The 144,179-nt window shown below is 43.4% G+C and overlaps 4 protein-coding genes and 1 long non-coding RNA gene across 8 annotated transcripts in view; 2 read left to right on the forward strand and 3 right to left on the reverse strand.

The window, feature by feature from the left end:
- Positions 1-29,381: 29,381 nt before the first annotated feature.
- GPR180 (G protein-coupled receptor 180) lies at positions 29,382-48,181 on the reverse strand. The gene is made up of 9 exons (XM_081198519.1): positions 47,985-48,181; positions 45,597-45,755; positions 42,963-43,163; positions 40,285-40,465; positions 37,556-37,605; positions 35,131-35,288; positions 32,381-32,572; positions 31,234-31,311; positions 29,382-30,639 (listed from the first exon to the last, which is right to left on the reverse strand). The coding sequence occupies exons 1-9, from the start codon at positions 48,121-48,123 to the stop codon at positions 30,481-30,483; spliced, it is 1,317 nt and encodes a 438-aa protein (XP_081054645.1). The 5' UTR covers positions 48,124-48,181; the 3' UTR covers positions 29,382-30,480.
- Positions 48,182-49,639: 1,458 nt separating this feature from the next.
- Positions 49,640-67,754, forward strand: TGDS (TDP-glucose 4,6-dehydratase). 3 transcript variants are annotated; one of them, XM_081198591.1, is made up of 12 exons: positions 49,644-49,802; positions 50,898-50,964; positions 51,988-52,056; positions 52,386-52,476; positions 53,445-53,587; positions 56,291-56,389; positions 58,431-58,490; positions 59,027-59,070; positions 59,725-59,890; positions 61,685-61,743; positions 65,837-65,934; positions 67,374-67,754. In XM_081198591.1, exons 1-12 carry the CDS (start codon positions 49,714-49,716, stop codon positions 67,457-67,459), a joined length of 1,071 nt encoding a protein of 356 aa, XP_081054717.1. In that variant the 5' UTR covers positions 49,644-49,713; the 3' UTR covers positions 67,460-67,754. The 3 variants fall into 3 exon arrangements, with proteins under 3 accessions (XP_081054718.1, XP_081054719.1, XP_081054717.1); XM_081198592.1 differs by lacking the exons at positions 65,837-65,934; positions 67,374-67,754 and adding an exon at positions 61,932-62,030 and having other exon boundaries at positions 49,640-49,802; XM_081198593.1 differs by lacking the exons at positions 65,837-65,934; positions 67,374-67,754 and adding an exon at positions 63,824-65,830 and having other exon boundaries at positions 49,641-49,802.
- LOC308589544 lies at positions 49,841-50,842 on the reverse strand. The gene is made up of 2 exons (XR_014009373.1): positions 50,338-50,842; positions 49,841-50,152 (listed from the first exon to the last, which is right to left on the reverse strand). It is a non-coding gene; the product is annotated as an uncharacterized lncRNA (long non-coding RNA).
- A 12,719-nt stretch (positions 67,755-80,473) lies between the features above and the next one.
- Positions 80,474-102,411, forward strand: DCT (dopachrome tautomerase). Its single transcript, XM_081198467.1, has 8 exons — positions 80,474-80,995; positions 86,334-86,633; positions 87,936-88,036; positions 90,569-90,735; positions 93,366-93,545; positions 93,627-93,762; positions 98,567-98,768; positions 101,016-102,411. The coding sequence occupies exons 1-8, from the start codon at positions 80,698-80,700 to the stop codon at positions 101,195-101,197; spliced, it is 1,566 nt and encodes a 521-aa protein (XP_081054593.1). The 5' UTR covers positions 80,474-80,697; the 3' UTR covers positions 101,198-102,411.
- Positions 102,412-113,520: 11,109 nt separating this feature from the next.
- The window catches only part of GPC6 (glypican 6), an 809,956-nt gene continuing 779,297 nt past the window's right edge, over positions 113,521-144,179 (reverse strand). For both annotated transcript variants that reach the window (XM_081198452.1, XM_081198451.1), the window contains 3 exons: positions 124,684-124,820; positions 119,322-119,497; positions 113,521-118,269 (listed from right to left, as the gene is read on the reverse strand). In XM_081198452.1, the coding sequence (XP_081054578.1) occupies positions 118,064-118,269; positions 119,322-119,497; positions 124,684-124,820 (519 nt within the window). In that variant the 3' untranslated portion in view covers positions 113,521-118,063. The remainder of the gene's footprint in view (positions 118,270-119,321; positions 119,498-124,683; positions 124,821-144,179) is intronic.

Raw genomic sequence — 144,179 nt, forward strand, 5'->3', positions numbered from 1 at the left:
TTACAATGCCAACCACACCACGACTTTTTCTATCTACATGCCACTACTGAAATGAAAAAGGTAATGAGGAGTGGGATGTGTTTGAAAGGACTGTGAGCTCCATTCAGTTCTGGTACTGAAAAGAATGTCCTCGGCTTAGCATCTGCTCAGAGGCACACTATTCTATAACTCTGATTTTAGATGTGACTCTGTTTGGTAGAAGATCCTGGGGTTCTAGCAAAACACCAAGTAGATAGATCTGGCAAGTCTGCCCACCTCTGTGGTATGCCTGCACGGCTTGGCGGCAGGAGGTCCAAATGGGGAGGTCCATTCATGATATTGCCAGTTTAAAAGGAGATCCTGGTGGGCAGGTGCTACACAGAGCAGGCAGCACATTGGACCAGTGGCGCAAGACAGCTTTGTGTGTTAGAAAGGTTGGATGAAGTTTCTATGTTAATAGGATTCTCTATATACTAACCAACAATTGCATCCTCCTCTCCAAATGCAGTAAACAACTGAAAAGGAGATTATAGCCTCAACACAGCGTAGAGTTGGGTGCCCTTAAGCCTATTGAAATCAAAGGATTCTAAGTGGATGCAATTCTGTATTGGATTGTGGCCTGTATATTCTGCACCTCCTTCCAAGAAGTCTCTTGTTATGCATGATAAATGTGGCTGAAATGTTTTGTCCCTTCCTGTAAGTTCCTGCCCATGTACATTCACCCCAGGAAGCAATCCCCTGTGAGCCAGAGAAGACAACTGAGAAGGAGTGAGAAGAAAAGGAAATGAAGCGGGAAAATTTGTCCACCTTTCTCCAGTTCCCGCATGCTTTTGGTTGGTACCAGGGCTGTATAGAGTCCCTGTAAGCAAGCCCCCTCATTGCTATTTTCTCTCATGTTTATCAAATGCATAATAGGTAAAGTAAGCTTTATACTGGGCTTGACTCTTTCCCACCCCCTTCAGCAGAGGTTTCCACCTGCTGGGAGAGCTTTGGGCTCCAGCGATAACAAGATAAAAGGGACAGAGCTAGCACCTGGCTGCTGATTGGACGACAGGCCATCCTGTTTGTTCGGTATGACCAAACAGCTTTTGGAAAAAATGAAACAACAGCAGAGGCAGCATTTGAACCCGCCTATCAGTTTTGCACATTTGCAACATCAGAAACAACCAGGAAAGCCCAGCTCTCTATATCTTTCAACAACAACAACACAGGGTCAGTAGAAGATTGTAGGGAAGAGGAGGCCACAGACAGAAGTGCTAGCACTTAAAGGAATTTTCAGGAGTGCCAGTGATTTTTGATCAAGCTATTCCCTTGGAAATGTTCCTACATGCTCTCTTGAATTGAAATTTCCTTCGGCTGCCAGTAATGAAATGTGAGAAATGACGATCAATTACTAGGCAAGGGGAATGCAAGGGAAACTTTGGGAGGGGAGGAAAAGAAGACGGGGGAGAGCCAAGTAACTGTCAGGTTACATAATCCAGTATTCCTTCATGCTTCTTACAAAGTAAACCCATGAAAATTGTGGCAGTTTTCTCACTGAACCAGGTATATGCAAGATCAGATGTTTAGATTCTATGTTAATTTGTCTAGAACAAATGTTAAACTCCATTCTCTGGTTTGGTCTTGACAACTAATACAATTAATAAGAAATATAGGTAAAGGGACCCCTGACAGTTAAGTCCAGTTGTGAACGACTCTGGGGTTGTGACGTTCATCTCGCTTTACAGGCCGAGGGAGCCGACGTTTGTCTGCTTCCGCAGACAGTTTTTCTGGGTCATGTGGCCAACATGACTAAACCGCTTCCGGCGCAACGGAACACCATGACGGAAACCAGAGCGCACGGAAACTCCGTTTACCTTCCCACCGCAGTGGTACCTATTTATCTACTTGCACTGTGTGCTTTCGAACTGCTAGGTTGGCAGGAGAATAAAAAATATAGAGAACATTAACAAACCACCCTGCAATGTGGACTGTGTTGGGTTTTTTTGCACATAACTCACTACAGATTAGCTACAGCTTAAAACAGTGTTAATTACCATTTTGTTCAGAGTAGCTAAAGAATTGCGAAAGGTTGGGTATTTCCTGAACTTTTCCAGTGCATATTTGTGGGACTATTCTCTTAATCCCCTGCTGAGCTTATTTATTCCACGAATACCCCTCATAGTCACCATAACTGATTAAAATGACTGGTCTATACGTTAAGACTTAAGGTTTAAGTGCTCCTCGGAGGACTGAAAAACTCATATTTATTTTATCATTTCTAACGTACTTCTCAGAAAAAAATAAAAATAAAAATGAATGTTCAGGGAGAACGACTTCATACAATCACATGAATGTCTACTTTGGGAGCATTGTACACACTATGACTTACTTCTGAGTAACATGCAGAGAACTGGGACACACATGTCCAAGGTGCACAACTAGTTTCTTCTTCCATACTTTCCCCAAGTCTAGTGGATGAGAGTTGAACTATGACCAGTCATCATGTCCCTTTTAAGGGCAGAAAGTCAACACGTAAATTCAAAGATTAGGAACTCCGGTTAGCATTTGGATGTATACAAACTTTGTCAGATGCCTTTGTCAAATTTTTTTTATAGTAGTGTTGGTGGACTAGGTTTTTTTAAAAAAAATAGTGATGGTGGTAATGAAACCACGACAATATGACATTTTTTTTTTGATGTGGCAACTGGTCTTATGAATGCTACAATACATTTACACACATTGAGACAGTGATAAACCGCTTGGTTGGAACTTACTCCTAGAACATGATCCTCAGGAAGGTCTACCTGTTATCATTTAGGCATCAGGAAAAGACCATTTTATCGTCTCAAGCTTTTAAATTACTTTTTGATCTGTGCTGGGTTATTTCTTATGCTGTCTATAATTGGCCATTTTTAATATACGATGTTTTAATTGCTATTTTATTATGATCAAAATATCTTAAATAATAAATTATGCCAAGGATATAGGCTTGGGTGTCCAAAGTTTGTAGGGATTTTCACAGCCTCAAGCCAATTAGACCCTTGTCTGAGTCCTGCCAGCTGCAATGTCTGTGGCAACCTGGTTGTCCAACTCCCTTGTAATGAGGCTACCTTGGTGCTCGTTTTATTACCTTTTAGGCACCAGGGTACAACATTTTTATTCTTCCAGGCATTTGTACTTCAAAACAATGGAATTGGGTTTTTTGTTTTGCTGTTTTAGTTTGTGAATTGTGCTGTTCGTGTTATTTTTAACGAATATTTCTCAATGGTTGCTTGCACATTCCATTGCTTTGTTTTAAATCACATTGTGAACTGCACAGGAATAAATATTATGATGGGCAGTATCTAAATACATGGGCTGAGCAATCCTGTGGTTGAGAATTCACAACCCAAATGTATGCGTTTGTAGCAAAACAACCCCAAACCACCCCCAGCTTAGGAGGGGAGGGGTGAAAACAAGAGAAAGGAAGAGGTGGACTTCCCACAGCCTGACTTGGAATTGGATCGGCACTTACAAGTGTACCTGGAGAATGTTATGTATATCTCTATGCACACAGATACAAACACAATATTCTGTAAGGGTTTTTAATCGGGTCATTTTAATTTTTTTACACATGCACGATTGCTCTCTGGAACACTCTAAGAATCTGCATGTATTCCAGAAAGCAACCATGCATGTGCAAAAAAAATTATAAAAAAGGGAAAAGGTGGGGAGAAGAATGTTGCTTGGGAATTTAGGGGGGTGAGACAGTAATTCCTACAGGTAGGTAGCCGTGTTGGTCTGCCGTAGTCGAAACAAAATAAAAAAAATCCTTCCAGTAGCACCTTAGAGACCAACTAAGTTTGTTATTGGTATGAGCTTTCGTGTGCATGCACACTTCTTCAGACACACTTCCTACAGTTATGGCAGATAGACATGGATAAATTCAACTTCCACTCTCAAAACAAAAACATCCGGTAGCAAGGTTTTAACTCTGAAGTGCGGTTGGGGTGGGGCAGTGGTAACAAAAAATTAAAAATTAAAAAAAATATTTTTTAAAAAAAAACACTTCAAGAAACAGTTTTTGAGAATTGATTCAAATATGTTCCACGGAAAACAACAGGATGCTTGGTCAGGCTGTGGTGTTTCACAACAGTCAGCAAGAATAAGGGTTTAATGTTAATTAACTTATGTACATGTACTTACAAGGCACCTAGTTGTGAGTGGCAAATCTGCCAAAACATGACTAAGCATGGTCAGAATCTTCTTTAACTGTTCCAAGCCAGATAAGAACTTCTCAAGGAAATCACACTTAATTCAGAGTGGGACCAGTTCGTATTTTGAACCAAGCAGTTACAAACTTTGGAACCTCGATCTGCAGAAGTGCTGTACCCTTTGCCAAATATTTAAGCCCTCACAGTTAGCGTTGTCAACATAAATTGATGTATTCAAGAGAAACATACTGCAGGTTGTTCCTAAATGTGGATTTCTAGACCAAGATTCCCATAAAATAGATAGCTGGAAACAAGCAAATATTGAGGGCATGTTGTAAAGCTAAGTGCATACATATTCTTTTCCAATGATGAAGCATCACAGAGTACAATCTCTAAGATGCCTCATATCGAGTGATATCTCCTGTATTTCTGCTTTTCAAGGCAACATGTAATTAAAAAACTGAGTGCAGTACCTGGATCAATTTATTTTACTGCCTTCTTTATGAATTTATTTTGTCCTACAGAATTCATGTAAACTTGAGAGTTTTGAAATAAAACTTATCCCTATATTTGAGTATTTTGAAAAGAGAAAGGGGGGAATTTTAAAATCCACACAGGAGTGCAGTCAATTTTCCTTCCTTTACTCTCTATTCCTTTTCAGAAACCCCCCTTTCTTAAAGCTCCTTTAAAATGCAAAGATAAAATATTATATTCACATTTCCAGGATTACTTTGAAGCAATGTGTGTCTTCTTGTGTTTGGTCACACCAAAATCTTGAGCTCATCACAAACTCTTGAGCTCATCACAAAATATATTGTAATAGTACCCATAATATTAACCAGAAATAACAATAAGCTATCAGCATCCAATACAAATTGGACAATACAAGTCTCTAACCAACACTAGATATCTCAAGAGGTCTATACCCTCACCCCCCCCATCAAATAACACATTCAATTTTGCAATGAATCTACATAAATGTATTTAGGTTCTGGTAGCAGGGTATTGGTCCAAGCAATTTTCGGCATGAACTGTATTATGGATTGCAGCTAGATTTCAGTATGGAACTACGCACCGAAGGCAAGCAAGATGGGATTCAAACACAGGGTCTGAAGATTGCAAACAGATCACTTCATTAGCAGACTGGAGAGAGGAATTTCAATTGGCAATTCAAGTGGGGAATTCTAGTTCCTGAATCCACATCTAGTTCCTGAATCCATATCTGGTTATATTCAGGTTACAAGACTCATGGAAATCTCTCAACTAGTTTCTTTGACCACCACATACAAGAAGTCGATGCCACACCTGAGCACTGACTCTTCAGACAGTTGTTGACTGGACACTTTGCTGTGACTTCTCTAGGACAACATATATATAATTTCAGAACTGAGGTGGAGGTAGCAGAGGAAGCAGAAAAGAGTTTAAAGCCTTTGTAATTGCAGAGGCAAAAGCTTGTTATGAAAATAAGCGCTCTGTGAATCCTCTTAATATAAGTGGGGCCAAATAGAGACCATGTTCTCAGTGCTTCAATATATAATGACTGTAGTTAAAACTTTGGTTTTCCGGTATTAAAAGCAGAGGCACGATTGCCTATGGAAAGGTAAAGGGTAAAGGGACCCCTGACCGTTAGGTCCAGTCGTGACCAACTCTGGGGTTGTGGCGCTCATCTCGTTTTATTGGCTGAGGGAACCAGCGTACAGCTTCCAGGTCATGTGGCCAGCATGACTAAGTCACTTCTGGCGAACCAGAGCAGCGCACGGAAACGCCGTTTACTTTCCCGCCAGAGCGGTACCTATTTATCTACTTGCACTTTGACGTGCTTTCGAATTGCTAGGTTGGCAGGAGCAGGGACTGAGCAACAGGAGCTCACCCCATGGCAAGGATTCGAACCGCCAACCTTCTGATCGGCAAGTCCTAGGCTCTGTGGTTTAACCCACAGTGCCACCCACGTCCCTGGCCTATGGAAAAGGGATGCATTAATTTTAAATAAAGTAGGATTGTCAACACTCCTATGAAAATTCAGGAGGCAAGACTATTCCTGGCATGCAAGTGATGGGGAATCACTTTACCTGCATAATTGCTGTTTTGCCAGGTTGTCGTAGCAAGGCCCAAAAGCAAACATACAAACTGACATCTAGCACTAAGCAATATAGAAGACCTGCGTGTAAAAGAAGCCGATAGAAGGATCACATTTGTTTCACTGATATGACAAGTTTATTCGCAGAATATCAAGGACTGTAGCCATGAGCTGAAATTTAACAGATGTGGTGTTGAGAATCAAGGATGCACCCTATGGGCCAACTAGGTTAACTGCCTGTTCTTAAACATGTAATCCAATGCTCAAAGCTTCTACAGCAGATGTCTGGCAAACATTTTCCTGAAATCTTGTATCAGTCTTCTGAGGTGGTTTATTTCTTTGCTAAATTGCTCTTAACCTCTAGGATGTTTTTGTTTGTGGTAATGACAATGATCCACTATTATCCTCATACATTCCCCTCTTAACCCTTTTCAAGCTGCCATAATATTGAGGATGCTTAGCCAGTACTGGCTATAATAGCTTCTATTTCTTCTTTAACAGTGCAATCTTTACTCAAAAGTAAAGACCTAATGTGTCCAGTGGCACTTGGCTTAATCCCAGAAAACCATGGTTGGGATTGCAATCTAACAGCACAACACTGTTTTCACCTGCAATTAAGTTCTACCATAATCAGTGCAGCTAACCTCCAGATACTGTGAACAGGATTGCAACTGGAGTCTCTGAAATGTTTAAAGTAATCATAAATGGCAGCATCACAGTTGACTCTAGTTCAGTCTGTTGAATCTCTGCATATTTCTTGGAAGTGTTGCTTGGTTATCATCTGATTTATATTGTAATCTGGCACCTTATTTTGTATGATATTTGCATCTTTTTTACATTTTGTTACATTCTGTTTAATTTTTTCACTCAGGAGGGCATTTTTTTCTGAGCTAATTTAAACATTTTTATCCTCTAAAGTGATAGGCAGTGACCAAAGGGCAGCTTGCAGACTATATCAGACACCTCAACCAGTTTAGCCCTGCCAGCAAACAGAGGGAGTCTCTCACACAGTTGCTGTTTTGTACCACATACCTGTTAGGTAGGTTCATATTATATACCTATTTCAAGATGAGGGTGCAAGTGGCTTGTTTATGACACAATACTGAGTTTATGGCTGAAATGAAATTTGAATCTGGGACTTCGTAGCTTGCACTCTTAGGTACCACACAACACAGTTATCATGTCACAATTAAGCAGTTATATTTATAATAAAGAAAGAAGACAGACAACGCTTTTCAGGAGGGATGGGGCCTATTCACCATTTGCTGACAGAAAAAAGTTAGGCTGAAGGATAGAGAAAGGAATAAATCTATTTCCCAAAAAATATACAGTGTTGTTCACAATTACGGAACATGGTGCCATTTTGTAGTAACATTATTAACTGAGCTGAGTGCCTATAAGAGGCTTTGTGCTAAATCAGCTGACATTAGATTTCAAACTTAATTTAAAATAGTATGTACAAATTGTGAGCTATGGAGTGTACTCCTATGTATGTTTGCTCAGAAATAAGTTACACTGTGTTCAATAGGGCTTATTTCCTAATTGGTGTATTTCGCATTGCAGCCACAGGCAAACATACATTATTGCTCTGTTTTAATTCCTCAGCATATAAAGTAATGCCCAACCCAAACCTTGTGACAGTAATACAAGCACTATTGGTGTGAATAGGCCTTGAGTAAGCAGTTCAATGGTGCTAGCCCTGAAATTAAGATGAATCCACAGGGGATTTTTATTTCAGTGCAAATAAACACATACTTTCCATTAAGATTGCCATGAAGTATCATCCCTCCTGCCATCAAATAATTCATAAATAAAATAACAGTATAAATGGGAGAGCTATTCACAAAAGGCCAGAATGATGAGAGTCAACTTGGGGGATATACACAAGCAGAGAAATAATCACACACTCACCCCAAAATGTTCTGCACAAAAAAGGGTCAGATGATTGAGGTTTTGTGGTGGAAATCTCCTGTAAATACTTTACGAAAAAGAAGTGTGGGGATGAAGCTATTAATTTTATTAGCTATGAACTACAATGTGAAGGGCTTCAGATAATACAGTTATATAGTTCAGCCACATCCCAGCCAATGGCAATTTCACTTTGAGGAGTTTTTCCTCTAACAATCACCCAGTTAGAGAAGCACAGTGAAGCTGGCTATTTTTAATTGTAAGATCTGGGCAGGAGCCAGCCTTAAGTATTAAACACGAGACACTATCTAATGTGGTTTTTAGGTCACTTTTACTACTTCATTCAGTGCCTGATACCACATTTTTCCATGTTGTTATCTCTTCTGGGCCTGACACTATTTCATCTGGGCTGTGCATCTTTAACAGGGAATTCAAACTGGCAGTGTGGAGAATTAAGAGATTATCAGCCATCAGATGATAGGCAAGTTGGATTTATGTTTAAACATTACAGTATCGCTGGTTTAAGAAATATATCAAAAGGTACATTTCAATGTGGTTTGAAATGTGATTTGAAAAGATGACCCTAATCTTCTGAGAGTCTGTCTGGACACATGTGCATTTCACTAGATTGTACCTTTTCTCTCCCTCTTCCCCCCACCCTGAGGAATTTAAAGAGATATGCTAAACTGTTACCTAATGCAGCTTTTCTGTACAGGAAGTGTTAAACTACAGCTACTGATAAAAGCGGCTGATAAAGCCCATGAAATATATGCCCCTGCTTTGCTAGGAAGCTCCATTTTTTTACATGTCTGAAGCTGAAGTAAAGAGCAGGTTGCCTGGAACCAAAACTTCCTGTGCTGAAATTGTAAGGGGAAGAGAGATTTGGGATGTAATGAGCATCCTTATCCTCCCTGGTATCTTTTACAACTGCTTTAGATGACTTCCTAATGGTTGCTTTAATACATTTTAATTAGGATGACACTTCCTCGTTTTCGAGGATGATATATTAATATTACAGATCATTAACATTGCTAAATGGCTGTAATGGCACAAAAGTCTTTAATTGTCCCAGTTAGACAGAGACCCACTTTTTCATTTGGCTTTTTTCTTTTCTTCCTTTTTTGCTGTTGGTCATACAGAGAATTCAGGAATGACTCCCCAGTCTTTAAAGCATGTAGCAAGAAGCAGCTACACCCTCTTTATTAAATTATGGATAGAAGAAAGACTCTTGTGTAATGCGATTTCTTCTCGAGACTGCATGACAGCTAATATTGTCTTTCTAATATCCACTTCATCAATATCAGAAGTTAGGAAACTTTGGCTCTTGAGCAGAGCTTTTTTTAAAAAAACAATTAGAGCAGACTGTATTTAACATCTGCAAAATACTCGTGCTTATAAGGAATGAGCTGTTCCATTCTGTGTGCAATGGTTTTAATCTCTTAACTTTAATATATGTCCTCTAGCAGGCTATACTACTTGGATTTCATTTTTAGATCCTTAAGGCTGCATATATCTGTCAAACAGACATAATGAATTTAAAGTGCTAATGCTTAGGAGGCAAGAAAAAAACAACAACATTGAAATATATCCTCGGTTGATTAAATTGCCACCTCCAGCGACTTTACCTCCTTATGTCCAAACTGATTTCCTTTTCTACTTTCCAGGTACTGGATCTAGAAGATGTGGAAGATGTAATTTAATGGTAAAACATGCACAAGTATTTAGACAAGAACATTTTCTTTAAGCATCTTTTTGACTCTGTGTCTATAAGATAGGGCTTCTAACTGACTTGAGGGACTTTCAATTATACTCAACCTCCAGGCTGACCTTAGGCTGAAGGAAGACTTTTGTATACTGGCACCGAAAGATGATTAGGGTTAAAAATATCTGGCATCACACTTCAAATTTCCAACAGCCTATCTCCCTCTTTCTCAGTTTAACTTGCTCTGCTTATTTCATGATTTATTCCATTATACACAATTGGTAGTGTGTGCTGTCCACACCTAATACTGTAACCTATTGTGCCCTACCTCTGTGCGATTTTGTCACCAAAATAAACAATCCTCTTAATGTGAATTTAATTATCACACTTTTTTTGGTGGTGGGGGGGGGAGAGAAAAGTGTTTACTATCAGATCACTGCTTCACTGGCAGTATGTTTTTGGAACAAGCAATTGCCTTGCTTTGCATCTATAGCTGTGCCAGCATCATCATCATCATCATCATGCAATGGCTCATCAAATATAATCTATATAATGTCTTGCTCCTGCTGTCATTGTGAAGTGCAGTGCCACTGTTCACATGGTTCTTCCTTATTGCATGGGAAGTGTCCATGCCAATCTGGCCCAGTCTTGTGGTACTTGAGCTGTGTAGAAGAATTAAGTAGTGGGAAGAATTAAGCTGGAGATGGTACTCCCTGCTATGGTAGTAGACTGGATAAAATACTCTACGGAGGCTGTTACGGAGTGATCAAAATAATATACAGACCAGGCTTTACTCATAATAGTTGAAAGCAGGGAGCATGGGGAATTATACAGGTTAAGCAAGGTTATAGAAATGTCTTGGTCTGCATAGAATCATGGTATTTGAAGGACACCATGTTTTCTTGTCCTGGAAGGTGCTAAAGGTTTGAAAATATGCCTGTGCAACCACAGCATGCATATATGTGCCATATACTCTAATAAAAACATGAATATTCAAATGCAGAAACGCAAAGGCACAAATATGAAGGAAATTCTCCTGTATGTACACATTTAGTCTACGTAAAAAAGTTTACACATGCAAGTAGCTACACAAACACAAATCCAGTTCAGGAATATTAACTTGCACAAGAGAGAGGGAGTGTGTGTAGATAGATAGATGATAGAGATAGATAGATATAGATATAGATATAGATATAGATATAGATATAGATATAGATATAGATATAGATATAGATATAGATAGATAGATAGTTCCCATTTAGGTAGCTCTACTAACCCATAAGTACACGTAAATGAATAAATTGCTGTTGCATCTAATATATACCATAATTAATCTTACTCTTTCATCTTTCAGGAAATACAGACATAAACATAGTCAGACCTTGCAAGAATGTGTTCGTGTAAATCTTCATAATAATAAAAAATACCCTATCCTTCCTATTCTTTCTCAAGATAACTCACATCCACACATAGGCGCCGACTCCATGGGGCTTGAGGGGGCTCGAGCCCCCTCAAAAATTTTTTTGGGGGGGCTCAGCCCCCCCAATAATCTCAGGCGGGCGCCCTTCCAGCAGAGCGCCGCCGCCGTCCCCCGCCGCCTCCTCCTCACCTGCTCCTTCGCCAGCCAGCCAGCCGCGCGCCCTAATCGGAGGCACTGCCGGAAATCCCGCGAGAACAGGGGAATCCCGACTGGCCACACCTCCCAGCCAGCCAATCGGCTGGCTGGGGGGGCGTGGCTTGCCCTATTTAGGGCCGGGGCCACTTTATTTGCATATTCATGAGCTTATTTATTATTCATGAGCTTTCCCGGGCCCCCCCAATATTTTTTCTAAGTCCGCGTCCCTGCATCCACACAATCCTGGGGTTGCACAGTTATAAATATTTGTTTCCTTGGCAGTACAAATATGCATGTGGTCAAGATGAACTTGCATATATACCCTACGGAAGCCCTATTGCTTCCTCCAGACACATCAATGCCCCTTCACCCCAAACACAAATGTGAACAACACAGTTCGCACCAAACATGAATGCTCTTGGTTCACGGCCTGGGCTCCTTTGGTAGGAAGGGTGGGATACAAATGACATAGTAAATGGCAATTTCCCTATTCAAATGCTCTCATCTTCTTTCATTGTCCTCAGAACCACATCTGCCCAAGCATCCTCCCAACATGGCGTTCACACTTTGTATCCACCCTCACAGAATATGACCGCAGCTCCCTTGAGATGCACATTTCTAGACTTCTCCCGCATTCGGATTGGAGCACACTTTATCATCCCAGAACAACCACCATCAGCACCCACCCCACACTCATTTACCATTTTATTTCATTTTTTACACTCCTTCCCCACTAAGGAGTTCAAGGTGGCACATTCACTTCTGCTTATACAACCACCCTGTGAGGTAGGCTAGGGGGAGAGCAAATGCAGGGCCAAACATCACCCAGCGAGCTGCGCTGCCAAGTGGGGATTCGAACCCTTCTCGGGGAGATTTGCCTAGAAATACCGCTCACTCTGTCCGTAGATTCAAACGCATCCCCACAAGGCCTAATACGTGGCCCACCCACTTCTTCCGTTTCCTCCCCACGTTACACTGAAGCACCCTCGCACCCCATCACGCCTCACGCCAATGCCCCCATGCTCTCCCATCTCTCCCCATACCCAGACAACGCCCGGTTGGCAGAGCGCAAGACCCTTTTAACCTCAGGGCTGTGGGTTTGAGCCCCACCTTGGGCGAAAGGTTCCTGCATTGCAAGGCATTGGACTACATGGACTATGCCCTTTTAAAATGTGGTTCTTTTTGGAGTGTGTGTTATTGGGTTGCTGTTTTTATTTTGATTATATATATCTTGTGGTTTTATATTTTGATTTTGTTTTGTGAACCGCCCTGAGACCTCCAGATATAGAGCGGTATATAAATTAAATAATTAAATTAAATTAAATTAAATTAAATTAAAAATAAAGTAAAGTAAAATAAAATAAAATAGTCAGGGTTTTCCAATCTCAGGTCTCCAGCTATTGCCGGACTATGACTCCCATCATCCCTAGCTAGCAGGATCAGTGGCTGGGGATGGTGGGAACTGTAGAAACCACTGGAGACCCAAATTTGGGAAACCCTTGGGGTCCCTTCCAACCCTACAGTTTTGCGAGGCATCCCTTGGCCCTTCCTCTCAAATGCAAACAGGCTTAAGCCACACATAGTAAATGGCCACTTCTTCAAGTTTCTCTCTCACACTCTCACAAGACACCCTTTTCACGCACAGCAGTGTCGATCGATCGAGACAGGGTTCTCTTTTTCTCCCTACGGGGTCAATATGGCGGCGTTCCCTTGCGAAGTGAGGGGCCATCTTCCCATGAAAAGCCACCTCGCCTGCTCTGGAGAAAAGACTTTTCCCGCCAAAACTCCCCTGCTATGAAGTTCCCTCTCTTTTTTTCCCTTTGGAAAATTTATTTATTTGGTTTTTCAGTTGAAAGGTTTTGCAATCACACGTCCAACGTGCAACATGAAAACAAGATTCCAAAGAAACTCCTGGACTTTCCTCCTCCCCTTTGTGGGTCCCATTATTAGTCATTTCCGCCTGCATCTTTTATAATAACCCAAAGCATCTTCTTCTTCTTCTTCTTGGAATTTATATACCACCCTATACCCAGGGTCTCAGGGTGATTTTACATCTCCATTATATCCAAAATTCACCATTAAACTGTTGTTGTTATTGTTGTTGTTTAGTCGTTTAGTCATGTCCGACTCTGCGTGACCCCCTGGACCAGAGCACGCCAGGCGCTCCTGTCTTCCACTGCCTCCCGCAGTTTGGTCAGACTCATGCTGGTAGCTTTGAGAACACTGTCCAACCATCTCGTCTTACATTCCAGGTTCCTATGCAATATTTTTCTTTACAGCATTGGACTTTCCTTTCGCTTCCAGGCATATCCGCAACTGAGCGTCCTTTCGGCTTTGGCCCAGCTGCTTCATCAGCTCTGGAATCTACTTGTACTTGTCCTCCGCTCTTCCTCAGTAGCATGTTGGACGCCTTCCAACCTGAGGGGCTCATCTTCCAGTGTCATAACTTTTATATGCCTGTTGTCTTTGTCCATGGAGTTTTCTTGGCAGGGAGACTGGAGTGGCTTGCCGGTTCCTGCTCCAGGTGGATCACTATGACCTGTCCATCTTGGGTGGCCCTGCACGGCATAGCTCATAGCTTCTCTGATTTATTCAAGCCCCTTTGCCACAGCAAGGCAGTGATCCATGAAGGAGACCCATTAAACTACAAGTGTTATTCCAACCCTACTAACAATTTTAGCTGTTTGCAATGATTTTTTTCAGATAAATTATAATTTTTCCAAATTCTTTATTAAAATTTTGGTCTTCCTGATCAGGAAAATCAGGACATTTCCTCTCCACCACGGCAAGACAGTGATCCATGAAGGAGACCCATTAAACTACAAGTGTTATTCCAACCCTACTAACAATTTAAGCTGTTTGCAATGATTTTTTTTCAGATCAATTATAATTTTTCCCAATTCCTTATTAAAGTTTTGGTCTTCGTAATCAGGAAAATCAGGACGTTTCCTGTCTTTTGCAAGGGGAGGTGTTTACCCCGCCTCTCTCCCCTTTTCCTCAGCAAGGGTCGCAAGGGCCAAGCGGGTTCAAGTTTCCCAAAGGGCTGAGGGGACTCTCTCTCTCTCTTTCCCGCCATTTTGTTCCATGCACGCACCTTCCTCTCCCTCCTCAGCAGCAGACAGAGCTGAGGGGGAAAAAGGGGGGGACACAAATGGGGCCTTTCTTCTTCCTCCATTGCTGTTGCTGGAGGGTTGGTGGGGTCTCTGAGGTACCCACAACAGGACCAAGGGAAGGGGATACGACAGATGGATGTATATGGGCATCGTTGGATAAGGAGCTTTCCCTCAGTTTTTCGTTTATTTTATTATTTTTTGAAAAGAAAAGCAAGTGCCCCCAACAGATGAGCAAAGTCCCCACAATTTGAAGTGGGTGGGTGGGGGTTAGGGGGCGATGGGTGGGGGGCAGTATGAGGTAAAAATGAACAGGGGACGGTGAAGTTATTGGGGGGGGGTAGGGAGAAGCAAATGGAAATGAGTGAGACAAAAAAAAAAGGGGAAAAAAGGCAGAGAGAGAAAGAAAAGAGAACAAGAGGGGGAAAAAGAAGTAATATTTTCCTTGATAAAAATGCACAAAAGGGAAGATGAACTTTGTTCTTTTTCTCTTTCTACTCTCCTCTCTCTTTCTGCTTTTCGCCTCGCAGCACGCCAGCCTAAGCTGAGAGCTGTAATGTCATTAAATTGCAAATGCTTTTTCATTTCCGACACACACTGTTTACTTATCTGGCAAAAACATATGTTGGAAGGAATCCGTTAAATTCTGCCCATTGCCTTGGGTAAAAGTGCAATGGAAACGGACCCAGTGAGCGTCTTCTTTCTTCTTCTTTTAGCACTTCCCTTATCTACAAGACTGCTTCGCAGCAAACTGGCTAGTTCAATGAAAAATGAAGATACAGCAGGAGATTAGAGAAGAACAGTGAGCAAAAAATTCCTGGAGAGAGGGTCACTTCATTGCAAATGATTTCACTTCTCTAGATCTGCATAAATTACTATTTTTAAGGCATCTCCAAAGTCTGTATATTTTTCTCACTCTGTCAAACATTTAATTTCACGCCCCGTGTTCTGAATATGCTAAAATGCATATCTCTGATGCACCTTTAAGCCAGAAAAACGAATGCAAAATTGAAGATAAAATGATGTGATTTGCACTACAAGCCTATTACTTGAGGTATTTACATATAGTTTACCTCTGCAGTTCTGAGAATGATTTATTAAAAAAAAAATCGGGATTAAGCTCATATAAATATGTATAAATCTTTGTTTAGAAAATAGATTTTGCAGCTGTTGTGTCAAGAAGTTCTTTAAGATTCTGTGAAGAATTTTCCTTTTAGTGTGCCTTTCTATTTAAAAAACAACAACAAAAAGAAAGAAAAGAATTTGACAACCTTCTTTGGCAGGAAAACACATATTTTTTCCTAATGCCTTGGGGTTTCCCCCCAAAGCTTCACTTGAAGTTTCTCCCCCCCCCCCTTTGCCTCTCCCCACCTATTTTCCTAATGCCACTTGGGGCCTTTCTGTCTTATTTGTTTGGACCCTGAAAATAACCGCTACGGTATCTCTCGAATTCAAAGGGAATATTCCAGATTTATAAAAGTAGATCAAACCACTGTGGATTTCTCTTATTCCCACTAAACTATTGTTGTTGCATAGGCCCCAGCTATGGGAAAGAGAGCTCTTCAGATTTAAAAGATTCTTGAAACAGAAGCATCCTTTTTAAAAAGGGATGGGGAGGGTTGCCCACGAGTTCCCTTTTATTTTGAAACTGATGCTCCTTTAATCGCCTCCGTTTAGGTGAACAGTGCCTTCCAGATCTGGCATCCTTTCACCTGGTGAAATAGAAAATAATGACATTATGACGTATTCACCCTCCTTGTAATAAATCACATCCCCACCTCCTAACAGTGAGAGTCTAACTCTTCTCTCCGGCCTTTGCTTACAGATATCAAAGTGATGGGAGATGCAAAAGCAAGGCTGAGACAAGGTGCTGCCAGTCTCCAAACTAAAACCAGGAAGATGCTTCTGGTTTCCTCTGCTCTGGTGCTTGCTAGCTCAGCTAGCTCTGGGGAACAGGTACTGGAGGAAAAGCAGGTACTTCAAAGGTTACGTTAATGCAATTAAAAAGACGAAAGGACTTTGGCCAGAGACAGATTGTACTGGAGAGAGTGAGAGAGTTTGCTGTTTGCTTACAAAAGCTGCGATTGAGAGCTCTTAAGATGCGCTTGCTTGGAGTTGGCTAATGACCGCTGGGAAGAGGGGAGGGGGGGGAAACACCCACAAACTTAACAGTTACTTCCAGAAATTCAATTTAATTTTCTCCCACACACAAAATGGTTTAACAATCCCCCTAGCGGTATTTCTAGTGCTACTGTAAGTACACACAAAAAATTGCACTTAAACAAATTCCTACTTGCAAGTGATAGCATGGTTAAAAGATGGAGATTGTATAGGAAGGGTGTGTGTGTTTGTGTGTGTGTGTGAGAGAGAGATCATTCATGTTGTGAAATAAGCCCAGCTTATGTTGTATATAAACTGCGCATGCATATGCCTGTGAAGAGATATAAAAATGTATTTTAACAAATGTTTTTACCCTGCACATCTCAGATCAAACACATTGCTATAAACTAATTTGTCAGCATACTTTATCAAATGGGGCATTAAATTTAAAGTAAGCATCCTTTGGATAATTAAATCGTGTTATTCTCTCAGCTGTTAACCATTTCCTGAAACAGGACTGACTATGACCACTGCCTGTTCTCCAGCTAACCAATCCTATAACTAAGATTCAGAGTTCAATGCGACTAACTCCCAGTAAATGAGTATACTGTAGTAGGACTGTAGCCTAAATACTATAGATCTGTAAAACGAATATAAAAGCTTTAATGGCTAAAATCCACATTTGATTTTCAAGTTAGCTTTTTTACACTGCATTCAAATATCGGGTTATGTATTTCAGCACAAAGTGTGTGAAACATGTGCTGTCATCATTTGTGAAAATGCAGTAGAAAACCATTTTACATATTATGCAGAAAGAGTTGTTAAGCTGTGCTGGTAGATTACTGGAGCATACGACTTCAGACTCCAGGTGGAGTTCATATTATTGAATGCGTTCCCTACTTAAACAGCAAGTAATAATATTAGTTACTGCTACCTCCATCTAATGTGCAGAAAGACTCTAACATATCAGCTCACTAAAGCAAGGAAGTATATAAACAATAACTTTTGATTGTTACTGTCTATAGCTGTTGTCTGACATACGTAGCTCAAATATTATAAATGTATTCATATAAGTTTGTACAACGTAAGGGCCAAACTGCATCCCTGTAGTAGCAGTTTATCTGAAACAATTAAAGTTTGTGTGGCCTTCCCATCCCAGTGCTATCTTAACCTTACATTTTCCACACACCTGCGATTTCAAAGGTTAAAGGTGGGTTGCTCCTTTTGCTATAAGATTGCATCCTGCATCCTGTCACCTGTTTGCAGTTATTATAGAAAATTGCATGCTTTATTTTATCTATTGTCCATTTCCTCTGCTTTTACATGCACTTAAAAAAAGCAACTTTGTGAGCTATCTACATCTTAGCCTCAAATGCTTCAGAGTCATGTTTGGAAAATGTGGCTCTTTCCGATTTACAAAAATACAAAGGTAGTTTTAAATGGTGTTTGTGGTGGTTTAAGCAAGAGCAGAAGGCAGGTGTGATCTGCAGAATTTCCTGGTTTTCAGACCCCAAAGAAAGAAATTACTCTAGGGTAATGCACATACAGTAGGCGCTGCAATACACTCTTTGTATATTAGGACTGATGCAGGAGTTACACGGGGACAAACTTTGCACTTGTGGAACATCTCCCAACAACCACATTCATGTGACTAATGTAACATATGAGACAGAAGCCTAAGACCTTTGCTCTCTAATGCATGTTAGAGATATTGCTGTGGGTGAGGTTCACACAGTTTGCTGCTAGGAAGAATGCTAAGAGAGCTTGGTGAATGCAAAAATCACCTCCGTGTAATGTTAAAATTGGTCCTTAGATATGTAGGTGAAAATGCCTTTTGCCTGACACAAGCAATTGATATTCATGATAGCCTTTTGTTCCAGTGGCAAATAATTATGGACCATTCCACAATATAAGAATCAGGCATTTAGTATCATGGCACCAACCCTTTGGAATTCTAGACCCTTTGGAATATTAGACAGGCACCATTACCATTGTCTTTTGGGTGCTACTGAAGTCCTTCTTTCAATAGGCCTTTTAAGTGGAGCTCTTTCCCAGTCCACATCTGTACTGAGATCGTTTTTAGATGTTTTAATTGTTTTCCTCTGGGCTCCTTTGGCAGGAAGTGTAGGATATAAATTTGAATAATGATAATGGTAATAATTTTCTTGTCTTACATTTATATCCCACCTTTCTTTCATTGTGAAAGTATGTCCAAAGTATGTGCACTTCATGGTATAATAAGTAAACATACATTTTGTGTATGTTAATGAGACATCGTGTGACTTTTTTAGACAAAGAAGCACAATGTGGTTCTTTTAGCTGGGTGGAATCTACACACATGGTAAAAACGCTGTGAAAATGCTTTAAAAAAAGTTTTGAAAAATACATTGAATTTGGTATAGCTCACTGTCACCGTCTAGTGTTACAACACATTTAAACTGTTCTATTTGCAGCTGTATAGCTGAGTCCCAGGTTGCCATTACTAGCATTTTCACATACACACATCTCTAATTTTCCGATATCAGAGCAGCAGCTTTCTTGTTCCAGTGAATGACACATTCATATGTGATTGATATAAGAACTTTCAAGATTGTTGTCACTTCCGTTCATTGTTTTCCTAAACACACAGTCTAAGGTCCACTTTTCTAGCAAATGTTTCCCATTTCTATCTTTGATTCCCATTGCAACACACTATATGGATGGTGTCAAGCACTGTTTTCCTTTGCAGGAAGGAAAACTGTAGTTCTGTAGAGATGATAGAGTTCAGCTCAATTCTACTTGCTTTGCTGTTCACTTCTGACAATATTGCATATGGCAACCAGATCAGGAACTGAGCTTGGACCTGCAGGGGAGCTGTCCAGCAGAATCTAAAGCTGAGTTAGGTAGGCTATGTGGCAACCTTCTTCATTGCTTTGTAACTGGCAGCTAGCAGGCCAGTATTTTATAGCAGACTTGGCAGCAGCAGCACCTCTTCCTGAAGCTGTTGTTGTTGTTGTTGTTTAGTCGTTTATTTGTGTTCGACTCTTCGTGATCCCATGGACCAGAGCATGCCAGGCACTCCTGTCTTCCACTGCCTCCCGCAGTTTGGTCAAACTCATGCTGGTAGCTTCGAGAACACTATCCAACCATCTTGTCCTCTGTCGTCCCCTTCTCCTTGTGCCCTCCATCTTTCCCAACATCAGGGTCTTTTCCAGGGAGTCTTCTCTTCTCATGAGGTGGCCAAAGTATTGGAGCCTCAGCTTCAGGATCTGTCCTTCCTGTGAGCACTCAGGGCTGATTTCCTTCAGAATGGATAGGTTTGATCTTCTTGCAGTCCATGGGACTCTCAAGAGTCTCCTCCAGCACCATAATTCAAAAGCATCAATTCTTTGGCGATCAGCCTTCTTTACGGTCCAGCTCTCACTTCCATACATCACTACTGGGAAAACCATAGCTTTTACTATATGGACCTTTGTTGGCAAGGTGATGTCTCTGCTTTTTAAGATGCTGTCTAGGTTTGTCATTGCTTTTCTCCCAAGAAGCAGGCGTCTTTTAATTTCGTGGCTGCTGTCACCATCTGCAGTGATCATGGAGCCCAAGAAAGTAAAATCTCTCACTGCCTCCATTTCTTCCCCTTGTATTTGCCAGGAGGTGATGGGACCAGTGGCCATGATCTTCTAAGTAGGCCCAAATCCAAAACATGTACTAGTGCTTGCTTCCTCCTCCTAAGTAGGGATGAGGGAAGGGAAGTCTTGGGTTGCTGAATGGGCACTGTATCTTCAGTGCCTATTCTTGTACAGGGCCTTCCTTGCCTTTGTTTCTGTGGTCACTGGAGTGATGGTATAGTCTAGAGCTGTTTGGGTTCCTAGTGCCCACAACCTCTTGGAGCTGGCGCGATCTGAAATCAGGGCATTTACTCCTTATGGGCCTCCTATGAGGTGCAGCTCTCAGAAGGTGCCACCGTCAGTGCTCTGCCTGCCCCTGCTAGCAATGGAGAGGCAAGAAGCAGCAGCAGTGGCTTCTTGCAAAATTTCACGGAGCTCTTGTGAGATCTTGCTGGAAGCCACTGTTGCTTCTCCTTGCTTCTCTGCTGCCGCTGTGGACATCCTGCCTGCCTTCTGCTGCCACAACTGGGGGAAAATCAAGGCAGCTTCTGGGTTGTGGCAAGATCTGGCAGGACTCTTGCAAGATCTTGCCACAACCTGGAAGTTGCTACCGCAGCTGCACAACCCCAGTAAGTGAGATTTTGGTGGGGGCAGTGGCACCGTCCCATTTTGCCTCAGGCGGTGAAGCAAGATGCACCAGCCCTGGTGAACACACACAGACCAAAGGAAAATAAAGTTTATTTGCATCTGGATGTACCTAGAATTCCATGGGAAACTCATTAGCCCCAAAGTTGCAGCATTTCCTGTTTTCTACCCTGTGGGTAGAAATAACCCACGCAAGACTTTTCATAGCTGCTCTCAATCCCCTTGCATTTTAGATTAAATCCAGCCTCTCTCATACGCTTATCTTACTGCCATTTTATCTGAATATGTTTATTTAGAAGTCACCCACTGACCTCCACTACTCTTGTGCAGCAATTGCTGCCTATCACTCAAATACATATTTGAGCTTTGAGTAGCAGCTTCAGTGTACGTTCGGCAGAAAACCTCCTGTGTCTCTGAAAAGTGGTTGCACTGTGTGTACAGCAGGCACTTTTCAAAGTAAAATATATCTTTTCAATTATTTTTTTTTAAGTTTCAAAATACCCAAAGCAGTAAAATCATGTAATTGACTAATCACTTGCCAATTTCCCTTTTTTTAATCTAATCTATTTTAATTTTTAACAGTGCCAAAATGCAAATGAAACTGGTATGCTTCCAAGCTGCTTTATTTCTTTTACAGCACAATTTAAGGTATTCACAATTTAGAGAAAACATTCCCCCCCCCCAAAAAAAATAATAACAGTCCCTCTAGTATGCATGAACGTTGTTTTGCAAGTTTCAGCCTGAAGCAAAGGTTCGTGTTGAGGGAACTGAATAGAGGCCTTTTGTAAATATTGAAACACCTTTGACTGCAATGTATGTTTTCAGCGTATGGATTGAAATTCATAACTCAATTGTCTTAAAGTGAATCACATGCCCAGGAAATGTTTGTTAAATGACTTACTGTCCTGATTGCTCTTTCAGCTCTACCTACCACATCAAACAAGCCAATAGATGGCCTCCTGAGACTGCCTGTTTGCAGACTTTTCCCTGGTGAGTTTTCTTAGTGTACCGTGAAATACTCATTAACCAGCCGAAACACACTCTTTAGCACTTTATCCTGAAGTGGGAAAACACAATTTAAGTAGGCTGCTTAAATGAACCTTGCCACCATTTTGTTTGTATTCCTTAGTACTCTGTAGAATTCAGGCTGGTTAGCCTAGTGCTTTAAATCAGCCTAGTTCATGGACTGAATACAGCTATCAATGTATGGATTATGTATCTGTCTGTCCAAGAATTCATCCATCCAGAAACATACACACACCACACACAAACTTCCAGAAATCACATATGACAGTCTATTGCAATATTTTTCTATTATGTATGGCAGGGATGTCCAACCGGTAGACATAGGCGCCGACTCCATGGGGCCTGAGGGGGCCCGAGCCCCCTCAAAAATTCGTTTGGGGGGGCTCTGCCCCCCCCAATAATCTCAGGCGCCCCTCCAGCAGAGTGCCACCGCCGTCCCCCGCCTCCTCCCCACCTGCTCCCTCGCCAGCCAGCCAGCCAGCCAGCCAGCCGCGCGCCCTAGCCGGAGAGCCCCGGCCGTCCCCGTCGCGCAATCGGCTGGATCTCCCTTCAGCAGGCCGTGCTCACAACTCGGCCCAGGGACCCCCCAGCAGTGGATCTCCGGCCCAGCTGAAGAATCCGGCAACAAGCCCCCTCCTCCCCAATCGCTCCGCCGAAATACGCTCCAAAACCCCCCAGATAGGCCGCCGGTCGCCAAGTCTCGTGGCGCCCTGAGCGAGGGTCTCTCCCCAACACCGCCACCTCGAACTGCGTTCTCCCGGCTACCCGAGCGAACCAGTGGCAGGACCCCGCTATGGGCCCCCCCAATATTTTTTATAAGTCGGCGCCCCTGCCGGTAGATCGCGGTCCGGCTGATCCTGGTAGATTGCGGGATCCTTATCGTGTACAAAAAGTTACAGGGGGAAAAGGCTAAAAAACTCTGTGCAGTCCTCCCCTCAAAAGTTCAAAAACTCTGGGCAATCCACCCACCCCACGCACGCTCCTCCTCCCTCCAATGACAAAGGGTAGATTACAGCCAGTTTTTTTTATATAGTGGGAGTAGATCACAGTCTCTTGGGAGTTGGACATGCCTGATGTATGGCTTCTCTTGCCTTTCTTGCTCCAGAGAATTTTTTTTTTAAAAAAGGGTTTTCACAAGGAGAAGGCAACAGTGACATTCTGGTGTGTAGAGGTGACAACCATCTAGAGAACCAAGAATAGGATGGGGAATATCTTGGACCTTCTTATTTGCCCAAGTGTTTCTTGATGGCTCATTACGTGTAATTGTTAGACACAAATTATTTCCAGACTGAGGGTGTCTCCATTTCCCCACTCTCCTAAGCTTGGGCCTACTGAAGGCTTTGCCATTGCTACTAATGAGTGGGCAGAACAGTATGCAGAGTGTTATGCAGTTGAGGCCTGACGTTCCAAAGGGTTTCGATGATTAAATCAACTCACGTTGCTTGATCTCGTTTCTATGCAAGCCTTAATGAGGAAAGATAAGCAAGAAGTGGGGATAGGCATGAACCAACTGACACTTTCCAAATGAGTAGCTTCCTGGAAGTCACAGAGGATGCCTGGACTGAGCAGGATCTCCCTGCTGTCTCTGGATAAGCACTCTTAAAATGTCCAGATACCATAGCCACCAAACAGTACAGTGGTACCTCAGGTTAAGTACTTAATTCGTTCCAGTGGTCTGTATTTAACCTGAAACTGTTCTTAACCTGAAGCACCACTTTAGCTAATGGGGCCTCCTGCTGCCGCCGTGCCACCGGAGCACAATTTCTGTTCTCATCCTGAAGCAAAGTTCTTAACCTGAAGCACTATTTCTGTAACCTGAAGCGTGTGTAACCTGAAGCGTATGTAACCCGAGGTACCACTGTACGTCCAAAATGGGCAGTGTGTCACTATGAAAGCATTTGGAGCTGCCTGATTTTATTCACAGCTTTTACCTGTAAAAAATAGCTAGTATGGACCACAGAATTCACCACTGAAATAAGGGAACTCATGCAACGCATCAACAGCTGCATCCAGGAGCTTAATATCTACCATGTGAGTGTGAAATATAGGCTTTTGGCATTGAAGAAGAAGAGGAGTTTGGATTTGATATCCTGCCTTTCACTCCCCTTCAGGAGTCTCAAAGCGGCTAACATTCTCCTTTCCCTTCCTCCCCCACAACAAACACTCTGTGAGGTGAGTGGGGCTGAGAGACTTCAAAGAAGTGTGACTGGCCCAAGGTCACCCAGCAGCTGCATGTGGAGGAAGCGGGGAAGCGAACCCGGTTCCTCAGATTACGAGACTACTGCTCTTAACCACTACACCACACTGGCTCTCATTGAATGCAGCATCATGCATGAGAACAGCAATGCAGACTGCAGACAAGTGATGCTGCCTTGATAATAGAACTCTGGTGGAGCCCAAGTGCCTCTAAAGAAGGCTTGGGTTCTCCAGTATTTTATAAAGATTATACCATTTGAAAAAAAGAGAGTCATAATAAAATACTGAAAAAATGCCACTTGGAGGCCTCCACTTCACCCTGCTTTCAGGTGGACAGCGGAATGCTTGGCAGTTGGCTGACAGGGACAACTGCTGCAGAATCGGTTGTGTAATATATTTAAACTTGTTTAAACGTTATTAACTTACATAGCATTTATTTTAATTTCAAACAACTAGACACTTTTTAAGGCGGGAGATTTTGCTAGGAGGCTTAGCAAATGCAGCTGGCCAGATAAAGTGGCAATTTTGCAGCCTTTCAATTTTTGTGCCTAGAGTCCTAACACTGTAAATTGGATAGTGCAGGATACGGGGAGAGAGAGAATTTGAAAGAGATTCTGGACAAGTACTATACACTATTTGGATAGGAGCATCCAGCAGTGAGTAGCAGGAACAGTCAATCTGAACAGTGGGAACCAGACATTTTAGCAAGAGTTATCAATTAAATTATAAACTAGATTATGTGTACTAATTTACCCTATGCAGATGAGGGTGGTAGGGGTACTTGCTGCAGGAACAACACACCTTGAGAAGTCATATAATATATTAAAGGGAAACAGAAATCTTCTTCTACAGTGGTACCTCGGGTTACAAACTCCACTAACCTGGAAGTAGTACCTCAGGTTAAGAACTTTGCCCCAGGATGAGAACAGAAATTGTGTGATGGCGGCGCGGCGGCAGCGGGAGGCCCCATTAGCTAAAGTGGTACCTCAGGTTAAGAAAGGTTTCAGGTTAAGAACGGACCTCAGTAACTAATTAAGTTTGTAACCCGAGGTACCACTGTATATGTACTTCATGTCCTCTTCATGTAGCTAATGAACTAAATTTGCTGTCATGAAAGCTGGTACGTCAGAAACAAATTGTGGCCCAGTTGCAGTTCTGGTACTTGTGGTCTGGGTTTAATAGTTCTGTTATGCTGTGTTATATTATCCTGGGCAATTGCCAGGTTTGGTATAGTTTTGATAAGAGTTGTAAAGGACCTTGCAAAGATTTTTTGTTTTGAAAGGTGATATATATGTTTATTAAATAAAATAAAATGAAACAAAATCAGCCTGTGTTTTATTTTTTTTTGTACAAATGTAATCAAATTAAGTAAAACAAGCAAACCGGCATGCATTTATTGCCGTACAGTGTTATTCTTCTTTTTACTGGAAGTGCGAACAGCTGTACAGACTCCATAAGCATGCACACCCCTGCCCCACCCAGTTCTGAATCTTGCTTTAGATTAGAACATTTTATCCAGCATCACCCACACATTTACTGCCTTAAGCGCTAGAAACTTCTTCCAATATTTTTTTTAAAGCTAGGATTCTGGCCCCTTCTGGGCCTGTGATTGCACGAATAGGGAAAGCATCAAAATCAAGGCAAACGGTAGGATGTATGCGTGGCTGAGGGTGAATCAGAGCATGGAGAAGGTCAGTCAGGGCATCAGTGATTCAAAATGGGTATTGATAATGGCCATCATCTTTCAAGACCATACCTTTTGGAGAACTGCAAAGAGAACTAAATGGTGCCCTGGTGCCTTAGCCGCTAAATGGTGTCTTACATTCTCAGTTTAAGGGGAAGTGCAACCTAATAATAGAATCTAAAAAAATATGAGACAAGGGTCAGAGAAGCTGCCTGCTGTTCTGAGATTACTTTTATTGCCATTAGGGCCTGTTCACTTAGAAAATCAGAGTTTCTGTTACATTAGCATCACTTGAAGTATTGTGCATATTAGCAGAACAATAGATTGCTTAATTTTTTCCCCTTATTCCCATTCTATTTATAAGACCTTTAAAAAAAGCCACACACCCAATGAATGCCCTCTCCACTAATGTACGATATAGCAAGATATTTTTTTTTACTCTTAAACGAAAAAATGTGATGAACTAGAATCCAACAATGTGTTGATCGACTAGCTTCTGAGAGAGCACCCTCTCTGTATCCTGAACCTTTTCTAAATTATTAACTATGTTGGCTATGTTTGCACAGGCTTCCACAGCTCTAAATATGCCCACTGGGTGCTGCTCAAAGGGCCACAAAGCAGGATTGTGCTGGTTCTCTAGGCTGCCCTCTTGTACCGTTGCTGGAATTCTAATGATGGATGGTGTGGGGATCACACAGGGCCCCTGGACGTTTGACGGTCTATTGACCCTGTGCCACCACTGTGATTGCTTTCTTCGCTGCCACCAACCTGTTTCTCCTCACGGGTACACACGGAGTCCAGTCAGTTGTTAACATTAACAAATAATCAAGTTTATTTTTAGGCATGAACAAGCTTATGGTTTCAGTTGGCAGTTTCTTAATCTTAGTTCCTTAACTGTCCTATGCCTTCCTAACAACCTCAAACTGATTATTCCAACTATCTATCTACTCCACCTAACAATTCCTCTCACTCACAACTCGACCAACCCACAGACTATTCCTCCCTCCTCCTTCTCCAACTCCCAACTCTCAACTGACTTTCACACAACTCCCCCTCTAACCCTAACTCCTCCTATCAGTTTCCACTGGCCATCACACTCATTTTAACCCTTTCCTTATGACCCACCTAGGAGGCAAACGCCACAGATGGGCTGCTGAATCAATGTGTGAAACAACAGAGAACTTCAGAGCACACCCATTTTAAAGACCAAAGGCCATAGCACTCACAGGGGCTTACTGTTTTTAAGGGCCATACTGCCAAGAAGCAAATTTCTACAGGGTAAAACTAGATAGTAGAGGAAGAGCGCCACAGCCAAAGATTAGAGTTAATGACTGGCTAGTGTGGAAACCAAACTTCCTTAAATGGCAGTACAGCTGTAGGATCCAGTCTGGAGAAGTTGAAGCAGAATCTTTCACAGATGAACACCCCTTTCTGTACCAAACTCTGGTCTTTTATTCCTCTTCCCAAAATCCCTCTCCTCATCTCAATCATGAAGGGCAGTGCTGTCTGCCCATACTGAGAAGGAAGCTCTCAACGTTCTTTTGTTTAACTCAGCAGCTTCTGAAAAACAAGGGCGGGAGGGGAAAACAATGGAGTTCATGGCAACTGTTTATCAGTTGGTCAATAGAAATGGTGTATGTGGACAATTAACAATGGTGCTATATGCTGCTGTACGGCATGTATGGGGTGTTGGGGGGGGTAGTACCTCTGGTGGGGGACATGTGGTGCTCCTTCTGGGGTAGTGTGCCCCCATTTGGACCCCACCCTGCACTCAGCTCTTACCTGTGGCTTCTAGAAGCTGTCAGCGTTCAACAGTGGCCACAGCCCGCGAAACGGCTTCGACTGGTCGGCTAAACCAGGCAAGGGTAGCCAAGAAGTCTCAAACCCTTGGTGGATTAGAGACTTCTTCTGCATGTGAAGCAGACTGCATGTGAAGCGGATTGAGTGGATAAGACCAATAGCAAGTCCAATGATGGAGACAGTTACTGAACATGCTGTAGAGGGAAGTGAGGTAACCTGGGAAGGTAGCCCATTGAGGAGAAGGAGAATCGTAAACTTCCACTGCCTTGCAGATATGCTCATTTGTGAGAAAGGAGGAAGAAAATGCTAAGGAGTAAGCCCTACACAAATCTGGAGTGGAGTCCCTAAGACGGTTGGATGGCATCCTGTACGCCTCTTTCCGTCAACTCTTGCAGCCAAGCTGGTGCCAAACATATTGCTCTGCTTTTGAGCGCATCAGCGAGCCTGAGAGCGGGGTCTTGCTGTCTGCCCTGACAGTGGCTTTGGTGCTGCCAACGCAGCAAAACCAACATAGGATGCAGCAGTTATGAGTCTTTGCAGCCACAGCAGGCACTGCGATTCTCCAGTGGTTTGGCTTCGCACCCAGAGGCACAGTCCACTGAATTTTGAGACGGATGGATGCTGATAACACGCTGATGGTAGACCATTCATCAGAAGCCCAATCACGACATTCTCCCCTAACTTCAACTCCTGGACTCCACTTTACGAGTAGCAACCCCCTGCTGTTAAAATAATCCAATCTCTAATTTGCCAGCATGTGGACTACTGAAAGCACAATTAATATGAGAATTGAAGTATTAAAGTTTCATGCATTTTTTCTGACCAAATGCAACTTTTATCACGCAAGATGACAACTGGCACCATTCCTCACTCTTGGTGCAAGCCTTGTGTGCATTTTGTGTGAGAGGAAACCCAGATATATGTTCTCTTGTATTATTAAAAGTTTGTGCCAAAACCCACCTTTCCTATTCTGAATATGAGCACAGAGATAAACACAATTTAAGCCGACAACATTTTGATGTGGCTACCAGAGAAATGCAAAAATTAACGTTGCAGTCGTTCTGCTGATGGCATGAAAGTCTACGATTTCAGTCTTTCCAGCCTCAACCTGCCGTTCTTGTCCTGAATTACAAAGAGTAACGAGTGAACCTGTTTAATGAACAACTTTGTCATGTTGCCATTTGCCTTAGTCAGAGGCAAAAATGTGGCACCTATAAACTTAAATGAAATCCCGAGACTGAATCTCAAAGCGGTTTGTAACTGGAAGCTCTATTACCTTTAGTAAGGCTTGTGCTGAAGCAGTGCTTTTGAAGACTAGACTGTCTGATTTTAAAGGCTGCATTCCTAAAATTATGTTCAAGCTTGTACTGTATCAGGATTGCCGCCTCAGGCTCCCCTGACGCTCTCCCCGTACGCTCCTGACCAAGTTCTTTGAGGATAAGTCTGCCATAGTTGTATTCCCCACTGCTGCTAATCCTGGTGTGAAGGGGGAAAGAGAGCGGGGAAGGGGATAAGTGGGAAGCATCAGTTTTGTACGGCCTTCTCCTCCTTTCTTCTGGCAGTTGGCTCAACACAGTGCGAGTATTGCCTTGGAGCAAGTAGGAAGAGTAAATAAGCATGAATCAATCAGCTTCCATGGCTGGCTTCTGATGATGGTACAAACACAGTCTTGTGTCTGGAACTCAGAAAAAAAACTGAAGCGTATTATAAAACCAGCTTCACATTTCCTCCGAGACACCAGTTTACAAGCATGATTTAATAGCACAGAACAGCACAGAAATTACTTAACAGGAATGTTTATTTTATATAGCAAAAGTCATTCAAATTATTTCAATCTTGAGCAATAAATAGGCACTTCAGTAAGACTATATATTTACAATGGCAGTCTGAATGCTAGGAATCATTTCAAAGTGTGCTTCTACTACAATGGGTGGGAGATGGCAACTACTTAGAACCCACTGCCAACATGGATTATAACAAATCCAGTGAGTATTTTGTTTTTCAATTATTCATAGAAAATTTAATCCTGATTAAGTATCCTTGGGCAGGAATTCATGGGTAGTTGATGACTGAAACTAACATTTATTTGAAATGCTTCTGTTAATTTAATCTGTGAATATGGCTTAATTATGATTGAATCCTCAATGTAAGAGTAATGAATTATATCAGGATTAAAATTCTAGTGCTGAATCGCATACCCCCCCCCCCCAAGTTTAGGAGATGCTAGCCTGCTGTTTTTATAACCTTAACAATGCCAAGTTTTTGTTTTTTAAAAAACAGAACTCAAGTTAGTCCATCACCCTTATGCTCTTGTAACATTTGTCACAAACATGGTGTGTAAAAAGCAATTGGTAATCAAGCTGAAATCTGAACTGCATCCAAATCTCAAGGCAAGGAAGTGTTTTTTCTTTTCGTTTTCAAAAACACAAATAACGAGTGCTACAGTTTGCTGTAAACATTTTACACTGGTTTCCTGGACCTATTACAATTTTCAAGTCCTTTTAAACTCCTGCACAATTTGCACGGTTTCAAAGCAACTTTAAACAAATATATTATTTTAATTCCAAAAGTGGTCTATGGGATCCATTTATGCTTGTAGTTATTATAATTTGGATCTAGTTCCAACGTAAGATGAGGCAGTTTTTAAATGAAAACACCGAGGTTAAGAATTTTCTTTGACTTCATCCAAGATGCTTGGTCACAATTTTTGAGAAAATCTGCCTCATACCTGCACTCATTCAGCTCCTGCAGCAGTGAAATTCTGTATTTTGATTGTTTCGTTTCTCCCAAAGATCCTCTGTGGTGGATTCACTGCTGAAAATAGCTGCACATTTCCAAGTCTTTATTGCACATTTGTCAACGGATCTCCCAGATGCATCTCAGAAGTGATGCCGACTTTTATGTCCAGATGCTACAGTAAGTGGCAGTGTTACTGAAGAGAGGGAGGACACTTCCCAGTACAGACTATGGGAAACAAAGAGTCGGTACAGGAGTACCATGGAGAACAACTGGCAGAGGATGACGCCTACGGTAATGACCTGAAATATGAAAGGAAAAGAGAACAAAGAAGAGAGCTTTGTAGGAAGAACAGAATATTCACCTGAACTTTACTGGACCGACCCAGGAATTCAAGTTCAGAAGTTCACCTTGGGAATCGCCAGATCTCTTAAAACACAATTTCATGTAGTCTTTCATGGGATCTCTTAACGTCACAATTCTAAAGCTGCCTGCATACATTACACACATGAAGGGGCAACACGGGTAGCAAGGGACTGTGCAGTTCCCTCTGGCCCCGCCATTCACGTTTTTCAGGCTTTCCTGGAACTTGCACAATTAGAGTTCCAGGATATGAGGAAGTCAACACGCACAGATTTCCCTGCCTCAAGCATCCACACTAATACATGACTGGTGGGACCAGGGGAACTTGATGTTCTGGGGGAAGGGAAGGGAGTCCCACAACTCCCCCTATACATGTTGCTCCTTCATGTGGAATGATTGAAGGGGGCTACAGGGAAAAAAATAGATTCAGAAATTCCCATTACTTATCAAGAGTTTAACAATCCAAAGTCTTGCATACAATTAAGCCTTCATTCGGTAACTGACTCAAGTTTTATTATGCTGTATCTACCTACCTTCTCTCGCTGGTAATCTCTTAACATTAGAGATATGGATACAAGACTTGGGTGACACAAAAACCACAGAAGACAGCCCTGAAAGAAGAAGGAAGACCACTATCAGCTAAGGAGCATCTCCACCTCCATCGTTCAGCCCGGACACTGAGGTCCTTCTCCGAGGGCCTTCTGGCGGTTCCCTCACTGCGAGAAGTGAGGTTACAGGGAACCAGGCAGAGTGCCTTAGTGGTAGTGGTACCCACCCTGTGGAATGCCCTCCCATCAGATGTCAAGGACATAAACAACTATCTGACTTTAGAAGACACCTAAAGGCAGCCCTGTTTAGGAAAGTTATCATCATCATCATCATCATCATCATCATCATCATCATCTGTCAGTACTAAAAGTCACTCTGTCCATTAACAGATCTCTAGTTACATATTTTCATTTTCATTTCATTAAAATACGTTCTGTAACTTACCAAGTGCTCTTCTGCATTAAGCCATAGACCATTATGAGAGTCTTGATGTATAACATCATACCTTGCTTAACCAAACCCTATGTATGTACCGTATTTTTCGCCCTATAGGGCGCACCTAGTTTTTTTTTGGGGGGGGGGAACAAAGGGGAAAAAAATTATTTCCCCCCCAGGCGCGGTTGAAGCCCGAGCTTCCCCTGACCCCAGCCCCCAGAACAGGCTACTATGCGCAAGCCTTGGGAGCTCGGCAGGAACTCCCACCGGTCTCCCCAGGCTTGCAGATAGCTTCCTGAAGCCTGGAAAGCGAGAGGGGTCGGTGCGCACTGACCCCTCTCGCTCTCCATGCTTCAGTGAAAGCCTGCATTCGCCCCATAGGACGCACACACATTTCCCCTTCATTTTTGGAGGGGAAAAAGTGCGTCCTATAGGGCGAAAAATACGGTATGTATGTATGTATGTACTCAGAAGTGAAGTCTCACTGTGTTCCATGGGGTTTACTTCCATGTAAGTGTGCATAGGATTGTAGCCTCAAACTACAATCCTGTACACAATAACTTGGAAATAAGCTCCATTAAACACAATGAAACATTTGTAAGTACATATGAGATTGCACTGTTTTATTTTCCTCCAAACTAGACACTGCATTCAAAGAATGGAAGAATACACTGAGTTTCTATATGATGCACATACCTTTGTGAAAGTGATATAGAATTCTCTTTTCAGTGTGCTTCTCTCTATTCGGATGATCTGGTAAAGTCCGCAGCCAAGCGACAGAGCTAGGCAAATTCTCAAGCCAATGAGAAGCCCGCCTGCTAAACTTTGGTGTGAGTGGTAGCTGTGATGATTTGTATCCTCAAACTGTTCCCAAATTAGCAAAATACCCTGCAAAAGAACAAGGAACACAATTAGAAGAAAGATAGTGTCCCGATGGATCTTTTTTCATATAACTTTGTACAGTATAAAAACAATATATGATGGCCCCACATTGTTAGTCTAGGCTGTGGGGAGAGAGGAAGGAGGAACAAAAAGAGTACAATTCACTGAAGCCCTCTTCAATAAAACTGAGATTCTAGTCAGCAATTTTGTTTTTTAATACAATCTTTTTAGGATGTGAGGTGGTCAGGGGTGGACAAAAGTTCAAGTACTCTGTTTGGGACTGATGTGGATAATTTTGCCTCAATTATAGGGTCCCAATTCAGTGGCAGATTCCATCTGTTGACAGCACCATGCAGGCTTCTATGAGGTGCGACAGACACTTGCCAAGAGAACTCTGTGAATGGGCTTTTTAGCCTTGGGAGAAGAAATAAACAAGCATTAGCTTAGAAATAATTAGAAGTATGTCAGAGAAGGAAACCTTTCACCTGTGCCCATTTAGCTTGTTTGTTTAAAAGGTAATATAATCTTTCAATATTCCGTATTTTCCCCTGTATAAGACTCGGTTTTTCCCCCTAAAAAATAATATTAAAATAGGGGACATCTTATACATGGGGGCGTCTATAAGATGGAAAAATACAGTACCTGTGTGTGTGTGTGTGTGTGTGTGTGTGTGTGTGAGAGAGAGAGAGAGAGAGAGAGAGAGAGAGAGAGAGAGAGAGAGAGAGATCACAGTAAAAAATAAATGGCAGACAACACTTATCATGGCTGGTGCGCATATAATACATGTACCAGGTCAGGGCCACATGTTGTAATGGGGTTCTCAGAGGCATATGTCTGAGAGGTGAGAACTGTTTTTTTCTGCTGAATGCCCATCAATATATGAAGCACAGAGGGCCAACAAATGAATGAATGCTCGGAGACATGTGTCTTCATTCTCTAGAGCAGTGTTTCCCAACCTTTTTTGGGCAAAGGCACACTTGTTTGATGAAAAAAATCTCGAGGCACACCACCATTACAGCCCCGTGACGTCAGCGCGCAGCGTCATGCCGGGAGGGACGCACGAAAGTGTAAGTTTCAATTTTTTCCCCTCCCCCTTGCCGGGGAACCTCCAAGCTTTGGGGGTGGGGGGGGGGAGGAGGCAGCAAAGCGAGGCAGGAAGGAGAGCGCAGCTTGGCTGGGTGAGCTTTGGCAGGGGCAGGGAATGAGAGCCGCGAGGCGGGCGCTGCGGATGGAGGCACTGCCCGCCGAGCTCGCAGGCAGCCAGGCAGGCAGACGGCGAGAGCCCCGCGCTGGGCGGCCTCTCCTCGCCGCCGCCGTCCCGCCTCTCGCTGCCCGACTCGCCCGCCTCCCTCCAGGCAACATCTCGCGGCACACCAGGCAACATCTCGCGGCACACTAGTGTGCCGCGGAACAGTGGTTGGGAAACACTGGTCTAGAGCAGGGGTGAATAAATCAAGGCCTAATCCCATGGCACCCTGAGTCCATACAGGTAACAAGGGAAAACCTTGGAGTTAAAGGGAGAGAACGGGGTGGTAAAAAGAGAAATAAAAAAGAAGCAGTTCCATCCACCTTTGGTGCCAATATGCGGTCTCCCACAGATTCCCCTAAGGGTATGAAACCCTTGACAGAAAAGAGTTTGTTCACCACTGCTCTAGACAATAGTCCAAGAAGTATATTTTTTATATTTTTTATTTGGTAGACGGTGGGGGACGGTGGCAGATCAATTACAGTGAACCCTCTAGTTACGTACCGCTCTGGATACATAACTTTCGGGTTACGAACGTGGCAAACCCGGAAGTGTATATACTTCTGGGTTTCGCCGCGCGCAGAAGCGGCACCTCTGCCTACAGACTTTTCGGGTTGCGGATGGACCCCCGGAACAAATTTAATTCATATCCAGAGGGTCCACTGTACTTTGGCAACTAGTAAGCCAGTGCTGGTATGAAGAGAAAAAACAGTTTGCCTGTGGCAGCGGCGGCAAACTTGGTGCCCTCTAGACACTGCGCTACAAATTCCACCATCTCTGACCGTTTGCCATGCGGTCAGGAGGTGATAAGGATTTTAGTCCAACAACATTTGGGTGGGTGAGGGGGGCAGGCTGGCTTCCCCTGGCTTAAAACAGCAAAGGAAGTTCATGATTAAGAGCAGATTTGAACGAGGGACTTCCCATTTCACACTTTGGGCTGATGCAGTGTATCAGTGTAGCTAAAGGAGAGACTTTGAGTGACCCTGGAAATACTTAGCCATCAGTGAGGATTTAGAAGATGTACAACCAGGTACTTAGGGCTGCTACTTTTTCAGGAGCTAGGTATTGCATTAAATCCTCTGTCAGCCTGCAAGAGCTCTCCTGAAGAGTTTTCAATCATCTGTATCACTACCATCGACAGCAGCATTTGCAGTCTTTTGGGTTGGAGACCCTTTCACAACATTCCCAAAGGAACATCAGTACAGACAGCCTCTTCTCTTCGTGCAGGATCATTATCACATCATATGCTTATTAATGTCTCTTAATTACCCCCCAAAGCACTTCCACAGTAAATAAAACACCCAGCGCGAAAACAGACCTGTGTTACCACGACAGCTATTGCAATGGCTGTGGATGTTGGAGTGGAATCCCACTGGAGAGGTTTACTCTGAGATTTCTTCATTCTCCCTATTGTCCATCCCATGCACAAACTGAGCAGTAGATAGAGCATCTGCACCTGAGAGATTATGTCACACACTAAGGGGAAGAACATTAATATAATTGAATTGTCTGAATTATGCCACCAAGAAAAATCTCTGTATAAAATGGCCTCTTGTACGGCTTTACTTCTGCAAAACATACATAAGAGGTCAATTAATATTGTTGTAAACACTTCAATATAACTAGCGGGATGATCTAGCCTAGATAAATAGCATGCATACTGACCAGCACTCTCGGAGTATAAATCCATTAAAATTTTGTCCACTGGTGTTCTAATACGAAGCTTCCTGTATACATCGGCTTTTTCCTCAATATTTAGAGCCTCTGCTGTACACAATGTCCTCTAGTGGAGGAATGCAATTTTCATAATCTGGGCCAGACTTCCCCAACCCAAGATCTTCATCACCCCCAACAACTGGCCATGATGTTAGGGAAGGCTGGTTCAGAGCTTTACTGTGGTTGTCACTGCAACCACAGCATGGACAGTTTGCAGGGACAGCCTTGCATGGCTTCTAAACGTTTTTTTGGAACGCTTAAACCAGAATCAGATATATGGAATGCACAAGGAAGAAGGAAAATGCCATAAAAATATTTCTGAAATGAGAGGGGACAAAATGAAGGAGGACAATGATTTCATGCTAATGTTTTCCCCCTCCCTCTTGAGAGTCTGTACACGTCATCTATCCAGAGCTGTTCTGTATGTGTCCAGAAAAGCATCTTAAAAAAAAAAAAAGTCTACATCACCGGATGCATCCAGTACAGTGGTACCTTGGTTCTCAAACGCCTTGGGTTCCCAAATGCCGAAAACCCAGAAGTAAGTGTTCCGGTTTTTGAACATTTTTCAGAAGCCGAACGTCTGATGTGGTTGTTGGCTATTGTTTCTGGGGCACCTGCACCAATCAGAAGCTGTGCCTTGGTTTTTGAACATTTCAGAAGTCAAATGGACTTTCGGAACAGATTAAGTTTGGTGCCTTTGTTTCTGCCATTTATTTTGCATTTTTGTTTTTGAGACTTTTTGGTTCATTTGTTTTTGTGACTGTGTGGAACCCTGTTCAGCTACTGATTGGTTGTGCAACTGTGGAAATGGATAAAAGCCCCCCATCCAAACAATGACTATCATCTGTGCAGGTAAGAATTTTTTTAAAAACATTTCTTTTAATCATCTACAATACTGTCTTATTTAATAGTACAGTACATTGATTATTGCTTTCATTTTATGGCTCAATGGTCTTGTTAGATAGTAAAATTCATGATAATTGCTGTTTTAGGGGTTGCTTTTAAAGGTCTGGAACGGACTAATCCATTTTGCATTACTTTCTATGGAAAAGTGTGCCTTGGTTTTGGAACATTTTGGTTTTGGAACAAACTTTCAGAACGGATTAAGTTTGAGAACCAAGGTACCATTGTATTTGCCACACAACAGCAACACAGTCACCTTTTGTACACTGAAGGTCAACAGTTGCAATAGCTAGTGACAAAAATGTGTTTTTCCCCGACACTGGCAGGAGATACACTGGTTTGCAATTAAGTAAGTTTCACTGCAACAAAAGCATTGGCTGCTCCAATTAACACTCACTGCACAGTCCTCCTGGAAGTACAAGAGCCCAGGAAACAGTACAGTATTGTAAAAATTGTACCCAACAGATTTTACGCAATATGCTACAAGAAAAATTAAATTAAATTAAAATAAAATCAGCACATGTAAGGGTGGAGTTGTGTTGGCATATCTTGAAATAGTAAAGCTGTCAGGTTTAGCTTTTGCTGCAAGAAATTCAGCGAAGAAACTGGAAGTGAGGAAAGGAGCAGTGGCAAATCACAGAGTGGGGTCTAACCTGTGCCACGTCTTTACAGGAATATTTGCACAAGAAACTGTCTGCCTGGAACACCCTAAGGGGGGAAATGAAATTTGTTTAGCTGAAGCGATTTAACTTGTAGTTAAGCTGCAATCCTATATTGACTTATATGAATGAAGTTTTACTGATTTCATGGGGCTTAGTTTTGAGCGGAATGCTTGAATGGACTCTAACACTGTTCTAAAAAGCATAACTATTTTTAATAAATAAGGGTAGAGAGCCCCATTTGCTGCAGGGGCTCCTTCAGTCGCAGCCGGGAATTGCAACTCTGTTCAAGGACAGGTTTCTAGGTGTGGCTTAACTTTTTTATCTAATATTTTAAACCACTCTGACTTTCCAACAGACTCAGCATTTCATGTTATACAAGATATATTAACAGCCAGATAACGTGCTTCCCTAAAACCAACGTCCTCATTTGTGACCAGCTCAAAGAAAGCAAGATGTACTTACACTCTGCAAGGCTTCCCATAAAAGGTGCTCCTACTCCATTTTTAGAGTAACTAAAAAAGAAAAACAGCTTGATAAATTAGCCTATACTATAGAAATATGCATCATAAAAGCATAAATTGATTGCAAAACACAACCACCACTAATACTATTTTTGGATATTTAAAAAAATGGAAATAAGTTTGTAAAAGCTTTAAGAATACATAACATGAAAATCAGCTGGGTTTGCCTCCAGCTTGTAAATGATAAAGGAAATGGGCAAACCTACTAGCATATAACTATTTTGCATTCCGCACAGAAGCTCCAGAATTCTGCTTTTCTCATATGAATTTCTGTGAAGCAGATTTGACTTCTTAACAGAAGAGGCTACACTAGCGGTGCGCAGTGGCATGCAAATTGGGTTGATCTGGAGGTCTCCTGCTTCCCAAAATGCAATGCCAATACCTCCCATCATCCTGAGTTGGATTAGCTGATGCACATAACGGCCTTTCTCTGCACTGTATTTCCTATTTTTCTTTAGGTCCACAAGTTTTGCAACAAGTGGAGCTGTCCAAAATGTTGCCTGCAGAACACTGAAAAGATGGCGGTTGTTTTTTGTGGAAGTGCGGCAGAAGAGGACTTTCAAAAACTTAAAAGCTTTTATTTACTTACTTTTTTAAAAGCGTTTTTTAATTGGAGGGCAAAAGAGCAATACATATATAGAGAGACAGAGTGAGAAAATGCACTTGACTGAATTTATGTAACTCTTTTTACATAAAGGGGAAATACTGAAACAAAATGTCAATACTATTCTGTTCCGGAGTGGTAAAAAGGTAAAGGGACCCCTGACCGTTAGGTCCAGTCATGGCCAACTCTGGGGTTGCGGCGCTCATCTCGCTTTACTGGCCGAGGGAGCCGGCGTACAGCTTCCGGGTCACGTGGCCAGCATGACTAAGCCGCTTCTGGCAAACCAGAGCAGCGCACGGAAACGCCGTTTACCTTCCCGCTGGAGCAGTACCTATTTAGCTACTTGCACTTTGACATGCTTTTGAACTGCTAGGTTGGCAGGAGCTGGGACCGAGCAACGGGAGCTCACCCCGTCATGGGGATTCGAACCGCCGACCTTCTGATCAGCAAGCCCTAGGTTCTGTGGTTTAACCCACAGCGCCACCCGCGTCCCCTCCAGAGTGGTAGGCCTCAGCTAAGTTTAAATGCAGCAAATCTAGAGGAACCAACAATAATGACAATTGATCAATACATCTGAGTTGAAAGGAAGCTGAAGCACGCATGTTTAATCACAAGAAAATAAAATTAAGGTGGAAGAACACCTTTAGAACAGCATATTTAGGCTTTATAGTGGAAAGTGACAACAGTTTGTTTCTTCACCTGTTTTCAGCACTGAATTGTATTCCCTACTACAAAACCTAAATGAGCTCTGCTAAATGGTTATTTCCTCTCTCACTCTTTTGTACAGAGAACAGTGGATGATCATCTATTGGGGATGGTGTAAATATTAGGAGATAGATGTGTTTCCTACACACCCACACACCAGTGTTTCCTGCAGCAAATATGTATTACATAAAGTGTGGGAAACATTCACACCTGTGAATGCATATGGAGACTCTGGCGTTTCAGGGTTCCAACATACATTTACATGTTTGTATGTCTTTTATGCTGTTCTAGGAAACAGCAGTGTAATACCGTGGTACCTCGGGCTACAGACGTTTCAGGTTACAGACTCCGCTAACCCAGAAATAGTACCTCGGGTTAAGAACTTAGCTTCAGGATGAGAACAGAAATCGTGCTCCGGTGGCGCGGCGGCAGCAGGAGGCCCCATTAGCTAAAGTGGTGCTTCAGGTTAAGAACAGTTTCAGGTTAAGAACAGACCTCCAGAACAAATTAAGTTCTTAACTCGAGGTACCACTGTATTGCAGTATATGTAGCAAAAACATTTATTGTGCAAAGCAGGGAGCTGCCCTAAGATACATGTAGCCTATCTTTGCACAGTTGTTCAGGTAATTGTATCAGTGTGCCTGCGAGTTCGAAACCTGCTGTTCCCCTGTGCTGGGGCAGACCAGCAGCCTGTATTTTGCTCTACCACCCTTGTGTGGTGATTTGCAGAAAGAACATTTCAGATTCAATCTGAAGGGAACAAAGGAACATGGGTAGCAATGACTTCTGGGTCGCCTGCGGGCAATGGAGGATGATGGAGGCCACTTACACTGAGCGGCCTGATTGCTGTGAGGAAATGGAAAGGGAGCACGGGCAAAGCACCTTCTCAAAAAAGTCGAAAGGAAAAGTTTGAATTCTAAAGGGTCCAGGAGTGTCAAAGGACACTCTTTAGGAGCTCCCAAAGCTTCGGAGGGAGCGGCTGGAGCTCCAAGATCAAGCACAGATACACGGTGTAATCGAGACCCACAGCAAACTGCTTCAAGAGCTGCCATTGAAGCAGAAATTCTCGAAATAAAAGAAATTTGGGGCAATTTGACAATGTAAATTCCTTCTTGAAACCTGGGAAGGTCACTACCAAAGCAAGACCAGGGATGGGGGACCTGTAGCCCTCCAGATGTTGGACTCCACCCTGCATTTGCTCCAGGCAGAAACACCAATGATCAGGGGTGATCACTGTCAAACAACATCTGGAGAGCCATAAGTTCCCCATCCCTGACACAGACAGCACTAGACGTGGAAGACCAATGATGTTACTTGGTATGGCAGCTTTGTATGCCCAAAGGTGGAGGGTTTAAATTTACCTTGAAAAATGTAGGTAGTTAGCAAAAGCGGAAGCGGCTTGCAAGAGCAGGACAGTCGACAGAACTTTTAACACAGTGTGCATAGGCCCTGCTTTTTTAATCGTCTGCCACAATGTCTGAGCGTATATGCAAGCAGCGACGAAGTATGCCAGAACAAGCAGGAAGAAGAATTCATGGAGGCCTGCAAAGAGAAGAAGTACCTTACGTAACATTTCTTTACTTAGATATTTAATGCTCAACCCTTAAAAAAACAAAAAAATACCAGAGCTAAAATAATGACAAAACACAGTAGCAACCTGACCAGATAAAATTTAAATTAAGAACAAAAGTCTCAAAGGGAAATTCAAAAGGGTTTCACCCAGTAAGGGTACTACAGAAAACGACTCATCTCTGGTGTGCAGAGATGAGTCTATTGAACAGGGGGGGGAAGTGGTCCCTGCAGTATGTTGCTCCAAAGCAGAGTTATTATTAATATATGCCTATATACTGAGTAATTTGAACAGATAATTGCTAGCTTAGTTTTTTTTTTTTTTTTAAAGGCTGGAAATTTTTTCTATTAATAAACAGAAGCAGGAAACTACAACTACTGCCCCAGCACAGTGGCGTAGCGTGGGGGGTGCAGGGGGGGCCAGCCGCACCGGGCGCAACATCTGGGGGTTAGGGTTAGGGGGCGCAAATCCACGGGTTAGGGGGTGCAAATTACTTGCCTTGCCCCGGGTGCTGACAACCCACGCTACACCACTGCCCCAGCAGATTGTAAATACTGTGCTCGTATTTATACTCACAATACCAGCATAACAACACTGGAAATGCTGGAATCTTGTCATTAATTATGTTTGTTACCTGTCTTTCAGGTCCCAGGATAGGCGGCATCTAAAAAGATAGTACAATACAATTATGCTGATATGCCCTAACCTATGTTGTCGTGTGCTACCTTTCAAGACATTGCAACCAATTTATTTCAAAGAACCAATTAAGATGTGACCAAAGAATATTTTGTTCCTTCACCAAAATAACTTAATAGATTTTAAAATAACTGTTATAGTTATAGTTAACACCAGTATTTCCAGTTTGATGCTGGTACTATGAATATTGCTTACAAACCTTGGGGACAGATGTTGGATTTTCTTGTTTCTGTCTAATAACAGAAATAATTTGCAGCCTACTTTATTTTTACTAAGCCGGCAACCGTCTCTGTGGAAATTACTAAGTATATATGCAAACACATGCGCCTTGTCAGAAGTGTCTGAAACTTACTGTGCTTAGTGACAAGAATCTAGCCTTTGGGTAAATGTAGCTCCTCTTTGCAGTCATGGAATAGAGCTGACTTTGCAATACAAACATTATACGTTTGCCTTGAGGATATGGCATTTGTGAACAGTGCTCTCAACTCAACAAATCTGTTTATACGAAGACTTCTTTGTTACTGTTGTAATGTCTTTTGCTAAAGCAGTTGACAAACACTGAGTGTCTGAAATGTTTCAAGCACAGCACACACAGAAGTATAGTAAATGCCAGGATAGTAGTATATGCATGTCAGTCACTCCCAGCTAATGCCACATCTATTGTGAATGAGCATCAAAGCCACGCTTCACACACAAAACATTATTGCTTCCCAAGGGTGTGATTCTATGAACCCTAGCTTGAAAGCATCACTGAATTAATGGGATTTACTTCTGCGTAAACATGTAGAGGTTTGCACTATAAAAAGTGCTTCCCATGCACTCATATCTCTATTTTTCCTCACAATACCAAAAAGAGATTTTTGCAGCAGGTTTGCTGCAAATATTCATAGCGATCGCAGTGTTTGAAGAGGAGGTTCTCAGGTGTCTGTTGGCAGATGTACATTTCTGTTCAAATATAATGCTGGATACGCTGCAAACACCACTTTTTCATACGGAACAAAGAAGCTTCCACTTTTGCTTTAGACTTGCGGACACAATTGACTCACCGAGATTTTACTATGCCAACATTTGAGAGGCCGTGCAACAGATGTGTGAAACATTCATCTTACCACTAGATGTCATTGCTGCAACATTTAAAAGGCATAGCCAGTCCACAATGCACTTATTTTCAGTTTTGAATGAATGATGTTCATGTTCCATGGTGTGTAACATGAAGATGAATTAAAGAAACCTGGTCCCTGAATTTCTCAATATTTTATTTTCCTTTTATACTTGTCTGGATTATTTTTTTTTTTGCTGTGTAAGAAGTAGTCATTTATCTCTGTTACATTGTAAATTCTTAGCCCATTCAATGAACCCCAAAGAACTTTCTTTAAAGCTGTGTTTGCAGTCAGAACTAAAGTGCCATATATACATTAGCAAATAATGTTAATTATGTAATAATAAAATTGAAGTGGTTGATTCTATTAATATGTTACTGTATCTTCTGAGACATCACAATTAGAATGCACCAAAAATGGAACTAAGTAGATACTTTGGGTAATTGTCCTGGATTGTGGAAAAAAGGTAATCTATTAGGGCAAATTAAAGTTATCAGACACTTCAAAGTCATCGTTATATGACTAATCCTATACTTTTCCCAAGCAAGTATGTTTCCCTTATCCTATAGATAACTGGATAGCAACATCTAATATATGTATACAATTTAATGGGTTATTTTTGCCTGTCACTTCCCCAACCAATTTCCTCCAAAGTCCAGAAGAAACATCTTACCTGATTCCCCTGCGCTAAAGTGATCTAAAGGATTCCCTTCCGCATCTGGATTTAGTAACACCATTTCAAATTGAACTTCCTCGGATTCAGAGTCCTCATAATTCACCGCACAGGTAAACTTGTCAACATAAAAGACATACCATGTGTCAGGATACGGAATCTGGGACACAGTCAAATTTTGTTCTGTCCTGTTCAGGTGCACTGCAAAAGGAACCAGACTTGAATAAACTCAGAAAGCTTTGGCTTACAGGACATAAAACAAGGCTAGAAAACAAGAAACTTTTTCAGGTTAGCTATGGCTAAGGAATGCACAAGCCGTTTTTGCCAGATGCACATGCATCAAGGTGCTTTTTAAAAACAGATCCATATGATGCATTTGTGTTACATGTTTTAATGTGCCTGTACCCCTTAAAAACCATACGGTTCAATGCATACACATGTTAAGCAGTTTCAGTTATCTTTTGATTTCAGTAGGAGGCAGTTAAGCATATGCATAACTAACTCACTGCAATCAATGGGATATAAAAGTGCTAAGCTGTGCTTAGATTGTGATCATAATGTTTGGTCTAGTTCAAATGTTAATTCAGCGGCATGCCTTCAGCCCCAAACCACATTCTCAATTCTCTACTTGTCCATGGTAAAATCTGAACAGGCTGGGCTAAAGGAAAAGGGGGGGGGAATCCAACTATAACTAGACTTGTTCATATAAATACACACATGATACTACAATAATGTTTTTAGTATCTGTTCAATTCAGTTATATAATTATACTGTCCTGAGATATAATTTGCACATCTTTATTTTGACCAATAAAATTAAGAATGATCATGATTAGCACTTCTTTGATAGTAACTGTAAGAGGAACTTCAATATTTTGTACATTAAATATTTGTGCTCCACAAATGTTATATTAAGCTTTAGATTCTGAATTGCTGACTTCATTTTCAATGAGTCTGTAATTGGACCATGGTAGCGTATGGGGAGGTAGGATGATACAAATGACCTAATTTTCCCAGAAACTAAACAACACTGCATGCTTATTCCCTGCTAGCTTACTTATGAACTAAATATTAACACTCAAGATATTCAAAGACAAACCACAATTAAGTGATGAAATTTGTTTTAAACCAGCTGTAAAGAGAGCAGAGCAGTCTACAAGTATTTTGAAGAGATAAAATGTTTAAGAGAGATGAGAAGCAAATATTTAGAAAACAAACAGACACTTTGTGCAATGCAATTCTATGCGTATCTGCTCTGAAGTAATTGCCACTGAGTTTAGAGGAACTTGCTCCCAGGTATGTGTATATAGGATTGCAGACTTATCCATGTACCTTAAAAACTCAGACATTATGCCAGCAATGAGGAACTTGGGGTCCTCCAGATGTTCTTGGACTACAGCTCTCACCGTCGCTGACAGTTGGTCATGCTAGCTGTGGCTGATGGGAGATAGAGGCCAAAACATCTGGAGGAACACACTTTCCCCATTGCTGCCCTAAAGCACTTGGCATGAAATCAGGGATGGGAAACCTGTAGCCCTCCAGATGCTATTGGACCAGCTCCCATCAGCCCCACCCAGCCAGAATGGTCAAAGGTCAGGGAGGACAGTTTTATCTGGAAGGGCATAGGTTTCCTACTTCTGAATGTGAGCATAGTCCAGGGGTGGCCAACTCCCAAGAGATTGCAATCTACTCACAGTGATCTACCTCCTTTTTGGGGGTTCAGGTCCAAGTTGTTGAGCTTTTTTAGGGGAGCCAAACTTGTTGAGCTTCTTTGGGGGGAGCCAGTGATCTACCAGTAGATCACAATCTACCTGTTGGACGTGCCTGGATAGTCTATACCTGTAAGAGTTTGGCAATCTCCGAGAGGAGAATTAATATCAGCTTGGATTCTAACAAGTTTATGGTAGAAAAGTTTCCTCCTCCTAATTGCCCTCTAAATCCAAAACCAAAATTGTTTAGGAAGGCTCCTGATTTCCTGGAGAGGGGTTTTGGTGGAATAACAGGCTGGGAACTTATCTTAGGATGCAAGCCATTTTTTCAATAATTACAAAGCTTCCCCCCCGATGAATTATCATGCCACTTTTGATACTTTCCAGAATAAAAATGGTGGTCACAGAGTGAGCAGGCTGCTTTCTGGATGGGGAAAGGGCAGATGACATGCTGCTGCATGCATTTTGCATGTGCTGAGCTGCTTCTTGCACATGATTTGTTGCCATGCATATTTTTATGTGATGTGCTATTGAACATTCTTGCTCATGACACCGTTCAGCCTGCTGCTGCATGTGCTTGCACAAGACACACTGCTGCACACATTGCTGTGTGGATGTGCTGTGGCATGCTACCGCATGTGTGCTCCCCCAATATGAAAAGTGGGGCTGAAAAACCACAGGAGAGTGCATGTATGAAGGCTAAGTTGCAATCAGGCACAATATATACTGCTTGCATGGTATGGAAGTTAAGTCTGGGTACCTTGGCTTACAATTCCATGCCTTTCGTTTACATGAGCAAATTTATAAACACATTAACTCTTCTCTTAGTTTTTTCTTCATCCTAAACCTATTGTTCAACTGATGCATATAATAAGCTATGAACTGACTCGGTATATTTATGACACCCACCGCCCATTCGAACTCACTTATCAGCTGAGCTTTGGACAATCTCTCTTTACAGCTGTAATCCTGGTAGCTTTCTTGCAGCTTTAGCCATTCCTGAGCTTGAAAGAGGTGAAGCTTGGCTTCTTTTCCAACCGCTGTTGCTACATTGTTGATTCTGACATACAGAAGAGCACAATCACCTTGATATTTAAAAAGAAGTCAAAGTCTATTACACAGATAAGGACGGAAATAAAGGAGAAATATTATCTAGAAAGCTTTTAATGCTGGCAGAATCGCCTCTTAATGCAAACTGCTGCCAAGTGTTCATTTTCCTACCAATACTTAGGTCAACAAATAGTTGTATAAGAAGCCTGCAATTATTTTTCCAGCTTACATCAAGGCACAAAAAAATCCAAACTGTGAAAATGCTCTACATTGGGCTGCTATATATTTATCTTGTAGAACCTAGATTTATTTGGGGAAGGGCACTTTGGACATTCTGAGGTGGGTATAAAAATGTTTTGGATTGTCCCTGCTGCAGAATGTTATTTATACAGCAAAATGATTTCAGTTGGCTCAAATCAGACAGCTAAGACCTAGGCTGAGCGACTCAATTACACCCATGTACACACTGGATCTCTATGGAAGCAACCCTATACATAAGACACTGGCATAAAGCAAGCTGGTATAACTTAAAATAGGGTAAAATTACACCAGATCCAGACTCCGTTCAGCAGTGGGGCTGCAGCTGGCAGAGCTTGCCTAAGTCTGGCAGAAAGAAAGCAATAGCGTTTGAGTTGTTTCACCTGTTTTGCCTTTAACTTGTTCAGGCTTAGGATCCAGCCTAAGTCTTTGCCCTCTGCCCCTATAGTGCCCTTTATTCAGGGTTTACCTTGGGCCTATGATTACTGGGGCAATCTCATAACTCCAAACCAGCAGAAAGGAGATGCGATTAGCAAGGCAATGCTTGTCATCTGACAGCTGCCTGCGGGATAGATCGCTCAGTCAGTAGAAGAGCATGAAGCACTTTATCTCAGGGTTGTGAGTTTGAGCTCCATGTTGAGCAAATAGATTTCTGTATTGCAGGGGGTTGGGCTAGGAGACCCTCGCGATCCCTTCCAACCCTACGATTCTATGACCCTCCAAAGGGGAAAACAAGAAGCCATTGCAACAGGAGAGAAACTCCTGCTGCAACAGTGCCATCCTCCCTCTTTGACAGCGAATGCTGTTTGTAAAAAGTGGGGCATGCAAAAATTAATTGCTTACCTAAGATATATAAAAAGGGAAAGGACCCATGGACAGTTAAACCCAGTCAAAGGCAACTATGGGGTTGCGGCGCTCATCTCGCTTTTAGGCCAAGGGAGCTTGCGTTTGTCCACAGACAGCTTTCTGGGTCATGTGGCCAGCATGACTATACTGATTCTGGTGCAATGGAACACCGTGATGGAAACCAGAGCGCACGGAAATGCCATTTACCTTCCCGCACTCTGCTCCTTATTTATCTACTTGCACTAGCGTGCTTTCGAACTGCTAGGTTGGCAGGAGCTGGGACAGAGCAATGGGAGCTCACCCCATGGCAGGAATCTGAACCTCCAGCCTTCTGATTGCCAAGCCCAAGAGGCTCAGTGGTTTAGACCACAGCTCCACCCACCTCCCTTTACCTTTACAGTCACTTATATATGCAGGACTAAATGGTCTAAACCACTGAGCCTCTTGGGCTTGCTGATCAGAAGGCTGGAGGTTCGAATCCCTGTGATGGAGTGAGCTCCCGTTGCTCTGTCCCAGCTCCTGCCAACCTAGCAGTTCGAAAGCACGCCAGTGCAAGTAGATAAATAGGTACCACAGTGGTGGGAAGGTAAATGGAGTTTCCATGCGCTCTGGTTTCCGTCACGGTATCCTGTTGCGCGAGAAGCGGTTTATTCATGCTGGCGAGATGAGTGCCGCACCCCATAGTCACCTCTGACTGGACTTAACCATCCAGAGATCCTTTACCTTACCTATATAGGTGACGATATATATGGCTGCAAGATCAGCTGAGATCCAGACAGAGCCGTAGCTACAGGGGGAGCCAAACGGCGGTGGACTTCAGGGTGGGGAGAGTCTCAGAGCCCCCTGGAGTCGGGGCAAACCCTTGTCAAAAGGGCGCATAACGCGTGGAAATGGGCGCAAACAGCGCATCCCTCCGTCTCCTCCCCACCGAAGGCCTTGCTGCGAGCTCAGTGCGCATAGGATCGCACTGCGCAAAGGCGCATAACGCGTGGAAACGGGCGCAAACAGCAGAAAAGGCCCTGGCACGGGGTCCCTCGCATCCCTCCTTCTCCCAACCGAAGGCCCTGCTGCGCTCGATCCCGAGCTCGGCGCGCATAGGATCGCGCTGCGCAAAGGCGCTGGGCGAGATCCTCCTCCGGGCCGGACAGCGCCCCGCTTACCGTGGAACTGGAACTGCGCCGCCGCCTGGCCAGCTCCGGCGGCCGCGCTGGAGAAGCCGCCCCGGACCGTCTTGGCCTGCGCCGCCGGGAGGCACGCGGCGCAGCACAGGACCGCCCAGGCGAGCCATGGAAGCCCCATGGTCGTTCCCCTCGGCGGCGGGAGCGGCCGCCTCAGTCACCGCTTTCTCATCCCCGTACCACGTCTACAACCTCACGGGTGGGCGGGCGGGAGCGGGATTGATCGCGCAGCTAACCAATAGCGTTCTTCGGATCGGCCGGGTGGGCGGGGCCAGCCTATAGAGACGGGAATGCTTCCGGCCAGCTGCTCGTTTCATCGGCGCGCGGCGGCGGTTGCTAGGGAACGAGCTCTCCAACCGCGTGACCAGGTCGTGTTTGAGGAGCCTGTTGATTGGTTGTTGGGTGGGTAGGTGAGCGGGGAAACTTCCAAAGGAGGGCAGAGAGTAAGGGAACGCGGCGTCAGAAGGGGGTCGTGACGTCATAGCCGTGGGACACGTATTATACAGGATTTATGATGATTATGGTGATTATATACCCCGAGGTCTTAATTTATATGCCCCGAGGTCTCAGGGCGGTTCACAGAACAAAATCAAAAGATAAAAGCACAAAATATATAATCAGTATTCGTATTTTACTTTATATTCAGAATCAGAAGAATCTTTTATTTGCATCAGCCACTAAGCAATAGCAATAAAATAAATTGTACTGGAGAGGTAAAAACTATACAAAATAAATTTTCAGGTTTACATCAATAATCAAATAATAGATCTTATTCTAATTGCTCCCGCTAAAAGCCTTTCAGTTTTTGCTGCCAGCTGATCATCTTGATCTGCTAAAAAGGACACAGTAGCAATGGTCGAGCGACAATAATAGAGGGGTAATAACTTCACTCCTCAAATCTTTACAAAGCGTGCAAGCCAAAAGCACATGAGCCACTCACTCAATACTGCCATCTCCACAGGGACATAACCGTTTTTCCAGTGGAATTTTGAAACTATAGGGAGTCAAACCAACCCCACTAGCCTATTTGCCTAACCTGCTTTGTTTCAGAATTAAAAAGATTTGCAAAGGGTGCCAGGAGACCTCGGTGCAACGTACACTCCACATTAGAGTAAATAATTTGCCAGAGTTGACCTTTTCATATATTTCCTTCGTGGTTGTGTAATAATGTCCAGTCAGCCAACTTGAGGATATATTGAACATGTGATCCCAGCCACCTGGAGTCACTGATTAAATGGCAGAATAAAATACAGGGTAAAACGCAGATAAACAATTAAAGCAAAACAACAAAACTAAAACTCCCCCCCCTTTCCACGGATAACATTTAAAAGACTACGATATTCAAATGTCTGGATGAAGAGGAACGCGTGCCGCCTTTGCACAGTGCCAGCCGCGCTCCAGGCGGTCGACGACATGAGAAAAAAACCCATCGCTGCCACATAACAGAAAATATGAATACTTTGAGGGAGACGAAACAACTTTATTTGATCACGCCCAGTTTTAGAAAGAGGGGAGCGCCCGAGTGCGCATGCCCAGGACACCGCCCCCCCTTGCGCTGCGTTCGCAGAACGCAGAGAGAGGCGCACGTGCAAAGGTCGCTGTAGGGGACAGTAGCAGGCGGAAGTGACGTATACAGCCGTGGCGGAAGTGACGCTTCGACGGGAAGGAGGCGAGAGAGGGAGGAAGGAAAGGCTCTCCAGCTGTGGGGAGAATGTCGGGGGGGTTGTCCGGGTCCGAGGCCGCCCCGCTCCCCCCGGGCTTCGCCAAGAGGATTTTGGTGACCGGCGGCGCGGGCTTTATGTAAATTCCCGCCTGGGTTGGGTTTATTTTTTTTGGGGGGGGGGAGGGGCTTTCAGGCTTCCTAAAAGCCCTCGCGAAAGGAGCAAAAAGCGCATTGAATATGATGGGGTGGGCTTACTCCTGAGTAAAGGTGCCTAGAGTTTTGTGTGTGTGTGTGTTTAAAAAAACCAAAAACTTTGGGCCTGCTTTCTCTGCCAGCTTGCCTTTCAAGCAGCCTTGCGAAATTTAGATTGCATAAATTACCGGAGTACCACTTCCTTAAAAAGAAAAGAAAAGAAAAGAAAGAAAGCTTGCAAAAATAGGTTTTAGTATAACTCCTCTACCTGGTGAGCTGCAGGGTCGTTCTTTACCTACTAAGCTTTCCTTCTCTGAAAATATGGGCTTGGAAAGAGAGATAGGGGTCTTATGTTTCTTCTCCATTGAAGTTCTTTACAAAAAAAAACTTGCTTGTGTTTGCTACTTTAAAAAAAAGAGAGGAAAGCAATATTTTTTAGTATAATTCCTCTATCTGAGGAGCTGCAGGGTCGTTCTTTACCTACCATTCATGATTCGGCTTGTGTCCGCTTACAAATTTGGGTTGGGGTGAATTTGGGGCAAGGGATTAAAGTACTTAAGCTTTCCTTCTCAGAAAATACGGGTTTGAAAAGAGAGAAAGGTGTCTTATGCTTCTTCTGCATTGATATTCATTCATGAGGCCCATGTCATGTTTTCCATGACTGTAAAAATAAAGAAATCCTAATATGTGTGACTGGAAAGGGTGTCACTTATTTCTTGATGCCCCTAATAAAGGGGTAGGAAGTTCAAACTATTTGGAGGTGGATAGGTAAGTTGCTTATTTGCTGGAAGCTTTTTATGTTTTTGTTTCTTAAAGAAATCCACAGTTCCTTCTTAAAGAAAACAGTATTTTGGATTATTCTGAAAAAAGTTTACAAACTAATATTCTAAGAGTTCCACAAGTGAATATATTTTCCACTGAGATTTGCTTCTCGGTTCAGGCTGATTTCTTGAGAGACAGTTCATGAGACATGCATCTGAAATCAATGCAGTTTAAATTTGAAATATGTTGATTTTTTGTTTTTTCTTTAAAACCTGCAGTGCATCTCATGTAGTGGTTTCCCTCGTAGAGAAGCATCCAAACTATATGATTATTAATCTTGATAAGGTAAGACTCTTTTGCTTAAATAAACATAAATTAGCAAACCAACATATACTTGACAGGCAATCAGTGACTGCATGTAAGATTTCAGGTCTTGATTTTAAAGTAAGCCATTACCACGGAACTCATAAGCATGTGCTGCCATGGTGAATTTTGATCCAGAAGGCCAGTGTCTTGCAAAATACTCTATTTACTTAGCTCTGGAGATAAACAACAGTAAATGAGATTTGAATGTTTGCAGCTATGCCACTTTAATCCAAATAGCCATGCTCTAAGGGAGAAATCCCATGCAGAAGAAGCTGATGTAAAGTGAGCTAATGTAAATTAAGGTGGCTTAAGCTTACACCAGATCCAAACCCTGTTCAGCAGTTGCTTTGTTCTGTATAATAAAAATATTCATTTAAACCTCCTCAGTACACCTCCTTGTTCTTATATAAATTGAAGGATCACTCAGAGTATAGATTAGAGATACCACTTAAGGTTTCTTCATATGATACATATTATACCCGGTAACAGATTCTAAAAGATGAAGTTCAGTGCATTGTCATTACTGAAGAAAAAAAACCTTATCATCCTTCACAGCTTACTGTTACTGACTTCCACACTGTTTCTTTTTGTAATCCTGGCTTTTGACCAGTTCTGTGTGTCTTTCACATTTATCCATGTAAATAAAAAATTAAACTCTTCCTTGGAAGGGTTTATAATGAAAATACAGTCTTTATATCTCCTTCAGATATTAAGTCTGCAGACCAAGGAGCTGTCATTAAACACATAGTTGCTTTCATTATGCTTTTTCTCTGTCTTAAGAATTCGTTTTCTTGACATTTTTGGAATTGAAATGTGGATGTGATGATTTTCATTTATTTTGTACTAAGACACACCTGAGTTTAATTAAAAGGGTTGATTTGTATGAGTCCCAAGATACAGAGAAGGTGGGTTGGAAGAGAATTCTATGAGACAATATGGAGGAGCAGAAGCTTGACTCTAGAAGTAAAATTTCTTTGTTATTTTCTTTTTTTTGCTGTTAAGCTGGACTATTGTGCAAGCTTAAAAAATCTTGAAAGAGTTTCTGAGAGGCAGAACTACAAGTTTATCCAGGTAAACTATACCTTTTTTCTTTTTGGTAATTCATTGTTATTTTAAAAACCATCTACAGTATGAAGGCTGCAATCCTGTACAAACTTACCTGAGCGTAAGTCTTGTTAACTGACATGGAACTGGAAGCCTTTTCTTTTCTTTGTTACTGAGTATTTCACTGTGTACACTGAAGTTAGAACTGACTGGAGCATCCCTCCACAGAGCTTTGTGAAGTGAAAATATTAAATTTTCTGAAGCAGATGTAAAATTTGGTGTAGTTGAAGAATTTGGGGGTATACATAACCAAACCTGATGTTGACTACTAATTTTATACTTTTCATCTTTTATAGGGGGATATCTGTGAACCCAGTTTTGTAAAAGAATTGTTTGAGGCTGAGAAATTTGATATAGTGCTACATTTTGCAGCTCAAACACATGTAGGTGAGCATTGCATGTCACTACATTAATCTACTAGTAGTAGCTTCCAGATTTTGCACAAGGGGCAGAGGATACTACTTATGCTGGCACTGCTAACATAGCTGGACACCTATCCTGCTGTCCCTCCTAGTGACAATGTGCGTAAATTGCTATGTTTTACTGTTTTGCCATTGTTCCAGGTATAGATAGGTAGCCGTGTTGGTCTGCCATAGTCAAAATAAAAAAATTCCTTCCAGTAGCACCTTAAAGACCAACTAAGTTAGTTCTTGGTATGAGCTTTCTGAAGAAGTGTGCATGCACACGAAAGCTCATACCAAGAACTAACTTAGTTGGTCTTTAAGGTGCTACTGGAAGGAATTTTTTTATTTTGACTATGGCAGACCAACACGGCTACCTATCTGTATGGTGTTCCTGCCAGACATGTGCCTGGTAGAGTCTGCAGGAAAGCCTTAGTTGGTCTTTAAGGTGCTACTGGAAGGAATTTTTTTGTTTTACCATTGTGTCCCTTGATTCATCATTGCTTAAACTTTTGACGTCAGGTGTTAATCTGCTGCTGTGAGTGGCACAGAACATCTGGCCCATGGACCTGATTAATGTTTTTAATAGGAGCTGCTCAGAGTGGCTGGGGAAACCCAGCCAGATGGGTGGGCTATAAATAATAAAATTATTATTGTTGTTATTATTAGGCCCCGTGGGGATCACCCTGCAGTAGCTCCGCTGCTGAGTGGAGTTTGGGTCAGATGGAACTTTATCATGGCTTAATTTACACTGGCTTGCTTTATAGCAGCTTCTTGTATGTGGGATTGCTCTCTTAAGAGTAGTTTTGTTCTACTGCATATGGAGACAACATTTTTTCTTTTAATTAAGTTCATGTTGTAGGTCTGAAGGTCCCCCAGAGATCATGGCCTCAGGCTTTTTTGGGTACCAAGTTTGACGTACATTTCTCTTTATTATTTTGTCTCAAAACTTAGATCTTTCTTTTTGGCATAAGCTTGAATTCAACTATGTCAACGTTTATGGAACTTGCATTCTGGTTGGTGCTGCTTATGAGGCTAATGTGGAGAAGTTCATCTATGTCAGTACTGATGAAGTTTATGGGGGAAGCTGCAACAAGGTGAGCTTGAATTAAATGAGCTTCTTACATCTCTTACCTTCATTTACAGATAGGTAGCCGTGTTGGTCTGCCATAGTCAAAATAAAAAAATTCCTTCCAGTAGCACCTTAAAGACCAACTAAGTTAGTTCTTGGTATGAGCTTTCGTGTGCATGCACACTTCTTCAGATACACTGAAACAGAAGTTGCCAGACCCTTCTATATAGTGAGAAGGTGGGGAGGGGTATTACTCAGAAGGGTGGTGGGAATGGGAGATTGGCAGATAGCTGAGATGAGCCTGTTGACGACTCTTAACGACTGTAATAGGTCTTACAGGAAAAGGCAAGGGGTGAGAAGGTGAGAAATGGCTTAGTCATGTATAATGAGATAAGAATCCAATGTCTTTGTTCAGACCAGGTCTCTCCATGGTTTTAAGTTTGGTAATGAGTTGCAATTCAGCAGCTTCTCTTTCCAGTCTATTTCTGAAATTCCTTTGTAGTAAAACAGCTACTTTGAGATCTTGTATAGAATGTCCTGGGAGATTGAAGTGTTCTCCTACTGGTTTCTCTGTTTTGTGATTCTTACCTTCATGTTTGTCTCTTGGGTGAACTAAACAGGCCATGATCTTGTAATGACCAGTAAGTGGAGACTGTTAGCTTTGTTTAACTAGTACCACTTTACTTCCCATGACCAACCAATAAAAGTAGACAAACATTAGGAACTGAGCCTCTCTTGTTTCCAGCTTAGTAAGCATATTGTTTTACATTTACACCAATGTTCGGCCACTTGAAAATAACCAAAAGATAATGATAATCTTACACAGAAGGAATGTGCTGGTACAAATTTGACCTAAAGCGCTTTCGATTCTGCTGTCTTTAAAGGATGCAAGAGTTTTTGTTAGTACTTTGGCATTTTAGGATTGCTGTGCAAGTAAATACTTTTTTTTCAGTAAGAGGATGGAACATGAAACCTCACTTGTCATGGAGGAAGAGTAAAACATTAATTACAGTGGTACCTCGCAAGACGAATGCCTCGCAAGACAAAAAACTCGCTAGACGAAAGGTTTTTCCGTTTTCGATTTGCCTCGCAAGACGAAATTTCCCTATGGGCTTGTTTCGCAAGACGAAAACGTCTCGCGACTTTGTTTCCTTTGTCTAAAAACAAAGACATGTTTTGTTTATAAAGTTAATTTATTTTCCCTTCAATTTTTGAACTGCTCTTTACAGTATGTGTGACTTTAAAGAGCAGTTAATAAACTGTTGTTGTACCAAATTTGGCTTTGTTTGGACTTTTTTTGACCATAGGAACACATTAATTGATTTTCAATGCATTCCTATGGGATTTCGTGATTCGCAAGACGAAAAATTCGCTAGACGACAAAACTTGCGGAACGAATTAATTTCGTCTTGCGGGGCACCACTGTACTGGTAAAGGTAGTCAGAGTTGAATTTAGGAGAACGCTTTGGGCAGGGTGGTTTCCTTATACTATATAGGTAGACAGGATCGCTCTCCCTTTTTCCATGATTTCAGCTGCATCTGCTAGGAAAAGGATCAGGCCCTCTAGGGTATCTTGCAGCACAATCCTAACCAACATCCACTCAGAAGTAAGCCCTATTGAATTCAGCAGGGCTTACTTCTAGGTAAGTGGGTTAGTATTTTATCCTTATGTGCTTAGCTGGGGGTAGATTTTTCTTAGCACTACTGCTAATCAGAGAGTGGAAGTATTATTTGGGCATAATGTTAGATAACTAGCAATGAGAAAGATTCAGGTGGGTAGCCTTGTTGGTCTGATGCAGTCGAAATAAATAAAAAAAATTAAAAATTATTTTTATAAAAAATAGTACTCTTCATGCACATGAAAGCTTATACCTAGAACAAACTTAGTTGGTCTCTAAGGTGGTACTAGAGTATTTTTAAATTTTTTAAATTTTTTAATTTATTAGCAATGAGAAAAACATCTTAATTTTTTTCACTCCATATATAGCATTTTGTGTTTATTCCAAAGTGGTGGTGGTGGTGTTTTTTTTAATTTATTACATGTTTTTGGCAAGCTTGCACTGCTTATTTGTGTTAACTCAAACCAAAAAAGGAAAGGTGTCTAAAGTAACAATTTGCATGCAATTCCACAACTATCTTAAACGTTACTGTTGGTATATAAATGTAGAATTTAGTATTGTGCAACCATTAGCCAAACTGAACGTTTCTATGAATTTTTGCTACATTAGTAACTTAATGTTTCTAGTTTTGAGCTTATCCTTAATCACTAGTCTAGTTTGTAGACTACCTAAGCCATGAATTACAGTTTCCTGAAAACACTGGCAAATGACATAACTGTGGTTTATTTATTACCAAGAAGCCAGAATATAAAGTTGTGATTTGTTGTTGGCTTACGAACCCTGCTTTGTTTTACCTATGACTTGCTCTTAATGTGTGAGTCTAGTACCCTTCCTTAACCATCGTTTGTTTTGTTGCTTAAACCCAGATGCTCACTAAGCTACAAAGACACAAGGCTAATGTTAAAAAAATCCCAAACAGTGGAGGAACAAGCTGTTCTCTGCTGCTTTATCAGACAGCTCATGGTTAATTTGAGGTTTGTTAAATAAGCCATAGTTTAGCATTATGTGAGAATCAGGCCATTAACTAGAGTCATTTTAAGCTGGCTTGTAAATCAATGTAAATTCTTTTTAAGACTTTGAATGTCTGGCATGTAAAAAAATTGTTCTAGGAATTTGATGAATCCTCATCTAAAAAACCGTCAAATCCTTATGCAGCTTCTAAGGCGGCGGCTGAATGCATTGTCCAGTCATATTGGGAAAGATACCAGGTAAGCAAAAATGAAACTTGATACAGTGGTACCTCGCAAGACGAATGCCTCGCAAGACGAAAAACGCGCAAGACGAAAGAGTTTTCCGTTTTTTGAGTCGTTCCGCAAGACGAATTTCCCTATGGGCTTGCTTCGCAAGACAAAACGTCTTGCGAGTTCTTGCGAGTTTGTTTCCTTTTTCTTAAAGCCACTAAGCCGTTAATAGCCGCTAAGCCGCTAATAGCCGTGCTTCGCAAGACGAAAAAACCGCAAGACGAAGAGACTCGCGGAATGGATTAATTTCGTCTTGCGAGGCACCACTGTATTTTAGCTACTATTATTAATTATTTGGATTTCTGAACATGGTCCATATGCCCAAAGATGTTTTGGACACAGAAGAAATGCGCAAGAACCCACACTGAGGTTAAAGAAGTTACCGCCACAAACCATATACGTTTAGTCAGAAGTCAATTTCATTATGTTCAATGGGCTAACCAATGTTGTGTCCTCCAGATACGATGGGACTACAACTCACATCATTCCTCACCATTGGCCATGCTGGCTAGGGCTGATGGGGGCTGGAGGACTGGAGGACACAATATTGGCTACCCCTGCTATGCTGGTACTAGTGAGTTTTAAAATACATAGTAGATTTCCAGTATAAAATATGGTAGTTATATCTTTGCTGTGGGCTTGCTTACAACAAAAAATGAACATTTAACAACTTGATATGTAACCTGCTAAACTTGCTATGCTTGTTTGTGGTTTTCTGTGAAATGCTGCACCACAGGTATCAGTTTCCTGATAAGGTCTGGCTTTTCCCTCTTTCGACAATATCTGCTTAGCCTCTGACTCCAAAGCCCAGCCTTTAAGAGAAGTGAAGCATGTCCCAGACCCCTTTCTGCTTCTCCATATTGGAAGCAAGGAATACTTTAAAATAGAACACCACTGATTACTCTTGCTGGGCCTGGTGGCCACGTGGCACAATATACAGTGGTACCTCAGGTTACATACTCTTCAGGTTACAGACTCTGCTAACCCAGAAATAGTGCTTCAGGTTAAGAACTTTGCTTCAGGATGAGAACAGAAATCATGCTCCGGCGGCGTAGCGGCAGCAGGAGACCCCATTAGCTAAAGTGGTGCTTCCGGTTAAGAACAGTTTCAGGTTAAGTATGGACCTCCTGAATGAATTAAGTACTTAACCTGAGGTACCACTGTATAGGTATGCTTGTCAAGGAGCAAGGTTTTTTTAGTTTGTGTACGTGGTGATAAGCCCAGGCTTGACATTGTATAACATGCAATTGGGCTCAAATTCCTATCCCAAAAGTGTATTATTTTGATCTTAGCTGATATTCTTCAGAGCTGTGAAAAGTGAACCACTTACTGCTTCTTCTGTTTGTGGAAGAAGGCATTGGTTTGTATTTTTACTAGTCCCCTGCAAACAGAAGGCCTTGTTTCATTTGCAGAAGGAACTGTGAGGCTAGGACATGATTTTTTCACTTCACTTCACTTTTAATTTGTATACCATCTTTCTATTTTACAATACCCAAGGCGGTTTACAAGCTGAAGAAACAAAGAATGTACACCTTATAACAATCTAATTCATTCAAAAATGTGATAATAAAACATAACTTTAAAATAAGCAACTTATATCAAATAAAGTAATATTCAACAATCCATTAGAATAGTACAGAATAATATTAAATATCAGCATATAAAAAATTAAACAGAAATCCACTTTTAACAATTACAATAAATAATTTCTAAACTATAATCAAAAAAACAATACAGATTGAGAAACAGAGATGGCGGGTGGGGCAAGGCAGATGGAACAAGGCCTTGCCTGATGAAGTCTCTCCCCTCACATGCTTCTTACGTTGCTTGGGAGGATATACCAACACCTTAGAGCAGATTTCACAGGGGAAAATCAGCTGGGTGGTGGGAGGAAGGGGAGATGTCCCTCACCAGTGGAACCTTAGTTAGAATCTAAGCCACCGCAAGCTTTTTTTATGGCTGTTCTCCTTGAATTTGTGCTGGCACACTCATGGTATATCCTTTAAAGTTTCCAGTGGTTATCACGCGGAGCAGCAATGTTTATGGACCCCATCAGTTTCCAGAAAAAGTAAGTGAGATGAAGGCACTTCTTTTATCAAACAAGCCCTTTGTGAGCCCTCAATTAACGAGTCACAGTACTTTGCCAAGCATTTATTACGTGGTCTCTGTTCTGTAGAATTACTGTTTATTAATGTGTCAAATATTAAGAGTTGGACATTCATCTAGCTAGGGATTCTAGCATGTGAAAATAGGCTTCCATGCAAATAGTAAATCCCAGCTGGGTGAGGAACCATGCATGCAGCTAAGTGCTACCCATCCAGTTCACCTCTCCGATCCAGCAGCCAAAATTGTGTGTGCAGAACCCATAATTGAAAACATTTTGGCTTTTAATTGGCTGTTTAGCAGATGGAGCAGGTTGTGGTTTCAGCCCCTTCCCTTTAAAAAAAAAGAAGGTACTGCTACAAGTGATTGGTGGTCTTTATTACTGTCCGTTGCTAGAATTAAATATGTTCTCACACAAATATTTCAAAAAAGATGAAAGGTTTATCATTCTCTTTAAGTAGCCAGCATTAACAATTGCTGCCTGTTTTTAATGTTTCTTAGGTTATTCCAAAGTTCATTTCTCGCTTGCAGCAGAACAGAAAATGGTATGTATCACGGTCATATTCGGTCCCGTCTCCCCCCGTTATAAGTGTATGGCAAGCTAAGTCAGTGATATACCCTTGAAATTGAACACCCCATACTAAAAACCAGTCCGGACAGTAAAATGGGTCACGTTTTGAGACCGCACTGCCCTGGGACAAAACCTGCATGCACAACTGCTTTTAATCAACAACAATAGGTTTCTTAATACTCTGTCCCACCACAAGAGGTCATAGATGTAGAGCTGGGACATAGAAGAGTCACCTGTTTCATGCTTTTTGCTAATTTAAAAGCTTGGCTGAGGAGAATGCATAATGCTGGGGTAAAGAAGATTTGTTTTCTTGGTCTTGCAGTTTCTCATTGACATGGATTTACACCAGTTATGTTTTAACACTGCTAGGACACACTCTGTAGTGCAAAGTCTGACACAGGGTGCAGTGCAATAGCCACTTTTCTGTGATTCTTTGTAACTTGCTGTGCGTGCCACCAGGTTTATTGCCATTGTGAAGAATTAGCATGAATGGAGGTGGTGTTTTGTTATCACATACTTTTCGCTTTGCCCTTTGTAAGCATTTTATAATTTTGCAAACCTGGCTGGAATGCTAGAATAGCGTTTGAAAAGCAGTGCTAAATGTATGCACTATCTTGCTTGCTTGTAGCTGTATTCATGGCTCAGGACTTCAGAGAAGAAATTTTCTTTATGCCAGTGATGTAGTCGAAGCATTTCTTACTGTTATGAAGAAGGGGCAGCCGGGGGAGATCTACAACATTGGGACCAGCTTTGAGATGTCGATTGCACAACTTGCAAAGGAATTAATCCATCTAGTGAGTAATAAACAATGTTGGAAATTGGTGGCTTAGTAGCAATAAATACTGACTAGGACAAATGAACTCTACTGATGCATTTCAGTAAATGACTCGTAAGATATGGGTGTGCAGATACATTGGGAAATGGTGGAGCGTGTACAAAGTTTTATTTTACTAACCAGTGGGGTCTGTTTGCTCTTCCTTTGATCCTGTGTTGACAAATTCATTTCCATCATATTTCCGGCAGGCTCTCTGCTTTTGGTTTTTTTTGTTTATTTTCTAGCACTTGCATGCTTATATGTTTAAACATTTGACTTAACCTCTTTTTGCCTATACAGAGGTACCTCAGGTTACATATGCTTCAGGTTACATACGCATCAGGTTAAAGACTCCGCTAACCCAGAAATAGTGCTTCAGGTTAAGAACTTTGCTTCAGGGTGAGAACAGAAATCGTGCGGCGGCAGCAGGAGGTCCCATTAGCTAAAGTGGTGCTTCAGGTTAAGAACAGTTTCAGGTTAAGAACGGACCTCTGGAACGAATTAAGTACTTAACCTGAGGTACCTATTATTATTATTATTATTATTATTATTATTATTATTATTATTATTATTATTATTATTATTATTATTATTGCTGTTATTAAATTTGTATGCTGCCCTTCATCCAAAGATCCCATAGTGTTTCACAACATAAAATACAAAATGAGAACACAAAATTATTATTATTATTATTATTATTATTATTATTATTATTATTATTAATCACATCCCACAACACTTGGAAAACTTCAATGACAAGATGAGTGGCTTCATTATTGATGCCAGAGAAATCAGTTAGGCTTTCATAGAGGAAGGTTAATAGGGTAGAATCATAGAATTGTACAGGTGGAAGGGATCTGAGGGTCAATCTAGTTCAGCTCCCTGCTATGCAGGAATCTCAACTAAATAATCCATTGCCGATGGTCATCCAACCTCTGCTTAAAAACCTTCCAGGAACCCTTTTCCATGAGAGGCCGTTCCACTGTCGAAGAGCTCTTAACATCAGAAATTTCTTTCTGATGTTTAGCCAGTATCTCCTTGTAACTTGAAGCCATTGGTTCAGGTGTTACCCTCTAGAGCAGGAGAGAACAAGCTTGCGCCACCTGTCGTGTGACAGCCCTCAATCCATTTTCTGCTCAAACCAGTCCGCCCCCCACCCCAAGTTCAGTCCAGGGAAGAATGTGGCTTGCCTAATTACAGCAGACTTCCTATGGTGGGCTCCTCACTGAAATGTTGTGTTTATGGATGTACCCATTAATTCCATTAGAGTCTCCCTTCCTGACACTTTCAGGTATCACCAATTATATAAGAACACGCCAGTTCTTCTTTTTCTTTAAGAGATGCAAGGTAGTTCCATTCAAACTACTAGGGCAAATCCTCATCACTTATCTGCATGGCTTCACGCTCTTATATTATGGTCAATATTGCATGGCTCAGAATATATTTAGTTAACCACGTTAGTCACATACACCAAACGATAAACACCTTTGATTTGGGCCGACTAGCTAGCACTTAGCATCTTAAATGTAAGATTTATTTACACCCGCTTGAGTGTTTCTCACAACTTACATCTCTTGTTTTACTTAATAGTTTTATAGATACAACTAGCAGCACTTGGGAATCATCTACATTTTAAACAAAACAGAGGATGGAATTTTTTGTGGAAATCTGTTCATTACAATGCTTACAATGCAATAGAAATCAAAACATTTTTGTTAAATGTTAAATCTCTCACTGTTGACGTGGATCTCCCCCCCACCTTACTGATTTACAGATTAAAAATACCAGTTCTGAAGCAGAGACAGAATATTGGATGGATTATGTTAAAGACAGGTAAGATATTTATTATTTCGTTTCAAATATTTTGTCCTGTCCTGTAAAATATCCCACAGGATTTCAGATGCCATCTTAATTTGGGTAATATTATGTGTCCTCTTATTTAGTGGTACAGAATGTTTTCCTTATGTTACAGCGAAGCCAAATTTTGAGCTCCTCTGCCCCCCAACCCCCACCCTTTGTAGGTTGGGCTATGGCATGGAGAGGCAAGCATGGAGCTTTGCTGTACAATCCTTTCTTGCTCCAGGATAGGAAGGTGAGTTTGGTCCTGGGTGCCCAAGGTAAAAAGGTAAAGGACCCCTGGATGGTTAAGTCCAGTCAAAGGCGACTATGGGGTTGTGGTGCTCATCTCGCTTTCAGGCCGAGGGAGCCGGCGTGTTCACAGACAGCTTTCTGGGTCATGTGGCCAGCTTGACTAAACCGCTTCTTGCGCAATGGGACACTATGACGGAAGCCAGAGCGCACAGAAACGCCTTCCCGCCACAGTGGTACCTATTTATCTACACCCTTGTGCAGATTAATTGAAACAAAGCATGTTTTCTGTCTTACTCGTAATCCTGTACTCAAAATAAACATAGAATCATAGAATCATAGAGTTGGAAGAGACCACAAGGGCCATCGAGTCCAACCCCCTGCCAAGCAGGAAACGCCATCAGAGCACTCCTGACATATGGTTGTCAAGCCTCTGCTTAAAGACCTCCAAAGAAGGAGACTCCACCACACTCTTGGGCGCAAATTCCACTGTCGAACAGCTCTTACTGTCAGGAAGTTCTTCCTAATGTTTAGGTGGAATCTTCTTTCTTGTAGTTTGGATCCATTGCTCCGTGTCCGCTTCTCTGGAGCAGCAGAAAACAACCTTTCTCCCTCCTCTATATGGCATCCTTTTATATATTTGAACATGGCTATCATATCACCCCTTAACCCCCTCTTCTCCATGCTAAACATGCCCAGCTCCCTTAGCCGTTCCTCATAAGGCATCGTTTCCAGGCCTTTGACCATTTTGGTTGCCCTCCTCTGGACACGTTCCAGTTTGTCAGTGTCCTTCTTGAACTGTGGTGCCCAGAACTGGACACAGTACTCCAGGTGAGGTCTGAAACATGAAAAGTTACTTGATCATTGTGGTGTCCGAAGCCTGCAGCCAATAGAAGGAATGATGTGCTTGCCACAATATATTGAGGTTCTACCAAATAGAGTTATTCCAGAGCTGGAAAAGAGGTATCCTGACAGTACTGGGATATTGCAGCAGGACCTAGCCCCCTGTCACACATCAAAAGTGGTGAAGAAATTCATGACAGAGCAGTACTTGATTGGCCAGGGAATTCCCCAGACATATATCCCATTGAGAATTTGTGGACTATATGCAGAAGTCGTCTCCATGCTGTAGACTGTATGACTATGGAGAAGCTCATTCAGGCGCTGATTCAAGTGTGGTACAGGGATCCAAAAATCAACAGTGACTGTTCGAAACTAGTAGATTCCATGCCAAACCGTGTTCAAATGCTGCTTAAAAATAGCAGTTACTAATGTACGTATATGTGAGTTTTGTACACTAAACAACATTGTTTGTTTCAATTAACGTGCACAAGGATGTACTAGTACTGGTGTGCTTTTGAACTGCTAGGTTGGCAGGAGCTGGGACAGAGCAATGGGAGCTCATCCTGTCGCGGGGATTTGAACCACCGCCCTTCTGACCGGCAAGCCCAAGAGGCTCAGTGGTTTAGACCAATACACACTCCCAAGCCTCAGAGCTTGAAAAGGGGCAGTGATTGTCTTAGCATTATGTCTGAACTCGGGCTCACAGTTTGTCTTACTTCAGGCAAACCATGAGCAGTGAACCCAGAACAAACCTTTGGTGTAGCTTTGCATGCAAGCTGAGTCACTGCATTTCATATTGGCGTAGACACTGCTTTTATATTTTACCAACCATCAAGTGACTTGCTTGAGATTTTAACTATTTGAAAGTAGCTTATAGTTTATTGCTACAGTTAAACAAAGACCCTTTACTTGGATTTGGATATAAAAGTAATGGGGCAAACTACCCAGTATTTTTACTGGAATATTTTATTTCTGTTTATAGTTCCTTGAAGCAATTCAGTTAAAGATTTCATATAATGAAGCTTCTTCTTGAAAAACCAAAAACATCACAAGAGATATTCAATTGGGTCTGCGGTCACACGGCAATTTTTTGGTCTTTTTGGCATTTCCTGTTATTTTCTGCATTGCATTTGATCTTTCACACAACGGAAATCTAGTTGAATTTAGCATTAATTGGTTTACAGATAAATTCTGTATCCAACTCTTTTAGCTTGGAAAACCACAGGAATCTGGCGTTGTAATTTCATGTGACAAATTTTGGGGTGGTATCCCAGCATGCACTCCTTTCCTGCCATTTAAAATTTAGTGTAACATGGTAGTATATCAGTTTAATGTAACGTGATATATCAATCAATTTAGTGTAACATGGTGATATATCGATCAAAAAGCCGCCACTCCAGAATGAAACAAGTACTTCAGTGTGAAAGGAACTTTTGAAATCAGGACAGAAATGTTATATATAATAAAAAAAACTAACACAGTAATCCCCTCATCTGAATTTGCTCAGAATGATTGAACCAATGGACTTAAGTTAACTGATTTCAGTAGGTCTGCTCTATGTATGATGAATGTTGTTAATTGCTTAGATGCAGCTACTGAAATAGTCCTAAATGTGACTTGTTCTTATCTATCTCATTTTCTTTACCTGTACCAATAAAATGTTTCATCTTCATCTATGTGATTCATGGTCTCGCTTAAAACATTTAGGGTTGTAGAAAGAGTGGTTTTCTTTTATGAGAGATTAGAAGTCGTCAGTGTGGTGTAATGGATAAAATATTAGTCTTGAATCAAGAATACTTGAGGTTGAAGGGATGCGGGTGGCGCTGTGGTCTAAACCACTGAACCTCTTAGGCTTGCCGACCGGAAGGTTGGCGGTTCGAATCCCTGTGACGGGGTGAGCTTCCTTTGGTCTTTCCCAGCTCCTGCCAATCTAGCAGTTCGAAAGCACGCCAGTGCAAGTAGATAAATAGGTACCGCTGTGGTGGGAAGGTAAATGGTGTTTCCATGTGCTCTGGTTCTGTTGCACCAGAAGCGGTTTAGTCACGCTGGCCACATGACCCGGAAAGCTGTCTGTGGACAAACGCTGGCTCCCTCGGCCTGAAGCGAGATGAGCGCCACAACCCCATAGTCGCCTTTGACTGGACTTAACCGTCGAGGGTCCTTTACCTTTTACTTGAGGTTGAATCATTTCTCAACAATGAAGCTTACGACTCTGTCAGCCTAAGCAACCTTCTAGAGTTGTTAGGATATGATGAGAGCTCCTTGGACAAAGAGTGGGACAGAAGCGTAGTAAACTTTGAAATGGAGTTTTGAATATGCAAGGGCATTCAAAACTCCATTTCAACGTTTTGATACATTTTCTGAAAAATGCTGTTGGTGTTAAGGCTTAAGGATGTTCATAATACTCCTTTCTAATTTGTTTTTTTTTAAATATAAATTGACTGGGATATGATATGTTTGTGTTATGTGTTCCACATGGTTTTAATTTACACACGCCCCATTTAGTGTCTGGAATTGTGATGGGTTATATAAATTAAAACTAAACGAAAGGTGTTCATAATCAGAATGTATATGAATATATCTATGCACCTGCCAGGGACAATCACCTGAAAATGCAATTACAACTTCTCAAATTCATTGGTATTCATCCATAATATTCCAAATAAATTTCCCATGTTTGAGGTTAGTGGTAGTATATTTTTCTGCCCTACATGACTGATCTTTGCTGTGATTACTCACACACAGGTCTGTGATTGAAGTAATTGAGTCACAGATTGGAAATTATTTGGGTGCCTTGCGTGTGCGTAATATTTGTAAATATAGACTATTCTGTGTAAATCATGTGTGTTTAACAGGAGAAGGAAGGGTAGCCTAAAGATTAATCCAAAGGAATAAAATGCTGAACTCCTAAATGTCCTTTGAAGGTAATTAATACACATGTTATATGAAACTTTGAGTTCTCCATAGGAATAACACTCTTCTCATTTATTTAAAGGCCTACGAATGACTTGGGATATCCAATGAATTCTGGAAAAATGCACAGCTTGGGCTGGAGACCTAAAGTGCCTTGGAATGAAGGAATAAAGAAAACCAGTATGTTGCATTGATACTGAATCTGGAATGAGAGTGAAAGGAAAGCAGGGCAGCACTATTTTCAAAAGAGCTGCTTTTTTATAGGCTACTTTGGAGAGTAAGCTGTTTACTGAATTAGCTAAAGCTAGAATTTTTAAAGTAAAGGCTTTGAACCTCCCATTGTATTTTTGTTTGTATATACGGTTGTACCTTGGATCCCAAACGCCTAGGCTCCCGAACAAATCGGCTCCCGAACAATCGAAACCCGGAAGTGAGTGTTCTGGTTTTCGAACGTTCTTTTGGAAACCGAATGTCAGACAGGGCTTCTGCGGCTTTTGATTGGCTGTAGGCGTTTCCTGCAGCCAATCAGAAGCCACACTTTGGTTTCTAAACGTTTTGGAAGTCGAACGGACTTCTGGAATGGACTTCCAATGTATGGCTGTAATGGTAAGAGAGGAAATAAATGTTGCTTCTGTGAGCTTGAGAGTAGGCACTGTACGTTGGGGTGGGGGAAGCAGTAAGAAACATGAGAATAAAAATTATCTACATCCAGGCAACTGTCAGACTAGACCACATAAGCACTTTTCACATACATCATTTACGTTTGGACGTGGTATGTGCTTGGTTGCCGTTGGTGCTTTTATTTCTAAAAAAAAGGTTTAGGGGTACTCTCATTTTCCTACCCATATTGAAATTACTGCCCCTCAATGAGGCCAAACTTAGATTTATAAAATGTTTAGGGGTATGTGTACCTCTGTCCCCCCAAAAAGCACTGGTTTCCACCATTAACTTAAGTGCCCAATTAAGTTCCTAGGCTGCTCTTGAAACTTGGCAAAGGACTACAGACCTCGACTTAAACTTCCATAAGACAAATATTTGTTCACAAGCTAACCTGGAATTCAGGGCCTTCTGTGTGTGAGCAAAAGCCAACTCTGGTCGTGCAAGTATTGCCTGAGTTTCACCAACTTGTGCTAAAACCCTGTGGACCTTGAGGAGTGGGGGTGCCTTCTCAAGAGACACAAGGGCCTGTAGAGGAAGATAGGATGGCTTGTTGTGAGAGCAGAGTTCTTGCATACCTTGTCTCTGGTTCCAACCAGAGAAACAAGTCTGTATATGCTGTGAGATGAAATTGACTTCCTTTAGGGGCGATCAAATGCCCTGCTTAATCCTAAATGTCTGGCATTGTTGCTCTGCTGTTAACAACATTTCAGCCATCATAAACCAAAACTTTTTATTCGTGCCTTTTGGTTCCTGAATCCTTGAAATGTGCTGCCAAAAAAATCATGAGATAGAAACCTTCTTCAAACTGTAAAATACACTGTCTTGATTATAACTAGTACCCTGTAATCTGTCACCCTCTGCACTTAATGATTTTGTGTATGTTTGAGCCTGCATGGAATAGCACAGTAAGATTGCTTATTACATATTCATGCTTTGAAATCTTTCTTTTCTTGTGCTAGTTGAATGGTATCAAGAAAACTTCCACAACTGGAAGAACGCGGAGAAAGCTTTGGAGCCTTTTCCTGTTGCTGAAGAATCGGTATGATTTAGTCTGCGGCAAAGTTGTGAAGAAAAATAATAACGAAGGAAAACATTCTACCTCAAGATCATCACATTAATGAAAAACTGTACTCAAGCAGCAAAATGGGATTGTATTCATGGAATGTCAACTATCAATAATATCAAGAAAGACAATGGAGTACAATTTTACAGTATGGGCTGTAAGGGCTATCGCCTTTTAATCAGCATTCCAGTGCAATATTGAAGCTTTAATATTTTTCTATAAAAATAATAATTGAATCGGAGCAATTTTTATTAAATAATGCACTTTTTAATACATACAGCTGTTTTGCATTTTAATTATTTATTAATGTATTGTATTGACAGGGTTATAGTTTTTTACAACCTAGGCAGCAGATTTTTGTTCAGGAGTATTTTCTGCTTTTTGTAGTTGTATCTTCCTGTCCCATAAGTCTCTGCTTGATCACGTGCTTGTTTTAAAATACTGTCATATCATGTGTCCTCAGTGATCTGGTAAGGAAATCTGTCTCCCATTGCTCTACAGAAATTGAGCTTTGTAGACAACCAAAGACTTCCCTGAACTCAAGAATACTGTATAAAAACCTGAGAGTGCCCTCATGCCAAATATTTATCATTTCTAATAGCTTCTTTCAAATTTATTTTGAAGAATAACAGTGCTTCCATCCAAATTTAATTTGTCTTTCTTGTTGCCTAAAAGTATTTTAACTCTATGAACATGTGAAATTATGTGAACAATATTAAAATGCAAGACTATGTTAAATGTAGGACACATCCCCAGTGGTGCTTTTTCTGAGCTAGACTGTGTATTCAAAAGGTAGAAAAGTGCAACAGCTGACATTTGTTTTGTCATTGAGCAATCTGGCAGGTAACTCCCATGCTTTACTACTATTCTTCATAATAATAATGATAATAACAACAACAATTATTTTTTATATGCCGCTCATCTGACTGGGTTGCCCCAACCATTCTGGGCAACTTCCAGCAAATTAGAACACCAAACACAATAAAGCGCCAAACATTAAAAACTTCCCAATACAGGGCTGCCTTCAGATAGTTGTTTATGTCCTTGACATCTGACGGGAGGGCGTTCCATGGGGAGGTCATCATTGCTAAGCCGACCCTCTGTCTGGTTCCCTGTAACCATGCAGTGAGGGAACTGCCAGAAGGCCCTCGGAGCTGGACCTCAGTGTCTGGGCTAAATGATGAAGATGGAGATGCTTCTTCAGGTATACAGGGCCAAAACCATTTAGGGCTTTAGAGGTCAGCACCAACACTTTGAATTGTGCTCGGAAATATAATGGGGGACAATGTTCATCTTTAGGCTGACATGTATCCCATAGTCTCTCCTTTCACTTAGTCACACCTCGGGTTACGGACGCTTCAGGTTGCGCATTTTCGGGTTGTGCACTGTGCCGAACCCGGAAGTATCAGAACGGGTTACTTCTGGGTTTTGGCGCTCGTGCATGCACAGAAACACTAAATCGCTCTTTGCACATACACAGAAGTGCTGAATTGCGACACGCACATGCGCATATGCGGTGCTGCGGGTTAAGAACGCTACGGGTTGAGAACGTGCCTCCCGCATGGATCACGCAATCCAAGTGTCCACTGTACTGTTGATGCCACTTGAAACATTGTATCTAAAGGCACTGAAAATATCAAACCCAATTAGCCTGTACAGTGGTACCTCAGGTTAAGTACTTCGTTCCGGAGGTCCGTATTTAACCTGAAACTGTTCTTAACCTGAAGTACCACTATAGCTAATGGGGCCTCCCGCTGCTGCCGCTCCGCCGGAGCACAATTTCTGTTCTCATCCTGAAGCAAAGTTCTTAACCTGAAGCACTATTTCTGAGTTAGCGGAGTCTGTAACCTGAAGTGTATGTAACCTGAAGTGTATGTAACCCAAGGTACCACTGTACATTGCTTTATGTTGATAGAGATACTGAACCAGTGACGAGTATTCTTCATCACAAACTGCAGTCATATAAAGGCGCTCTGCCAAACCCTTTGAACATCAAATCCAAGTCTAAAACACTAACCACATTCTGTCGTGCCAAAAGTGTCGTGTGAATTTACCATTACTCTCTTCCCAAAGCTTTCAGTATGAGGAAACTGATCATGGTATTCTGAGGCCAAATTTCAAGTCATGCTGGTGAAGCATTTGCCTATATGACAGAGGGAGCTTGCCTTAGGCCATTGATTCATCTAGTATTGTTGACTCTGACTTAAGAAATGGCTGTCCAAGGTTTCAGGGCAAAGTCTTTCCCAGCCCTGCCTGGGAACACCCAGGGATGGAAGTGGAGACCTTTTGCGTGCAAGGCATGCGCTGTACCACCAGACTATGGCTGTCATGTCATTTAAATGGTCTTCTCGCTTGTGCTGGCCCATATGCCTGCTGTGTTGGCATGCCAGCAGCAGCTCTGTAGGGCTCAGAATTCAACAGCATGCAAATACTGCATGTGATAAAAGAGAATTTAAACAAGATGCTGGCTTTGTGGAATGCTTACCTGAGTAAATGGCTTGCCCAAGCCCAAGCTCGACATAGCCTTGAAAATCTAGTGAAATCGCAATGGAAAATGTTTCCCGAAGAGGAATGCATGCATGTCCATAATGTGTAAAAAAAGTAAAATGCGCAAAAGGACAGACTATAATTGAAATGGCATAGGCTACACATTCAATACTATTATAATACAGAAATCGAGCTAAAGGCTTATAAACCCCTAACTGTTTAGCTCCTGAAATGAAAGATGCGAAAATGGAATAGTTTTCCTTTGTCCCACTTTTTTCTTTCTTTCAAAATTTTTATTAGTTTTCACAATATTATAAACAAACAAACACACAAGACAAACAAACATAAATCATAACCTTATTGAAAATTACAGTTATTAACTTTGTTAAGTGACTTCCTCGCATCCCCTTGGTTGAATTTCATTGCCTGTCCTTTTAACGGTTTTCCAAATCCCAATTTTTATGAAATTTAACTTAAACATTAACATCCTTAGATCTTCACCTTATGGAATTAAATTTATTAATTCATCACTTAACATAAATAAAATCCTAAGCCCATTAAGTATCTGCAAGCTATTTTCAGTTAATTTAACTTAACAAATTTAACTAAATAATCATTAAATTTATTCCACTCTTCCTGATACTCCTCCTTCTGGTCGCGGACTCTTCCGGTTAGGTCGGCTAGCTCCGAAAATTCCATCATCTTCATCTGCCATTCTTCTATTGTTGGTAATTCTTGGGTTTTCCACTTTTTAGCTAACAAAATACAAGCAGCAGTTGTGGCATACAAAAATAATTTAACATATTTTTTGGGCAATTCCAAACCTGTTATTCCAAGAAGAAAGGCCTCTGGTTTCTTTATAAATGTATATTTCAACATTTTTTTTCAATTCATTATAAATCTTTTCCCAGAAGTCTTTCACCTTGGGACAGGTCCACCACATATGATAAAAGGTTCCTTCCTTTTCTTTACATTTCCAACATATATTGTCACAATTATGATATATCTTTGCTAATTTTACACGAGTCAAATACCATCTATACATCATTTTCATTATATTTTGCTTTTAACAAAGTACATGCGGTGAACTTATTTGTCCCATTTTTTTTAATGCTAAACCATTGAAGACTAAATCAGCCGAATCCCTCGAAGGCATGTTTACTCACTATGTTAGTTGTATGGAATAATTCATTAATTATGGTCATTTAAAAAACAACGCAGAGAACTTTGATGGCTACTACTTGAAAGCACTACTTGCCTCCTTTAAATGACCTCCCCCAGTTAATGTGTTTTGATGAGAGCAATGTGCCATCCTTTGAAAGCAACCCAGGACCTCCAGCTGGTTCAGAGGACGCCGGCACACATTTTTGTCGTCTGCGAGGACTTCTGGTCCATTTCTGTGTCCAATTCAAAGTGCTGACGTTAACCTTCAAAGCCCCAAATAATTTTGCGCCAGGTTATCTCAAAGGACTGGCTTCTCCCACAAATACCGCTCAAGCTTGGCCCCTAAGAGCTTGTGATATTCTTCATGTTCCCCCACCCAATGAAGTGAGGCGAGGGGACCTTTTGGGTTAATAGCAACCCACTGCAATGCCCCCAAAGATACTTGCATCATAACCTACCACCAGGTAAAACACTTTTTATTCTTCCAGGCCTTTGCACAACATTTACATATTTTTAGTGCTTTTTATATTCCTCAACCCTTTGGGTTTTTATGCTATTTCATGTTGCTTTATGCTGCTGGGGGCATTTTTGTTTGTGTTATCTTTTTTATATATCTATAATTTTTATTGAATTTTCTGTTTTACAATTTACTCATTTTTACATCCTTAAAATATCAGTGACTTCTCTTCTTCTCTTTGCGTGTTCCATTTTACTTTGCCTGCATATTTTACAGAAACGATACCATTCAGTATTCCATTATTACATCCATCAAAACTTAGTTACACTGTTGAGTTTAACTTAATGCTGCCAGCTTTTCAGCTGTTGCTTGTTTCATCTTCTATTTGCGTGCGTGCAGCTAATTCATACTACAGCAGTGGCGTAGCGTGGGGGGTGCAGGGGGGGCCGGCCGCACCGGCCGCGACATCTGGGGGTTAGGGGGCGCAAATCCACGGGTTAGGGGGCGCAAATCCACGGGTTAGGGGGCGCAAATCCATGGGTTAGGGGGCGCAAATTACTTGCCTTGCCCCGGGTGCTGACAACCCACGCTACGCCACTGTACTACAGTACAGTATATATATATTTCTGATTGTATGTTTAATACAATGGTAAACCACTCAAGGGCCAATATATAGAAATGCAGTTTCAGTCGCGTGTTAAGAGGAAGAAGAAGAAGAAGAAGAAGGCGGCAAAACCTTGCATGGTGCCTTTAAAACCCCACGTGGCAAAACTTGCCCGCAGCTGCTTTCGCTGCCATAACTTTGAAGTAACTCCCGTTGAAGTCAATGGGCCTTAACTTGAAAAGCAAACATTGGCAGAGTTGCCACGTGGGCATCTTTAATAGTGCTGTTATTGCTGGAGGAAAGGCGACAGAGGCTGTGCCCGTCTCGCGATTTCCTCCTTTTCATATATAAAAAATTAAATTTTTATATTTAAGTTTATTTTTATATATAAATATATATATATATATATTTGAATATTGGCATGGGCTTTGCAGAGAGCACCATGTGAGCTAAAAGTTTTCCTGGGAGTGTAAAAGTTTAAGTAAAAGTAAAGAAAAGGAAAAATTAGATAAAATTAAGGGGGAGGATTTGCTGAAATAAATTTGGGAATTGGAATGCAGAAAGGGGAGGTATGGGGAAGTCGGTGAAGTAAGCTTCAAGAAAAAAAGGATTTGAAATTATACATGTTTGTTTTTGTGTGTGTATGTTTGTATTGTGTATTGTGTTTTTATAATTTGTGAAAATTCAATAAATATTTTAAAAAAATAAAATAAAAGTTTTCCTGGGAGTTTACACACACACACACACACACACACACACACAATATTAAAAATATATAAAAATAATAAAAACTCCCAGGAAAACTTTTAGCTCACGTGGTGCTCTCTGCAAAGCCCATGCCGATACTAAAATATAAATATTACACACACACACACACTTGAATATAAATACATTTAAATTTCTATATATGAAAAGGAGGAAATCACAGGCTTTCAGAACGTGTGCAAAAATAAGTCCTAAAGAAATCGCCAGCCTTGTCGGGGGGAACCTTTCCAGCTGGTTGTTATTATTTAAATAGTTTTTTTGCCCCCTTTAAGCAGAGGCGCTGCTCACAGCCACTGCCACGAAATGGAACCTGCAACTAATTCAACCATCGTAGAGAAGCCGCCCAAGACAAGACCAGCGCCGAGCGATGCAATATATATGTATTTTCAAATACAAAGCACGGAATTAATCAAGCGGGAGAGTCCTTTTGTCAGTCCTTCCTCGGAAGCGGCAGAGCAGCTGCCGAAATAGCTCAGTTGGGAGAGCGTTAGACTGAAGATCTAAAGGTCCCTGGTTCGATCCCGGGTTTCGGCAGGCGGTGTTTCCTTAGAAAGGGAGAATTTTTTTCCCTCCCCTCCTTGAACTACTTCCTGCACGTTAAAATCTGCTTTTCGGGAGAGGTTAATCGCTGAAGCTCTGCAGGATCACACACAGACGGAAGCTGAGCTTTTTCTCTTTTTTTGCTTTGAAAAAGCAAAGGCTGCCAGGGCTCTGTTTGCTGTCTGAAAAACCAGAATTAAGAGGGCTTAACTCCAGACAGAGGCTTAATGTTGCAGACAGGTCGTTCGGATATCACAAATGGGTTGACACAATTAAAACAAGCCCCCCCCCCCCAAATCTTGCTGGGGTTTCTCTTTTTTATTTTTTATTATTCAAAATTATAACAAGACATTTTATCCAAAAACATATCATCCTTGTTCCCCCCCCCCATTTTTGCTCCCTCCCCCTCCCACACAATCCCACCCCCCACTCCCCTCTTTTCCAGTCTTTGGTTTCTCTTAAGAATGCTGTTTTCTGCATGTTACAAAGTTGTATAGATCCTCAAACTATTTAGCTGATTATTATCAATACAAAGTTTGTGAATGTTTATTCAAAACCTGCCAAGGAGTCCAGTTCGCTTTGTTGCATCTTCAGATACTTTTGTAAAGGGTTCCCATTCATCCTTAAAGTCACAGTTATCCTTGTCCCGTAGCTTATATGTCAGTTTTGCCAGTTCTGCATAGTCCATCAATTTTTCTTGCCATGATTCTTTAGTTGGGATTTCTTCAGTCTTCTATCCTTGTGCTACCAGAACTCTCGCGGCTGTTGTCGCATACCTGAAGATGTTTTTCAACTTTTTTGGCAGGTCTTCCCCTACAATCCCCAACAAAAATGCCTCGGGTTTTTAAACAAATGTTAAATGGAACATTTTCTTCAATTCGTTGTATATCATTTCCCAAATTTTTTTAATTACCTTACAATCCCAGCACATATGATAAAATGTCCCCTCCTTTTCCTTACACTAGAAAATGTCAAACTGGATTCAATGGGGGAGGGTGGCAATTTTTATGCAGTTGATATAGAAAAATAGGGGTGGTTGGCTTTTGCTGCCCAACTCCCCAAGGGACTGAGAGGTCCCCTAAGTTCATGATCTGTCAGAGATGAATGGATGCAGACAGGATGCACTGAAAACAAGGCAGAACTTTATTTTTCTGTCACAATGGAATCCCCTCCCCTCCTAGCAAGGAGGAAAGAGAGACCCAGAACCAAGAAGAAACATTAATAATAATAATAATAATATTTATACCCCATCCATCTGGCTGGGTTTCCCCAGCGTCTCTGGGCGGCTCCCAACAGAATATTAAAAACACTATGAAACATCAAACATTAAAAACTTCCCAAAACAGGCCTGCCTTCATTTTGGCATGGAGTAGAAGCACATCTCCTCTACAAACAGTCAGAAAATACATCACACCTGAGGTGTGATCACACCTGAGGTGGGGTTACTGTGGCTCAGGCAGGCCAAGGTGTGATATTCCTGAGGATTTAGCAAGTTTTACATAGTTCCAGACACAATTTACGCAAAACATTAGCATTGGATCATAAGACCATCAGGCTGCCCCTTCGACATTTCCTCAGTGCAGAATTCCTTCAGCAACTTCCCTGATTGCTCTCTGCCTGCGTGTTCTCAGGCAAGGGGGATTAAGGAGGCAGAGGAAATATTGAGGGTCTTTAGGAGAGCCAAGATGGCTTTTGGATTGCTCTCCTGTACTATTTTAGACTTGTGGTTTATATATTTATGTATGTGCGTTTACCTTATACAGTTATCAACATTTATTCTATATTGGCAAACTTTTTCAACAGACCTTGTGGGGGGGCAGACTATATTTTGAAGAAAGAAAAAATGTCCCACAAATAACCCAGAGATGCATTTTAAATAAAAGGACACATTCTACTTATGTAAAAACATGCTGATTTTCGGACCGTCCATGGGCCAGATTGAGAAGGCGATTGGGCCGGGCCTTAGTTTGCCTAAAGGTAAAGGTAAAGGGACCCCTGACCATTAGGTCCAGTCACGGACGACTCTGGGGTTGCGGCGCTCATCTCACTTTACTGGCCAAGGGAGCCGGCGTTTGTCCACAGACAGTTTTTCTGGGTCATGACTAAGCCGCTTCTGGCGAAACCAGAGCAGCGCACGAAAACACCATTTACCTTTCCGCTGGAACGGTACCTATTTATCTACTTGCACTTTGACGTGCTTTCGAACTGCTAGGTGGGCAGGAGCAGGGACCGAGCAATGGGAGTTCACCCTATTGCGGGGATTCGAACCGCTGAGCTTCCGATCGGCAAGCCCTAGGCTCAGTGGTTTAGACCATAGCGCAACCTGTGTTCTCTACCCATGCCTTAAAAAGGTAAAGGTACCCCTGACCATTCGGTCCAGTCGCGGACGACTCTGGGGTTGCGGCGCTCATCTCGATCTATAGGCCGAGGAACCCGGCGTTTGTCTGCAGACAGCTTCTGGGTCATGTGGCCAGCATGACTAAGCCGCTTTTCGCGAACCAGAGCAGCGCATGGAAACGCCGTTTACCTTCCCGCCGGAGCGGTACCTATTTATCTACTTGCACTTTGACGTGCTTTCGAACTGCTAGGTGGGCAGGAGCTGGGACCGAACACTGGGAAAAGCTTGCCTGCCTGAGGAGCAGTGATGCCGCAATAAACACTTGTCTAGAAGGTGTTCCTTCTGTTCCTGATCTGCATGGCTTGTGATAGGGCCAGCCTAGCCCACAGATCATTTAGGTAAATTTGCCCTAAATAACATCATGTTGCTTCTAGGTCAAAATCCATCATAAAATAAATTTACGGCTGTATTGTTCAGGAAAGCCTTAAGGCTTAAAGAAAGAAGCTTGCTTTGTTTAGCTACTACTACTGCTACTACTATTACTATTTATTTCAGGCAATCAATGCTTCCATTGTTCCACATGCAGAAATATGTCAATGAATTTGAATGACTTCTGCACAGCAGTTTTGTTGTGTTTCCTTCTGCCAACTTTGAGACCTGGGTTTCTGCACGGATAAAAAGCAAAGCAAATAAACCACTCTCAGGGAGCATGTGATTCACTTCAATGCTTGCTTGCTCACGTACGCACACATATCCGGGGCAAACAATTGCGTGATTTGCGTGATTCGGTAATATGGCTTCCCATATCCGGTGAACAAACAGTCCTGCCGATGGCTCACATTTCCTGTTTCCCAGAAGGACAAGCCAGTCATTAAAGTACCATCACATCGACACAAACCAAAACACCAGAGACAAAGTGTTCCACACACAGAAGACTCATTCATTGAACGTTTGCTGAATGTTTGTGCCTGCTGCCTAGTCTTGTTCATAGGATAGTATGCCCTTTGGTGCTGAACTGTTTTCTCAGATCTTGCTTTGAAAAGAACTTTTTGAAGATGAAAAATTGAGTAGGAGAGCCAGTGCCGGGCTTCGCTGGAACTTCAACATGGTGCTGACAGCAAGATGGGCCCCTGCTTGAAACTCAATGCCTAACCCAATGTTTGGTCAAGTTATGGGGCAATGTGGCCACTGCGGAGCAGAGCCAAGCATGAGTTTGGCTCCTGTTTAAAAGTGAGGTTTGTGTGAAGTGATGGCAGCAAGTGGCAACAGTGCCACAAACACAGCTTTGGTGGTGGTGAACATGGCAGGGCCACAAAGCGCTAGAAGATGGTCCTGATGACATCTGGCAGATGTAGGTAGGCGATGGCCGTTTCTGAGTCCCGGGAGGTGCCCATCCATGCTGATCCCTGGTGCTGGGCCTCCCAGGAAGCCATACATTTGAGGAGAAATGTCATTTCTGCCCCATTCCTTGGAATCCAGCCACCACATACTTGATATCAGAGGAACAGGAGATGAGGATTCCAAGTAGGAATTGAAGTGATTCTTGAGAGCTTTTGGGAAGTTTCTGGCTAGAATGGTTGACTATTCTGTCAATGTCCTGGTTATTCTGTGGGATGTGGAGATGACTCAGGAGGTTGACATGATTGTTCCTAAGCATCCTGTTCTCCAGTACAGAGCCCATCCAATACTTTGATTTTCTGGGGATGTTACGGGCAATGAAACAGGGCAGGGAGATAGCTAGAACTTTGGTGTTGGTAAACCCTGATGTCCATCTAGACTAACACAGGGGTGAACATGTTACCCAGGCTACAAAGTGGTGGCAAAGAAGTGATACTTCACTGCCATGGTGTCAATGGGCTGCCATCCAGTGATGCTTTTGTTACTGGTCTGAGGCCTCTTACAGCTTGTCTCGTGGTGTAATACGAAAAGGAAGCCTGTTAACAGGTTTGCTATGCACTTTGAGGAGAGGAATTGCGTTGTCTCAGTCCAGTCACAGACGACTCTGTTTCTGTAGATTAGCCAAGGGGTGTGTCCAGAGCACCATCTAGTCATTTTCTATGGGATGCATAGCTTCAGTGCCTAAAGGAGCCCCAGTTTCAAGAAGTGCTGGTTCTCAGTGCTTGAACCTACGGCTGGAGACATAATTCAGATTCCAGCTGGAGTGATGATGATGAGCAACTGTGTGAGGTTGGGAAGTGACTGTTTGTCCAAATATCTAAGCCTACAGTGGTACCTCGCAAGACGAATGCCTCGCAAGACAAAAAACTCGCTAGACGAAAGGTTTTTCCGTTTTCGATTTGCCTCGCAAGACGAATTTCCCTATGGGCTTGTTTCGCAAGACGAAAACGTCTCGCGACTTTGTTTCCTTTGTCTAAAAACCAAGACATGTTTTGTTTATAAAGTTAATTTATTTTCCCTTCAATTTTTGAACTGCTCTTTACAGTATGTGTGACTTTACCAAATTTGGCTTTGTTTGGACTTTTTTTGACCATAGGAACGCATTAATTGATTTTCAATGCATTCCTATGGGATTTCGTGATTCGCAAGACGAAAAATTCGCTAGACGACAAAACTTGCGGAACGAATTAATTTCGTCTTGCGGGGCACCACTGTACTTCCATTCAAATATAGATACCTGGTAAAATCAGAATGTGTATTAGTTAAATAATTGCCACACCCTAGTTAATGGGGTGCAATAACATTAACTTGACTGTGATAGCAGTAGGTTGGAGTCATTTAACTTCCAACTTAATTTCCGATATTTCTCAGATGAAAATAGGAGCTTGTTTGTTAATTCTCCAATTCTCGTCCCAAGGATTTCTGCCAGAGTCCCAGCCACCTCCTCTGTGACACTTTGCAGAAGTCTAGTGTTTGCTAGTGTTTCTTTCATGGGCTGCACTCATGCTCTGTCTTCTAATGATAAAAAACCCAAGAAAATTAGGGCAAAGAGGTACTAAGTGCAATAATCCCATGAGGTTGCTTAGGCTGTGATAACCTCGCAGCCCAAACGACCTCACGGGATTATTGCAAACATACAATGAAATAGAAAGCTTTGAACCTTCAGGGGGAAGGGGGAGATGTCACCTGAATGAGTATGTACATGTTTGATATCATCTTAAAAGTCTGGCCTGGGTAAGTTGGCAGACAACTTGCCTACCGTTTCTTGAGATGGGGTTGCTCAAGGCGAATTTCTGCTGAATTAATTGCGTTTGTAATGCCGTTTCATTACTTTAGGAAATGAATCCTCAGTTTAGGGAGATTGGCAGATGCAAGATGGTACAAGAAAACCAAACCAAACAAGCCTTGTGGGCAGGAATTGGGGCAGGCAATCTTATGGGGTGGGTGTGCTTGGAGGGAGAACATTGACATTGGAGGGTGTACCCCTGTGAAAGTAGGGGGGAGGAAAGCCCATAGCAAGGACTCATTCACACTTCTTCTTGCCCTGTGCCCAGAAAGTTCCAAAAACACTTCTTCCAGTCCTGGAACTGGACCTGAGATCTTATGCATGCGCAGAGTTCTGGACCAGCCTCCCCAGAAACAGTTGCACATGGAAAGCTGTCTTATACCAAGTCAGGCCTGCTTCCAATCAGTTTATCTGAACCTTCACATACGTCTTTATGCATACAAAGCATGTGACTCACTTCCCACCAGTCTGGCATCCCCTTCTGTTGCTTAGCAAGGACTATAGCAATTGTTGGCTTCTGTTCCCTTTCCTTTCCTTTCTCCCTCCTTCCTTTCTTGACATTCTTCAGGCCAGAAATATACTTAAAAGAGGGAGGGAGGGAGGGAGGGAGGGAGGGAGAGAGAGAGAGAGAGAGAGAGAGAGAGAGAGAGAGAAGAAAATGGTTTGGAAGAGGAATGTCACTATTAGTGGCTTGCAAACTCGTATTGCCTTTTCCTCCAGTAACAATATTTAGCAGATTTTCGATACTGTTTAAAAGACCTGCAAATCCTGTCTTCTCAGAGGTAACAATGGTACAAAAGATGTGTGTGAGAAGCGAAAACTTCCCTCCAACTGCTCTTGGTTTTCTCATAAACGATTATCTGCTTCCAATTTATTTATACAGTACTTATTTTATTTATCTCTAGAGAAGTTCTACACCTCAGCCACCTGGTGCCTGCTTGCTACTTTTTGCAGCTATGAACAATTAAAACTAATCTGAAAATACAAGGCAAGTCTGAAAGAACAAAGACAAGACAAAGAAACTCACAATATTATCCAACCAGAGATAGGTGCAGCAGATAGGCTGAGGCTTTCAGCGCTGAGTATTTATTTAAGGCTTTTATAGTAGGTTACTGTTTTAAATTTATTCTCTCTCTCTCTCTCTGCATCACATTATATTTATTCTAGCTATCTATGCCACAAAGAAACCGGTGTCTTCATGCACAGTGCATGAACTCTGATGCTAGCGGTGTTGCAGAATACAAAAGAGAACAAGCGAGAGAGAAGACAAGGAGACCCAGAGCCAAAGTCTTTCACATATCCCCCACCTCTCAAAAGGCCTCTTTTCCCCCTTGATGTCATGTGCTAAGCACGAGGGTTGGTAGAAAGCTAATCCTTCTAATTAGGGTTTGCTGCCCCTACACAAAAACCCCCCAGCCGTGGCCTCTTGGCAAGCAACAAAGGACCAAACTGTCCTCGTTTCTACCGCATTCAATAAAATTAGGCTCCAGGATTAAGCAAACGCCCCAAAGTCTAACCCGGTAGGCTGTAACGGGTTGTGGGTTGGAGACCTCATTTGGTCACATAAAACCTGGCTTGCTTGTTCAGCCCAGAGGCTGAGAATAAGACCGCCTGCCCTGAATCTCATGCTGACTTTGCAGGTTGAACAAAGCGAGTCGAGAAGTCCTGGAGTCTGATACTGATGGCCTTCCTGCTGCTTTGCTGCGCTCTCTTAGGATGCCTGAGCCCCCTTTGGCTTCCGGAGACCACGGCGCAATTCCCACGGGCGTGCATGACTGTGGAGATGCTGCAGTCCAAGCAATGCTGCCCTCCTTTGGGGCCTAATCCTAACAACGTGTGCGGCTCGCAGGAAGGCAGGGGCATCTGTAAGGAGGTGCAAGTGGACACCAGACCCTGGAGCGGGCCCTACACTCTCCGCAATGTGGACGACCGAGAACGATGGCCGCTGAAATTCTTCAACAGAAGTTGTCAGTGTACAGGTGAGATGATGATGATGATGATGATGATGATGATATAATTTATACCCCACCCACTCTGGGCAGCTCCCAACAGAATATTAAAAACATGTCAAGACATCAAACTTTAAAAACTTCCCTAAATAGGGTTGTCTTCAGATGTCTTCTAAAAGTCAGATAGTTGTTTATTTCCTTGACATCTGATGGGAGGGTGTTCCACAGGGCGGGTGCCACTACCGAGAAGGCCCTCTGTCTGGTTCCCTGTTAACTCACTTCTCGCAGTGAGGGAACCGCCAGAAGGCCCTCGGAGGTGGACCTCAGTGTATGAGGGCTGAATGATGGGTGTGGAGACGCTCCTTCGGGAGGGAGGTTCCTTACTCTCTGGAGAAAGCCAGGAAGATTCAGAAATATACAGTGGTACCTCAGGTTACATATGCTTCAGGTTACATACGTTTCAGGTTACAGACTCCGCTAACGCAGAAATAGTGCTTCAGGTTAAGATCTTTGCTTCAGGATGAGAACAGAAACTGTGCTCCAGCGGTGCAGCGGCAGCAGGAGGCCCCATTAGCTAAAGTGGTGCTTCAGGTTAAGAACAGTTTCAGGTTAAGAACAGACCTCCGGAACGAATTAAGTACTTAACCCGAGGTACCACTGTACTAGAAAGTCCCCATGATTCTGCCGGGTCCCATCTATTTTGCATGTGCAAAAGCTATGTTTTATATTTCTTATTTTCATCCCCAGTACTTGTGATATGTATTGACAGCTTCCGATGTTACCTTTCCCTATTAACGTTCCAAAAACAGCTATACAGAAGCAGGAAGAAAATGGCTACAGGTGCACAGCTTTGTAATGTGTTCAGACCCAAATCAGACGCACATCATGATGAAAGGCAGGAGAACAGAGTTTTGCCACTTTTGCCACTTTTAGGCTTTCCCCCATGTTAAAAAGAGGCCTTTTGATTCATGGAACTTACTAATTGCCTGACAAGAAAGACACTAAGGCCAATGTACTGTTATATGGTCCTCATTTTCCTGAATGGTGAAAATTTACAAGGGAAGAGCTACAAATTTAACTTCCTTTGGGGGAGAGACCACTAGAGATTTATGGTGCCTTTGCAATATATGTTGAAATTGTAAGTATATGAGCAGAGTATACTGGAAGCAAACAGAAACTCCTACAGTAGAAAGCAAATCCCATACAGCATTTCTGAAAGCTCAGCTCAGCTTTTATACCTCCAGACAATTTTACAGCTCCCAAACTCTCTCCAATGCTCTCTAAATTCAGTCTGACATCTGAATCCAACTTTATTTACTCTGCTTCTCACCTAGAGAGTCATCTTCTCCAAGCACTGGATATCACATTGCAGACGCTGGGGGAGAGATTTCTATTCCAGCTATCTCCTATCATTTGGGAATGTTTTAGTAGTCCACAGACTGATAAATAGATGCTCACAGTCACCAAACAATAACAAAACAGTATTGAAATGAATACGACATTTTCTTCACTTCCTGCTCTTGGGTTTTTGAACTGCGTTAATTTGGAGGAAGATCTGGAGCTAATCACCAGTTTAGTAGCAGCAATTAGACAAACAAGAGATCCTTTTGGAAATCTCCAAGATCTCCCAAAGTGTGTTCTCTGGTATATTTGTTTGTTTTTCTAATACATTAGTTTAACCTTCTGGTGGTTGCTTTGCTGATAATATTGCTCTGTTGTGCTAAAGGCAGCATTGTTCCGTCTTTGCCAAATGTTTCAGCCACCAGAACACAAAGTGCAGTTATGAGACCTCATGTAAGAACAGCGCATGAGGCAGCTGGAAGGAAAGTTTTGAGCTGACAGATAAGGTTTCATTTGAAAGCATTTGTGTGTTCCGCATCAAATGCATTAGGGTAGCCAATTTGCCCAGAGGCGAGAAAAGGAAAAAGAAAGAAAAGAACCAGTAACAGTTGCTGCGGTTGTACCTATCAAGTCCCTCAATGTCAATTTGATTGCCGGGTTAAAACACAGAGATAATGCTATGTTAATTTATTCATTATATTTACATCCCATTTTTACTTCAAGGATCTTAAGGCAGGGGAAATGTTCCTCCCCACTTTTATTTGGACTAGATAGATCTTTGGTCTGAACTGGGAGCTCTCTTAAGGCACTCATATTTGTAGGCGGTCTAGAGAGGGTATTTTGTTCATGAGCTCCCAAAATCTGGAGCTGGCATGGTTTGCAGGTAAGCTTCAAGACTGGAGCCAGGTGGCAACTAGATACTTCAGACCACAAAGGTTTCGGTTCTGAAAACAGGGCATTTGCACCTCGTCAAACAACACATGTTCTCTCCATCTTCATTTTCTCCATTGTGGGGGTAATCTTGACTGTATCCTTCCGAGATGCAGTTAAAGAGTTAGTGATGACATTTGCCTGCCTGAACCATCTGAAACAATTGCAGCTTGTCATTGCAGTTATCAGAAGAGTTATTTAGAAGTGTGGCTTAAATGTCCCTGCAGAGCTTAGGCACTTTAAAACTATCATCAGGCATGACGCTACTTCTGAATGCAGTTGTTTTCAAGCCAGAGCAGGGAAAATAATTCCTGCTTGTCGGAACTGGTTCGTCCCCATGCACTCATGCCCAAATTTAGATTGGGTCTGCACAACTTGTGCCCAGCAGCCATGTGGTGGCCCACTAAAGGTAAAGGGACCCCTGACCATTAGGTCCAGTCGTGGCCAATTCTGGGGTTGCGGCGCTCATCTCGCTTTATTGGCCGAGGGAGCCGGCGTACAGCTTCCGGGTCATGTGGCCAGCATGACTAAGCCGCTTCTGGCAAACCAGAGCGGCACACGGAAACACCGTTTACCTTCCTGCCAGAGCGGTACCTATGTATCTACTTGCACTTTGGTGTGCTTTCGAACTGCTAGGTTGGCAGGAGCTTGCTTCCGGTCTGGGACCGTAGAGGCTGGGAGATTATGAAGCAAGGGGCCAGTACATGACTGATGGTCACTCTTGACTTAGGTGGGCCAATCAACACAGACTGCCAACCTAGCTGGATTTCCTGAGAGACCAAGGTTGTGCATGCTATATATGCAAACCCTCCAAGTGCCCCTATTTTCCAGGGACAGCCCCGGATTTACAGAAGCTGTCCCGGTTTCTGATTTGATCCCAGAATGTCCCGCTTTTCTTTAGGACGTCCCTAGTTTCATCGGAGAAATGTTGGAGAGTATGGAATAGGATGTCCCTATTTTCATTGGAGAAATGTTGGAGGGTGAAAGGTAAAGGACACCTGGACGGTTAAGTCCAGTCAAAGGCAACTATGGGGTTGTGGTGCTCATCTCGCTTTCAGGCTGAGGGAGCCGGTGTTTGTCCACAGACAGCTTTCCGGGTCATGTGTCCAGCATGACTAAACTGCTTCTGGCGCTATGGGACACTGTGACGGAAACCAGAGTGCACAGAAACGCTGTTTAGCTTCCCACCGCAGCGGTACCTATTTATCTACTTGGACAGGTGTGCTTTCGAACTGCTAGGTTGGCAGGAGCTGGAATAGAGCAACGGGAGCTCACCCCGTAGCGGGGATTTGAACTGCCGACCTTCTGATTGGCAAGCCCAAGAGGCTCAGTGGTTGCAGTTAATGACAGTGACAAACTCTCAAATTTCAGTGGTGCCTTGCCCAATGCTAAAATTGAGCACCCCCACCTCTCACACTCTGTTTTGCAGCATCATTTTGGCACCCCCTGCAATACAACCACTTCTATAAAACTGCCTCTGTTAATGACCTACCAACGGGGCAGTGGATCAGTAGCTTTACTGAGCTACTGTTATTAGAGCAATACTTTGTTCTGTGGACACTGCTCCTCCTTGTAGCTAGGGTATTATAAATCAGAAATAATTGAATATGAAAGTCTGACCTATTCCAGTTTTCTTCTGCTAATACTGCTTGTAAGGGATTATTGTTTGAATGCGTCGACTGATTTAGGGCAGAGGTCATGAATGTAATTGCAAGCAATTACCAGCCATTATGGCTCTTAGATGGCTTCTTCCATACTTCATCTTTTATGAATGTGATAGATTTTCCTCGTATGTTGAGACAAGTCAGCAAATCCTGTCCACACATTCCCCTTTTCTCTGCATCCCATGTGCTCCCTGTACCATTTTGGGAAGTGGTGTTCACAGGGCGTTAGTCCCAATCAGTATCTATACTGTCATTTCTTATCAAGTACTGCATTTTGGGGTCTTTCCCCCCAAACCAGCTTTGATCTGAATTGAGGCAAAGAATGACCCTGGCCATGTCTACACAGCCTTGTTTCTGGGGTTTTTATTTCTGCTGAAGCTAAATCCCAGGGGGCAGGGATCTCTCCAGATCTCAGAACTAGGGAAGGGGAATAGTGCTGCTTAAAAATAAACATATATTTTAAATATGTTCTCATAGCTGGCTCCATGTTACCTACTGCATGGTGAGCTTGTTCATCAGGTTCAGGCTGCTTTTTTCCAAATGTCACACCAACTCTGCAGACTTCAGGGAGGATGGCTGGCAAATCTGACCAAGGTAGCAGTCATGGTCTCATTTGTTCACATGGAGGTGGATTTATGGAAACAGCCCTTCTGAGATGTTGGAGAGCATGGAGCAGTCATTTTGGCTGCATACACAACATACATTTAAAGAATCACAAAGAATCATGGAAAATGGAGTTTACCCCTCTCTGAGTTACAATTCCCAGCCTCCTTAACAAATTATAGTTCTCATGATTCTTGATGTGCATGTGTGTGCTTTTGTCAGGCTTCAGGGAATTGGCATCCCCTCCCGTGGCAGTAGATAAGCAGAACAAAGGAAAAGGAGTCTTCTTACCAGTTAGAAACTTTAATAATCACAGCGAGAGAGCAAAGAACACATCTCCTAGAAATGGCGGTGCTCCCAGTTAAGGAATCCACCCCTTTCCGTCCCTATTAATCTACGTCACTCCTATGTCTTGTAATCTGAGCTTGTACCCTCTGTGCTTTCTGTTATGCCACTTTCTGAGCTCTCCTTGACTTTGGAGAAGGGGAGTGAATGCTGTCCAGAGACTGTGAATCTGTTAACCCTCTCTCTCCCAGTGTTTCTTCTCCTAGCTGTTCCCCATCCAGTATTTCCCAGCTTCTGCTTTCTGAACTATGCCCCTCTGCAAACCACTGTTCCAAATCTATACGGTCCTCCTGCTCCTGGGAAGATTCAGGATCCGGAGCAGGAGCAGGGGAAGGGGGAGGCTCCCAGCATTCCTCCTCAGCACGGTCCCTGACAGCTTTGAATGTTTAGCGTTTATTCAGCCTTTAACTCCTCCTCATCAGAGAGGTTTGGGCAACATCTGCTTTGGTATGCTGACGTATGACTGATGCTGTCTCTTAATACAGGGAACTTTGCCGGCTACAATTGTGGGGACTGCAAATTTGGTTGGTCAGGGCCCAACTGTGACGAGAAGAAGCCTCTGGTTGTCCGGAAGAATATCCACGCTTTGACGGAGGAAGAGCGAGAGCAATTCTTGGATGCCCTCAACCGCGCAAAGACCACCGTTCACCCCGACTATGTGATCGCTACACAGCATTGGCTGAGTCTGCTTGGTCCCAGTGGAAATGACCCGCAAGTTGCAAATTGCAGCATTTACGATTACTATGTGTGGCTTCATTATTATTCAGTCAGAGACACTCTTTTAGGTTGGTGAATTCCATTAGCAAGGGATAAGATAGGAAAAGGCGAAACACACACTAAAAGGAATGTCAACAGAGTGTTGTTGTTTTTTAAAAAAACCACTTTGGAAAAACACACTGTAGTTAACATAGGAAATGGAACATTTTCAACACAGTGGATGTGATTTGTTTGAGAACTTCCCCTCTTCTGGGGAAGAGGATTTTTTCCCCATTCTCCCTACTTAGGAGCTTTGGAATGCTCCTTGAAGCTTCTTAGGATTCCTGTAATTTTTGGAATAGTCTAGTTAGTAGAAAGGCAGTATGGTTTGTACAGTACTGAGGTTTGAATTTGTATTACATTTATTTTACACTGGTGTTTTTTTTTTTGGGGGGGGCGCACATACGTTTCTTTAAAAACACACAAGAAAGCCATAAAAAAGAAACCAATAAATCAGAAATAGATGTGGAAATGTTCTAGTATTACATTCCCTTGTCTGAAACATAAAGTTTAGAGCCACATACGATCACTGTTCTGATAGCCAAAAATGGAAATAGTTTTGCATTCTGACTTTCCATGCAAAGCATACAGGGTTTTCACCATAGGATAAGAAGAAAGAATGGTGCTGGCAGATAACATTTCAACTGAGCCTACGTGGCCTAATCTGAATCCTGGGCATATGGCAGTCAGCTAAATGGGTAGATATCTAGAATTTTAGAAACAAGAATGTGCCATAATTTATAAGCCAGGACAGCAAAAGGCGCAGCTTTCCCTCGTCTGTCAAGGCATTGTAGCAATGTTTTTTAAAATGGATTTCTATCCAATGTGATAGAGAAAACGTCCCCTTTCTATTTTTTTAAAAAATATTTATTGAGTTTTCACAAATTATATAAACATAAACAAACACACACAAAAACAAACAAGTATAATTTCAAATCCTTATTTTCTTAAGACTTACTTCACCGACCTCCTCATACCTCCCCTTTCTGCATTCCAATTTCAAATATTTAATTCAGCAAATCCTCCCCCTTAATTTTATCTAGTTGTAATCCTTTCTTTTCTTTTAACTTAATCTTTACAGCTGTAGTCCGCTTATTTTCTATAACCACAACATTTTAACACTCATTAATTTTACAATGTCTCTTAAGATAGATTTTAAATTTCTTCCAATCTTCTTCCACCAACTCTTCTCCCTGGTCTCGGATTCTGCCAGTCATTTCAGCCAGTCCCATGTAGTCTATCACCTTCATCTGCCATTCTTCCAGAGTGGGTAGGTCTTGTGTCTTCCGAAAACGTCCCCTTTCTAAGTTGAATTCCATTTTAACCCACAGGACCAGGCCACCCCTTCACAGCAATAGACTTCTCCCACCAAGGACCTGCCTTTGTAACTTGGCACAGGTATCATTTGCTGCTGCTGGAAAGAGATCTGCAGGTTAGTGAAAACACCGACTGGTGTATGTTTGAAAGATGCAAACAGAGAAGCTTCTAAGCCCTCCTTCCCTCCCTCTCACTCCTCCCCATTCCCGAGAGGAAGGAATTCTCAGCATAATGAGCCTCCTTAAGGTTTAGCATTCTAGCACTAAATGGGAAATGTGTAAAGATAGTCCTGAGGAAAGAGAATGATGTGACAAAGGACTTGAAGCTTCCCTATCTGTTGCATTGGTAAAGGTAAAGGACCCCTGGATGGTTAGGTCCAGTCAAAAGTGACTATAGGGATGCGGCGCTCATCTCGCTTTCAGGCTGAGGTAGCCGGCATTTGTCCACAGACAGCTTTCTGGGTCATGTGGCCAGCATGACTAAACCGCTTCCAGCAGAATGGAACACCGTGACGGAAACCAGAGTGCACGGAAACACTGTTTACCTTCCCGCCACAGTGGTACCTATTTATCTACTTGCACTGGTGTGCTTTTGAACTATTAGGCTGGCAGGAGCTGGGACAGAGCAACGGGAGCTTACCCTGTCGTGGGGATTCAAACTGTTGACCTTCTGATCGGCAAGCCCAAGAGGCTCAGTGGTTTAGACCACAGCTGCATTGGCTGCATTGGCTGGTAGACAGATCAGTTGAGGTGGGGATAAACTACACAGAAAATAATTCAAGGCCACCCCACTCTAATTAGGCATGTAAGAATGATTGTTTTGCATGTCCAGGCGGTGACCCCCCGACCCCTGAGAGACCACTGCATGCTTTGCTGTTGGCTCCGCCCCCTAATAAACAGCATGAGTAGACCCCTTGGCTGGCCCTGCCTCCACCAGTGCCACTGATTGGATTATTTGAACCAAGGTTTGGCAGGAACACCCAACGGCTGTGGCATCAGGGAGGCGGGTCAGCATGGCGAGCTGGTAAGTCCCACGAGTCTTGGGGGTGCTGCACATGGTCCCACAAAGGGCGCCCACCATCTGAGGACTGAGCGTTCCTTCTCCCCCCCTGTATTTTCTCATGCAACACTGTTTCCATTCCACTGCTGTTCATCTTCTGCTAAAACTATGTTTGTCTCGCTGTCTGTTGTCTGCTATCATTACATTGTTCCTCTCTTTTCATTTCAATGCAAAGGCAATTCATTGGATAGCTCAGTTGGTTACAGCATGGTGCTGATAACAGCAAGGTCGCAGGTTCAATCCCTATATGGGACAGCTGTATATTCCTGTGAAATATACCATATTTTTCACTCTATAGGACGCACTTTTTCCCCTCCAAAAATGAAGGGGAAATGTGTGTGCGTCCCATGGAGCGAATGCAGGGGGGAGGCAGGCAGGAAAAGCCCCCAAAAGACGCACACAAGCGCAGCTCTTGCAAGCTTTTCCTCAGGAGGGACAAGGGACTGACGCGACCGGTCAGTCCCTTCTCCCTCCTTGTAGAAAAGCCCACAGGAGCCGCGTGCTCCTTAAAGGGTGCGCGGCTCCTGTGGGCTTTTGCGGGAGGTGGGAGTATTGTCATAGCCCCACGACCCTCTCCCGGCTGGAGAGGTGGCGCGTGGCTATGGTAGCAGCCTCTCCGCTGCGCGCCTTTCTGCTGCTCCCCGACCTGCTCTTTGGGGCTGGTGGTGGGCTTCCCCCCCAGCTCCAAGGTAGCCGCCTGAAGGCGACTGAACGCACCTTGAGTGGCACCTTGTTTTAGAGGGGGAAAACAAGGGGGGGGATTCTCCTCCTCTCTGTGCAGCACCTCCTGCCGCTTCACTGAAGGGGCACTGGGCAGAGAGGGGGACAGTTTTTTTTCTTGTTCTCCCCCCTCTAAAACAAGGTGTGTCCTATTGTCCGGTGTGTCCTATAGAGCGAAAAATACAGTACTCAGAGTCTAGAGTGGATTTCATGCTCTTTATTCAGCTCATAGTGGTGAGGAGGAATGAAAGTTCCCCCAGAATGTCTGCTTTATATACATTATTTACACAATGGGCCCCACGTGATTGGCTAATTCCGGGATTCACCTGTAGGCCAATCAGGTTGCGGATTCACTTCCACCTGGAGCTGGATTGGGTGGCTCCTGTGGACCAATCAGACTGCTGCATTTGGGACCCTATTGTTCTAGGACCAATCAGACTGCTGCATTCTGAATCCTATTGTTCTAGGACCAATCAGACTGCTGCCTTTTGGATCCTATTCAACTCAGTACATAACATCCTGCATTGCAAAGGCTTGGAATCAATGATGCTCAGCGTCCCTTCTGATAGAATCATAGATTTGTTTTGTATGCAACACAAGGCACATGTGTGTGTGTGTGTGTGTAGAAACTTTGTGCTCTGATTTCAGGCAAATATAGCACACCTACCTGAAGAGATATCCATGTTTTTGTAGGGATTGGGATGGCCTGGGTTTGAAAAAGGAAAGAGACAGTTTGGGATAGTGTTGCAAAGAGGTTATATGAGGTTTGTTGAGCTGCGGAAAATTTTTTAACAAATGTTTTATGCAAAGAACTAATCCAAAGTGGCTTCATCTCCACCCCCCTCCATCTCCCCACTCTCATGTTTAGCGGATGATTGGGAACGATTCCTTTGCATTGCCTTATTGGAATTTTGCTACAGGCAGAAATGAATGTGACGTGTGTACTGATCAGCTTTTGGGAGCACCGAGTCCAGACAACCCAAACCTAATAAGCCGGAATTCAAGGTTTTCACAGTGGCAGATAGTATGCAACAGGTAACACAATTTTGTTTAGAACTGAGGTATTGGGGATACTTATGCATCCAGGTTTTAAACTCCTCCTTTGATTTTTTTTTTGAGCTGTCAATAAATTCAAGAATTATCTGCCTTTTCATTGATGAACGAACTCATTCATTGCATTTAAAGAAATGCTGCATCAAAACCTCAATAAAGGTGACATTTTAAAATCTCTGGAGGCAGTGTAAGATAATTTTCGGTTTAATGAGTAATAGCTGCCACCGAGACTTGGTTCAGATGTAATGCTAAACTATGGTTTGGTGTTACATACAGTGCCTCAGACTCTGTTCTCCAACTTCCTTCTGCAGCACAGCTGTAGTTAACTCTGGTTTGCTCTTACGCCCGAAGCCACAACCGTGGTTAATCTTCACTATGGTTTAGCGAAACAAACCAGGACCACAAGCCACAGTTTGAAGTTGACTTGTTTTCCTAAAGTGTAGCTAAGACTGCCCACAGTTTGTTTGGGTTCAGACATAACAACAAACCTTAGTTACCGTATTTTTTGCACCATAACACTCACTTGTTTTCCTCCTAAAAAGTAAGGGGAAATGTCTGTGAGTGTTATGGAGGGAATGCCTACGGGTGGCATGCCTACGGATTTTCCTCCTCTAAAAACTACGTGCGTGTTATGGTCGGGTGCGTGTTATAGAGCGAAAAATACGGTAATCAAAAATGGAAGAAAAAGCTTCTGATTTCCTCTCAGCAAACTTGGAGAGGAAGGGGGGGGGGCATAGGTGCCTGACTACAACCAACTATTTGAAGAAAAATCTATTTTTAATTTGTTGAGCATGATTTATTTCACCTTCCTTGCACATGGCTCCAAGAGGGATTCCTCACTTGGGGCCTCTAACTACCCCAGCTCTGAATCTGCCTGACCATTATCTCAACTGTGTGAGATAACTGTGTTATCTCAACACAAAGATCCAACATTTCGTACCTCCTGTGCAGGGCCGTCTTAAGCATTAGGGCTAGGACCCACGTATCTCTCCTGGTATGCCCCGCGGAGGACCTTAAGGTCCACAAATGACAACATCTTGAAGGTCCCAGGTCACAAGGTGGTTAGATTGGTCGCAACTAGGGCCAGGGCCTTTTCAGTACTGGCCCCGACTTGGTGGAACGCTCTGTCACAAGAGACTAGGGCCCTGCGGGACTTGACATCTTTCCGCAAGGCCTGCAAGACAGAGCTGTTCCGCCTGGCCTTTGGTTTGGACTCAGCCTGACCCTTATGTTTCCCTCCCCTTATGGTTTTGATCTATGGGCTACTTTTAAAATGAGGGTGCATTTTAAATTGCATTTTAACCTGTATTTTAAATTGCCCCCCCCCATTATGTTTTTGCTGTAATTTTACTGGTGTTAGCCGCCCTGAGCCCGGCTCTGGCCAGGGAGGGCGGGGTATAAATAAAATTTATTATTATTATTATTATTATTATTATTATTATTATTATTATTATTATTACAATATCCGGCACCGTGGTGCAAAACTTTTCCCAGAGTCTTTTTAAGGAGGACTGCACTGCCGGCAGGGCTGCAGGAGGCGGTCAGCGGCTGGAGGGCGGCTCCTCTGGTGGGGAAGAGGCGGAGGCTGGAAGCGACGCCTCCCGGCTCACCTGGACGCTTTGTGCCATGGTGGCCACGGCAGGCGGAGGCTCCAGGCGCGGCACTGCTTCAACGCGGCATGGTGGAGGTGGGCAAGGGTGGCGAGCTGATTCTGGGAGGAGCTGCGTCCAGCTTCCGCCTCTTCCCTGGCACCCTCCAGAACTTGGTGCCCTGGCGCCCCGCGCCACTAGCCTCTATGGGTAAGACGCCCCTGCTCCCATGCTCCCTGGTGCGCAAACACTTGATGTATGGGTGATCAACATTTCCCCCCAATGGGAAGATTAACTAAGGACCGGCCAATTACCATATTTTTCGCTCTATAAGATGCACCAGGCCATAAGACGCACCTAGTTTTTGGAGGAGGAAAACAAGAAAAAAAGTATTCTGAATCCCAGAAGCCAGAACAGCAAGAGGGAGCACTGCGCAGTGATCCCTCTTGCTGTTCTGGCTTCTGGGATAGCTGTGCAGCCTGCATTTGCTCCATAAGACGCACACACATTTCCCCTTACTTTTTAGGAGGGAAAAGGTGAGTCTTATAGAGCAAAAAATACGGTAATCTTCCAGTTAAAACCAATTACAGTGGTGCCCCGCAAGACTAATGCCTCGCAAGACGGAAAACTCGCTAGACGAAAGAGTTTTCCGTTTTGGAGGTGGTTCGCAAAACGAATCTCCTATGGGTTTGCTTCGCAAGACGACAATGTCTTGCGAGTTCCTGCTGGTTTCCCCCCTCCCCCTTTTTCTAAGCCGCTAAGCCGCTTATCAGCTGATCCGATCAGCAGATAAGCCGCTAAAAGCCGCTAATAGCGCTAATCCGCTAATCCTTCAATGGGCTTGCTTCGCAAGAGGGAAAAAAACGCTAGGCGAAGAGAATCACAGAACGGATTCTTTTCGTCTTGCGAGGCACCACTGTAAAGCTTTTGGCCTGTTTTCCTCCCTGCATAAAATCAATAACAAGAAAGCTCAGCACAAAATCGAGTCTGACTGCTTCATGTCTCTCTATTTGTAAACCCAAGTTTGGATGACTATAACCGCCTGGTTACACTTTGTAACGGGACCAATGAAGGCCTTCTGCAGAGGAACCCATTCAGCAAAGCAGGGGACCGGCTACCAACCATGGAAGATGTCCAGAATTGCCTCTCTCTGCAAGACTTTGACAAGCCGCCTTTCTTTCGGAATTCCAGTTTTAGCTTCAGGTTAGTTCTTTGGTTTGCATCGTTTGCTTTGCTGCACAAGGGAGCTTGTGAGATGGTAATGCTCTGTGTTGCTTGACACAGGAATACTTTGGAAGGCTTCGATGAACCCAACGGAACCCTGGGCCCATCAGCCGTGAGCCTCCATAACTTGGTCCACTCGGTCTTGAACGGAACGAGTGCTTTCCCTCATTCTGCAGTGAACGATCCTGTCTTTGTGGTATGTCCTTATCTCATTTTGGGTCCCTTGAAGTCCTTGTTAACCAAATATGCCAATTGGGATGTGGGTACCGCTGTGGTCTAAACCACTGAGCCTCTTGGGCTTGCCAATCGGAAGGTTGCCACTTCGAATCCCCACAATGGGATGAGCTCCTGTTTATCTGTCCCAGCTCTTGCCAACCTAGCAGTTCGAAAGCACGCCAGTGCAAGTAGATAAATAGGTACTGCTGTGGCGGGAAGGTAAACGGTGTTTCTATGTGCTCTGGTTTCCATCATGGTGTTCTGTTGCGCCAGATGCGGTTTAGTCCTGCTGGCCACATGACCCAGAAAGCCGTTTGTGGACAAATGGAGGCTCTCTCGGCCTGAAAGCAAGATGAGCGCCCCAACCCCATAGTTGCCTTTGCCTGGACCTAACTTTTCAGGGGTCCTTTACATTTACCTATTGGGGAACATTTCCCAGGAGGACCACTTCTACGAATGAGAACAGAAGTCATGTCTTCTCTTGATTATTTGGTGTACCTGCTGGTGCTATCCACCCAATATTGACGTTTTCAATTTTCACTAGAGCCAGACATGTGCCTTTTTTGGAGCTGCGATCTTCAGCAAGACATGTGGCCAGCCACGATCGCACACGTTTTTAGGTGCTGTGCTCTCACATGAGAGCATGCCCCCCCCCCAAAAAAACAGGTTGTCCCGGACCTGTGATGGGTGGGTTACAGAGATCCCCTGGAGTCAGTGAACCACCGGTTGAGAACCACTGGGTTAAAGTGTTGCTACTTCAGAGTTAACCAACATATGTCAAAAGTACTCAGGTTGGTGAATCGGTGATCTGATGCCCTATAAACAGACTTTAGTCCACTTTCGAAATCTGGCCTGCGTTTCAAAATAATGGAATGAATTGTGGAGGTAAAAACAACTCTCTGATCCGATCATATAGACACAGAAGGGAGGAGGCTGTGGAACACCCTCCTATCAAATGTCAAGGAAATAAACAACTATCTGACTTTTAGAAGACATCTGAAGGCAGCCCTGTTTAGGGAAGTTCTTAATGTTTGGTGTTTTTAATTTTCTGTTGGGGAATATTCCTCAGCCTAGAGTGGCTGGGAAAACCAAGCCAGATGGGTGGGGTATAAATAAAATTATTATTATTATTATTATTATTATTATTAAGACAGATCAAAATCTGATTCATTACTAGTTTTGTTTTGATAAAGTGTTTACAACCCTTTTGTGAGTGTCCTATTCGTGCACCTCACAGAACCCCTATGTGGGCAGACGGGGGGGGGGGGGGAGCAGGGAAGGAATATTTCGTATGCATGAAAGTGCCTCTGTTAATTCATAAGATCTTCCATCGGTGTTCTGGGGGCATAATGGAGTATGTGAGCTCCATCTGGTGGCTAAATTAAAGCTCGAACCCTGCAGCTTTAGTAATGCAAATAGAAGAACTACGGTACATGGAAAAAAACTTGTAGGAAATCTAAGAACTCTGATTGACTGCAGTACCATTCTGTAATGATGCCTAAGGAAAGAAGCCACAGCTGCGTTCCTTCATGGCCGGTTTTTAAAGAATGGTTGATACCCAAAGAAGGAGGGGGATTTTCATTCTCTGTGGCCCAGAGAAGGACCTGAAGGCACAAGGTGCTGGTCTCAGTAGAGCTGATGCCTTTATAGATCTCACAGAACCCCTGAACTCCACAGGGATATAAATGTAATAAACAAAACTGATAAAAACGGAGAGAAAATGAAAACCCTCATCCCAGGACCAGCCCATTAGAGAATCTAGACGTAGTAATATTGATATATTATTAAATCCAACCTTGCAGTTCTTAAATATTGTTGGCTTCCATATCGAGTGTACCTCCAAATCACTGTGCTAGCTGCACCGAAGTAACATTCCACTGTGTGCAACTTGGGCAGTATGTATGGAGGTCCTGGGCTGTCTAGACAAGATCTCCCTGATTCTTCTTCTTCCTTTCTTTGGTGATCACTCGTATAGCTGAGTAAGATTTTCTCCCATAAACACGGTTTTAACAATGAGTCCATAAGTGACTGTGGAGGCCAATTCTGGATCCACACATCCTTCCACAGTGGGGACATTGATAATCCAGTCAGGGAAAAAGGGAGGCAGACTATGTTTAGGGCACCTTTTCTAGCTCCTCCCCCTTTTTGGGGTGAGGAGAGTGGATCCTAAAAAGGGCCGCTCAGTCATGGATACAGCTGCTGAGCTGCTCAACTGCCTCGTTCCTTGAGTCAGAACGACTAAATCTGTATCCACCGCCCATGTGCCCGTTCATGACTAGGGGCTTCCAGATTTCACGATCCTGCCCCCGTTACCACTTGCCGATCACCGTGGGACTTTTGGGGTTTGGCTTTGGGTTGGGTTTTTGGAAGATGCCTGTGCTTGAATTTGTTCTATGTGTGTAGATCAGTGCATGTTGACCAGCGCACAGTCTTCGCAGTAAGGCTCTGTTCCAATGGCATGAGTAGTCACGATGACCAGTAGATTCTTATCTGCTGCAGCCTTCATCCACCTTCACAGCCGTTGTAACATACCGCTTGTTATTACCTCCCTGATGTGGTCCAAAGGAAAGCAGAGCAATATGTTTGACACTAGCTTGGCTGCTGGAGTTGCTGGAAAGAGGTGTACAAGGTCCAACCGTCTTAGGGACTCCACTCCAGATTTGTGTAGAGTTTATTCCTTAACCTTTTCTTTTCCCAAAGGTAAAGGGATCCCTGACCATTAGGTCCAGTCGTGACTGACTCTGGGGTTGCGGTGCTCATCTCGCTTTATTGGCCGAGGGAGCGGACGTACAGCTTCTGGGTCATGTGGTCAGCATGACTAAGCCGCTTCTGGCGAACCAGAGCAGAGCATGGAAACGCCATTTGCCTTCCCGCCGGAGTGGTACCTATTTATCTACTTGCACTTTGACGTGCTTTTGAACTGCTAGGTTGGCAGGAGCAGGGACCGAACAACGGGAGCTCACCCTGTCGTGGGGATTCGAACCGCCGACCTTCTGATCAGCAAGTCCTAGGCTCTGTGGTTTAACCCACGATGCCACCCGCGTCCCTTTTCCCAAAGGTATCCTGTGAGATAACAAGATGGGCTACTTTTCGGGGTTGAAGAGCCCCACCTGCCCCTTACTTCCTTCTACAACACCTGCTGAAACCATATTTTTGACCATTGGACCCACTCTTAGTCTCATCTGCTCAATCCACTGCAGCCTCACTTTGCATGCAGCAGAAGTCCTTAACTCACCGAGGATTTGAGGCTCATTTGCTCCTCTTACCTACAGATCGTGGCTTCATTTATCTGAAATTTGGATTATTTTAAATATTGAGTCTTGGTGTCACTTCAAAGCATGCCAGGAAGTAACAGCCAGCACTGCTGATTGCATTATGATAGGACTAGGAAATGTGTGGGCCTTCAAGTGTTGATAGACTCCGACTTCCATCAAGAGCAGGCAACCTCCCATCCATCTGGTCTAGGGAACCACCCACTAACAGTGCGTCAATCTTATCTGCCTTGAGCTTCAGTTTGTTGGCTCTCATCCGGTCTATTACTGAGGCATGACATCGGTACAGCACATCCACTGCCTCACCTCACAGATATAAAAGAGAAACAGAGTTGCGTATCATCAGCGTATTTGTCAGGGGTTCAGGAGCAGAGGCACAGGAAAGGGAGGAAACAGAGAGCGAGGGGGAGGAATCCGAAGGAAATATGAGCGATGACAGCGGCCCGAGATCTCCGAGTCTTTCCAGTGAATCGGAAGATTCACAGAAAGGGGCGCCAGTGGTCAGAGCAAGGGGGGCACCTAAGGGGACACCCCAGGAAGAAGGGACCAGAGGAGACTCAGAGAGCAGCAGTTGGAAATCGGGACCAGCTTCCCCACCAGAGCACAGTAGGGGGGAGGGGTCGCAGGCATCGGGAGCTGGCGGCTCGCCGCAAGCGGGAAGGCAGGAGTTAGGATTGGCCACACCTCCATCGGGGAGCGAGGAAACGGTTAAGAGGAAGGTCGAAGGCTGCGCGCGCGAGCCAAGTTCAAATGCACAGGAAGGCGGCACAGTAAGCAGTCCGGATAGGGAGCCAGGTCCTAAAGCCCGCCGCAAAAAAGGGAGCAGAGTCCGGGGGGTCGGCGTCAGAAGAGTCCAGGAAGGAAGAGACCACGGGGGGTAGAGGGACCCAGAGGAGGAGGGAAAGACGGAAGAGGTGGAGTAAGGCTAGAGTATTAAGTTGGTGTACAGGAGGCGGAGACTCAGACGGAGCTTCGCCGGTCTAGCTTCTAAGACGTAGAGCTGCACGCTGCGGCTTAAAATGGAAACTGTAACTCAATAAAGACTTTTGTACAGCACTACCGGCTAGCGTGGTCCTCTGTGAGCTGGGACCTGGAGGCAGCTCTGACAGTATTGCTGTCAATGTACAGTGGTACCTTGGTTTACGAACTTAATCCGTTCTGGAAGTCCGTTCTCAAACTGAAACCGCTCTTAAACTGAGATGTGTTCCCTAATGAGGCCTCCTGCCTCCGATGCCCTTCCACCATTCGGCTTCCCTCATTAGGTAAAGTTCACAAACCGGGACACTACTTCCAGTTTTGCGGAGTTTCGTAAACCGAATAGTTCATAAATAGGGCTGTTCTTAACCGAGGCACCACTGTGCTCCAAAACTCCAGATGACCCCACTCAGTAGTTTCATATAGATGATAAACAGCACAGGGAATAAAATGAACACGGGCAAATTATTTGTTTTCATCATATTGGCCTGGGCATATCCCTGTGAGCTTAAGATCATATGTGAATTGGCTTCCCAGGTCCTCCATTCCTTTACGGACGCTATTTTTGATGAATGGATGAAACGATTTCGCCCATCTGGCAGTGCGTGGCCCGAAGAACTGGCTCCTATTGGCCACAACCGGAAGTTCAACATGGTGCCTTTCTTCCCTCCAGTTGCCAACGATGAGCTGTTTCTACCTGCAGAACAACTTGGCTACAGCTATGCCATTGACTTGCCTGGTAACTAGATAGTTTTGTGAGTTATATAGTTTAGCTTGCAAGAGCTCAGCACTGCAGCATGTACCAGTTGTCGCAGTGTGGTACCACTCTGGGCTAAGGGCACAGTGTGGTAGCCTTTGCCAAACAGTTGTTTTGGCTTACAATCCCCACCGGTTTAATAGCATGGCTATTAAAAACAATGGAAGCATCGTCAATTATGGCAGTTGTCCAGGGATTTAGTGTAATGGTTAGAGTGTGGCTGTGGCTTTGTTCTTTGTTCTTTTTACAAAATTTATTTATTTGGTGTTCCAAATTAAAAATTTAGAGTTATATTAGGCATAAATAATAAAAGCAAGATTCCAAGGAATCTCCTGGACTTTCATCCTCCCCTATTTTGGTCCTATTATTAATCCTTTCCTCCCTCATCTTTAATCCAAATCCTTCACCTCTTCCACTATGTCTGGAATTTAACCTTAAACTACAAGTGATATTCCAATCCTACTAACGATTTTAACTGTTTACAATGGTCTTTAAGGTAGCTTATAAATTTTCCCCATTCCTTATTGAAATTTTGGTCTTCCTGATTTTGGACTCTTCCGGTCATTTTAGCCATTTCAGCATAATCCATTAACTCCATCTGCCATTCTTCTCTGGTAGGAAATTTATCTTCTTTCCATCTCTGGGCCAGTAACATCAGTGCAGCCGTGGTCGTATACATAAATAGTATTTTCTGCTCCTTTGGGATTTCCACACCTAGAATTCCTAAAAGGAAGACTTCAGGCTTTTAAACAAAGGTTATTTTAAACATTTTTTTCCAACTCATTATATATAATTTCCCAAAATCCTTTTACTACCTTACAATTCCACCACATATGATAAAAGGTGCCTTCTTTCCCCTTACATTTCCAGCATACATTTGAGCACGTTTTATACATTTTTGCTAATTTACTAGGAGTTTGATGCCGTCGGTACATCATTTTCATATAATTTTCTTTCAGTGTATAACATGCCGTGAACTTCAAGTCCCCCAAATCACAAAGCTATTTATCTGTATGACATCTGTTGGGGGAGGACGTTCCACAGGGCGGACGCAACTACCCAAAAGGCCATCTGCCTGATTCCCTGTAAGCTCACATCTCACAATGAGGGAACCACTAGAAGACCCTCGGACCAACAGCTTCAGACACTCAGTGTCACTCTCAGCACCACCCAACCCTTGGCAGCAGACATGCCAACTTTGAGGGCTGACGTATCTTCGGCCCTTTCAGTCTTTGTTGCGGCCTAGGACTCTCATACCTACGGGACCGCCTCTCCTGATATGCCCCACGGAGGACCTTAAGGTCCACAAATAACAACACTTTGGAGGTCCCAAGCCGCAAGGTGGTTAGATTGGTCTCAACTAGGGCCAGGGCCTTTTCAGTACTGGCCCTGACTTGGTGGAACGCTCTGTCACAAGAGACTAGGGCCCTGGGGGACTTGACATCTTTCTGCAGGGCCTGCAAGACAGAGCTGTTCCGCCTGGCCTTTGGTTTGGACTCAGTCTGACCCTTATGTTTCCCTCCCCTTATGGTTTTGATTTTTGGGCTACTATTAAAATAAGGCTGCATTTTAAATTGTATTTTAACCCGTATTTTAATAAACTGGTTGGGTTTTTTTTTAGTTTCTCCCCCCCATTATGTTTTATTGTAATTTTATTGGTGTTAGCTGCCCTGAGCCCAGCTCTGGCTGGAGAGGGTGGGGTATAAATTATTATTATTATTATTATTATTATTATTATTATTATTAAAGGGGCTGGGACCCCTTGGTATTGAGGGGGCCCAGCGCATGTCCCACAGGTGTGACAAATAACATGCCGTGAACTTTAAATCCCAATTCCATAACCTTTCCCAAGCTGTGAGCTGTATGTTATACCCAAAGTCTCCCGCCCAGTGTATCATTACAGATTTGACCTGTTTGTCATTTGTAGACGATAATTGGTGTTATGTACTGAAGTTCTCACCCTGGGCCAGCAGGGGGATACTGTAGATAGTTTTCACTCAGGTCCACATATGCAAATAAGGGACTGAAAGTGACGTTCAGTGATTGGATAATTACAGAAAATGGTTACTGTTGCGTTCTAGTGGAGCTCTATATAAGCAGGCTGGCTGAACCCTTCAGTTCAGTTCCGTTCTGGCCTGTGAATAAACAAGAGCTGTTTGAAGTATCGCTGTGTCGTCTGATATGTTCACCCACAACTTAACAATTGCCTTTGCTCTTCTGCCTTCACAGAATCGGCTGAAGAGGCCCGCGCTTGGGCTCTCATGGTTGGGTCTACCATTGGAGGAGCTCTGATTGCTTTACTTGTTCTGGTCCTTCTGCTTGTCCTCTTCCAGCACCGGAGACACCGGAAAGGTTTTGAGCCGCTAATGAACGCAAGGTTTAGCGTGAAGAAATACAGCGACGAAGCCTAAGGGGGTGGGTGGGTACGAAGTGTTTTGCAATTGACTGCCCTTGAGAAGTCAGTTGGTCAACACATACCATTTGTTGCTTTAGCATCTTCACAGAGAACAACTTATACTTTTATAACCAGTTCAACTAAGCCTCCATTCCTTTCTGATTTGAGGCTGTCATCTCGCATGTCAACACCCTTTGAAAGGACAGGTGCAGATCTTGATTCCTGTTCCACGGACTGCAACTCATCGGCTCTCACAGGATTTAAAGTGGGGTGCTCACATGTGCAGGAAGGAATCCTCCCCAGGTTGCCGAATCTCTGTGAAATTGATTTGTCCGCTCTTAGCCCAGAGTTACCTTGAGAGATTTCTCTTAGGTGTTATAGGTGGCTAGGTGCACAAATATAGAGGAGAAGAACTGATGTGTTGCACACATTCAAAATACAGTGGTACCTTGGTTCTCAAACGCCTTGGTACTCAAACAACTTGGAACCCAAACACTGCAAACCCAGAAGTAAGTGTTCTGGTTTGCAAACTTTTTTTCGGAAGCCGAACATACTCCATTTTGAGTGTTACACTGAGGCCTGTCTGTTTTTGCTATTGATTTTGCGTTTTCGTTTTTGCGGCTTTATTGTTTTGTTTTTGTGACTATGTGGAACCCAGTTCAGCTACTGATTGATTGATTGTCTGCAAACAACTGAAGTACATTGACTGCAAACAATGCAGTACATTGTTTATTGCTTTCATTTTATGGATCAATGGTCTCGTTAGGTAGTAAAATTCATGTTAAATTGCTGTTTTAGGGGCTGTTTTTAAAAATCTGGAATGGATTAATCCATTTTGCCTTACTTTCTATGGGAAAGCATGCCTTGGTTTTGGAACACTTTGGTTTTGGAACGGACTTCCGGAATGGATCAAGTTTGAGAACCAAGGTACCACTGTATGCCTTGTTATAGACAGGCAATGCTGATATCCACATATCCATCATATGGGTAACACCACTTTGATCTCCTAACTACTTAACTGTGAATGCTGTTCTAACATTTATTTAGCACAGCGTGCTAAGTGCTGTACAGAGCATGCCCACAGTGCTTAAAGAACACTTGCCAGGGGAGAACTGTTGTCGTTTGCTACCTTCCTATATTTTTAGTCGGCTCTGAGTGCTTATTACACTGTGCTTCGCATGTTTCACTAAGTGTTCTGTATACATTAAATTCCTCATCTCTTTGTGTGCAGTAACATACTTTGATTCCTACTTGTATGTCTGCTCACTGGTGAAAAGGTGTTCACCAGTATCTGATAGTGCTAATTGCCTGTTGGAGAGCATGAGAAAAAAGTGGATTCAGTGGGCCTCTATCCTGCTTCCAAAAGTGATTATTATTTGTTTTTATCTCAGTTTTCCTCTAAGGACCTCAAGGATAATGCATGGCATTCCCTCTCTGCCCATTTTATTTGCACAACAACCCTTGGAAGTAGGTGAGGCTGAAAACCAGTGATTGGCCCAAGGTCCCCCAGTGAGCTAAACGGCTGAATAGGGATTTGAACCCAAGTCTCCCTTGTGCTAGTCAGATACTCTAAACACTGCACCACAAATAGTGGGTGCACTTTTTGGAAACAAATGTATAGGCCTGATTCAGAGCAGCTCCAGGTAATGCAAGACACAGAAGAACCTTGCTTCCAAGTGCAGCTAGTGATTGCTGGATTTTACATTGTTTTGTTTAACTGTTTACATGAATTCATTTTTTAAAAAAAATGTGCTGAGATTTCTGTATTACATCCTTGGCTAATACACATTGCAGTAGCACTTTGGATCCCAGTGAAATGTGGCTATTCGACCTACAAATCATGGAGCTGTAAGTCTTACTTTCCCTCCTGTGTTTTGCTTGCTTCATTAAATAAAACGCAATCTTCAAAAAAATGCAAGAAGGAAGAGAAAACTTTGTTTTAGAAGGCATGGGAAACTGTTCTGCATGAAAGTGTGGGTTGCCCTCTTGTGGCTTGCTTGAGAACTACCTCTTCTGCTTGATCAGAATCAAAACCGAGGACCAAAGCTTTGGGAAAAAAGCATGGTTGAACTGGCCACTTTTGTTTTGAAGAAAAAGCAGCTGTGGCATCCTGACCTGAAACACGGTCTCAACCCAGATCAAGGGCTCCATGTTGGAGGGCATCTTCCAACAGAGGTGCACTCTAAGCTCTGTCCCAGCTCCTGCCAACCTAGCAGTTCGAAAGCACACCAGTGCAAGTAGATAAATAGGTACCGCTGCAGCGGGAAGGTAAATGGTGTTTTTGTGCACTCTGGTTTCCGTCACTGTTTCCCGTTGTGCCAGAAGTGGTTTAGTCATGCTGGCCACATGACCCAGAAAGCTGTCTGTGGACAATTGCCGGCTCCCTCAGCCTGAAAGTGAGCTGAGTGCTGCACTCCATAGTCACCTTTGATGGGACTTAACCGTCCAGCAGTCCTTTACCTTTTTTACTCTAAGCTACAAGGGGGTGGTATCGAAAACAACCCTGCTACACAAGCCAGTCCCACGACAAACCTCTGGACGCACTGCGTCACGGCATCATCCCAGAGCCTCCCTTGCTTTTAGGCTGTCGGGTCACCATGCACATGGAAAAGGGAACCATTTTGCTTCCGTGTACAGAACAGCCGATATTCATCCACAGTACTCAGATATCCCTGCCTGAAGCAGAGTGCAAACAGGTGCTCTGCATAGATGGGGCTACGACAACGCAAACTCTGCTGGACCGTGGTATAGTGTACTTTGTACGCAAGTGGGATTCCTACAAAGTTCATGCTCAAAACTGCTGCGGATCTCAAAGGGAGAGGTGTCTGTATGCTCTGCGTACGGCATGTGTGAATTTGTTCTGCCCAACTGTCAGGCTTTAGGGAATCAGATGCCTCTCTCGGTGGTAGCCAAGAATCAGAGAAATTATAAAAGTTCTCACCAAGCAATTTATTCAATAATTCACAGAGAGCAATGAAGGAATGCAGCCTTCCCTAATAATGGCATCCAAGTAAAGTCCCATGCCCCTATGCCTCCCCATCAGACGTCACTCCTGTGTCGGCTAATCTGAGCTTTCTGCTTCTGAGCTCTCTGTTCCAATACCCTCAATGCCCACCTGGTTCTGGGAGAGGGGGGAGTCAGGAATGCTTTCCAAGGAAACTGAGTCTGTCTCTCCCCTGGTGGAGCTTCTTCTTCCTACTGTTCCTCTTCCAATATTTCCCAGCTTCTTCCCTCTGCAGCCTCTGAACTATGCCCTTCTGCAAACCACTGTTCTAAATCAATACTGTCCTCCTGTTCTTGGGGAGGTTCAAGAAAAGGGAGGGGGCGGTCCACACCATTCGTCCTCAGTCCAGCCCTTGACACCAGCCCTATAGCTGGTACCACAAGGTTAAGAGCAGGGGTAGGCAACCTAAGGCCCGGGGGCCGGATGCGGCCCAATCGTCTTCTCAATCTGGCCTGTGGACGGTCTGGGAATCAGTGTGTTTTTACATGAGTAGAATGTGTCCTTTTATTTAAAATGCATCTCTGGGTTATTTGTGGGGCATAGGAATTCGTTCATCCACCGCCCCCAATATAGTCCAGCCCCCCACAAGGTCTGAGGGACGGTGGACCGGCGCATGGCTCAAAAAGGTTGCTGACCCCTGGTTAAGAGTGAGCTGAGGCCCATCCCCAAAATGCATGCCCACCAAGACTGAAGAAGAAGAAGAAGAAGAGAAGAGTTTGGATTTGATATCCCGCCTTTCACTCCCTTTAAGGAGTCTCAAAGCGGCTAACATTCTCCTTTCCCTTCCTCCCCCACAACAAACACTCTGTGAGGTGAGTGGGGCTGAGAGACTTCAAAGAAGTGTGACTGGCCCAAGGTCACCCAGCAGCTGCATGTGGTGGAGCGGAGACACGAACCCAGTTCCCCAGATTACGTGACTACCGCTCTTAACCACTACACCACACTGGTGTAGAGGGGCTACAACTACAGGCATTTAAAAGGGGAGATGAGAGGTGTAGCAGCCACAATACTGTTTTCTTTTTTTAAAAAAACAACCACAGCATCAGTATAAGCATTTATCGCTTCTAGAAATACGCAAAAACGTCTGTTCCCAGAAGCTTGAATTTGGCAGTGCTGGCGGAAGGACACAGCCATTGTGAATGGCAGCCATTCGTAGTCCCATCTTCTGTGAATCTGCCTAGATAAGGCTTCAAAGTTATCCGTGTTCCATTGTTTAGCTATGTGCTGCCACCGTGTGAATAATCACTTCTTTTTGTTTTCCCAGAGTCTTCCAGCATTCAGCTTCACTCTGGAGTCTCAGGTTGTAGTATTATGAGAGAGGGAGGAAAGACTTCCCTCTCTCCTCTTTATCCACACCTCAAGTAATCTTACACACCTTTATTGTATATCCCCTTACTCTCCTTTTCTCTAAACGAAAAAATCCCTGACTATTGTAACTTCTCCTGACTGGGGAATTGCTCCACCCTCTGGAACATTTTGGTTGTCGTTTTCAGAACCTTTTCCAGCTTTAAGGTGAAACGCCCTTAACACCATGAAGCAAACTGCCCTCATATCTGTCTAATACTGTACTGGCAGCTGTCAACACCACCCCTGACTCGTGTCTTTTTAGGTTTATTATAGTGTTTGTGTTGTAAAATTTTAATACAAAGCAGTTTGAAAAGGGAGAGGCAAACATATTATCCCTTTCCCACCCTGTAAATTTGTATTCGCTTTAAAATGAAAGTGTGGAGGCCAGGGAATGAATAGAGAAGCGATGTCTGGTCTCACTAACATAAGGTTACCAGATTTTTTTTCAATGAATCCGGGGACACTTTTCAACCTCAATGGATTTTGTATGGGGACTGATTTGTAAATACGGTGACTGTCCCCGGAAAACGGGGACCTCTGGTTACACTAACACACATTTCCTGCAAAGGAGGCATGTGTTTGGCCCAGCATTTGGAGACACCAGTGAGGAAGGCAGGTGAATGCAATACTCCCACAATACTCTTGTAATTCTGGTGATGCAGGTGATGTTGTGGTCTAAGCCACTGAGCCTCTTGGGCTTGCCGATCAGAAGGTCAGCGGTTCGAATCCCTGCGATGGGGTGAGCTCCCGATGCTCTGTCCCAGCTTCTGCCAACCTAGCAATTCGAAAGCACACCAGTGCAAGTAGATAAATAGGTACCGCTGTGATGGGAAGGTAAATGGCATTTCCGTGTGTTCTGGTTTCTGTCGCGGTGTCCCATTGTGCCAGAAGCGGTTTAGTCATGCTGGCCGGATGACCTGGAAAGCTGTCTGTTGACAAATGCCAGCTCCCTCGGCTGAAGCGAGATGAGCACCACAAACCCATAGTCGCCTTTGACTGGACTTAACCATCCAGGGGGTCCTTTACCTTTTACCTTGTATGCCTCAAACAGAGATACTTGCCCATGCTTCCTAATCCAGGGCTAAGCGTTGTGTAGTGGTTATAACATATAGGATTGGGAGACCCAGGTTCAAATGTCCACCTAGCCATGAATTTCAGTGAGGGACTTTAGACCAGTCAACAAAACTCAGCCCAACCTAACTCACAGAATGGGAACTTGGTTTTGTTCATTTTTGCTTTTGGGGATTGTGTCTTTCTTGCACGTGCATGCCAGTTTGGGCCCTGGCAACTCTGCATACTTTGGCCTTTCAAGCAACGCAGGAACCAAATATGCCATTATGTCAGTAAGGAACCCCAGAATGCCGCTCAGAAAGTGTGCGTGTGGCCTTGTCATAATATAGAGCTGCAACTCTTTGGCGAGGGGGTAGTCTATATATGGCGTAGGCTCTTTAGAACCCTTTTTGTGTCTGAATGTGGCAGCACACTCTGTACCCTTCAATAGTTCGGATTTAATTTAATACATTCGGTGATTTGCTACACTTGGTTTAACCTCCCTGTACTCCCCTCCGAGAGATGCTTCTGCTGCAGGCTGATTAACAAATTAGATTATGAATTCTAAGAGAGCTTGTTGTTAATTTAATTGAAACCTAATTGTGACTTCATTAGCATCTTCTATTCCCCCCCTCCCTGATACTTAAGGTTATCTGAGGTATTGTGCCTCTCTAAAAACATGAAGCCCCATTGATCCCTACATGACTTGCCACTGTCTTAAGTGCTTAGTTGCCCTTCTGGCCTGATGTGGAAGGATATAGGATGCAAACAGGCATTGTTTAGGGAAGACGTCATGTGAAAAGCCCTGCTGGTTCAGATCAATGGCCCATCTAGACCAGCATCATCTTTTCGACCTTGACAGATTAGAGAACTGGGCAAAAACAAACAAGATGAATTTTAACAGGGAGAAATGTAAAGTATTGCACTTGGGCAAAAAAATATGAGAGGCACAAATACAAGATGGGGGACACCTGGCTTGAGAGCAGTACATGTGAAAAGGATCTAGGAGTCTTGGTTGACCACAAACCTGACATGAGCCAACAGTGTGACGCGGCAGCTAAAAAAGCCAATGCAATTCTGGGCTGCATCAATAGGAGTATAGCATCTAGATCAAGGGAAGTAATAGTGCCACTGTATTCTGCTCTGGTCAGACCTCACCTGGAGTACTGTGTCCAGTTCTGGGCACCACAGTTCAAGAAGGACACTGACAAACTGGAACGTGTCCAGAGGAGGGCAACCAAAATGGTCAAAGGCCTGGAAACGATGCCTTATGAGGAACGGCTAAGGGAGCTGGGCATGTTTAGCCTGGAGAAGAGGAGGTTAAGGGGTGATATGATAGCCATGTTCAAATATATAAAAGGATGTCACATAGAGGAGGGAGAAAGGTTGTTTTCTGCTTCTCCAGAGAAGCGGACACAGAGCAATGGATCCAAACTACAAAAAGAAGATTCCACCTAAACATTAGGAAGAACTTCCTGACAGTAAGAGCTGTTCGACAGTGGAATTTGCTGCCAAGGAGTGTGGTGGAGTCTCCTACTTTGGAGGTCTTTAAGCAGAGGCTTGACAACCATATGTCAGGAGTGCTCTGATGGTGTTTCCTGCTTGGCAGGGGGTTGGACTCGATGGCCCTTGTGGTCTCTTCCAACTCTATGATTCTATGATTCACAGTGGCCAATCAGATGCCTGTGGGAAATCCCAATTGCAGATCCTGAGCACAACAGCACTCTCTTCATTTCTGATACCCACCTCGATGGAGGCAGCACATAGCCATCATGGCTGGAAGCCACTGGTAGTTTTATCCTCCATGAACTATCCTCTAAAGCCCCTTTAAAGCCATCTTCACTGGGGGGGGGGCATTACAATGCCTTGTAGTAGAAAATTCCATAGCTGAACCGTGTGCTGCAAGACAAAGGCTTAAGACAAAGGTCTCTTACTTATTAGATAGATGCTTAAAAAAACCTTGTCTTCCTGAACAACTTCACACTCCCTGCTGGACATTTGTCAGGAAGGTCTTGAGCCCAGAACCCTGGCAGCTGCTAAGACAGTTTTGCAAACAAACAAACAAACAAACAAACAAACAAACAAACAAACAAACAAGCTGCATGGATTATAGCTAGGAAGTGGAAGGGGCAAGCAGAATATGAAATGGAAGAATGGCATAAAGAGGTGTGGGATATAGCTATTAATGATAAATTAACATGTGCCATTAAGGCAAGGCAGGGAATATGCAGGAGAAATGATTTGGAGGAGATATGGAGGGTGTTTGTAGAATTTGTACTGCTAAAACGGAAAGGGGTCAAACCATTGCAAGAGGTCATGAAATTTTGGGAGACTGGATAGTTAGACATGGAATGGCCTCGGTGGTGGGGCGCACATGTTTATTCTTATTCATTTATGATTATGACTTTGTTAAAATAAAACAAAAAATTGAAAAAAGAAAAAAGAGCATTATAATATATCAGAGATATTTAAAAATTATCTGTTTTAAGGCCAATATAAACAAAAAATGAAACAAACAAACAAACAAACAACACACATTACAAGACTGTCTGTATATATCTGTGTTAGTGAAAAACCAAGATGGTCTGCAGGGTGGTAAAGGTACCCCTGACCGTTTGGTCCAGTCGCAGACGACGCTGGGGTTGCGGTGCTTATCTCGCTTTACTGGCCGAGGGTGCCGGCGTACAGCTTCCGGGTCATGTGGCTAGCATAACTAAGCCACTTCTGGCGAACCGGAGCAGCGCATGAAAAACGCTGCTTACCTTCCCACCAGAGCGGTACCTACTTATCTGCTTGTGCTTTGACGGGCTTTCGAACTGCTAGGTTGTCAGGAGCAGGGACCGAGCAACGGGAGCTCACCCCGTCGTGGGGATTTGAACTGCCGACCTTCTGATCAGCAAGCACTAGGCTCTGTGGTAGTTGAGGCCAATTCTCTTCCAATGCTGAGTTGCCTGTAGATGATTTTTTACTTGTGGCAAGCAACCAGGCAAACTGCTCTTCACAAGCCTGTGGCAGGTTAAGAAGAAGAGACAGCCAAGTCTTTCCACTGCCTTGCTTGTGATCCGAAGTCACCAGGAAACATCTACTCCCTTCTCAGGCAGCAACTGCAACAAGAGGCTATTTTGTGCAGCTAGGAAGACTGCACACCATTTCAGTAGCATCCCTCGGAAGTCTTTCTGAGATTTCTTGCTGCTGTACTAAATGCATCAAACTGACTCATGGCTTTTGCTTTTCCTCTTGTAAAATATGTTGTCCCCATGGTTATTTTAGCTCTTTGTCTATGCCATTGCTCTTCTAACAAAAGGACCATAATTGCAAATGGTAATGAGATCGCTATAATGAACAAGCGTATCTAAGCAGAATGGAAAGGCTTTTCTATTTGGAGCCTTGCTTTGCTGACTGGTCCTTGTTTGTTATCTGAATGCAGGCACTGAGTGTTGAATGCATGGACAAAATAGACTCACATTTAATCCTCAGCATCTAAAGAAGTAAAACTGAAGCACTTCCAGATGCTCTAGACACCAAACTCTGATCAGATCTGTGTTATCTTACCCTTCAACTATAGAGAACGTGGGTTTGCAAATGTCAGAGGCATGGATTACTTTCAAAATATATGGGGTGCTTGCCAGAATTATCCTTCCATGTGCTCTGAAAAAAATGCATTTCCACTCCTTTTCTAGCAGGAAGCTTTCCAAACTTTATTTTCTTCAATGGTGCAATGCTTACGAGGAGAGCAGAGTATGGAATGTGAAAACATTGTTTAAAAAGAGCATACGGCTGTTATTCACTCGAACCCTGTGAATTTCCACCATCAGCCACTATTTGTTCCAGGGCCAAATACAGGTGTCAGTTAAATTTGTGTACAGTACAGGTGATTATTTCTGTGGTGTAACAAAAGCATCTTTCCCCTCTCTGCTACTGGGACACTATTCTGATTTCTCCTTGCTAGCTTTACAACAATACAAATAGAATATGGAGGTTCATTATTTGTTCCGCTTTTCCAGTTGCACCAGCTTCCCCTGCCCATATAAGGAAAAGGAACGCTGGAATTGTTTAAGGTAGTTCACGGGCAGTTTCTGGCTTAGTCAACTTCACTCTTAAGGCAAGCGAACTTTAAAAACAAACAAAACAAAGTGAATTTATGTCCGTTACACCCGTGTTGCTCTTGCTTCTGGTAGCTTGTTTCAGAGACCTTGAAGTGCTACAAAAACCTGGAAAATCATCAGATATCATCATAGGCGCCGACTCCATGGGGCTTGAGGGGGCTCGAGCCCCCTCAAAAAAATTTTTGGGGGGGCTCAGCCCCCCCAATAATCTCAGGCGGGCGCCCTTCCAGCAGAGCGCCGCCGCCGTCCCCCGCCTCCTCCTTCGCCAGCCAGCCAGCCGCGCGCCCTAATCGGAGAGCCCCGGCCGGAAATCCCGCGAGAACAGGGGAATCCCGACTGGCCACACCTCCCAGCCAGCCAATCGGCTGGCTGGGGGGCGTGGCTTGCCCTATTTAGGGCCGGAGCCACTTTATTTGCATATTCATGAGCTTATTTATTATTCATGAGCTTTCCCGGGCCCCCCCAATATTTTTTCTAAGTCCGCGTCCCTGGATATCATAGTGCCACATGAAACGCAGGAGAAATGGCAGCTCCACGGTACCATTTCCAAGTCACAGGAACATTTTCTGTCAAATGCGGTGACATTTCTCGCTGCTCCTGCGATCAGTGTTCTCGTCACACTCCCATTCCACCAATCACTGGAAAAAGGAAACCACTGCCTGCAGAAACAGGTCTTCCTGCAATTGCGCAGTCTTCCTGTAGCTGGAGCTCGTGGCATCTAGAAAGGGTCAGGAGCCGGCTGAATATGTGCAGCTGATTCTGTGGCGGCTGCCGCAGTATTCAGAAGCTGACCACTGTCATTTTAAATCAGCTGAAAAAAAATATTCTGAGCACAATGGACGAATCACTCGCAACACACCACACTTCGGCTTCTTGGCTTTCCTGATACACAAATCAGGTGGATTTGGCTGCCGTTGGGATGAATGGGACTTAAACCCAGTGATTTTTTTCTGAGGGTATGCAGGGGTACACATACCCCTAAACATTTTGTGAATCTTTGTACTTTTGTCCATTTACTGTATTTATTTTCCCCGATTCGAACTATAAAATGGTGATTTTCTTGAGTCAAAATGAGAGTACCCCTAAACATTTTTTTTTTTTTAGAAAAAAGCATGGCTTACACCATACATCTAAAGCATATTGCTTCCCCCAAAGAATGCTGGGAACTGTAGCTTACCCCTAGGAGTTGCATAATTCTTCTCATTGTTGTTTAGTCTTTTAGTCGTGTCCAACTCTTCATGACCCCATGGATCAGAGCACGCTAGGCACTCCTGTCTTTGCATAATTCTTAGCACTCAACAAACTACAATTCCCAGGATTCTTTGGGAGAAACCATGTGCACTGAATACCTGGCATCTACGCTATCACAGTAATAAACTCTCATTTGGAAATGGCATGAAAAATATTCCCCTTAGGGGGTTGGTTTTTACAATGATTAATTGTAGAATCCCATAGATAAAGGTAAAGGGACCCCTGACCGTTTGGTCCAGTTGTGGCCGACTCTGGGGTTGTGGCGCTCATCTTGCTTTACTGGCCAAGGGAGCCGGCGTACAGCTTCCGGGTCATGTGGCCAGCATGAGTAAGCTGCTTCTGGCGAACCAGAGCAGCACACGGAAATGCCGTTTACCTTCCCGCCGGAGCGGTACCTATTTATCTACTTGCACTTCATGCTTTTGAACTGCTAGGTTGGCAGGAGCAGGGACCGAGCAATGGGAGCTCACCCCATTGCGGGGATTCGAACCACCGACCTTCTGATCGGCAAGCCCTAGGCTCTGTGGTTTAACCAACGGCGCCACCCGCGTCCCTTAGAATCCCATAACCCCCCATTTTAAGCACTTTATCATTCATTTATGATTATTGTTATTATCATTATGTCCTACTGCCCTTTTGTGTGTGCAAAAGTCAGAGCAACCAGGGCTCTCTGTTCCAGCCATTGATCAGGTCCCATTTATTTATCTTCACCATTGAATATGCAGCTCCAGGGAGCTCCAGGGGAGCTTCATGTGTCATTCTTGCCATCTTCCCATCGGCACCTGATTGGCTAGAAAGAGGATGCTGGGCTAGATAGGCTTTTGGTTTGATCCAGCAAGGATCTTACTCTCTTAAATCTTCCATGTGCTCCGTCAAAGTGAGAACATTAGAAACTAGAATCCTGAGAAGGTTATGGGAAAAGCACCAAATTGGACGACCTTACAATGTTAAATACTATGAGACCTGGGGAGGCAGGGAGGGCCATAGTACAGGGTCTGCTGCTCCCTCCCTCCACAATTTCATATTACATATGTGCAGTTCCTCATCAAAAGTTACGCTGGTATTTACCAAGGTGGCGGCGGCACTAAAGCCTCATAGATGGGCCACCTAGTTTGTGGAACTGGAGCAGAAACAACACCTAAGGGGAAAAAGGAGGGGAAAATTATATCTGCATTGCAAGTGGAACTAATGAATAGGGTTTTCCTCCCAAACAAAATTTAGCAAAATCCTTGGGAAGCGTTCTGTTTCTAGTTGGTATGGATGGTTAGGACAACTACCATACAATTATCTGCAACCATAACCATGTAATTTCCACATCCAATTTAATTATGATGCTGCATTAATAAAAAAACACTATGATATTCTAAGGGATTTCAAATATGCTGCCCCAGCCATTGCATGATTATTAACGCGACCTCGTTGTGAAAACAACTTAAGCTTTGTTCGCTGTATCTCACCATAAACAGAAGAGAACCGTTTGAATTATGGCACTGAAATAATTCCACATTTCCTGTAGACAAATAGTTATTATAAGCAAAGAAAGTGTAAAGAGAGGCACTTCAAATGATATAGAAACTTGCATTTAGAAGCACCAGGTTTTTAAATTTTTATTTCCTAACTCCAAAATCCAACACGCTCTGTAGATTTAATAGCTCCTTCACATTCCAAGACAATCTGAGGTGTGAAAAAAAGAGAAAATTCAAGCTTTAGGGAATATTGGAGAATTATGTGCACATCTCGCACAAAGCGATCACCATATCTACTGTGGAGAAATAAACAGAGAACTATGACCGGACAAATTCATCCCTGATTTAACTCACATGCTAATCAATGAACTGCGACCAAAACATGATGGATGGAGGCAATGTTACCTTATTTCCATGTTACCTGGCATCCTCAGCCAATGCCAATCTCAGGATGGGGAAGTAGAACCATTACTATTGCATAGCACATGGCATCTTCGTGAATGGATGCCACCCTGAATCCGGATAAAAATTGCCCTCTCTTGAGAAACTCATTATGGCTGCATTATGACTCCTCATTTCATCACCATTTGTTCTCTTGCGACACCGAATATGCAGCTGGGTTACTACCAACTCTAGGAATACTCAGACCAAGTCGTATGTTAATGCAGTGCTGTGTGAGTGCTATTTTGATGCGACTGGATCTCACGTGGCTCTGTTAATGTTTGTAGAAAGGAAGCATCTGTGACAGGCCAGTGAAGTGGCACCTTTGTGTATCAGCTGGTAGGGAAAAAGTAACCGAGCAGCCATCTTTGGCCCATGTGGTTCCTTCCTACAGACATCAGTGGAATGAGATTGGTCCACACAGCAGAAGTTGCTGTACAGTTCTAGTATCAAGGCAAGACTGTCCGATTGCCCAGAAGCGGACTGAGTCTGCAGTAAGGGGCAACGGAGTGGAGGGCAGCCCCATAACGCTTTCCTAAGAAATGCCTGTGAAGAGGAAACCATTTTAGAAGAAGGCAAATCATATGACAGAGTGGACTATGTTTTTTGTTTTTGTTTTTTAAAAAACAGGGCTCTACCATTTCTCTTGCCACTTGTCTCAACTGTGCCAAAGAGTTGTAATGTGGAATAGCAGAGAATCTGAACGAGGATACATGGGGTTATATTATATTTACCTATAGCATAATTAGATGAAAGTGAAACTGGACTCTGTTTTATCAATATCTCATTACATTGGCAAAGGCCCAAGAAGAATCCTGGCATGCTGGAACATGCTGGATAAGTGTACTGAAGTGTCCAAGGATAATAAAAAAGGTAAAGGTAAAGGACCCCTGGATGGTTAAGTCCAGTCAAAGGTGACTATGGGGTTGCGGCGATCATCTTGTTTTCAGGCCAAGGGAGCTGGTGTTTGTCCACAGACAGCTTTCCGGGTCATGTGGCCAGCATGACTCAACCGTTTCTGGTGCAACGAAACCCAGAGCGCACAGAAATGTCGTTTGCCTTCCCGCCGCAGGGGTACCTATTTATCTATGTGCACTGGGGTGCTTTTGAACTGCTAGGTTGGCAGGAGCTGGGACAGAGCAATGGAAGCTCACTTCGTCGCAGGGATTTTTCCGATTGGCAAGCCCAAGAGGCTCAGTGGTTTAGACCACAGCACCACCCGCGTCCCCAAGGATAATAAGGGTGAGCTACAAGATAAGATGGTAAACATAAATCAAGATGGTAAACATAAATCAATAAACTTAAAAATAAATGGGATACAATTAGTTGTAGGGTGATCAACTGCTGGCTCTCTCTGTGACAAAGAAGATGGTTTAGCATTCATAGGTAGATGAAGTTACTTGTGAGGAATCAGCTTATGGTGTTTACTGCATCCTTTTTCTTAACACCTTAGGCAGGTGAAGGGAAGGGCCATTGCTCAGTGGGACAGGATAGGTGCGTATAAGGCCCTAAGTTCAACCACTTACATGCTCAGTTAAAAATCCCTTAAGTAGTCTCTGCCTGAGACAGAGCTGCAGCCTGCCAGTCAGAGCAGATAGTAAATGGACCATTGGCCTAACCACAAACAAGGCAGTCCATTATATCCATATTCTCAACTAGAAATTCTGAGTTTGTGTGTAACCTATAAAAATGCTCAGTCCAAGAAAGATTCAACGGCTGATGTACAGTCAAAAGGTGCCTTTACTTAAGCAACCACCACTACCACCATGTAACTGCGAATGGGGGTTGACAGGGTTGGGGGGGTATAACATTTTAAATAATAATAATAATAAACCCAGAATAAACCTCTTTTTGAGAATCAAAACCTCTGCCTTTTGTTTACCTACGGGTCGTAGCATTTAATCATTAGCTGCATATATGCTCATTTTAGGGGGAAAGGGGAGTGTAAAAGTGCGTAAGTGTACTTTATACATTTGTGCGGTGCGCCTACTACTTTCATTACTAAATCGATAGCTAATTATAATGAGATGAGGAGATGATTATTTTGAAACATGTACAATTCATACGGTCAAAGCCTCAACAGCAACGTGAGCAGCTTCCTTGAAAGTGTTCCACTTTGTGCTCTCTCTCTGTTAGAATAGCAATCCAAACTGGGCCATCTATTTGTAACGACTCCCTTTTCAATGAGGCTGTAATCCTAAACCTATTTACACGGGAGTAAGCCCTTTTGAACTCACTTGGATTTCTGTGAAGACATGGAAGGTAACAAGGATCCGGTTTGGGCCTGCTCACTCATGTTTATCATTAGGCCCCTCTGAGAATGGGGCAGGGCTAGGGCATCTGCATAAATCTCCCCCCTCCTTTGCCATGCTACCTTTACACTATGCCTAGCATGGCAAGGGGGTGAGAATTTATGCTGATATCCTAGCCCCTGCTGCTTCCATTTGCACCCAGTGCCTTTGACATCTCACCTTGCAACATGCTAATGATCCATCTTAGCCTCCCCGTTCCTGGTACACAGGTGTGATACCACACACAGAGGCTTTTCAGACATTATCAATAGGATCGCCGATAGCAGTGTAGCAAAGGAGCATAATATTTATGGGCATGTGAGCAGGATCACAGCCCTGGGCTCGAACACTTTCTTTTACATCAGATCCTGCTACCCAGACTCATCCTGGGGCTGCTATCACCATGGAGGCAGTCAAACTGACTTTTGAAGGAAGCACACAAGAGTACAAATTGCCACCACAAAGTCACACTGCATTTCCATGTCCACGTTGCACGTGCTCGCGCAAATTCCACAGACACAGAAGAGGGAGAGAGAGACACCCCTTTGCAACTCTGTAAAGAAATGGACCAATGAAAATGCAGAAAAGTTCCCTTTCTGATTCTTGCACTTGCCAGTTATGAAAAGACGACTCTTCCTAAGCAGAACAACAAAAAATAAAAGCCGGTTGACAAAACATTTCCCCCCCATACAAAGATGTGTCAACCCTGAGCTTGTAATTAAGAAGTTAAAATCTGTGATTTATATATATATATATAATATTCATATATATAAAAATAGATGATCATACTAAGACTAAAAAAGTGAAAGAAATTTTCCATGTCAGTACTATATATATATATATATACTTGTGTCGACGTTTTAGCAACAGAGTTCCCTTCTGATACAGAAACTAATAGATACGAAGGATGCCGTTTCTATGCAAAACTAACATATTGATCCAATTACTGTTATCAGTTCCTTTGAAAACTGCCATTTGGTTAAGGTAATGAATACAGTTGCAGGAATTTCTACTTGATGCCAAACCTGCAGCTAAAGAAAAAGGAGAGATTCTATCGCAAGAGATTAGTTTTTATGTCAAAACCCTCGAGTTAAAACTTTTCAAGCGTTGTTAAGACTTTGCTACAAACCAGATGGTGATGGGCAACTTAGTGGGTGCCTTTTTCAATTACATACCATGGCTAAAGGGTAAAACCAGCTAGGACAAAGAGTGTTAGAATTCAAATCAGAAGTGTGCTAAACAACGTGAATATTCTGAGACGAATGATGTTCCTTGATTAGTAGACTTATTTCTGCCTTTGTTTTGGACCTCTTGGCAAGTCTTCTATTTATGGCCAATGGAGTACAAATAATACAAAATATAAAAGATACTCCCTCAATAGTAAAGATCATTTCGGTGATCTTAAGTGCGGTACAGAAGCACTCCTTGGTTTTTTTTATGTATATGTTTGAAGTCACATTTTGCTATTTTGGGGGGCCTTGGACTTAGCTTGATTTTTTTTTGGTGGGGGGGACGGACATTCTTTATTTTGTTTCTCTTCTCTTTTTTCTTTGTAATGGAAAACCCACACTTTGTACCCTTAACCCTTTCCCGCCTCCCCCCTTTTTCTTCCTGCAGCATAAAAGCAAATGAAGCTCTGAAAAGTCTCCTGTAATAAAAACGTGAGAAAAAGAGATCTTGCTGAGGAGCGGACAGCGTCTTCATCCCAGCTATCTGAAGGAATCAGGGAAAGGTCACTCTGGCACCTGGTGCTCTTTGGAAATGCACAAAGGGGAGCAGGTTGCAGTGCCGCTCTCTTCTAGTAGAAAACTGTAAGTATTTGTGGCATGGTCCGTTGCCCAAGAGCATAAGAAAAAGAGAAAGTTGACTGTTTTTGTTTTTATTTTCCGAAAGCTAAAAGGCAGTCATCGCTGACCAGAGCCAGGATTATCTGCACTGTTTTTGCAGTAGGAGAGCCAGGCAGATGACAAACCACGTGAGTGCTGACCAACTGGGCTGACAGGCTGAAGAAGAGTCCACTTCCCTTCTGTCTGAATCAACGAGGGGTGCGTCTGTGGTGATGAATTCAAACTCTGTGGGACAAATGTCATCCGTGCAACCGCTTCCACTTCCCGAGCCACTGGTCTCTTCACCTGCGGGAGTGGAGGGGAGAGGGAGAATGTCATCATCGTCATCTTCATCGTCATCATCATCATCACCACCATCTATTTCTTATACCCTGTGCATCTGACTAGGTTACCCCAGCCAACAAAATATAAAGGAACACACCAAAACATCAAACATTAAAAGCTTCCTGAAACAGGGCTGCCTTCAGATGTCTACGAAAAGCCATACAGTGGTGCCCCGCAAGACGAAATTAATTCGTTCCGCAATTTTTGCCGTCTAGCAAATTTTCTGTCTTGCGAAGCACGGTTTAAACGGCTTAACAAAGTCGCAAGACGTTTTCGTCTTGCGAAGCAAGCCCATAGGGAAATTCGTCTTGCGAGGCAAATCGCGGACGAAAAAACCTTTCGTCTAGCGAGTTTTTTGTCTTGCGAGGCATTCGTCTTGCGAGGTACCACTGTATAATTGTTTATCTCGAAGGAATGTCTCAACCCCCATCATTCAGCCCAGACACTGAGGTCCAGCGCCGAGGTTCTTCTGGTGATTCCCTCACTGCAAGAAGTGAGGTTACAGGGAACCAGGCAGAGGGCCTTTTTGGTAGTGGCGCCCGCCCTGTGGAATGGCATCCCATCATATGTCAAGGAGATAAATAATTGCGTGCCAAGGCCCCATGACCTAGGTCCCCAAGTGGATAAATAAAACACACGAACAAGCAGATTTTGGTTTATGGGTTCAAATAATAAAATTATTATTATTATTTTTAAGGCCAACTGTCATGGATGATGGAAGTTATGGGCCAACAATATCTTGGAAGATCTCTGGAGGCCAGGAAGGACAGACCTCTCCCCATGAGACCTCAGAGAGCTAGCATGTAAACAGCACTGAGATGGGTCAAGGCAGTTTCCTGGTCCCAAGGAAGTTTTCATCCAAAAATAATGTATAAATGGATCACAGTGGACATTGCAGCATCTCAGCCAGTGGTTTCGACTAAGAACATCCTTGAAGAATACTTTTCTACCCCATTAAGCACTGCTGTTGTAAGGGACCCGATTAAGAGAAGTTGAATGACGCAAGATCTTACTTGTATCCTGAAAATTCACATCGTTCCCATTGTACGCGTTCTTGAGTTTGTTCGTCATGACTCTCAGGGCCATGATCTGCTGCCTTATGTAGGTGTCGGGCCTGGTGATGTCGACGTCAACCTCAGGATTGTTGATCTGGTTGGTGAGCCCATCATTCATGATCTCTGGGAGGTATCTGTGCATCAGAATGAAGAACGGCATCAGAATGATATGCCATGACCAAGAAATTTCACTAGTCCCTGACACAAAAAGCCAGAAAGTTCAATTTGTCATTCCAATGTATATGCAGCATTTGCTGCAAACATGCCTCCATGACCACTCACTCAATCCCGTTAGTCTTTTAAAAGTTTTTCTTTTTTAAAGGAACAGGCAACCTGTTTTTCAGAATGGTCACTTTAGCTCACCAGTAAACCCACCGTTTGGAACTGAATAAGCCGTGAGTCCCAGTCAGGCAGGCTTTACATGTAATATATGATGATGATGATGATGATGATGATGATGATGATGATGATGATCATGATATACTGTGCTGGTTTACACATTTAGGAAAGCACTTTGCTTAGTAGCAATTAAGAAATGTATTGTGGTTAATGCAGGGGGTTTTTTTAGGTAGGGAGATAGGAAAGAAAAGGATTTTCAAAAAATATGTATCTGCATTAAAGAAGGAACTGTATAATATTTTGACAGGGTTTAATGTAAACTCTGTTAATATTATTAACATGCCGTGACAGAAATGAATGCCTGAAAGTGTAGAAAATGTTATGTGAGAAGCACAGGGAAACTGGCACAAACCATCTGCATCTGTGCCTCAGAGGAAGTGCTTTTAGATAAAGAATAATAATCTCATTTTAATTCCCTTCACTGTCAATATTATGAACTAAAAGCTATGGATCGGATTTAAACTAAGGCTACAATCCTAAATACTGCACACATTATACATTTAAAGCACCTCCCCAAAAGAATCCTGAGAATTGTAGCCCACCCCTCGCAGAACTACAATTCCCTGAACCCCCTGAACAAACTACAGTTCCTAGTATTCTTTGAGCAGGGAATGTGCTCTAAACACACAGAGCCACAGACTAAGAAGTAAGCTCCACTGAACACAGTTAGCCATGACTCAACCCTTGATGATTTCAATGGGAATTAAATGAAACTAATGGGCAGAGAAATCCAAACTGGCAGAGGCACCAAGTTCCGTGTAACAAGGGGGGGGGGTGCTGGTTGTGTGTGCAAGGCCCTCCGCCATCTTGGGGAGGTCTGGTGGGGCCCAGTCCCTCAAGATTGGGGGTGGGGATCAGTCCCATAGAGTGGGCACGAAGTTGGGTCTGGCAAGAGTGTAGCAGCCCCAAATGCCCTGTTTCAAGGACTTCTGCCTCCTAGCACAGCACAGGCTGCCTGTTGGCTTCGCACAGTGGTGGCTGATGCACTTGTGGGGCTCATCACTGCCAGCAGAGGCATATAGGATAGCACATGACTGGTCATGTTGTGCAGATGCCTGATTATTGTCTTCCAAAGCAACTACTCTATTTCAAACTTCAAAATGGAAAGTGTAATGCTGGTGGTCAACAAAAGAGTTTTAAAGACTCTCTCAAGGCAAATAGAAGAAAATGTAGTATAGACACCGACAACTGGTAAAACACTTTACTAAAGGTGTCATGGGCTTTGAAGTTGCTCGAAGTCAGAACGAAAGGGAGAAATGTGCTAAGAGGAAGACACATTTGGCAAATCCTCACTGTGATCAACTCCTGCCTGGAAACCTATGTCCCCACTGTGGAAGGACGTGTGGATCCAGAATTGGCCTCCACAGTCACTTGCGGATTCACTGTTAAAACTGTGTTTATGGAAGACAACCTGACTCGGCTACAAGTGTTCGCCAAAGAAGGAAGAAGATAGGATTGCAACCTATATACAGTGGTGCCCCGCAAGACGAATGCTTCGCAAGATGGAAAATCCGCTAGATGAAAGGGTTTTCCGTTTTGGAGGTGCTTCGCAAAACGAATTTCCTATGGGCTTGCTTCACAAGACGAAAATGTATTGCGAGTTCCTGCGGGTTTCCCCCCTTTCCCCCCCTTTTCCCCAAGCCGCTAAGCCGCTTATCAGCTGATCCTAAGCCGTTAAGCCGCTTAACAGCTGATCCGCTAAGCCGCTTAACAGCTGATCCGCTAAGCCGCTTAACAGCTGATCCGCTAAGCCGCTTATCAGCTGATCTGCTAAGCCGCTAAACCGCTTATCAGCTGATCTGCTAAGCCCGCTAAGCCGCTAATAGCGCTAAGCCGCTAAGCCGCTAAGCCGCTAATGGGCTTGCTTCGCAAGACGAAAAAACTGCAAGACGAAGAGACTCGCAGAACGGATTCTTTTCGTCTTGCGAGGCACCACTGTACTGAAAGTCTGCATTAAATCTCATCTCCACTGAACTGATGGATAGGTCAGATACCTTCTGTCTATGTATTGATCATGTTAAGGTCAAAGGCGGTGCAAAACTGCACTCCTGCGTCCGACCTCAAAGGCTGGATGGGTTTCTTGCCCCACTCTTCAACATCTGCATGTTAAACATGGGTGTTTCTGGGGGAAGCCTATGTGTGTAGACCTCTATGGGAGCTGGAGCCCAGAGTGATCAAGTTCATGCTCTTAGAGAAGTCTACATGCTTAGGCTTTGGCCAGGAAGATGTGCAAGTTCAACACATGATGCTGGAGGAGCAAGGAAGTCACCCCATCTCAGAGGCATAAATAATAATAAAAAGGGACATATTTTTTTAAGTTTTTTGGTATTTGTTTTCTTTTCTTTTCATTTTATTTTGACAAAGCAATAATCATAAATAAAAAAATAAAAATGTGCACCCTACCACCAAGACCATTCCATTCTAACTATCCAACCTCCCACAATTTCAACACCTCTTGCGATGCTTCGACCCCTTTCTGTTTAACAGTACAAATTCTACAAACACCTTCCATATCTCCTTGAAATCATTTCTTCTACATATTCCCCGCCTTGCCTTAATGGTGTTGGGATACTGCCAGGGAGATAAAGTCCATCATGGCCCCAAACCGTTTGCCGGACGATCCATCGATCTCCCGTAGGCACGCAGTATCATCAATTAGCGACATGAGTTTCTAGAAAATAGCCCAACATCTAGAGCTCATGCACACTCTGTCAGCAGATAATGCACAGCCAAAAGTTGCACTCAGGAGAGCATTATTTACAAGCTTTATTCAGCATTGATCAGAACAAAGAAAGACATGACTGGCTGCGTCAGTGTCTCCGACAGAGAGAAAACGAAAGCAATAGGAAACATAAACATCCTGTGAACAGGACATGCGCAGACTCTGTGACTCACAAAGCCTGCTCCCTTTTAAGGTGGAATGGAAATATCCTAACAAATGGCACATGTTAATTTAAAGCTGACCGAAAGTCCAGAGGTAGCATTATTATTAATTTACGATGGGGTAGTAGTTTCGCAGGCTATGAAGGACTTGCTCACAAATTTATTGACAGCTGCACAAATTATGATAGCTAGGAATTGGAAGGGGCAAGGTGGATATAAAATGGAAGAATGGTATAAAGAGGTGTGGGATATTTTTAAATTAATATGTACCTGCTTCCTTTTTAATTGGATAGGTTTCACAAAATCCACACATAATTGACCCAATTATACAGAAATAGTGTCTCACTTTTTTTTTGTTTATTTCAAAGACTTTTAATTTTGATGAAACATGTTTTGTAAAGTTGCATCAATCTGTGATAACGTGTTGTGGTCGAAACATCTCTCTCCCTTTTATTTTTTTACACAGATGTCTTTTTAGGAATGTTGTTTCTGCTCATTTCTTTTTCTGAGTACCGATAGTGACAGAGGCCATCGTGCTCTGTATTTCTGAAAAGACCAAAAAGCTCAGAAAAAGCTATGATTGCATTGTCACTTGTTCATTAGGGTTCCATTCACATTATAAGAGCTGTTTCACACTCCCAGCTCCCTGGTCGTCTATGGCCTGATAAAATTACATCTCTGATAATGAGGCATTCCTGGCTGCCTTTCAAATAAAGGGCTAGAAAGATCAATCCTTCTCTGTGTTATTTGCTAATTGATGGCCTAGAATTAACTCTGCCTGGCCTCTTCTTAATTAATAGTGGCAGTTGTAGAGAAAGGAGTGATTTTAATAATCACAAGTAGTCTTGACATGATGACTTCTTCACAGTCACATAGCTTCCTTTGCCCTAAAACTTAAGTTAGGAAAGGGCTAGAGGTTTCCCCTGCTCAGTGATATAAGAGGCCTATTTTAAGGCATGTCTACCATAAATGGAAATTAGTTTGATATCAGTTTGTCATGCCTGTTTAAGAATGAATCCTGGGATTTGTAGCTTGGTAAGCGTACTAGTGTGCCTAGCCTCTGGTTTCCAGATATAGTTCTGAAAACTTCTTAATTCCTTTGTTGCCAATTGAGTCTTACATTGTCTACTCATAAGTACATCCTACTGTATTCAATGGAGCTTACTCCCAGGTAACTGGGTAAAAACTGTGCAGCCTTACATTGCAATCCTAAGCATTTTTACTCAGAACTAAGTTCCACTGAGTTCAATTGGATTTACTCTCTGGTATGTGAGTATGATCTTTTATTTTCCCTCTCTTCCCTCCCCCTCCCCGTTTATGAATGATCACCCACTCTGAGACCCCACAGCTCATTCTCCCCTGGCCTCCTCGCTGGCCCAAGTAGGACTAATTCAGCCAGCTAGCCCTGGGGACTATCTAATGCTTATTGGATGGATTTCCCCCAAATTGATCTTTGAATTTTATTGTTATTCATGCTTTTATACTGTATTTTATGCTGCTTCTATGTTGTATTACAATTAAGTGTTCTAAATTTGTTATTAGCTACCCTGAGCTCGGTTTTCTGAACCAGGAAGGGCGGGGTATAAATATATTTTTTTTTGTTGTTGTTGTTGTTGTTGTTGTTGTTATATTATATTATTATATCCTGCCTTTTCCCCTGACAGGGACTCAAGGCAGCTTCCAGCTACAATTGTATTCCATTCCATTTATCTGTTGAAGGTGTTGTACACGATCCCTTCCCTCTCACAGTTCTACTTTACAACAACCCTGTGAGGTTGGATCAGCTGAGAGGTTGTAATTGGCTGAAGGTGACAGGTGTAGATGTGTATTTGACATCTATGTGTGCAGGAGATCAAACATAGGAGAAGCTCCCTGAGGTGGAATAGGATGTCCCTATTTCCATTTGAGAAATGTTGGAGGGTATGTTTCTGTGTGTGTACCTTCAACACATTATTGCAAAACAACACTTCACAGTGCATGGTTCCATTGAAGTTTCAGATGCAAATATTAATATATATTTTTGGTCTCCCCCCCTTACTTAGCTTTGGTGTGCCCATTCCAGCAGTCCTCCTCATTGGACAGGCCTGCTGTCACTCTTTCTTCTTTGCAGATACTGTATGGTAACGTTGACCAGAACTTTTTGGAAAGCTTCAGTTTTTCTTTAATGTCAATTACCTGATCAAAAAGACAAAAGAAGGACATTTGGTTAAAAAGAGATAAGAAAAGATGAATAGACTCAGACTGTGTGCGTGTGTTTGTGCACATGTGCATATTTTTTTCTTTTCAAGACTTACAAAATAGCAAATATTATTCTTCATAGTGGAGACTATTAAAGATAGAAAGATAATTTCTATATAGACTGAAACAAGGTGCAAACCACATGGGATTGCAATCCTATGCCCACTTATCTGGGAGTAGCTTCACTAAACTCAACCAGATTTATTTCTGAGCAGGCATGTAAAGGATTATGCTCTCAATTCACCTTAAGGCCATTTCTACATAACATTTAAATTGCCCTTGTGCCTTCCCTATGCATGTGACTTTGTGATTATCCATCCAAAAGTGAATGTTGGTGAAAAGCACTTGTAATTCAAATTGCGTGGCAAGTCCCCCTCCCCCCTTGAGAAATAAAGACACAGGACACGGCATATAAGGTTAATGGGCAAAAAAATGGCCACAACTTTATTGATTGCAGGAATTGAGCGGTATTGGCTTAGGCATTGAGCCTATCAGCTAACCGGCTTCAGCCCGATTGCATGAAGACTAGTAAGGGTTAACCACCAATAGGGGGAGTCCTGCTGATGTACATCAACTAGGATCTCCCCTGGGGTCACCGCTTGGGGGCGTGCCTTAGGCCCACACCTCCATAGGCTTCGGACAGGGCAACGACCCCCGGAATCCTTTACCGGACTACCCTTTGCTTTGGTGGAAGGTGATGGCACTTCCTTCCCCCCTCATTTGCATAACAATACCCCTACCAACGCCTGACCGCCAATGCCGGGAAGTTGTTATGATTTGCTACGAGATAGGCGAAAAACCAAATGGCAGGTGCCAATTCGCCAAGTGGAAAAAATTCCTACCAGGCCCCTTGACGGTGACCAACCGAAGTCCATAGCAAGGTCAGAAGAGTAAACTAAGGGGCGGGCAGGGTGGGAAGCCTGATCAGCTGGAGAGGCGAAGAGAGGGTGGTCCTCGGGCGCGCTGGGCATAAATAGCCCAGGCCACACCTCCCTGACCAGCTGATTGGCTAGGTAGGGAGCTGATGCGCCCGAGGATTCCCTCATTCTCGTGGAGGCTGCAAGCCAGCCCCCGCGTGCGTCGGGAAGGTGTGGGCCCACTACCCCACCTCCTCGCCAGTTCGGAAGTGGCTTTGTCAAAGTAGGCTTATATTTGAAGGATAAACTGAAGTAAGAAGACCTAATAAGAAGACCTAGAAGCTTATCAGGAGTCACTCAGTTAGATGATCAGCAATGGTGGGCAATTTCCTTTGAGGCTTACCCTCTGCTACTGAAATATGCACCTTCAAGTTTGTGTGGTTTTCAAGGTCTTGCTCAGTTCACATAGAGCAATAGGGAGGCCCACCAACAAGAATATGTTCCAGAATCCTAGGAATTCCTGCTCAGTATTTCATGCAGAAAGCACACCTTTCTGGTAGAAAGCCAGACAACTGGAATGGTGGAAGAAATGACTTTCCACATGTCAGAAAAATAGCATTTGAGCTTCAGTAAGAAGACCTAGGCTATTTAATTGATTTTTATAATACGTAAGCAAACCTGCCAGCCTTCCATTTCATTGTGCTGAGTCTGAGGAGTTGTCTTTGCTGCTGTCTTAAAGAACTCATCGCCTCATCTCCTTGTTTCATAGACCCAGAACCATAAAGTACTCTAGATGGCAGCATTGGCCAATATTCTGCAGAATTAAGCGTTTCCCTGGCTGCACACAAAACATTACACCCCAAATAAAATTGTAGATTGTTCTACCGAATAGAAAACTGACAGGCCTGATATTTTAAAACTTGAAACTGACAGGCTGCTATTTTAATGAGGTCTGCCAGAGCCAAGGTTAACCAAAGCCTTAGTTCCTTACAAAGCATTACTGCCTTGCTTCTCAGCAGGAGGCTGCACAATGCGATGCCTATTGATATCTTTATAGAGTTCTCAAAATTTTATCATGGGTGTGTCTGGTACAATAAAGGCCTTTAATTTTTTTTAAAAATATGCAATTTTGGACAAATTTTATTTCTTTAAACAGAAATGGCCTTACCTTATTTTTTGTAAAGCATAGCAGTGTACCATCTAGAACTGAATTTGTAATTTGAAAATAAAGTTGGAGACCTTTCTCGTAAAGAGATATCTCCTTCCTCTCTGATGTTTCAGAAACAGAGAAGGAAATTTAAAGGGAGGAAGTGTGCGTTTGATATTTGCAAATGGCTTCATGAATTTAGACAAGGAAATAAATGCCAGAGGTGGTCCGACAGCCCACGCCCATTTCATTTCTCTTCCGCGTTGTGTCCTACGTGAGCACCACTTGCATAAAAAGCATGCATCAAACTCAAACATGATTTTCCGGCTTCACACGTGACAGTGGTCTCTAAAGATAAATTAAAGGTTTGCTTCAGACACTCTCCCCCTCACATCCCTGCATCTTGAGCTGAGAAGAAGAAGAAGAAGAGTTTGGATTTGATATCCCGCTTTATCACTACCCTAGGGAGTCTCAAAGCGGCTAACAATCTCCTTTCCCTTCCTCCCCCACAACAAACACTCTGTGAGGTGAGTGGGGCTGAGAGACTTCAAAGAAGTGTGACTGGCCCAAGGTCACCCAGCAGCTGCATGTGGAGGAGCGGGGAATCGAACCCGGTTCACCAGATTACGAGTCCGCCGCTCTTAACCACTACACCACACTGGCTCTGAGGGAGTTTGTGATGCTTGTAACTTGGCCAGGATAACATGCAAGGTATGGGCTGAATGAACAAGCCTCTCCAAATTGATTCGATTTAATATTTGTATTCTGCTTTTCCAACAAAAAACAACAGCAAGGTAAATCTTGTGGTCTTGCACACGCTCCAACATTTTCCCAATGAAAATAGGACATCCCATTACATAATGAAAAATTTACTATTTACACCCCACACATTTTACTGGGTTGCCCCAGCCACCCTGAGTAACTTCCAACATATATAAAAACATAATAAAACATTAAACATTAAAAAAAACCTTCCCTGTACAGGATTGCCTTCAGACCTTCAGACAGCTTGGGGGTTGGATAACTCCATACCCTCCAACATTTCTCCACTGAAAATAGGGACACCCTAAGGGAAAGTGAGGGGACGTGGTTGGTGCTGTGGGTTAAACCACAGAACCTAGGACTTGCCAATCAGAAGGTCGGCGGTTCGAATCCCCGTGATGGGGTGAGCTCCCATTGCTCGGTCCCAGCTCCTGCCAACCTAGCAGTTCAAAAGCACATCAAAGTGCAAGTAGATAAATAGGTACCGCTCCGGCAGGAAGGTAAACGGTGTTTCCATGTGCTGCTCTGGTTTGCCAGAAGCAGCTTAGTCATGCTGGCCACATGACCCGGAAGCTGTACGCCGGCTCCCTCGGCCAATAAAGCGAGATGAGCGCCGTAACCCCAGAGTCGGCAACGACTGGACCTAATGGCATTCCGGGATCAAATCAGAAACTGGGACACCTTCTCCAAATCAGGGACGTCCCTGGAAAACAGGGGCACTGCAAAACACCTATGGTGAGGGATCATGTGTCTCTTCTGAAAGTAGTATTTTATTATCTTGCTTCATGTTCAACACAAATACAGCTACTGAGTCTTCATACCATGTTTGTTTTAGGGAGAGAAAAAAAAACCAAACAGCTTTCCAGCTTTCAGGTGGGGCAGTTGGGGAGGAGAGAAGCCACAGGGATCCCTTAGGCATTTCCTGATTCCATCACCACCCTTGCTGCTTTTGCTCATATGGGACTTTAAATGTGTGCTTGCTCTCACATCGTCTCACCTTTAGGAGGTGTAACTAAGAGCTGATGGCTTTAAATATTCAACTAAGAGCCATATGAGCTGCAAAATTGCTGCGTTCTTGGATATGACCCACAATGGACAGGCAAACACCAAGACTGTATTATTTGTTTGTCTGTCACATTTATATCCCACTGAGACATTCATGGCAGCCGACATGTTTCTCTTCTTCCCCATTTTATCCTCACAACAAGCCCCTGAGGTAGGTTAGGCAGTGAGACTGTGACTGGTCCAAGGTCACCCAGTGAGTTTCATGGCTAGGCTGGTCTCCCAGGTCCTAGTCCAAGACTGGAAGCACTAAACTACATTGGATCTCTGGTTCGTTGCAATTTCTAACAGTCGATCTCATGTTAAGATGAGCTCTTGTTAAAGCAGGTTTGTTTATACACTTTCAAATGTCATCATATCTGCATCATCTCTCCCTCTCCGTTTAGTCACCTTCTCCAGATGACTGTGAAATAAGACTCCTAAAAATGGAGAAAGACAACCAAGGCAGCTGAAAGTACGGAAGCATAATTTAGCATTCAAACTGATGAAAAACAACAACAACACGAACAGGTTTTATATGTCACAGCAGAACTGCACCCACTTTAATACAGTGGTGCCTCGCAAGACGAAATTAATTCGTTCTGCAAGTTTTTTCTTCTTGCGAGTTTTTCGTCTTGCGAAGCACGGTTTCCCATAGGAATGCATTGAAAATCAATTAATGCGTTCCTAGGGAAACCGCTTGCCAGGCTGGCGGTGCGGAGAAGGGCTTTTCTCCCCACCGCAAGCCTTCAGGACAGGTACGGGAACAGAGGGGAAGGCGCGCAGCGCTTTCCCTCTGTTCCCGGGGCTTGTGTGGGAGGAGGGTTTTTCCTCCCCACCGCCAACTTTCAGAACAGCATTCTGAATGTTGGCGGTGGGAAGGAAAACCCTCCTCCCACCCCAAGTCTTCAGGAAAGCCATCCAAAGCTGGGCGGCGGGAGAAGGTGTCCCCGCCCCCCCGCCCGGCATCGGAGCTTCGTTCCGATGCCGGGTGGCGGGAGGAGGCGTTCCCCCCCCGCCCGGCATCGGAGCTTCGTTCCGATGCTGGGCGGCGGGAGGAGGCGTTCCCCCCCGCCTGGCATCGGAGAGTCGTTCCGAAGCCGGGCGGCGGGAGGAGGTCCGAGGACAGTGGGGAAGACGCGCTGCGCTTCCCCGCTGTCCCGGAGATTTCCCTATGGGCTGTCGTCTTGCGAAGCAAGCCCATAGGGAAATTCGTTTTGCGAAGCGCCTCCAAAACGGAAAACCCTTTCGTCTAGCGGGTTTTCCGTCTTGCGAGGCGTTCGTCTTGCGGGGTACCACTGTATGTCCATCACACCCTACTGTACAATGTAGGCTTCAGAAGTAACTCAAAGTGGTGGCGAGTTAACTCCCTGAAGTGGAAATCTGAAAAAGTCTGTTAAAGATTTTCCTTTTCCTAGACAACTTGGGAACAGTGTTAGAAAGCTAAGTCATAAATCTGAGTCAAGAAAATCCAAAGCATTCTGATGGAGATGCGTTTTACTGCAGATGAGTGTAGCAACAGCACTGCAACCACACTAGTATCTTAAAGTGCTGGGAGGGGGGTGTTTCTGTGACACATCCATAGCTAAGTAAGTGGTGAAAATTCAGGGAGAAACTTTCATCTCTCTGAGAAAGTACAAGCAAAACAGGATCTCAGGCAAGCAGATAATAGTGACAGGATGTTTAATAAAACTCATTTGCCTGCAGATAAGAAATGGCCCACCCTTTCGAAATTTTTGAAGGTTGTGAGAACGGTTACTTAAATGGTGAAACATGCATCGGTAAATCAGTAAACTGGAGGAGGATGGAATTTGATTGATGTGGATATTCACATTTGAATAGTGACGAACCCAAGGCAATTTCTGTGCATATCCAGAAACTTGAGACATACAATGGAATACCACTTTCTTTCCATGCTGTGCTCTCATGCCCCAGCAGGGTCAGAGATCAACCTGAATGGTGTTCCAGTCAGGCTGCTGGTCAAGGTCTGGAGGAGACACAGAGGCTGGTGATATCGTCACAAACCCACAGTACCATCTCTGACAATTTTAGACAGGCTCGGTATCAGCACAGGGCACGGTGGGACAAAAGGAAGGGAGACCAGGAAGGCCCACTATGGCTGGTGATGGCACCTCCCTTTCTGAACACCACTTTTCTTTTTTAAAGAGCCGGGAGGTAAAAGGAGAAGTTCCAGGTCAAGCAGCAGTGGTCACCATCTTCATTTTACCCAGTGCCTCTGGGCTCTGGCACCAAAGCTTTAGCTACCTGTGAATCTAGGTTGGTACACAGAGCTCAGTGGAAGGAATGAAGATATGATGTACTAGTAAATGTAAAAGAGAAATCAACAATAAAACACATTTCCAAACAATTTCAAGTCCAATACAGATACAGACTTTGATAAGAAAATTTAAAAAAGGCTTCTTGGTAAAGGAAGGCCTTCAATTGGTGCCAAAAAGGCTTTTGAGAAGGTGTCTGTCTGATGTGTAATAGGAGGGAATTGTAAAAGCTAGGTGCTGCCACCCCAAAGGCCCTATTCCACAGGAGACCCTTTCCTGCAAAAAGCAGGATTATAAAGGGTGAGACAGTTTTTTTCCTACTGAAGTTACAATCACCACAGAAAAGAAAATGGCAGGGATGGCCTTGCTGCAGAAGGATATGCTAGATAGGAAGGGAAAGTGCCTTAAAGAAGTATTTCATGTTTGAACACTGGAGAGCAATAGCATGCAGTCTCTGGAAATACGAAGGGGAAAGAGAGAGGGCCAATTCATATCACCAGTGGACTCTGAAAACGGTGTGGGCAGGCACTGAGCAACATGAACACCAACAAAGAGGTTCCCATCACGCCACTCAAACTAACCCCTTTCCCATGGCAAGGGCCACAAACAGACACTGTATTCTTTTGTAGAAACTGGAAGTAGCAGTTTGAGTGCCAATGCACGACCATTCTGCAACATGAGCATTTCCTGGCCGGCTCAGTCACAGCGGCACATTCCCAGGGGCGAACACACAACATCTGGAAAAGCCCTAAGTAAACACAGGATGCGGCGATATTCCCTTAGTAGACAGAGGCCTAGGTGTTTATTTTCAGGGCAGACATCCTGTGTGAAAATGTCCGCTTGTCTTCAGCCTTCATTCTCATTATCTTCTGTGAACTTAGCTCCCCTGATCACTCATTCATTCTTTTTCTTTTCTTCTCCCTCTACCACCCTATTTTACATAGTGCAACACTGACCCCAAAGTTTCCATGCTTAACATTTAATGATGGGATAGAGTTCTCCGTGTGTGCAAATTTGAGCTAGAGAGCTTAAAGCAATAGGCTGGTTCTACTCCACCAGCGAAATAACTTTTTTCCCCAGGAGGATTTTTCAGTGGACTTGAAGCTGACCTGGCCTGGGAACTCAGTTGGGCTTAATTCTGATTAGATCTGCATAGGGCTGCACTGTGAATGTAGTAAATTCCAGTCAGGCAATCTCACCAAAATGTTTGCTTGATGTGGGCTGGGTTGTAATATTTAAAGAAACAGCTAGAGAACCTTTTGGTAGCTGAACTTCAGTTTCTTCCTACTTAAAAATTAAAATAATAATAATCAGGGCTTTTCCCCCCAGCTGGAACTTGCAAGAACTGAGCTCAACATGTAAATAATTGTGTTATTTTCCGCATTGTCGGACCCTGTGTGAGAACCCAGAGGCTGAGAGGTAGGGTGTTTCAGAAGGAAACTGATTTGATATTGATTTATATATTAGTAACTTAACAACAACAACAATTTATTTATACCCTGCCCATCTGGCTGGGTTTCCCCAGCCACTCTGGGTGGCTCCCAACAGAACAACAACAACAACAACAACAACAACAAGCTATAAAACATCAAACATTAAGAACTTCCCTAAACAGGGCTGCCTTCAGATGTCTTCTAAAAGTCAGATAGTTGTTTATTTCCTTGACATCTGATGGGAGGGCATTCCACTAACTAGAAGGCCCTCTGCCTGCAATACTTTAAGTTTTGTGTTGTTGTTTCAGTTTTTTGTATACTGCTTGGAGATATTTGTTTAATATATTAAGTGGAATAGAAATACAATAATAAAATAACAAAATCAAATAGCTGAAACACTTTTCAGCCTATGCTGAAGCCACGCCTCTTTATCCTGATACCCTATTCTTGTGATTGTTAATTGCTTTAACTGATTTTTAAAATTGCATTTTTACTTTGTCATAAGCCTACCCTGGGACCTTATAGTGAAGGGGAAGGTAAGGAATAAGAAGCAGCAGCAGCAGCAGCAACACCAACAACTTTGGTCACATTTCTCCTTAGAAATGACCGCTCCCTGCTTAAAACGGGGGGCGGCCTTTGCGTGGACGTGCGCAGCCCCTAGATCTGGAGCGGCCCCAACAGCATAGGCTTGGTTTGCCTTCCCTCAGGTGGGATACCTGGAGGTCTCCGCCTACCTCAGTCAGTTGTCCAATCCCACCTGGGGGAAGCGTTGCCAAGGAGACCAGGCCAGGTAGGGGAGGGATTACCTGCCCACACAATAGAGGGAGGATCTTACCTAGGAATCCTCACTTGGCTCCAGAGCTTCTCCCACCCTACCCACCCTCAGTTAAGGTCTTATTTTGCAGGTTAACTTTTCTTCACAGGTTTTGCAGGTTAACTTTTCTTCACAGGTATGCGGGCGCTGCTACGTTAAGGTCGCTGTTAAAGGGCCGGAAAGGAATTTCCCTGCATTGGCAGGTTTCGCCTTTCCCGTAGCAAAACGTCACAACTTTGGCGGTATCAGGCCTTGGGCGGAATCCTTTTGTCCATCTTCCTCTTGCGGTGGCGATACCAGGGTTCCCCGTTAAAGGGGTTTTCTGAAGGGAGGCTTTGGCCGTACACCGAAAGGTCGTCATTGCTCTCTCCTGCGGCAGCGGGGTTACGGGGGCGGCCATCTCTGCTTGAACATATGTTCTCCAGAGCCGGCCCATCCCCCCCACACACTGGATAACCCTGATGCTCCCTAGGTCCCTGGCTGGGGACCGGGGAGGGAGAACGCCCAATGCCTGAGCCAAGGTCTACCCACATTTGAAATTTAATAAAGTTGTGGCCAATTTAATCCCATAGCACGTTGTCTTGAGTCGTTATTCCACATGACGGGGGGACCGTGCAGGATCTGGGGACTCCGCCTGTCCACGCAATATACTCCAGTGCCAGTTTACACTATTTTACTCAACAGCTTTTAATCTCTCTTTCCTAAAGGCAGGAAGGATTTAAATACACACAGGACTGCACTGACGGTTCCTGAGCCATGAGGCATTAGGACCAAACTTTTCTCAGAGAATCCTGCCCTCAGGAGCATTTCTGAAGGGTCTGAGGAGAAGGGTGAATTCAATGAACACCACACACGCCCTTCCTTCAAATATCAGATTTCACACAGCGGTCAAATTAAAACAAGGACCAGGTTTTCAAAGGTAACCAATGCAAAGGAAGTTTCGCTAGGCTTTTAAGGATGAGTCATGCACAAAATACGTTCCAAATATAATGGGTAGAACAGGAAAAGGCTTTTGCTGAAGGAACGGCGAGACCCTGATGGATATACGGTTACATGACCTGCTAGTGAACTCTCCTCGCTGCCCCCCAGCAATGCAAGAACGGGAGCAAGTCCTCCAATTAAACAAATGAATCTCCAAGATTGTCTGTATATAAGATAATAAACAGTAAGCTCATTCCGCAGTGGTGAAGCTTTATGTAGCCAAAATGGCACCAATCATGCAAAAGGATGAGCTATCTGAATAATGGGATGAACGGCAAAGTTTTCATATACATATAAGAACCTTAGGGGGGAAATCAGCTTAAGGAGAACTGAGCAAGCTGAATGCAATGAGCATGGGGTGCTGATGAAGTATTGCATGTGTGGTTTTTTTGGGGGGGTTAGATGGAAAACTGATGGGAAAGAATGGAACGGATTATGGAGAAGTACAGTGGTACCTCGGGTTAAGTACTTAATTCATTCTGGAGGTCCGTTCTTAACCTGAAACTGTTCTTAACCTGAAGCACCACTTTAGCTAATGGGGCCTCCTGCTGCTGCCGCGCCACCGGAGCAAGATTTCTGTTCTCATCCCGAAGCAAAGTTCTTAACCTGAAGCACTATTTCTGGGTTAGTGAAGTCTGTAACCTGAAGCGTATGTAACCTGAAGCATATGTAACCTGAAGCGTATGTAACCTGAAGCATATGTAACCCGAGGTACCACTGTATGTTGGAGGCTTGCTGGATTCCTGAACACTCTGCGCTGTAACATTTTGTTGCACTCCCTGCTGAGTTTGGTTATTATGTTCCAACTCAAGGTGACTTGTAGCAAGCACCTAAAAATGTACAACATCTTCCTTTTCCTGATTTCCACCAAAGAAATACAAACATGTGATTCCAATTTGTGCATATTCTTTGAAGGGAATTAACAAAAGGAGACTGGCATTTCGTATTTCCCAATAATGGAAATTTAAGCAGGCAGCAGAAAGAGGAATATAGTAAATGGGAGAAGGGGGCAACATTCTGCGAGTGAATCCAATGCACACTTACCTGGGAGTAAGGTAAAGGTAAAGGTAAAGGGACCCCTGACCATTAGGTCCAATCGCGGATGACTCTGGGGTTGTGGTGCTCATCTTGCTTTGTTGGCCGAGGGAGCCGGCATACAGCTTCTGGGTCATGTGGCCAGCATGACTAAGCCACTTCTGGCGAACCAGAGCAGCGTACGGAAACACCGTTTACCTTCCCGCTGGAGCGGTATCTATTGATCTACTTGCACTTTGACGCGCTTTCGAACTGTTAGGTGGGCAGGAGCAGGGACAGAGCAACGGGAGCTCACCTCGTTGTGGGGATTCGAACCTCCGACCTTCTGATCTGCAAGTCCTAGGCTCTGTGGTTTAACCCACAGCGCCACCTGCATCCCTTTACCTGGGAGTAAACCCCATTTAACTTAATGGGGATTAGTTCTGGGAAGATGCATAGAATTAGACTGCAACGGAGTCAAAGGTGAAGACTTTTAATTTCTGCCTTGTTGTGTTTAAACAGTCTAAAATGTGAAGAAAATGGGCAGAGAACTGGGAGTTCACCAAGAGAAAAGGTGGATTCAGTTACCTGATGTAGACATCAAAGTGATCAACATCTTTGATTTGCTATAATTCTTATCTCAGATTTTTCTCAGTGAAAGTGCAGTTTAGTACTCGTGTAGCTGTAATTTATCCAGGCTTAAGACATGTCCTGTCAAATCTGTCACAGTCTCTCATATTTCATTTGTCCATCAAAGTCAATGGCATTATAGACGGGAAAATTGAAAATAAAGGGGGAAAACCTGCTCAGCAAAGACAGGTCTTTCAAGCAAATGAGGGAATTTGGGGAAGAGTCTTCAGGGCAATTGATTTACTGTAGGTCTTCATGAATATAGAACTGTAATTTTTAGTCTTTAGGCACCCCACAGTATAGACACAGCAAGGCTCTTAACTGGATCTGATATGTGACGAGGAAGCAAAGCAAAATATAGACAGAATGTAAAAGCTCAACAAGAATTTTTGTATGAAATGATTGTTAGGGCCCAGTGAACCTTCTGACATCAATTCTCTGCTCTTTTGATGTGTGTGTGTGTGATTTGCAATACAAAGCAGAAGTAGAACATGATCAGTCACCAAGAAGACATACAGGGCTGCTTCTGAAACCAGTAGCCACGTATCCAGCATTGGTGCAGTTAAGGAATTTTGAGTATCGTATTTTTCGCCCCATAGGACGCACCGGCCCATAGGACGCACCTAGTATTTTTTTTTTGGGGGGAAATAAAGGGAAATTTTTTTTATTCCCCCCCCCAGGTGCGCTGCGCTAATCCCGAAGCTTGGGGCGTGCGGAGCTCAGCGCGCCCCAAGGTTCTAGGTGCCAGCAAGGTCTCCGCTAGCCATGGGAGAGCCGCGCGGCTCTCCCAGGGCTAGCGGAGCGCTGCACTAATTCTGAAGCTTGGGGCGTGCGGAGCTCAGCGCGCCCCAAGCTTCTGGGTGCTGGCAAGGTCTCCGCTAGCCGTGGGAGAGCCGTGCGGCTCCCCCAGGGCTAGCAGACCGCTGCGCTAATCCCGAAGCTTGGGGCGTGCAGAGCTCAGCGCGCCCCAAGCTTCTGGGTGCCGGCAAGGTCTCCGCTAGCCCTGGGAGAGCCGCGTGACTTTGTGCGGCTCTCCCACAGCTAGCGGACCGCTGCGTTAATCCCGAAGCTTGGGGCGTGTGGAGCTCAGCGCGCCCCAAGCTTCTAGGTGCAGGCAAGCTCTCCGCTAGCCCTGGGAGAGTTGGGTCTCCCACAGCTAGTGGATAGCTTCCTGAAGCCTGGAGAGTGAGAGGGGTCGGTGCGCACCGACCCCCCTCACTCTCCAGGCTTCAGCGAAAGCCTGCATTCGCCCCATAGGACACACACACATTTCCGCTTCATTTTTGGAGGGGGAAAAGTGCGTCTTAAAGGGCGAAAAATACGGTAATAGTGGACTTACAGGAAGGGGGCTTTTAAGATGTAAATTAAAAGTATTCAACAAAAATAACTGCACAACTGTTCTACTTGCACAACAGGACATGCCCACTCCTCCCCATTGAGTCCATCCCATACTGCCCCTAGATCTGCTGCAGAGGGTTTGGGGAACCCTCTGAACAGCTCTAGGGAGAACATAGGACCCACAGAGGGGGAGAACCTTTTGTTGTGCAAGGGGAAATCCTTGTGCCAATGGAACATTCTCCTAAGTGCTACGTTGAATACAACCCAATGTGCATGACTTCACTTTTAAAAAATATGGTAAGCAAGCCCTCTGTGAATGGAGACCCTCATGTACATGTAACTGGGTGTGAGGGGACAGGAAAAGAGAAGGGTGTACTGGGAAGAAGAAAGAGGAAGAAAGACTGGGATCCATCTTGGGCAGGCTGGGTGAAGGCAGGCTGGAAGAGATGCCTTGCACTCCATAGCTGCATAGCTGTGGGGTACAAGTCCCACTTGAAATGACCATGCTGTAAGATCTGGACTCCCTCCATGCAGACTGAAGGTGTAAATAGGTGAATAAACCATATTTCTCAAAGCTACATACGCCTCTGCCATGCCTCAATTCTCCAAAGGAACACAGACCCTGGAACACGCAGGAATCTTGCAGAGAATGGGGGTGGCACATGACTTTTGTAACAATATACCTATGGTGAAACTGCACACAAAAAGTGTGCATTTGGAGTAATGTGTTGCCCTCCCTGTCTTGTTGCTCCTTTCCTTCCAAGTACACAGGAGAAACTCAGGTGTCAGGATGTCAGGTGACTGCCATTGCCTCGTGATGTTGCCTGCTTCTATGGATTGAAGCCAGCATGATGGGGCTGAACCATTCACCTGACCTTTGTCCCGATGACTTGCTGCAGGATCCTGGGAGAGACCGGTGCAAACGCTCTGATGGAGCCATCTCAGTGCTCCCAACAGCATGTTTCCACCATGCTAAGCTACTGCTAATGGGATGCAGGTGGCGCTGTGGTCTAAAACTCTGAGCCTAGGCCTTGCCAATCAGAAGGTCGGCGGTTTGAATCCCTGCGACAGGGTGAGCTCCCGTTGCTCAGTCCCTGCTCCTGCCAACCTAGCAGTTTGAAAGCACGTTAAAGTGAAAGTAGATAAATAGGTACCGTTCTGGCGGGAAGGCATTTCCGTGTGCTGCTCTGGTTCACCAGAAGCGGCTTAATCATGCTGGCCACATGACCTGGAAGCTGTCTGTGGACAAACGCCGGCTCCCTCGGCCTATAGAGCGAGATGAGCGCGCAACCCTAGAGTCGTCCGCAACTGGACCTCAAGGTCAGGGGTACCTATACCTTTACCTTTACCCTACTGCTGCCGTGCCCCTCTCCTTCTCCACCCTGGTAAATGGCATCTCCAACTCCTTGAAAGATTTCACCAACAGTGTCTCCAAAATTTTTTACACATCATTTGGGAGGATAGGCGAACTAATGCCAGTGTACTGGAGGAAGCAAAGATTACCAGTGTTGAAGCAATGATTCTTCAACATCAACTTTGTTGGACTGGTCATGTTGTTCAGATGCCTGATTGTCGTCTTTCAAAGCAACTACTCTATTCCCAATTTAAAAATGAAAAGCGTAATGCTGGTGGTCAACAAAAGAGGTTTATAGACTCTCTCAAGGCAAACCTAAGAAAATGTAGTATAAACACCGACAACTGGGAAACACTGGCCTGAGAGTGCTTCGACTGGAACACAGCCTTTACCAAAGGTGTCATGGGCTTTGAAGATGCTCAAAGTCAGAATGAAAGGGAGAAGCGTGCTAAGAGGAAGGCACATTTGGCAAACCCTCACTGTGATCAACTCCCACCCCGAAACCTATGTCCCCACTGTGGAAGGACGTGCAGATCCAGAACTGGCCTCCACAGTCACTTACAGACTCACTTTTAAAACCTTGTTTATGGAAGACAATCTTACTCAGCTACAAGGGATCGCCAAAGAAGCTGCGTCAACTCAGACAGACAAAAGTCAGGCAAGTGGCACAACCCCACCCTGTCATCGGCTGCAGATTGCAGCTTAATTAGAAGTAAATCCCATGGAGCTCACTTCTTATTCTGAGTAGATGTGTAGAGGAATGTACTGTCTATAAACACTTTTCTAGGAGTAATCCTCATTAAAAATGAGACTTCTGAGTAAACATGCACAGGAACACACTATAACTGGATTTTATGCTGGATAAGAACATTATATGAAAGATGTTGTTTTGGGGGATAATCTAGAGGAATTAAAAGGGATTTTGTTGAGGTGGCACTTAAAGAATACATTCAATGTAGAGTGTGATGTAATTGATAGGCACACCCAGCAACCTATAAGACGCACTTTTCCCCCTCCAAAAATTAAGGGGAAATGTGTGTGCATCTTATGGAGCGAATGCAGGCTCCTTGGCTTCGTGTTGCTTTCGCTGAAGCCTGGAGAGCGGGAGGTCCCGCTGCGCTCTGGAGGCTTCGCATTGCTTTCGCTGAAGCTAGGAGAGCAAAAGGGATCGGTGCACACCGACCACTCTTGCTCTCCTGGCTTCGCTTTGCTGGAGAGGTGCTGCGCAGCTTTCCCTCTCTGCTCAGCGCCCCTTCAGCTAAGCGGGAGGAGAAATAGAAGGGGCTCCATTTTTCCTGCCGCTTTACTGAAGGGGTGCTGCGCAGAGAGAGAGATATTTTTTTTTCTTGTTCTCCCCATCTAAAACTAGGTGCGTTTTATGGTCGGGTGCGTCCTATAGAGCGAAAAATACGGTGTCCTACTTTTAAAAGACATCTGAAGGCAGCCCTGTTTAGGGAAGTTTTTAATGTTTAATGCTGTATTGTGTTTTTAATATTCAATTGGGAGCCACCCAGAGTGGCTGGGGAAACCCAGCTAGATGGGCAGGGTGGGTGGGTAAGTAAGTAAGTAAGTAAGTAAGTAAGTAAGTAAGTAAGTAAATAAATATAATAATAATAATAATAATAATAATAATAATAATAATAATAATAATAATAATAAATAATTTGGGATGGAAAGCCGATGAGAGGTAGCTGTAATTGCAATGGCATTCAGTCCAGTGCAAGTTTTACACTTGCAAAAAGTCACATGTGAAAAACACAACGTAAGAGCCCTCAAGCTATCCACAGCCTGTAAGTAGCTTTTAAAGATATTTCAGATCTACTGTTCTCAGCGTCAGAGCTACTACTTCAAAATGCTTGCCCAACATAACAGGTTCCCCCCCCCTCCATTCTGGGCAAACTGGGCAAAGGACAAAACTTTGAGTTGCAAAGAAGAAAAATACTTTGTCTCACAGGCTGCATTTGAATCAGTGACACTGACTGAGTGAGAGAAAGAAGAGAGTGAGGTTATCAGCGAGGCTTAAAGGTCCGTTATCGAACCTGTAGAATTAAATTGCACAAAATCAGCGCACTTCAAGGGCATTTGTTGTAATTGCTTTCCTCATAATTATTATAGGATTGTTATCAACACATATCAAATAACCATCATCACTTTAAAGGTAAGGGACTTGCGCTTACACAGACCCTTTTAAGTGTTGATAATCATGGTCACTGAAGATCAAATGCTATAGATCAGTGTTCCCCAACCTTGGGCCTCCAGCTGTTTTTGGACTACAATTCCCATCATCCTTGACCACTGGCCTTGCTAGTGAGTGATGATGGGAGTTGTAGTCCAAAAACAGCTGGAGGCCCAAGGTTGGGGAACACTGCTATAGATGATGTATTATTTGCACTTGGAAATCACTCTCTTTTTGTTATCGTTCTTAAATTAAACAGCAGCAGCAACAACAACAACATGGGAGATCCATGGCTTTTTTGTTTTGCTCAGTGACTCTTCAGCAGGGGTCAGCAATCTTTTTCAGCAGGGGGCCGGTCCACTGTCCCTCAGACCTTGTGGGGGCCGGACTATATTTTGAAAAATAAGAAGAATGAATTCCTGTGCCCCACAAACAACTCAGAGAAGCATTTTAAATAAAAGCACACATTGTACTCATGTAAAAACACCAGGCAGGCCCCAGAAATAACCCAGAGATGCATTTCAAATAAAAGCACACATTCTACTCATGTAAAAACACGCTGATTCCTGGACCGTCCATGGGCCGGATTGAGAAGGTGATTGGGCCGCATCCGGCCCCCGGCCCTTAGGTTGGCTACCCCTGCTCTTCAGTGTTACAGAGCAAACATTATAGCACAAAAAGGCAGGTTTACAGACTTAGTTTCTCCACTTGTTTCTGTTGGTGATTCCCACAATTTTGCTATGGGACCCTTAGTGTTCCCTATGATAGCTAGGGCTGAATAAACTTGTCGATTTCAGTTTCTTTTTTTTGCAAATCTTAATATCTGTTTGCCTCTTTTTCACAACAATTTGTGACTGCATATTTTACCTAGTATGCAATTCTTGAAGCAATTTTCCTGAACGTAATGTATTTATCTATGCTCTTTCCATTAATATATATATATATTTTGTGTGCAGGTAGCCTCCTGAATTACACTTTGTTTTGTATGCATTCTTTCTCCCCACCCCCCTTTTTCGGTTGGAGAACAGTGCCGCAAAGTTCAGAGAAGTGCAAATTTCAAAGGATTATCTGTTTCAGGTTACTTATTCGTTTGGGAAATGTGAATTAGATGACATGAAAATAAGAACAAAACAAATTCATCCCACCATTCCTAACAATAGCAGATGCCTTCAAACACTCATAAGATTCTTGATCAAAAGCAGATGCTGTCACCCCTTATTTTCTTTTTAGAGTGGAGATCTATGGTGACCTTCCTTCTTCTGGATAGTTGCTGCATAAACATGGAGTCTTCATTCACATTTTTTGTTTTAAAAAATTGCTGACCTAGCATGGTAGCATCAGAAGAAGAGAGGGGAGGTAGCCCCGTTGTATATCGGTGTGTGTGTGTGTGTGTGTGTGTGTGGAGAAAGTCTCTTCCTTTAAATTCCTGGGAGTCCATCTTAGTGAAGACCTTACTTGGAAGGTCAATACAGCCCAGGTCGTTAGGAAGGCCCAACAGAAACTTCATTTCCTTAGGGTCTTGCAAAAGAACAATGTTAGACAGCAACTGATGATTTCCTTCTATCGGTCCACGATAGAAAGTATTTTCTCATACTGTATTACGGTGTGGTACGCTGGTTTGACAACCATGGACAGAAAGTCCCTACAGAGGGTGGTGAAGACAGCACATGATATCATGGGCTCTCCCCTGAGTCCACTAGATGTCATCGCAGGAGATCGTTGCTTCAAAAGAGTGAGGAACATTCTTGGGGATGACTCACATCCTGGCCAGCACCTTTTTAATCTCCTGCCCTTGGGCAGGAGATATAGAAGCATGATAACAGGTTAAAGAACAGTTTCTACCTGTGGGCCGTGAGGCTGCTGAATGGAAGACAGCAACATTGCACCTGACGTTTGGGGTTGGTGGTCGTACGACAGCACACAAGAGTGTAACAAGGACTGAGAGATTGGGGGGGGGGCTCATTTAATCTCACTGTAAACAAGTGGTACAGTGACAATAAAGTATTTCTATATTCTATAAATCAAAAACTTGCAGGGATGGATAGATTGCAGTCCAAACCAGCAGGCCTCTGCAATGTTTATATCAAATGTTAATATATTGCCTCTAGGAGAACCAGACAAGAGTTTGTGAGGAAGGCTGTGTTTGGTTTCAGAATTATTGTATGAAATATGGGCAATCTGTAGGACCAAGGATATATAACAGGAGATAAGGAAGACCTGGGTGTCGCCATATTTTCTATATCTTTCTTACTGCTTTAAGTTGCATCTAAGAGAAGTTGCTTCACTCCCTGCAAAGACTTTTTCTCTCTCTTTTGGTATTGGATGTTTGCTGGAGAAATGCTTTCACGTTTCGGGAAATGGTCAAATCTCTTGCAGGTTCACTGGACTTGAATATCCCTCCTCCCTATTTCATGATCCTTAATTAATGGAATGCTAACTTATCTGTGAGATTTGTTTACTTTTGACTACCCCACCACAGTGGCTTCTGCTGCTGAGCTCATAGCTTTCAACTTTTCCCTTTTCTTGTGAGGAATCCTATTCGGAATAAGGGAATTTCCCTTAAAAAAGGAAAATGTTGACAGCTATGGCGAGCTTGTCTTAGTATGAGGGCAAAAGCCTCTGCTCTCCCCAACCTCATGCCAATACATGTCTATACTCAGTGAATCAGGCCATAAAACAATATAGGAAGTAGTATACAAACATTGTTGGATGAAGTGGCTTGCCAGATATTTTCATTTTCATATTTTATGAAGCTAGTAACATGGTCATTGCATCAACTGGAGTACAGAATTCAAATTACCATAAAAAGAGGGGGGGAGTCAAATTGCAGATAAAAATAAAGCCACCAACCTATATAAACAACCGGCCCGCAGTTGGTGTAATTCTTTATAAAGGTCTTCATAAAAATACTCAGTTCCTATCAGAGGATTCATAAAAAACACCTTCCGTAAGTCCAAATGTGCCACAAAGAATTTATATTCTCATGTCTCAATTCCTTATTTTCCCCACAAACCTCCAGAATAGCTTGAATGTTTTTTACATAATAATGAACGATTCCTCACTAAGTTCTCTAAAACAGTTGTGTAAGGGAAGGGGATAAGAGCCAGTGGCCGTGAACATGGCTGTGATTTGGGTACCAAAAACATGGCTCTCCAATGACAGTGCAGTGCACATTTAGGGAGCTTCCAGATTCTTGCTACTGTGAGGTGGACTTCAGTTATATTGGGTGCATTCAGAATATTGGGGAATGTTCCTTTCACATTGCAGTAGCTATTGTGTTCTGGAACTGCAGCATTTTGACGGATATACTGGCATTTTGCACTAAATTTAATTCATACCTAGTGGGTGTGGTCAGGGCCGGATTTAAGTTTGATGAGGCCCTAAGCTACTGAAGGTAATGGGGCCCTTTATATGTCCAGCTGTCCTTTGTCAACAACAAATTGTCACTCTTTTTTGTGTTGAATATATGCTAT

The sequence above is a fragment of the Podarcis bocagei genome (assembly GCF_964188305.1).
Source record: "Podarcis bocagei genome assembly, chromosome: 6".
Taxonomy (NCBI): domain Eukaryota; kingdom Metazoa; phylum Chordata; class Lepidosauria; order Squamata; family Lacertidae; genus Podarcis; species Podarcis bocagei.

Coding starts and splice junctions, on each gene's coding strand:
- GPR180 (XM_081198519.1), bottom strand. CDS start 48,123: ATGGGGCTTCCATGGCTCGCCTGGGCGGTCCTGTGCTGCGCCGCGTGC. Junction 37,606..40,284: donor AACTACCTACATTTTTCAAG/GTAAATTTAAAC, acceptor TTTCTTTTTTAG/TTACTCTAAAAATGGAGTAG. Junction 35,289..37,555: donor TATGGGAAGCCTTGCAGAGT/GTAAGTACATCT, acceptor TCTTCCCCTTAG/TGTGTGACATAATCTCTCAG.
- TGDS (XM_081198591.1), top strand. CDS start 49,714: ATGTCGGGGGGGTTGTCCGGGTCCGAGGCCGCCCCGCTCCCCCCGGGC. Junction 50,965..51,987: donor TGATTATTAATCTTGATAAG/GTAAGACTCTTT, acceptor TTTGCTGTTAAG/CTGGACTATTGTGCAAGCTT. Junction 56,390..58,430: donor CATATTGGGAAAGATACCAG/GTAAGCAAAAAT, acceptor TATCCTTTAAAG/TTTCCAGTGGTTATCACGCG.
- DCT (XM_081198467.1), top strand. CDS start 80,698: ATGGCCTTCCTGCTGCTTTGCTGCGCTCTCTTAGGATGCCTGAGCCCC. Junction 80,996..86,333: donor CAGAAGTTGTCAGTGTACAG/GTGAGATGATGA, acceptor CTCTTAATACAG/GGAACTTTGCCGGCTACAAT. Junction 86,634..87,935: donor AGTCAGAGACACTCTTTTAG/GTTGGTGAATTC, acceptor TTTAACCCACAG/GACCAGGCCACCCCTTCACA.